General features: G+C 40.4%; 4 protein-coding genes and 1 pseudogene across 6 annotated transcripts; all 5 read left to right on the plus strand.

The window, feature by feature from the left end:
• Nucleotides 1–16,936: 16,936 nt before the first annotated feature.
• On the plus strand, nucleotides 16,937–24,414 carry CCNB1 (cyclin B1). Its single transcript, XM_081231985.1, has 9 exons — nucleotides 16,937–17,111; nucleotides 17,724–17,894; nucleotides 17,991–18,158; nucleotides 20,284–20,466; nucleotides 21,871–22,029; nucleotides 22,246–22,482; nucleotides 22,757–22,897; nucleotides 23,521–23,631; nucleotides 24,183–24,414. The coding sequence occupies exons 1-9, from the start codon at nucleotides 17,091–17,093 to the stop codon at nucleotides 24,288–24,290; spliced, it is 1,299 nt and encodes a 432-aa protein (XP_081088111.1). The 5' UTR covers nucleotides 16,937–17,090; the 3' UTR covers nucleotides 24,291–24,414.
• A 5,873-nt stretch (nucleotides 24,415–30,287) lies between these two features.
• Nucleotides 30,288–53,473, plus strand: CENPH (centromere protein H). Its single transcript, XM_081233395.1, has 9 exons — nucleotides 30,288–30,529; nucleotides 33,159–33,214; nucleotides 40,593–40,641; nucleotides 41,039–41,113; nucleotides 43,648–43,704; nucleotides 46,985–47,048; nucleotides 47,377–47,428; nucleotides 49,467–49,630; nucleotides 52,957–53,473. Exons 1-9 carry the CDS (start codon nucleotides 30,405–30,407, stop codon nucleotides 53,050–53,052), a joined length of 738 nt encoding a protein of 245 aa, XP_081089521.1. The 5' UTR covers nucleotides 30,288–30,404; the 3' UTR covers nucleotides 53,053–53,473.
• LOC308615631 (mesoderm-specific transcript homolog protein-like) lies at nucleotides 31,206–32,899 on the plus strand (annotated as a pseudogene). Its single transcript has 2 exons — nucleotides 31,206–32,444; nucleotides 32,773–32,899. The product of its transcript is annotated as a mesoderm-specific transcript homolog protein-like (transcript).
• Nucleotides 53,474–61,985: 8,512 nt separating the features above from the next.
• KGD4 (alpha-ketoglutarate dehydrogenase subunit 4) lies at nucleotides 61,986–71,634 on the plus strand. The gene is made up of 4 exons (XM_081232711.1): nucleotides 61,986–62,100; nucleotides 68,593–68,656; nucleotides 70,088–70,275; nucleotides 71,371–71,634. Exons 1-4 carry the CDS (start codon nucleotides 62,059–62,061, stop codon nucleotides 71,386–71,388), a joined length of 312 nt encoding a protein of 103 aa, XP_081088837.1. The 5' UTR covers nucleotides 61,986–62,058; the 3' UTR covers nucleotides 71,389–71,634.
• A 4,251-nt stretch (nucleotides 71,635–75,885) lies between these two features.
• Nucleotides 75,886–101,576, plus strand: CDK7 (cyclin dependent kinase 7). Of its 2 annotated transcripts, XM_081233732.1 has the most exons (12): nucleotides 75,886–76,068; nucleotides 76,427–76,486; nucleotides 81,599–81,632; nucleotides 82,505–82,572; nucleotides 83,331–83,399; nucleotides 85,336–85,446; nucleotides 86,691–86,809; nucleotides 88,876–88,975; nucleotides 96,579–96,665; nucleotides 98,634–98,783; nucleotides 100,845–100,992; nucleotides 101,405–101,576. In XM_081233732.1, the coding sequence occupies exons 1-12, from the start codon at nucleotides 76,003–76,005 to the stop codon at nucleotides 101,431–101,433; spliced, it is 1,041 nt and encodes a 346-aa protein (XP_081089858.1). In that variant the 5' UTR covers nucleotides 75,886–76,002; the 3' UTR covers nucleotides 101,434–101,576. The 2 variants fall into 2 exon arrangements, with proteins under 2 accessions (XP_081089858.1, XP_081089859.1); XM_081233733.1 differs by lacking the exon at nucleotides 82,505–82,572 and having other exon boundaries at nucleotides 75,902–76,068; nucleotides 101,405–101,575.
• Nucleotides 101,577–103,102: the final 1,526 nt, after the last annotated feature.

Here is a 103,102-nt window from a genome sequence, read left to right on the forward strand (position 1 = left end):
GCAAATGAATAATTACTTTATTAGGGTAAAGAACTTAGACTAAGTTGTGTTCATGTTATTCACTCTGTCTTCTTCCTCTAAAGTAGAATATTCCATTTCTTGTTATGCATCTGGCATTCCAAGTTGCTTATTAAGCTGACATCCAAGCAATGCTAGGCTTTTCATCTTTTCCTATGTTGTAGAACAGCCAGTGGAGAGAGTCATAAATAATTGTCAACTCAGAGTTAATTTTCTGCCTATAGATGTAACTTTTTTTTAAATTTCTGGAACATGTAGATGTAGAAGAAATATCAAAGAATTAGGTGGTTATTTTAAAGTTTAATAAGTAAATCTTGTTCATAAACCCTTGGGCACTATGAAATCAAAATACTTACTCTATAACTACTTTCTATAGTAATATCTATATTTTTTCATTTCCAATTTAAACTGAATGTATAGTCTGAAAAGACTGTATGATAAATAGATACATAATAATATATGCAGTTTTATGAACACCAAAGAATGTTGACCAAGAGAAACTTTTGAATACCTATTTATAAGCATCTGAGTATTTTCACTCTTATACTAGGAATTTTGATAAGTAGGATGAATTAATTTTAGTATGGATACTATTTTCTTATCTATACCATAATGGCAAACATGTACTTAAATCATATTTTTGTCTTACAAATTTTAAAATGTGAGAGGTTTTAGAAATTTGTCATAAGTTATTTTGATATTCCTTGTCTTCTCTTTACACATTTTCTGGTCCAGAATCTTCAATACATATTAAAATTTTTGAGTGGTGGGAAAATAATTGCATATTGATGTTTTAATGTAATTTTTATACATTAAAAAATTTTAAGTAGATAGGTACAATAAATATTACATCATTTTTTTAAGTGTCATTTCCCTTGGAAGGCATAAAAATAGCAAGAAAAACTAATGTGATGGACAACTATCAAGATGAGAGAGAACGCAACACTGAAGGGTGAGGGAGTGCAGATGGAAAGTAGGGAAACTCCAGTATGGAGAGCACCAGGGTGCTGGTTCTGGCTCATACAAACCATATGACTTTAGGCAAATCAGCCCTCTGGGTATCTTTTTTTTCCTCATACATAAAATGAGAATACAGGGTTTCCCTGGTGGCGCAGTGGTTGAGAGTCCGCCTACCGATGCAGGGGACACGGGTTCGTGCCCCGGTCCGGGAAGATCCCACATGCCGCGGAGCGGCTGGGCCCGTGAGCCATGGCCGCTGGGCCTGCGCGTCCGGAGCCTGTGCTCCGCAACGGGAGAGGCCACAACAGTGAGAGGCCCGCGTACCGCAAAAAAAAAAAAGAAAAAAGTTAAAATGAGAATACAATCTGCTCAAATTCATGGATACGGAGCAACTGGAACCCACACACTGCCAGTAGGAATTTGAAATGACGCAGCCACTTTGGAGAACCGTTTGGCAATTTCTTTTTACATTAAGCATACAGCTCTCCTGTGACCCAGCAGTTCTACTGCTGGGTATTTACCCAAGAGAAATGGAAACATGTCTATAAAAGGAGTGGTACAAGAATGTACATCTTCATGAGACCCCAAAACCGGAAAGAATCCAAATGTCCATCATCGAGAGAATGGATAAGTAAGTTACGGTGTATTTACAATGGACTACTTACTCAGCAGTTTTTAAAAAATTACTGTTACAAACAATATAAGTGAATCTCAAAAACATTATAAGTGAGGGGCTTCCCTGACAGTCCAGTGGTTAAGACTCTGCGCTCCCAATGCAGGGGGCACGGATTAGATCCCTGGTCGGGGAACTAAGATCCTACATGCCGCAGGGTGCGACAAAAATGTGTGTGTGTGTGTGTGTGTGTGTGTGTGTGCGCGCGTGCATATAATTGAAAGAAGCCAGCCACAAAAGAAGTCTGTATGGTTCCATGTATATAAAGTACAAAAACAGAAGACTACTCTATAGTGATAGAGCATAGAAATTTTCAGTAGAGCATTAATTTTCAATTGCTGTCATAACAAATTACCACAAACTTAGGGCTTAACACAAACTTATTATCTTACAATTCTGTAGGTCAGAAGTCCAGTATGGGACTCACTGGGCTAAAATCAAGTTGCCACCGGGCTGCATTTCTTTCTGGAGGCTCTCAGAATCCATTTCCTTGCTCATTCAAGTTGTTGGCTGAATTCAGTCCTAATGGTCGTGACTGAGGTCCCTGTTTCTTGGCCGGTATTCCCAGCTTCTAGAGACCACCTGTACTTTTTGGCTTGTGGCCCCTTTCCTCCATCCTCAAAGCCAGCAAGAGTAGGTCATGTGCTTCTTATACTTCAAATCTCTCCTGCCTCTTCTTCCACTGTAGCACCTTTCTCTGACTCACTCTTCTGTCTTCCTCTTCTACTTTTTTTTTTAAATATGATTATTTATTTATTTATTTTTGGCTGTGTTGGGTCTTCATTTCTGTGCAAGGGCTTTCTCTAGTTGTGGCAAGTGGGGGCCACTCTTCACCTCAGTGCGCGGGCCTCTCACTATTGCGGCCTCTCGTTGCAGAGCACAGGCTCCAGACGTGCAGGCTCAGTAGTTGTGGCTCACGGGCCTAGTTGCTCCACGGCACGTGGGATCTTCCCAGACAAGGGCTCGAACCCGTGTCCCCTGCATTGGCAGGCAGATTCTCAACCACTGCGTCACCAGGGAAGCCCTTCCTCTTCTACTTTTAAGGACTCTTGTGGTTACATTGGGCCCACCCATATACCAGATAATCCCCTATCTCAAAGTCCTTTTTGCCGTGTAACATAGTCACAGGTATGTTCATATTCACAGGTTCTGGGCATTAGGACAAGGACATCTTTCTGGGGGTCGTTATTTTGCCTGCCACGTGTTTGCCTTGCAAAGACGGGGAGTTTGTTAGAAAAAAAAGGGCAGGGAGATCTTTTTGGAGTGATGGAAGTGTTCTATATCTAGAGCACAGTGGTGGTTACACAGGTGTATACAATTGTCAAAATCTTAAGTATAACTTCTGCATTCTCTTTTTCAAGTGCTTTTATAATTTGCTAGTAATCATTCGAAGCTACTGTGTGGTAAGCACACAGTTATCCATTTTTTCTCCTAGTACTCTGGTATTATCACATAATAAGTTAGCTATAACTGATCTAGTTCAATAACACAGTATAGTGGACTAGATTTTTTTCAGATACGTTGTTCCTCTTTGTGGCTATTTTCCACTTGAATTTAAAGGCCAAGGAGGTTTCCTCTGCAACAAAGTATAATACATAGATCTGTCAATATTAATATTCACATAGTATGGAAAGCCTGTTTAAGAAAATAATACAATTCAGTAGGTTATGTTTTTTTTTAAACATTGAATAAATCCATTCATACTCAACAAAATTCATTGAAGTTCTTTATAGCAAGACAGTGCTCTAGGAGCTAGGGATAAAATCACCAATAAAGGGCCTCCCTGGTGGCGCAGTGGTTGAGAGTCCGCCTGCCAATGCAGGGGATACGGGTTCGTGCCCCGGTCTGGGAGGGTCCCATGTGCCGCGGAGCGGCTGGGCCCGTGGGCCATGGCCGCTGGGCCTGCGCATCCGGAGCCTGTGCTCCGCAACGGGAGAGGCCGCAACAGTGAGAGGCCCGCATACCGCAAAAAGAAAAAAAAAAAAAAAAAAATCACCAATAAAACAGTCCTGCCCTAAAGGAGCTTACTTTCAAGTGTAGGAGACAGACTAATATGTAAAAATGTCAGATGGTGATGAGCACTATGAGGAAAAGCAATAACTTATTGAACCCTTGCTGTGTACCAGGTGGGCAGTGTTCTAAGCAATCAATATGTGTAATTATTATCCCCATTTTACTGATGAGGAAACTGAGGAAGAAAAAGGTTAACTTGCCCCCAGATCATACACCCAGTAAGTGGTAAAGCCAACTGTCCAGGCACTCTGGTTTCACCCTTAACAGGGGTCCTAGAGAATGGCCAAAAAGGATCTCTAGGGGGGGAAGACAACCTGATTTGAGTAAGGAAGCAAATGGTACCTAGTATCTTAGACCGTATTCTATTTTTTAAAATAAATTTATTATTTATTTATTTATTTTGGGCTCGTTGGGCCTTCGTTGCTGCACGTGGGCTTTCTCTAGTTGTGGCGAGTGGGGGCTACTCTTCGTTGGAGTGCGTGGGCTTCTCACTGCAGTGGCTTCTCTTGTTGCGGAGCATGGGCTCTAGGCACATGGGCTTCAGTAGTTGTGGCACGTAGGCTCGGTAGTTGTGGCTCGTGGGCTCTAGAGCTCAAGCTCAGTAGTTGTGGCGCACGGGCTTAGTTGCTCTGCGGCAAGTGGGATCTTCCCGGACCAGGGCTCGAACTCGTGTCTCCTGTGTCAGCAGGTGGATTCTTAACCACTGTGCCACCAGGGAAGTCCCGTATTCTATTAATAGCCACTATTCTATCCTGAAAGAACATCAAATGTAAGGCATTTGAGGCAGGAGGTGGTTAGCATGATAGAAGAAAAGCAAGAAGGCCAGTGTGAGAGCAGCAAAATTAGTCAAGTGGTGTAGTGAGGACATGGAAAGTCTGTGAAGGGCTTTGAGTAAGGAACTCACTCGAGCTGATGTGTTTCAAAAGGATCAGGATAGAAGAGCCTAGTGGAATCCAAGGAAGAGTTAGAAGGCTTTTGCCCAAGCCTAAATGAGAGAGGATGGGGACTTGGGTAGACTAAGCAGCATGTTCATTGCCTCTTACCCATAAGCTCACTGTTTAAGGTAAAAAATCAGACACAAACTCTGCCTTCACTATGCTTATTACAGTAGGGAAGATAAGATGTATGCAACTATAATTCAAGATTTAGATTTGGTGCCGTAAGGGAGTGGCAAAGTTCAGAGAATGGAAAAGTTACTTTTAGCTGAAGGGAAGAGGGTGAGGCTTCACAAAGGAGGTGGCATTTGATAGATCAAAGAGACCAGTGGGGTTGGAAATAGAAGGCAAGGGGATTAATTTCCTCTGGAGTAAAGTGTGTATACCCATCAGTAGTTCAGTTTTGCACAATCATGGCTCTCGGGTGTGGGTGTGGAGTTAGTAGGCCTATGATTACGAAGGTTAGGAGCAGGGCATTGAGAATATTTGAATACCAGGTTACAGGTTAACCACATGGGGCTTCCCTGGTGGCGCAGTGCTTAAGACTCCGCGCTCCCAATGCAGGGGGCCCAGGTTCCATCCCTGGTCGGGGAACTAGATCCCACATGCATGCCTCAACTAAGAGTTTGCATGCGGGCTTCCCTGGTGGCACAGTGGTTGAGAGTCCGCCTGCCGATGCAGGGGACACGGGTTCGTGCCCCGGTCTGGGAAGATCCCACATGCCGCAGAGCAGCTAGGCCCGTGAGCTATGGCCTGAGCCTGTGCGTCCGGAGCCTGTGCTCCGCAACGGGAGAGGCCACAACAGTGAGAGGCCCGCGTACTGCAAATAAAAAAAAGAGTTTGCATGACACAATAAAGGAGCCCTGGAGCCTCAACTAAGGAGCCTGCCTGTCACACTAAGACCCGGCACAACCAAAATAAAGAGAGGGAGGGAGGGAAGGAGGGAAGGAGGGAGGGAGGGAAGGAAGGAGGGAGGGAGGGAGGGAGGGAGGGACGGAAGGAGGGAGGAAGGAAGGAAGGGAGGGGGAAGGAAGGAAAAGTTAACCACAGACCTGTTAGGTAATCATATGGGGGTTCATTGTCCAGCTCTGTAAAAATCATCAGGTACAGTGACTTATACTCTTCAAACGCCTTATTTCAAGTAGGGTTTCCTATTGTTGGTTGCCTTGATTTTCCCTAGGAGCAGGATAGGAATGCCTAATATGAAAGACTGCAATTGATATAGTGGGCAGGACACTGGCTGGCCTAGGAGTCAGACTCTCCCCCATAGCTGTGGTCTAAGGGCCAGTTGCTTATTCTCTGACTTAAAATGATAGGGTTTAGATCCAGTGAATATAAGGTGATCAAGCCCTTGCAGTCCTATGCAATCAAGGCAATAGTCCTTTTTTTTTTTTGGCCACAACGCACGCAGCATGTAGGATCTTAGTTCTGAGCCCCCTGCAGTGAAAGCACAGAGTCCTAATCACCGTCCCAAGGCAATAGTCCTAAATTAATCTGTGGGAACCATTTTTGTTAAAGGCAACAGATGCATTAAATGCCTGAAGTGTACAAAGCCGGGTGGATGATACAAAGAGGTCTAATACGGTCTCTGCCCTCACAAGAAGGCAATAGTTACTGAGCATATAAAAATATGTAAAAAGCAGGAAAGAGATACACGCTGAGACAAAAGGTAAATGTAATATTGCTCTGAGTTCCGAGGAGGAAGAGAACTTTTTCTCTTGGAAGATTACAAAAACCTTTACAGAGGAGGGGACATACATTTTCAATAATCGGGAAAAATCAGTGCACTTTATTGTGATTTTGAAGTTTGACTTGTCCATATCTTGGCTACATGAAAAATTAAATCTGCTTAAACTCTGAACTTCAGGCTTATCAGCTAGGAGCACCAGGGAGTTCTGGGGGCATCAGCAGCACCTTTCATCTGCTTCCACTTCTGACCCCACCAAACAGCCAACTGTAAAGTACAGCTGGGCACCAACAAAAGACTATTAAACTGTGCTTTTAATTTTGCTCTGTACTGTAACCCACATGACTCAGCCCCAGTCTTAGAATCTCAGGCTACTCAGCCTTCTAGAAAGACTACTCACTGTGCAGACTAATTACTCTGCAAACCGAGTAAGGACAGATACAGCAGGAGTGATTTGTGGAAGAGAATCCTTTCTTCAATTTCCAGCACCAGTATATGGCCCTCTCATTCTCCATCACTTTTTTCTTGGACCTCTTGTATTACTTGCCCTTCTTCTTCATTCCCTTTTATTTGTCTCCATCTTCTTACTATCACTTAACTCAGCAAACTGAAGGTCCTAGGAGGTCTGAAGTTAGGCTTTACAGTCGATTTCTCACATGTGTAAGACATCTAGTTGTGAAATACTTCACCTCATGGGGCATAACTTATTCCCAGAGTAGTGTCTGTAGGAAAAATATATATATATATATATATTTCCCTTGCTGGACTGCTATAATTAATCACAATTGTCAACAAAAATTCAATTAACAGTCAAGAAGAAAAAAGGGAATTTTATTTGAGCTAAACTAAGGATCATAACCTGGGAGACAGACTCTCAGAAAGCTCTGAGAACTGTTGCGCAGTTAGAAGTCGAAGCCACAATCATATATATTTTCGAGACAAAAGATCATACATCAAAGTGATATACTGATATTCTACGTAAAGTTCACCAAAGATACATAGTCCAGGTAAGCTCCTACAAAGTGAGCAGCAAGTCACCATGACCCCCTACACAGTCGGGAAAGAACGCTGTTCTTTTCTGAAGGTACACTGCTAGGGTCAGAAGAAAGGAAGAAAATTGATCTTTACAGTTGAGCAGACACTCCTATCTTTAAGAAGTTCTAGTTAATGTGTAATGCATATGCACACTGCACATTAGGGAGGGAGGGAGGGAGGAGACCCAAACAGACAGGAAAGGAGAATTTTATGTTTAAATTTTCTTGCCCTGCCTTAAAATGTAAATTTTGTTTCATCACAATAAATAGAGCCTCAGCGATAGGATGTTTTTGCATGAGGGCCAATTCAAGAAAAGTTTAAATATATACAGACAGACTTCCCTGGTGGCACAATGATTAAGAAGCCACCTGCCATTGCAGGGAACATGGATTCGATCCCTAGTCTGGGAAGATCCCACATGCCCCAGAGCAACTAAGCCCGTGTACCACAACTACTGAGCCCGTGCACCTAGAGTCCGTGCTCCGCAACAAAGAGAAGCCACCACAATCAGAAGCCCGTGCACCACAACAAAGAGTAGCCCCTGCTCGCCACAACTAGAGAGAAAGCCCGTACACAGCAACGAAGACCCAACGCAGCCAAAAATAAATAAATAAATATTGTAAATAAATAAATAAATTTTAAAAATAAATAAATATATACAGACCACATTCTAAATATAACAAAAATAATTTTTCACTACCTTCTCAAATACCAATTCTTTAATACCCTTACCTCTGTAAACCAATTCTTGTGTTCTCCATGCCCACACACCCACGGTGGGGTAGGAGTAGGAGCAGAAGCATCTTGAAGCTTTAAAATCTATGTACTCTTGGGCTTCCCTGGTGGCGCAGTGGTTGAGAGTCCACCTGCCGATGCAGGGGACATGGGTTCGTGCCCCGGTCCGGGAAGATCTCACATGCTGCGGAGCAACTAGGCCCGTGAGCCATGGCCACTGAGCCTGCGGGTCCAGAGCCTGTGCTCCGCAACGGGAGAGGCCACAACAGTGAGAGGCAATCTATGTACTCTTATATGGGAAGTCCCTGGCAGTCCAGTGGTTAGGACTCCGTGCTTCCACTTCAGGGGGCACGGGTTCGGTCCCTGATCAGGGAACTAATATACCACATGCCACGTGGCATGGCCAAAAAAAAAAAAGTATGTACTCTTATATGTGCATAGAATATTTTTGAAAGAAACCCAAGAACCTTTTAATATATTTTCCTTTGTGGAGGTGGACTAACTCTTTATTGTATAGCCTCCTTGAATATTAAATATAGCATCTAAAACCTAAAACCTAAAAAAAAATGAAATTAAATTTTTTAAAAAAGGCAAAACTCCCCCAGTGCTATCAACAATTTAAGGGACAGTGGTAAGGGGTTAAAATATACATCAGCTCTACAAATGTACACAGTCAATGTATGCAACTGAGGAAGTTATTTTATGGTGTTCTTATGTATACTGTCATCTTTTTCTACTCCTGTTTCTATCAACATTTTAGTGTGAATGTGTCTGATTTTCACTCAATACAATCAACCACTCTCAGTCCTTAAACTTAATTTTTTTTTTCAGTTACATACGTGTATTGTTTTAAAAAGTCAAATAGGGGGCTTCCCTGGTGGCGCAGTGTCGTCCGCCTGCCGATGCAGGGGACACGGGTTCCTGCCCCGGTCTGGGAGGATCCCACATGCCGCGGAGCGGCTAGGCCCGTGAGCCATGGCCGCTGAGCCTGCGCGTCCGGAGCCTGTGCTCTGCAATGGGAGAGGCCGCAACAGTGTGAGGCCCGCGTACCGGAAAAAAAAAAAAAAAAAAAGTCAAATAGTTCTTTTAAACTTATAACAAAGTCATCATACCCCTGTCTCCCATCCCTGCTCTCTAAAAAGAATCATTTTCTATTCTTTTAACTGTGTGATTTGCTGTTTACAGTCATAATTCTCAATAAATTTCTTCTATTGCTATTTTTTTGGTAGCTGTTATACAGTTTTAAACATTACCCACTAACTTCTAACAATGGAAGATGAGGGTTTAGCTCTTTTATACCATCAGCACATATGCACACTCAAACACAACCCCCCTCTCTCTCCCCACCGTTACAATATAATTGAACCCTAATTTGGGGTTAAATCAGTATTCAGTGTTTTAATTATTTTATGACCATATGATTTACCAAAGTGCCCTAAGTACCGTATTATGATTAGATTTCCAATTTTTCTTTTAACAGCTAGTTTGTTCCAGATTTAATAGTGCCTTGTTTATTTTGATTTGCCTAGATTTTCTGTACCTATCGCTCATTAATCTCCAACTCCACCAGAAGTGTAAATCTCTTCTCAGTACATTCAAATATCTCAAGTAAGTTATCAATTTCATTATTTTGCTTGGAGATGTCCCACTTAGAAACCACCTTCCTTATAATTCTATTCCAACGTGCACTGACTGCTCCTCAGGCCAACTAAAAAGTGTCAGCCTAGGATCACCTAAAGTCTTGGGAATTCCTTTTGCCTTTCTCCTGTGTTGGAACTGTTTTTTTGATCCCAGATCTTCCTTTTTTTTTTTTTTGGCTGCACAGCACAGCATGCGGGATCTTAGTTCCCCAACCAGGGATCCAGGGATCGAATCTATGCCCCCTGCCGTGGAAGCACAGAGTCCTAACCACTGGACACCAGGGAATTCCCCTTCCTCTTTTAAAATTTCCATCTTTGTTAGGAGAATACACACTCCAATAACTTCCTAAGAAAGGGTACATGGGAGATAATTTTAGAATTTGCAAATCTAAAAATGCCTTTATTCTACCTCATGATTGTTTCATGGTTTGGCTGGGTACAGAATTATGGATTGAAAATCATTTTCCCACAGAATCTTGTAGCTTTCAACATTGCTATTGAAAGTCTCATTCCATTCTGATTCTAGATCCTTTGTATGCTATCTGATTTTGTTTCTTTTTAGGGTCTTCCCTTTATTCTAAATGTTATACGCCAGCACAGTGTGCCATGAGATGAGTCTTTGGTTCACTTATTGTGCCAGGCACTCAGACATGGATTTATAAAACTCATGTCCTTTAGTCCTGGGAAGTTTTCTTGTATTATTTATTTAATAATTTCCTCCTTGCATTTTCTCTTGTCTTTTTTTTTAGAACTCTGCTATTTGTTGTATGTCAGACCTTGTGGAATAATCCTCTAAATTTCTTATCTTTTCTATAGTTCATCTCTTTGTCTTTTTGCCCTTTTTTCTGGGAAATTTTCTTGATTTTCTTTTACAAACCTGCTATTGCATATTTAATGTTTGTTATCATATTTTTAATTTCCCAGAGCTCTTACTAAAACTTGCTTGTGGATGCATTATTACCTTTTCTTTCTCTGATGATATAAATAACTTTTATGTTTATTTTTTAGCTTTCTTCTTGAATTGTCTGTTCTTCGTTGCTGCGTGAGGGCTTTCTCTACCTGCAGCGAGCAGGGGCTAATCTTCGTTGTGCTACGCGGGCTTCTCATTGTGGTGTCTTCTCTTGTTGAGGAGCATGGGCTTAGTTGCTCCGAACCATGTGGGATCTTCCCGGACCAGGGCTCAAAACCGTGTCCCCTGCATTGGCAGGCAGATTCTTAACCACTGTGCCACCAAGGAAGTCCCCTGGAGTTTCTTTTTATATTTGTTTGTTAGGTCTCTTTCTTTTAAGTTGGAGGATTTCCTCAAATGTCCAGTGCTCCTTGTCTGGCTGTTAATAGTTAAGAGTAAGAAATTTAAAACATTGATTAGAAGCTCTTTGTCAGTGTACAAGTATGTCAAATGGTGAGTGTCACTTAATTTTTCTTATTAGTTATCTGTCTTATACATATTAGTGTATATATGTCAATCCCAATCTCCAATTCATCTCACCCCCCACCCCGCCTTTCCCCCCTTGGTGTCCATACATTTGTTCTCTACATCTGTATCTCTATTTCTGTCTTGCAAATCAGTTCATCTGTACCAAATCAGTTCAAATGTCCATACATTTGTTCTCTACATCTGTGTCTCTATCTCTGCCTTGCAAATCAGTTCATCTGTACCATTTTTCTAGATTCCACATATATGTGCTAGTATACGATATTTGTTTTTCTCTTTCTGACTTACTTCAGTCTGTATGACAGTACCTAGGTCCACATCTCTACAAATGACCCAATTTCATTCCTTTTTATGGCTGACTAATATTCCATTACTCAGATATGTATCACATCTTCTTTATCCATTCATCTGTTAATGGGCATCTAGGTTGCTTCCATGTCCTGGCTATTGTAAATAGTGCTGAAATGAACATTGTGGTACATCACTCTTTTTGAATTATGGTTTTCTCTGGGTATATGCCCAGTAGTGGGATTGCTGGATCATATGGTAATTCTATTTTTAGTTTTTTAAGGAACCTCCTTACTGTTCTCCATGGTGGCTATATCAATTTACATTCCCACCAACAGTGCAAGAGGTTTCCCTTTTCTCCACACCCTCTCCAGCATTTGTTGTTTGTAGATTTTCTGATGATGGCCATTCTGACTGATGTGAGGTGATACCTCATTGTAGTTTTGATTTGCATTTCTCTAACAATTAGTGGTGTTGAGCAGCTTTTCATGTGCCTCTTGGCCATCTGTATGTCTTCTTTGGAGAAATATCTATTTAGGTCTTCTGCCCATTTTTTGATTGGGTTGTTTGTTTTTTTAATATTGGGCTGCATGAGCTGTTTATATATTTTGGAGATGAATCCTTTGTCCGTTCCTTCGTTGCAAATATTTTCTCCCATTCTGAGGGTTGTCTTTTTGTCTCGTTTATGGTTTCCTTTGCTGTGCAAAAGCTTTTAAGTTTCTTTAGGTCCCATTTGTTTTGTTTTGTTTTGTTTTTTCCATTACTCTAGGAGGTGGGTCAAAAAAGATCTTGTTGTGATTTTTGTCAAAGAGTGTTCTTCCTATGTTTTCCTCTAAGAGTTTTATAGTGTCCAGTCTTACATTTAGGTCTTTAATCCATTTTATTTTTGTGTATGGTGTTAGGGAGTGTTCTAATTTCATTCTTTTACATGTAGCTGCCCAGTTTCCCCAGCACCACTTATTGAAGAGACAGTCTTTTCTCCATTGTATATCCTTGCCTCCTTTGTCATAGATTAGTTGACCATAGGTGCATGGGTTTATCTCTGTGATTTCTATCCTGTACCATTGATCTATATTTTTGTTTTTGTGCCGGTACCATATTGTCTTGATTACTGTAGCTTTGCCTTATAGTCTGAAGTCAGCAAGTCTGATTCCTCCAGTTCCGTTTTTTTCCCTCAAGATTGTTTTGGCGGTGAGTGTCACTTTAAACATGATCCATCCATTTCATTGGTAACCCTTCTTAACCGTCTGTATTTTTAAGGCTTTTCTCTTGGGCTGGTCCATTTCTCAGAGAGGCATGCTTTTATCTCACTTAGGAGGTTATAAGTCCAGCTGCCTGCATTTTAGGGGACTGAGTGGAAGAGGGAACTGGGTCTCACCATTGGGATGAAGAATTTCACTTCATCCCCGCTCAGCTTGCCTGGTGTCTGAAATCCAGAGTTCCATTAGTTCAGCCTCTCCAGAACATAAACCTCTAATCATCTGCCAGGACCAAGAAGATGTTGCACTCTCACTGCACTCCTAAGTGCAGGAGGAAATCAAGCAATCTTGTTTTCAGCTCTACCTACACCACCAGTTTCATAGACTCCTGGTGCTTCCAATACCCAAGACTGCTGGTGTCTACAGCATGAATCAGTTTGCTTCTTTACTTTCCATTGCCAGCTTAGATTCCAACTTTCTTGGTCTGGTACTTCCATTAATACTCTTCAATGTGTTTCCTACTTCTAAAATGATGTCATTATTGTCTCCTCACCCATCTTTGAGAGTTTATGCATTAAAAAAAATCCCTTTACTGCCTTCAGGAAGAAACAAAGATAAATATGTATATTTACTCTGCCATGTTAAACCACTACTCCCTCCGAGAAACACTGCCTTCTCTTTTCTGAGACACCACTATTCGGTCTCCTACCTCTTTGGCGTTCTTGTCCAATTTTCCTAACTTCCTAACAGAGAGGGCCTCTCCCTCTCTATTCAGTCTTTAAAATGGAGGGCCCTGGGGCTTGCTCCTGGGCATCTACTCTTCTTTACATTCCTTCTCTAGATGACCTCATCTGCATCAGAGTTTAAATACTATCTCAGCAAAGGAGGCTTTAGCTCCCACCCTGGCCTCAGCCTAGTAGACCTCACCTCTTGCATATCTCTAGGCATTCCAAATGTCCTGCTACTCCCTAAAAGCTGTTCATCTGTTAGTGTTCTGTTTCATTTACTCAAGTCAAAACCTAAGAGTCATCCTTGACCCCTTTTCTCTCACTCCAAGCATGTAAACCATTAAGACCCAGCAAGTCTATCTCCAAAATATATCCAGAATCTATCCCATTCTGTCTACCACTACTAGTACCATCAAAGCCATCATCCTGTGGCTTGCCTGCTACAGTAGCCTCTTAATGGCTCTTCTGCTTCTCTTCTCCTCCTGCTTCCCCCTCTGTCTCCTCCCCACCTATGTGTATTCTCTCCACAGTGACTACAGTAATCTTTCAGAATGATAGATTATGCCACACCTTGACTTAAAACCCTCCAAAGCCTTCCACTGCACTAATCATAGCTTGGTTTACAAGGCCTTGTGTAATTTTACCCTTTCCAATTTCTTTAATCTCATCTCTACTCCCCTCCTCCCCCCATACTCTAGCCACACCAGCTTTTCTGAACATGACAAGCTCATTCCTATTACAAAAATTAAGAAACAGGAAGCTCAATTAAAATAGAATGGGAGGTCAGAAAGGGGAGCTTTCATGCCCTGTGACTTTGGCAGAGCCCAACAAGAAAAAGAGAGACTTCCTCTTCTTACCTGGCTCAGCCAATAAAAAGCCACTATATTTCAAATTCTCAATTCCTCCAAAGGACTCTGTTTACTATAGCCCTCCCAACTGCTTTTTCCCCTCTCTATAAGAGCCCTCTCCTTGTGGCATGGGACTTGCATGGCTTGCCAAGGGTACAGATCCCAAATTGCAATTCTTTGTTGATCCTGAATAAACCCATTTTTTGCTGGAGAAATAACTGGAAGTCTATTTATTTTAGGTCAACACTATCATTGGGTTGTCACAGACTATTTCCTTTATCTGAAATGTTTTCCTTCTTGTCATTTAAACCTCAGCTTAAATGTCAACTTCTCAGATCATCCCTGACCACCAAGTCTAAGTCAGCTACCAAATCACCCTATTTGCATCACTTTCTTTTTATTCTCTGCCTAGCACTTAGTACTATCTGATATTTTTCCTACTTTGCTTATTTACTTATTTAGTCTCTGTCCTATTGGAATGTATGCTTAATGAGAGCAGGGATCTCATCTGTTTCGTTCAGAGCTGTATTCCTAGCACCTAGAACATCACCTGGTATGTAGTTGGCACTACTAACCGGGCCAGGGTTGAGAACATTGAGTAGTTCACCGAGAAGAAAAGTCAAGTTTCTAAGTGTTATAAAGAAAGGAGATGATCCACGAAACTTGTGTTAATTATGCATCAAAAGTTAACATTCTGAATAGAAATCATAGGGGGAAAGTCATAGGGGGACTTTCCTGGTGGTCCAGTGGCTAAGACTCCATGCTCCCAATGTAGGGGGCCCGGGTTCAATCCCTGGTCAGGGAACTAAATCCTACCTGCCACAACTAAGACCTGGCACAGCCAAATAAATAAATATTTTTTAAAAAAAGAAGAAGAAATGAGTTATAGGTATGTACATAGTTGGCAAGATTTCTCAAGCTTAGAACTACCAGACTATTGATATTTGGGGCTGGATAATTATGTGTATGTGTGTGTGTGTTTAGAGGGTGTAGGGGCTGTCTTGTGCACTGTAGGATGTTTAGAAACATCTCTGGTCTCTACCCACTAGATGCCAGTAGCACCTTCCCAGCTGTGACAACCAGAAATGCCAAATGCCTCTCCACCCTTGGGACAAAATGTTCCCCAGTTGAGAACTACTATGTTAAAAGAAGTTCCACTGAGCAATGGTCAGGAAGTGGTCTTCACTTAGGTCTGCTAAAGGCCTGGCATCCTAGGGTCATTCAAAGTGTATGGCTTTTTATCAGCTTCAGCTAGTTAGAGAGAGCCCATGGCATTGGGACAACAGTGTCAACAGTTCCTAAGCAAGTGCTGCTGTGAGGGGAGGTGAAATCTAGGGGGAAATTTGATGAGAAGCACAGTCTTAAAGTGTCTCCCCATGGACACTTTATTCGTTGTCAGAAACACACAACTAAATGTTCAGTGGAGAAAGCAGGGAGCAGCTTGGCCAAGTGATCAAAATTAATCTCTTATGGGGAACAGGTGAACACCATATGTCTGCAGAGTTGATCCCCTAAGAAGAATATGATGTCATCTACGTGGCATAACAGCCAAGAGTACATAACCTCGATGTAAATCACAAGGAACAATTAGACAAACACAAAAATAAGAAAGTTCTATTTTCTAAAAAGTGGCATGGAGTACTGTATTCTTCAAAACCATCAGTGTTACAAAAGACAAAGAAAAGCTGCAGGAACCGTTCCAGACCAAAGGAGGCTACATGCAACATCGACCCTAGCTGGATCCTGTACTGGAGAAAAGAAAATGCTAAGAAGGACATTATTAGGTCAACTGACAAAACTGGAATACAAACTAGGTTGAATACAATGTTGTGATAAAGTAAATTTATGAAGTTGATAACTGTAGTGTGATTATGTTAAAAGAACATCCCTTTTACTTAGGAAGTACACACTGAAAAATTGAGGGATAAGGGGCCATGATAACGTAATTTACCCTCAAATGTTTCAGGAAGAAACTGTTTATATACAGTTATACACGGACAGATCTATATATAAGAAAGAGATTAAGGTAAATGATAAAGCAAATGGGGTAAAAGGTTAAGGATATTTGAATCTGGGTAAAGGGTATACGTGTGTTCCTTGTAATATTTTTGTTTGCAACTTTTCTAAGTTTAAAATTATTTTCAAATTAAAAGTAAAACAAAAAGATTGGCTTTGGGAAAAAAACTGATTGAAGTAATCTGGCACGTTAAGAGGCTGGCAATATTCTTAAGAGACAATTACCGTTGTGGAAACGTCATGGATCTAAAGAAATCTAAGTTTAGTCCCCTGTTACTAATTTGTGATCCTGAGAAAGTCACCCTCTCTGAGCTTCAGTTTCTCCAACCCAGAGTGCTGCCAAAATGATCAAATGAAAGAATGTATATACAAAAGCCTTTCCTGCTACATGCCACTGCAGAAGAGGAAAGTGTGTTTAACAATAAGTAGGACTAAAGCCATAACTTCCTCTCACGTCAAACCAGCAGCTCCGCTCTCTTTTCCAAGGCCCTGCTAACCACGGCGGCGCACAGGTTCGCCCCTCCAGGTGGGCGGTGATCACCCCTCTCCAGGTGGCAACAGTAGCTGCTTGAGGGCGCAGGCGCCGAGTCAGATCACGTGATGGCCTGGCCCCACCCCCGCCCGGACTTCTTCGCGGGATCGCCCTGGAAACGCATTCTAGGAGGAACCGGCCGCCGCCAATGGGAAGCGAGCGAGTGCCACGAACAAGCCAATAGGGAAGGAGCGGTGCGGGGTTTAAACCTCAAGCGGTGCCCGATTCCTCCCGGCGTGCTGCGGAGGAACGGCTGCTGGTCTGCGGTGGGTTCAAGGTCCCCGGCTGGTCTGGGGCTCCCGTGCTCTGCTTCTCCCCACTGAGCTGCTGCCTGGTGCAGAGGAAGCCATGGCGCTCCGGATCACCAGGGTGAGCTGCTAGGGACGGTGAACAAACGCGGCTCTCCTGGCTCGCTGCGTCTCCTCTCCCTATGTCGCCTGCTGGAGTTCCCCTGGCAGGAGTGGACCGGGACAGATTTGGGGGGAGGATGGCGGTCGGTGGGCCCCTAAAATGGTGGGAGAGTTTGGGGTGCGGACAGACGGAGAGAGGAAGGTGAGAAAGAAGTGGATGGGGCTTGGATAAAGTGGGGGGGGGAGGGGACAAATGGAGGGTAGACGCGAAACCTTTTGTAAAAGGTGACGGAGGACCCCTGAGCGACCTCCCACCAACTGCATAACTCCCTCCCCACAGGAAAGGTGCCTGCAATTGAAAGCTTTTTCGATTTCCTTTCAAATGTAAATTCATGGTATTTTAGGTCAGGCGGGGGACTGAGCAGGCAATCCCTCAATAGGTGAAAAAACTGGTTCGGGGAGGAATCTGGCTTGTTACAGCTTTAGCGTAGACCCTGGAACGCAGGTTTCCCCTAGGAACCCATTTACTAGTCAGCATTCCTCCTGAGAGCCTCTGTTTTGCCCCCGCTTTAACCGTTGATTTACTCTAACTTGGCTGAGCCAGCTCTCAAAGTGGTCTTGCTTCTTACAGAACACGAAAATTAATGCTGAAAATAAGGCGAAGATCAGTATGGCAGGCGCAAAACGCGTGCCTGTGGCCACTGTTGCAGCCTCTAAGCCCGGGCTGAGGCCAAGAACAGCTCTTGGAGACATCGGTAACAAAGTCAGTGAACAGCCACAGGCCAAATTGCCCCTGAAAAAGGTAACTGTCTTTCTGATTCAACTACTCTGTAAGAGTCTGCCTTCCAACTGTGACCCGTGATGGAGAAACATTCCATTCTCTCCTTTTCATCCACAGGAAGCAAAAACTTTAGCCGCTGGAAAAGTTATTGCTAAAAAAGTACCAAAACCTCTGGAAAAGGCTCCTCCTGTACCTGTGCCGGAGCCCCAGCCGGAGCTGGATCTGGAGCCAGAGACGGAAACCGAGCCTGTTAAAGAAGAGAAACTTCCCCCTGAGCCTATTTTGGTAAACTTAACTGTAATATTTTAGAGCCTGTTGATTGTTTCTTTTCCCTTCATTTTACTAATGCATGGCATAGCATTTGACTAAATAGGAAAAAGAGTAACATTTATAGAGTGCTTAGCAGGAGGTAGGCTCTGCTAAGCACTTTACATGCATTAGCTCACATAATCTTACACTCCAGTGCGCTGGTATTATTACCTCTACTTTTAGTTAATGACATAGAGAAGTATTAAGTATCTTTCCTAGAGTCATATCTCATCAGTGGCACGTAATTGGATTCAAACCCAGGCTATCTGGCTTCAGAATCTATGCTTTTAATTGCTTTGTTATGCTACCCCTCCTTTGTACTGAGGAGTAGCTACCTGGACTAAAGATTTTGCTGTCTTTGAGTACAAGCCATCTCTGGCCAGAATTTATTGACTGAAACACAGATTTTTCTCTTGAGTCCTTTTTTTTTTTTTTTAACTCCATAATGTGGCCAAATAATTAATAAGTCTGTAACACTGTAATTTATATAAGGATGTAAAGCAGAAAATGGAGCTCTTCAGAGAAGGTAAGAAGATGAGTTAACACTTAGCCTCAAAAACCAAGAACATTTTATTAAATATCAGGTATGTAAATGTATCTACTCCTGTGAAGATAATATACACCATCTAGAAGAGGCTGCTTTCCTGAAACTGCAATGAACTGCATTCTTTTTTTTTCTTCAATATTTATTTATTTGGTTGTGCCAGGTCTTAGTTGTGGCTTGCTGGCTCCTTAGTTGCAGCACTTGGGCTCCTTAGTTGTGGCATGCGAACTCTTAGTTGCAGCATGCATGTGGGATCTAGTTCCCTGAGCAGCAATGAACTGCATTCTTAAGTTCTAATTTTTAAAACTTCATTAAAGCTGGTTGGGAAAATGATCGGTTAAAGTCATTCAGCCTAGCTCTCTATATCTAAGGGAAAGGGATGTGAGGCTATGGCTTTAGTATTGTCCTTCTGGACATACCACAGAAACCTGTAGCATGTGCAGTCTTTAACTGGTCGTACCAAAAGACCTGAGCTTTCCGTCAAAGTCCCGTACTGATTCTTGCCTTCACTTTCCCACCCTCTTTCTTTTAACTGATAACCTTCTCATCCTTCAAAACAGCTCAATCATCAACACCTAAAGCTTTCCCTAACTTTCCCAACCCTACCCTAACTTCCCGCACCTCTAGGATTTGTTCAATCAATCTCTTTACTTCATTTACTTATTTCTTCTAAATTCAAAGCCCCTTGAGGACACCATAAAGCCAGTGCTTAGCATAGAGCTTAAGAAAGTGCTCAATAAATGTTTGGACAACGGGGTAACTGGAGCTTGAAGAAAATGGTTCATGATAACAAAGTCAGTTAATCCTTAGTAGTTTGGGGGATTCCCTGGTGGCGCCATGGTTAAGAATCTGCCTGCCAATGCAGGGGACCCGGGTTCATGCGCTGGTCCGGAAAGATCCCACATGCCACAGAGCAACTAGGCCCATGTGCCACAACTACTGAGCCTGCGCTCTAGAGCCCACGAGCCACAACTATTGAACCTGCGTGCCACACTACTGAAGCCCGTGTGCCTAGAACCTATGCTCCACAACAAGAGAAGCCACCGCAGTGAGAAGCCTGCGCAACTCAATGAAAAGGAGACCCCACTCCTGCAACTAGAGAAAGCCCGCGTGCAGCAACAAAAACCCAACACAGCCAAAAATAAATAAATAAAATCCTTAGTAGTCGGGACAGGACTTGTGTTCTCCTGTGCAGTGGGAAGCAGGCCATGTTATTAAAGACTAACTTGCCATTCACTTGGATTAACTTTACATGACATTGCTAAGCAAATGCATTACTTATCAGTTTCCTTTGGAGGAAAGTCTAGATGTGAACTTGCTTCCTCTCTGTTTTACCTGTTAGCATTCTACTGACTCTAAACTGATTCCGTCTAAGTTGGCATTTCATCTTTCATATTATTCACTTGCTGAACACAAATTGAATAAATTTGAAAAGGTAAATGAATCGTATGTCTGTTCAGCAGATAGTCTCTTGAATTGGTACCAATAATCTGACCTTCATTCCCAGATTGTATGCTCCTCTTTGCTATTATTTCAAAAAGTCTATTCTGTTTCAAGGTTGATACTCCCTCTCCAAGCCCCATGGAAACATCTGGCTGTGCCCCTGCAGAAGAATATCTGTGCCAGGCTTTCTCTGATGTAATTCTTGCAGTGAATGATGTGGATGCAGAAGATGGAGCGGATCCAAACCTTTGTAGTGAATATGTAAAAGATATCTATGCTTATCTGAGACAACTTGAGGTCAGTAATATTAAACCTTTGTTTTTTCTAAACTGCATCTAGCTTTATTAAAGAGATTTTCCATTAACAGTTCACAACAATTTAAGCAAGATATGAGCAGCATTTCTTAACAGTAGGTTCCACTTTGAAATTCTTCGTGGAAAAATAAAAAGGCCCAAAGTAAGCCAATGAAATCTTTTTTTTGGGGGGGGAGGTGCGTTGCATGCATGGCTTGTGGGATCTTAGTTCCCTGACCAGGGATTGAACCCCGGGCCTGGCAGTGAAAGTCCTAACCACTGGACTGCCAGGAAATTCCCAATGAAGTCTCTATTTGCCATTTTGAACAGGGAAAATTCAAAGTGAGAGTGGATACTACCATGGCTTTTCCTAAAGGAAAGTCCACAGATTGAAAGGTATTTTATATCTATCACAGTTAGGAGTGAGTGAGTCCCAAATTCTGGGTTTAAGGAGCGTAACAGGCAGGAGGTACATGGTAATGGAGAAGATGCTGAAAAACTGTAGCCAAAAAAAGGCATTTTGGGTCAGTGTTGCTTATGAGCATGTGATATCAGGGAAATTGTTCTTTGTGTTCAAGAGGAGTATACTCAAAAACTAAAGGTTTTGGTTTTCTTCCATTTCATCCCATTTCTGAAACTTTCTATTAGTGTCCTTTGCCCTTTTCCCCCCCAAACAAGGAAGCATTCTGTATGTTAACAACATAAGCTATACAGTTACCAAATTTACCCAGTTGCTTGTTTATAATGCGTTGTGTTCTAGTGACATCATTAACATCTTCAGGCTCTTGCCTGGTTCTTTTGGGCATCTCCATTTTCTACAGGATTGTCCTGTAAGAAGACTTCCTTGCCAGGACCAGCCTTCTGCTGTGGATTTCTTTTCTCCCTTGTCTTTAAAGTTTGTGTTCTAACTTTGGAGGAGTGGGTTTAGCAGATGTGTGTGCTGGATTTTGATGGTTGACTTTTGTTACCTATGGTGTTTTGGGGGTTTAAACCCTGGAGTAGGAGTGGTAGCATATTGGTTCCAGCTGATCTGGGAACTGCTGCTATTTTTTTTCTACTTCATAAAGCTCCGGTTGTGGGTTTAGAGTCTTAAGTGAAAAGATCTGAGGTGATAGGTAGTATGGTATCCTTATTTGGGAAGAAGTGGGGAAAGGGTGTGGGCCAGTAGTAGTGATGGTGAATTGGACATAGTAAGATGTGCCAATATGAAAACCTGCCACACTGTCCTGTTTCATGTTTGCTTTCTTTGTTTCTCAGTGATAGAGCTGTTTGCAGTGACCAAATGAATAACTGAGTTAAAAACCGTTAGAGATTCTAAATGTTCCAGAGCTATTTTGAGGTGACTATTTCTGGTCAGAAATGTCATGTGGAGTCTTGCTTCTTAGGATAATCAGCATTTCTTTTGCAGGAAGAGCAAGCAGTCAGACCAAAATACCTACTGGGTCATGAAGTCACTGGAAACATGAGAGCCATCCTAATTGACTGGCTAGTGCAGGTTCAAATGAAATTCAGGTTACTCCAGGAGACCATGTACATGACTGTTTCCATTATTGATCGATTCATGCAGGTGAGCATAATTCACCAATTGAGGGTTCTCCCTTCCAGGGTCCTAGCTGAGTCATAAAAAACAGACTTTTTCAGCTAAAATCTGTCTTGAGGCATGGGGTGTCATTAATTGAGATTCCGTTGTGAGAGTGTGTCTTTCCCACCACTCCTTCACAATTCTGTGCCTCCTTTTTCAAATATGTATTACTTATTGATCCAGTTGAAATTCCCATTGCAGGATAATTGTGTGCCCAAGAAGATGCTGCAGCTGGTTGGTGTCACTGCCATGTTTATTGCAAGCAAATATGAGGAAATGTACCCTCCAGAAATTGGTGACTTTGCCTTTGTGACTGACAACACCTACACTAAGTACCAAATCAGACAGATGGAAATGAAGATTCTGAGAGCTTTAAATTTTAGTCTGGGTCGCCCTCTACCCCTGCATTTCCTTCGGAGAGCATCTAAGATTGGAGAGGTACAGATATCTTGAAACCTTTGGTATGGTACATTAGGGAATACTGCTGGCCAATAAGATCTAATTGAAGTGCCTTGTATGTATACCTAACTACGTGAGGAAGGGATAAAGATGGTATGTATTTCCAATCAGGCTGTATGTTAATATTATTATTAAAGCCTTTCATGGGCAATTGCATTTGAGAGTTTGTAGGCAAACATCTGTAGTTAGTTATGGGCATACCGGTTACCGCCAATGCAGAGTTCTCTGACAGAACCTATGGGTTTTATTCCAGGTTGATGTTGAGCTACATACTTTGGCCAAATATCTGATGGAACTAACTATGTTGGACTACGATATGGTGCACTTTCCTCCTTCTCAGATTGCAGCGGGAGCTTTTTGCTTAGCACTGAAAATTCTTGATAATGGTGAATGGGTAAGCTGTGACCCACAAACTGAGGTTACCCTGAGCTTTTAAATTATAATATTTACTGCATACAGAACTGTTGTCATTAAAGGCCAGTTCAGATGGTTTTTAAATATGGCATCTACTGAGGGAATGATTTAACATATCTTGTTTGTGATATCTCCATAAAATGCTTCCATTTCATTGCCTAATCTCATCTACCTATACCCCTTTGAGAAAGGCAGAGCAGCTGCTACTCCTTACAGATGGAGAAGCTCAAGCAGGTCAAATGACATACTAGAAGTTCGTTCGTATTCGTTGATTCAACAAGTATTTCTCCTATATGCCGTGTGATACTCTAGGCCCTAGAAATAGAATTACGAATGAGAAAGTCAGCTCCAAAGAACTTGGAGTCTAGCTTTGGGGTGGGCAAGTCAGCAATTACAAAAGTGTAATTAGGTTGGAGCACAGGATCCTAGAGAAGCCATGAAGGAAGGGTATTTGGGGAAGAAGGGGTCTTAAGCTTGTCTTAAATTTTGATTATAATCAGTCACACAGTATCTACTTCCCTACCCTAGTTTTGAATAACATCTAGAAATTTTATGAAAACCATTGGTGATGAGCATTTTCAACATTAACTTTTGTTGTCTTAGACACCAACTCTACAGCATTACCTGTCATACACTGAAGAATCCCTTCTTCTTGTTATGCAACACCTGGCTAAAAATATAATCTTGGTGAATCGTGGGCTTACAAAGCATATGGTGAGTCAATGGTACTGTATGGTGTTGGGAAAAGTGGAAAATCATTAGGATTTTGTGTGGTTTTTTTTAATATGTATATAAATTTATTTATTTATGGCTGCGTTGGGTCTTCGTTGCTGCGCTCAGGCTTTCTCTTGTTGCGCTGAGCGGGGGCTACTCTTCGTTGCGGTGCGCAGGCTTCTTATTGCGGTGGCTTCTTTCGTCACGGAACACAGGCTTTAGGTGCGCGGGCTTCAGTAGTTGTGGCACTCAGGCTCAATAGTTGTGGCTCTCGGGGGTGTAGAGCTCAGGCTCAGTAGTTATGGTGCACGGGCTTAGTTGCTCCGCAGCATGTGGGATATTCTTGGACCAGGGCTCGAACCCTTGTCCCCTGCATTGGCAGGCGGACTCCTAACCACTGTGCCACCAGGGAAGTCCATTCATTAAGATTTTATGCCTGTAAATTCATAGCTTGCTTTTAAGGAGTTGATTTTTAAGTGTATATGTGTATCGTTGGTTCTTATGATGTTTTCCTCTTTTCCTTCATTAATTACTATGCTTTTCTCTTCCAGACTATCAAGAACAAGTATGCTACGTCTAAGCATGCTAAGATCAGCACTCTAGCACAGCTGAATTCTGCACTAGTTCAAGATTTAGCCAAGGCTGTGGCAAGGGTGTAACTTGTGAACTTTGGAATACTATAAAATCTGCAAATAAAATTGGCACCATGTGCCATCTGTACATATTATATGTTACATTTATTTACTTTTAATAAAGTTGTAGTCCTTTTTACTTAAACCTTAACTCATTTGAATGTGGCTACTTCCCACTTGAGGATAAAAGTTGTTTTAAAGGTACAGTGGGGGAATAGTAAAAAAAACTGCTTTCAATTACCTGGGGACCCAATTAATACACACAATTGGTTCTTCTTCGTTCTTGTTTTATGTACCTGGCTTTACTTCAGATAAATTACTAAGCTCTTGAAGGCATTTACAATCCTTACTTGCTTTATGTCATACTGTATGTAAGCCCAGTCATCTTAAGAGAATTGGCTGCCTAGTTCTATGTAAGGAAAAGTACCACCTCATTCCCAGTTCCCCCGATTTCTATTTCCTCTGGTGGTTGCTGCTATAATTCTAAGTAATCTACTCATACCACTTTCTTAAATTATCAACTTAAACTAGTATCAACTTTTTCACTTGGAAAAATAAGAATTTTAATTTATATTCAAAACCTAGTTTGCTTTTTCTTTATTGGTTAAGAAAATAAAACAATCCTCAAAACAAATAAGAAAGTATCTAAAAACGTTTATTTACCCGCCCCCTCTTACTCTCCTATGTCTCAATCCCATCCACCTGAAGGATATCAGGAGTTTGGGATGTACCCATTCATGCCTTCTATGAATATAGACCTGCATGTAAATTGTTATGGGGGGTATTAAAAAATGAGATCATACTATATACCTAGCAATTCTTTCAACATGGACAAGCCTTACCTGTATTTGGGCATTCTAGTCCATAGTATGGATATACTATAATGTAATTAACCATTCCCCTGTTTATGTTCAGATTGCTTTTTGTCTTTGCTCCTACAGACAATGCTGTTTAAATGTCATTATATCCCATTCCTTTCTTTATGTACACTGGGTTTTCCAAAGAATGTGTTCTAAGTTCTGGCAGGTACAGCCAGCTGACTTTCTCAATGTCACCAGCAATAAATGTACAGAAGTTCTGGTTTTCTCTGCATCCTTGCCAGAACTGAAGGTAATCATTCTCTTTAATCTCTGTGAGTTTGGCAAAAAATATCCTATTTTGTTTGCTGTTTATTTATACTTCTCATGAGTAGTTGAATCAACTTTTGTTGTCCGCTTACTTATCAATTTGTAAGGCTTTCCCAGTTTGTCATTTGCCCTAAATATGTTTATGCTATATCTTTTGCCATGCAGACACTTTAAATTTTTATATTATCCAAACTATTTTTTCTGTAGTTGCTTTCGGATTTTTGGTGTTAAGGTCAACTCCATCCCCAAACCATTACCATCTCTTAAATTTCTAAATTTTTCCTGTTTAGGTCTACAAGCCCTCAGTAAACTTTTTGTATGTTGTATGAGATAGGATTCTTAACTTCCAGATGGATGCCCATTTGTGCCAGCCAGTACTATATGTTTAAAATCCTCCTTGTACGATTGAAACATCATTTTCTATTGTTCCCTGATCTACTTGTTTCTTCCTGTGATTAATATAGTTTTACATTAAGTTTATCTGGTATGAGGAGGCTACCACTGTTTCCCAAATATGTGGGGGCAATTTCAAACACATGAACCTTAAAATTATGTCCAGTTACTGAAAAGCTCCTTTGAGATTTGACTGTATATTATATACATATATATAGAATGTTATGTACTAGCTCTGGATGGACTGATATTGTCTTCCCATCCAGAAACATTTTTCTCCATCAAAGACTTGTTGCATGCCTTACATTGCAAGGTTAGAATTTAATTATGTAATTGCTGTACTTTTCTTGTCAAGTTTATTGCTGGGTTTATGCTTTTTTTTGTCACTATTGTGAATAGGCCCTATTTCCCACTTCTATTTTTTATTGCTAGTTGTATTTTTGTTACCCAGTGGACATCGATGTTTTTGATTTTAGTGCTTTTCTAGGCCTTAAATCCCCAAATTTTATTTTTTCAACTATATGATATATATATATTTTTTTAATGCAGAGGGACTGCCTTTTAATTAATTTATTTATTTTTGCTGTGTTGGATCCTCGTTTCTGTGCAAGGGCTTTCTCTAGTTGTGGCAAGCGGGGGCCACTCTTCATCGCGGTGCGCGGGCCTCTCACTATCGCGGCCTCTCTTGTTGCGGAGCACAGGCTCCAGATGCGCAGGCTCAGTAGTTGTGGCTCACGGGCCTAGTTGCTCCGTGGCATGTGGGATCCTCCCAGACCAGGGCTCGAACCCGTGTCCCCTGCATTAGCAGGCAGATTCTCAACCACTGCGCCACCAGGGAAGCCCCAACTATATGATTTTTAAGTTATTAGAATCTCCAACATGACATTGATAATTGGTAGATCCCCATCTTATTCCTGGATTGGACATCTCTTCAGTAGTTTTACCATCTAATATTTATCTGTTAGTCTTTTAAAAAAAAAACAGAAAAACCCCAATGATATCATAAGCTGAAAGAGTAAATAAAATTCCCCAGCCTTGACTATTAAAAACTCTTAGCAGGAAGAGAAATTTAAAATCTATTCATTTATTGAAAGCTAGCTAAATTAATCTATAAAGTCACCTGGCCTGTTGCTGCTTATAATGGTAGCTTTCCATGTTTTTTTGGTGTTTCTTAAGAATTCCCCACCACCACCACCTCAGAAAATCATCCGTTCTGGGTTTTCTAAATTACAGCTGTAGAGGTATATGATATTATTCAATCTCTTGTATTATATCTTCTCATTCCTGATGTTGAATACTTGTGTTTTCTAATCAGGCTTGCCTAGGGGGTCTTTTACTGGTGTTTTGAAACAATGATACAAAGGTATCATTTCTACTACCTTTATTTGGTAGTTTTAGCTTTTATGTTAATTCTTACCATCTGCTTTTCTTTTGGTTATTTTCTAGTCTAGGTTAAATACTTAATATATTTTTAGTAATAAAAGCCTTTGTATATACATTTTCCTCTGTGATAGCTGGTTTCTAAAGTCCTCTTTCGTCAATATCTGGTTATTTCTTTTGTGATCCTTTTTGATCTGGAGATTATTTTACTGCTTATTTTCTAAGTAGTTTGTTTATTTATTTTTGCTGCATTGGGTCCTCGTTGCTGCACGCGGGCTTTCTCTAGTTGTGGCCAGCGGGGGCTTCTCAGTGCGGTGGCTTATCGTTGCAGAGCACGGGCTCTAGGTGCACGGGCTTCAGTAGTTGCGGCATGTGGGCTCAGTAGTCGTGGCACGTGGGCTCAGTTCCTCCATGGCATGTGGGATCTTCCCGGACCAGGGATCGAACCCGTGTCCCCTGCATTGGCAGGCGGATTCTTAACCACTGCGCCACGAGGGAAGTCCCAGTAGTTTATTTTTTTTGTCAGACATGTATATGTTGGTAATTTTTTATTTCATTGGAAATAAGGTCTATAAAAAGCCTTTCGAAACTTTTCTGTGTGGATAAGTACTTGACTGACTTATGTAAATATTCCATGGATTTTATTTCCTAATAGGAAGCAAAGTTTTAGTGATTTACATAGGCAAATATTAAGGCTACAGAGAAAAAAACTGTATGGCGGTCATATACACGCGTGTGTGTACTTGTGTACATAAATTTCTATTTTTAAGAGCCATTTGAAAGTAAATTTCAGGTGTCAATATAATGTCCCCTTAAATACTTCCATCATGCATCTATGTCCTAAGAATTAAGACCCTTAATTTTGATTTGGACCATTTTTAAAGTCTTTATTGAATTTGTTACAATATTGCTTCTGTTTTATTACGTTTTGGTTTTTTTGGCCACGAGGCATGTCGTATCTTAGCTCCCTGACCAGGGATCGAACCTGCACCCCCTGCATTGGAAGGCGAAGTCTTAACCACTGGACCACCAGGGAAGTCCCCACAATCTTTTTATCACACTAAGAAAGTTAACAACTCCATATGTAATATACAGTACATAATCAAATTTCCACAGTCATTCCAAAAATGTCTTACATTTTTCCAATCCAGAGCTCCAAGTTTCATTTCTTTTTCCATACAGAACAATTGACCTGCCTTTTTTTTAAAATTATTTATTTTTGGCTGCATTGGGTCTTTGTTGCTGTGCGTGGGCTTCTCCTTGTGGTGGCTTCTCTTGTTGCAGAGCACGGGCTCTAGGTGTGCAGGCTTCGGTAGTTGTGGCGCATGGACTCAGTTGTTGCGGCTTGCAGGCTCTAGAGCACAGTCTCAGTAGTTGTGGCGCGCAGGCTTAGTTGCTCCGCGGCATGTGGGATCTTCCAGACCAGGGCTCGAACCCGTGTCCCCTGCACTGGCAGGCAGGAAGATTCTTAACCACTGTGCCACCAGGGAAGTCCCAATTGCCCTGCTTTTTAACATGAATTGTCTAGGCCATTTTTCTTGTAGAATGTCCTTCATTCCAGATTGTTTCTTCATAGTTAAGTTCAGGTTATGCATTTTGGCGAGAATATTGGTGATTTGCACAACCTATGCATCACTGGAGTCACGTATCAGATTGTTAAACACTACTGGTGATACCACATTTGATCATCTGGGTAAGGTGGTAACCACCAGATGAGTTTTGATGTAAAGGTGCTGTTCTCTTTTTAGTTTTAACGTTCATTAACGATACTTGCTTTGAGTAATCTTATCTCACTGGGAGTGGGATGATGGTAATTATCTAATTTATCATCCATCCTATATTATTGGACATTGATTCTGATGCATGCTCAGATTGGAGAACCACTGCATAGTCTTCATCCCAAATTTGGCCAGTGGACACCTGATAGGCAACTGCTTAAAAGGATGAGATTGGTGTGAGATATTGGAAGACATCCCGATAAAAGCAGTTAAGTGCAAAAAGAATAGGGTCACTTTTTTGTAAAGAAAAAAGGAAGCCAAATGTTCTTCCAGGAATTTGGCAGCAGGAGTGGTGAACCTAACATTTTACATCCGACCGTGCCTTTGAATCTTTTACCAGGAGCTGAATTACTTTGATAATAGAAAGAAAGGGGAGAATTGTGTGAACAAGTATAACTCAGGGGCAACTCGCGATAGAAGGGAATGCTCGGCTCTGTTGTTCAGAGGCCCGAGCTGCTTGTGCTTGTGCGGCAAAGACTGTGCCCCTTACACGACTGACCATAGTGAAAAGCTACAAACCAGTCAGGCATTTATGTCCTGCGTTGCCCGGTCACTGCTCAGCCAAGAAAGCTCAATTGTAATCTGCCGGATCATCAAACTGACACTTGGGGGCACCCAACTCTGTTACGAGTTCGAATCTTACGGACAGTTGAATTTCAAACTGGAAGTCTGCACTGCCTCGTGGGGAGGAAGTGGGTATCTCTTGGGCCACTCTCTTCTCCGCAAAATGATGGGCCTGGACTTAATGAGCTCAGAGCAAAAGTCTACCTAACCCTCCAATGTTTACCTCTGCCAGCCTGCCCGGCACAGCCATCTTCCAAGGCCGCGGATGGAAGAGGAGTGCTAAGGTGGGTCAATAAGGGCTATCCCAGCTCCAAGGCTGAAAAGACCTGTGATGTCGGGGTTCTCCCCTCTAGGCCGCGGTGCCAGGAGCCGGGGAGTGCCCCCGAACGATTGCTGCATATAGCCCTTAGCCCAGCACTCGATAGAGCTGACGCTAAATCAAAGTGCTTCCAACTTTCACTAGTGGTCTATAACGGTTTTGTTTTGTTTTGGTGGTACGCGGGCCTCTCACTGTTGTGGCCTCTCCCGTTGCGGAGCACAGGCCTCGGACGCGCAGGCTCAGCGGCCATGACTCACGGGCCCAGCCGCTCCGCAGCATGTGGGATCTTCCCGGACCGGGGCACGAACCCGCGTCCCCTGCATCGGCAGGCGGACTCTCAACCACTGCGCCACCAGGGAAGCCCTGTAACGGTTTTAACTAGTACCTGGGCCAGGCAGGGTAGAAGAAGGGACAGCAGCCACCAGAGACCTGGGCGGAAAGGGCGGGGCCCTGCGGAGGAAGGGGCGGGGCGGAGCGCCATGACCCTGCGGCCCCTTCCGTTGTCAATTTAGTGGCGGGAAAAGCGGCCCCTCGTAGGGAAGAGTGTGCCGGTCCTGAGTGGTAGCTTTTCGCGCCGCGGATGGAGACGCAGTCCGAGGAGCAAGCCGCTGGCGAGACCGCGGACTCCAGAGGGGAAGACGAGCCGCCGCAGGTCGCCGGCGCCCAGGAGGCGCCTCCCGAGGACCGCATGACCCTGCTGCTCAGGTTGTTCCCTCTGGCCGGCTGGGCGGGAACCAAGTGGGCGTCGTGGCCAGGAGCTCCCCGCTTTGCTTAGAATGTCCAGGGTTCGAATTCAGCGTCGGTCGCTTAATGGCTGCGTGACTGCATTATTCACTTAAGCTCTTTAAGCTCCTTTCTTCATCTTGGCAAAGGAGAGAAAAATGACAGCTTCCCAGCAGAGTTGCTGTGGGCATTAAACGAGATATTCTGGAGTCAGCGTTTAGCAAAGGGCCCTTAGAGCCTAGGGAGCTGTAATTAACGCCTCCTTTCTTACCCACTCATGCCCTGGGGCCCCGATTTTCAAGCCCTTTTGTGGGTTGCATCGAAGCCCTGATAACACCGGAGGGAGGTGGCTCCGCCCTTTTCTGTTATAGCTATGGCCCTTTTCAATGCAGAAGCTTCATTTGTTATATTTTCTACCAGGAAGCAACGTCTCTACGTTGCTAGGGCAAGATTTGATGAGAAAGGACATCAGTCTTTTACACCAGTGGGCAACTGTGGCCCTGGCCTTATCCATCCTACTCTGTTGTTGTGTGACCCCCTCAAGCTAAGAATAGTTTTCATGTGTGTAAATGGTTGGGGGGGGGGAAATCACAAGAATATTTAATAACAGATGAAAATTATGTGAAATTAAATTTCAGTCCCCTTAAGTAAAGTTTTATTGGAACACAACTTTCCTGCTTCAAGGGCTGAGTTGAGTAGTTACAGCAGATACTATATGACTCACAAAACCTAAAATATTTGCTATCTGGTCCTTCACGGAAAACAATTTGCAGATTTCTGTTCCAAATCAAAACAAAGTGATTTAAAAAAAAAAAAAAAGCTTTGTAAAAGTATTTTGGCTTTACCGCTGCTTTGAAAGGCCTTGCCTAATAATAAAAAACCTCACAACCTCACTTTAAAAATTCCCTCCTACCAGTGCACAAGAGGTTCCCCCAAACATGGAATCTTGTAGCCCAGGTCTTACCTGAATCAGGATGAGGGAATTGTGGGTCCAGGTGGGCCTATTGGCCATGCCTCTGCCTGTGGCTTATCTGCACATTCTGCCTCCCCTCCCACCCCCACTTTCTCCTGCTCTTCACTCATGGAAATTGTCAGGGAAGTTTTTCACCTACAAGGGACTGCACATCTCCTACTAGGATTCTGTGGGTATGGTTGGAAGTCTGGAGATAGTCATGCTTCTATGTGGCTTTCCAACGTCCAGTTATGATTGGTACAAGATTTAGGTAGGTCAGACCGTCCAGTTTCATTCAGTGATCGCCCTCGATTTCTTTGGCGTTGGTGTCAGTGACAACCTGAGATCACACTATTCCATATTTGAGCAGGCCAGCCTCATGGAGGCACTTTGGCAGCATCTGGGGCTCCAGAACCTCAGGATCAACCTTTTTTCTCATGATTATGTAGATGTCTTTGCCCAGGAGCTGCTCTGCAGGTTCAAGCTGATTTGATCTGGTCGGCTTACTATGAAGAGTCTCTGTCAAACAGAGTTGTATTTCCCAAGACCCACCATCCTCTCCTTCAAAGGCTTCTCAAAGATGGAGGCATGCTTTCACCCATTCTCACATGATTCGTGAACTTCTTTGTATTCTCTCAAGGTCTCACCCCAGTCTTTGGGCCATATACCCGACCCTCTGAGAGTGAGTTGTGGGACCTGTGGACAGGGATAGGCAACAGTGATGGGAACTTAGTTATCGACAGTCTTTTATAGTATATCCATCAGAGGAAGAAGTTTAGAGGACACCGGGTCGGAGCTCTTGCTTTAGCTATTCCCATTCATTTTATCTATGAGTCTTTGGATCTGGTCATTCCCTATCCAGAGTTCTTGGAGCCGTATAGGAAAATGCTGCTGCAGTCCATTGTCAATTCTGGACGGCCATATTAGCCACTGTCCACAGCTAGAGTATCCCATGGCCTTCTTTTTTTTTTTGGCTGTACGCAGGCCTCTCACTGTTGTGGCCTCTCCTGTTGCGGAACACAGGCTCCGGATGCACAGGCTCAGTGGCCATGGCTCACGGCCCCAGCCGCTCCGCGGCATGTGGGATCTTCCTAGACCGGGGCACGAACCCGTATCCCCTGCATCGGCAGGCGGACTCTCAACCACTGCGCCACCAGGGAACCCCGTCCCGTGGCCTGCTTGAATGCATATATGGGCTTCATCAACTCCTGGAAAGAATAGCTTCCCTGTATTACCTTCCCCTATTCCCTTATTTGTTGTGTATTCCACTTAGGAAGAAATGCCCAAAAGAGGTCCTGGCTACCAAACACTATTCTCTCACAAAGGTCCACCTGACTCGTTTTGATATATTTCCTTGTGTAGCCCTTCTCTTCAAGCCTCATTTCAGTGTGGCCCATTAAGAATAAATTTTAAAATCAAATTTTAAACTTTTCCTCACAGATGCTGTTTTCCTACTGTATTTCATTTTGAGTATTTTTCTGAGGCCTTAAATTCTTTATGCCCATTTTAAATAAAATAGGCCAAAATGGAAGACCTTAATGCTATTTATTTATACTCATTTTGTTGCATCAGCTTGCAAAAAAGATGAGTTGATTTATAATATAGTAATGAGTAAAACCTCAATAAGTATATAACTTTCTTGTCTTTATCTGTTTCCAGGGTAAGAGCACAGACCAAACAACAACTCTTGGAATATAAGTCAATGGTTGATGCAAGTAAGTATTTTCATTTTCAAATAAGGTTTTGTGAGTTTGTTGATGAACAAAACTCCAGGGAAAACACCAATTTTACAAAAATTTATTTATTTAGGGAATGGGAAGGCCAGCATAATGCAGTACTATACCCTGTAAGAATGCAAAAAGCAGGCTTGCCCTGGCCCTAAGGAACTCGTTAGGAATTCAAGAAATGTATATAAAACAAGTAAATAACAATACAGGACAATTAAGTTCTGTTGATCAGAGAATTGGGAAATCCCTGTGGGGGTTTAGGGTATCACAAAACTTGCTACCATCAACAACCTGAATATTAAATAAGCAGATTAGATGATTGTTAAGCAAGTGATCTGAGACCTATACTTTGAGAAACACTGGATTATCAGCATGAGAGCAGAAGAGGCATAAAGGCATAAGTGAAAATTTTCAATTCTAAACACAGAAAAATTTTTAATTTATCTTTTAAAATTATTAATCCAGAAATCTCAGGGACCAAGAGAGTAGTAAAATGATGGTTTAGTCATCCTGAAATAATAACCACCTAATAGCCACCTGATTTATTGTAAGCCCTTGGGTCACAAAAATAGATTTTGGTTACTCTTTCTTTCCCCATGAAATAAGCTTAAAGAATAAAATCAAATAGTACACTAGGTGGAATCAAGAATTGTGGAGGGACATCCCTGGTGGTCCAGTGGATGAGACTCTGCACTCCCAGCTCAGGAGGCCCAGGTTGAATCCCTGGTCAGGGAACTAGATCCCACATGAATGCTGCAACTAAAAGAACCCACATGCCACAACGAAGATCTCGTGTGCCGCAACTAAGACCTGGCGCCTCCAAAATAAATAAATAAATCTTTTAAAAAAAAATATTGTGGAAAAGCCGAGGGACCTCATAGATGTCTTAACCACTTCCCTTAGATAATTTTTGAGCTCTGCTCAAGCTCTCTTTAAGGCCATAGATCTGAAGGCATTTCTGGTGTGTTTTCCATCTCCATTCCAGGGCTTCTAAAGTCATATTTTGCAAAAAACCAAACCAAACCAAACCCTAAAAAACTGGGCCCCCCAGCCTCTTTTCTGCTTACTGTAACTAGTAACTATAGGAAGTAGGATATGAACCAGGCCTTCTTGCCTCCAAAACCATGTCCCTTTTGTTACATCAATAATGCTTACCTCCTGAAAAAGAATATCTATTACATATATAAAATATATATATATGTGTGTGTGTGTGTGTGTATATATATATATATATATATATCTATATCTATATCTCAATCACTTTGCTGTATACCTGAAACTGATACAACATTGTAAATCAACTATACTTCAGTTTAAAAAATGCTTAACTCAAAGATGGTTCGTAGGTCACTGCCTTTCCCCTGGAGGAATTAATGGTGTTCTTGTTCCTTGTATTAAACCAATTATGTTTACCTTAGAGATGAGAAGTAAGACATGCCTAATGCTTTTTCTGGCATGAGAGCCCACATAATAAAAAAGTAAATTTTATCTTAGATGTTGAGGTATAGGGGGAAAGCTATTCAAAATTTGGACCATTGAAGAATTATCTCTATGAGTATTCCGGCACTCATAGTTGAATGAATTGATGCTAGGGATGGAGATATGGTGTTGAACAAGGCAGACTTTACCCTCCTGGAGCTTAAATTCTATGTAGCAAAACAGGTAAGCAAAGAAACATGTGAGATAATTATGAGGTGGGGTAAATATGATGAAGGAAATAATGGTGTGATAAGAGGGAGTGTCTACTTTAGACAGAGGAATCAGAGATGGCTTCTTCAAGAAGATGACCTTAAAGCTAAAATCCAAGTGATAAAAGAGTCTGCCTCCTCATGCAGTTCTTGTTTTCCCTGTATAGATAATTTTATTTTTAAGGGGTTGTGACATCTAAAAACTTGAGTAGATTTAATAGTCCACACTCTAGAATTTCTACAACTAAAGGAGAGGACAGATTTGAAGCAAACCATAAGTAGTTAGGTTGTAGTCTTTGAGAGAAGATATTTGTCTAAAATTGATTAGTGTTTTACCATTAAAAAATATATTACTGAGGGCTTCCCTGGTGGCGCAGTGGTTGAGAGTCCGCCTGCCGATGCAGGGGACACGGGTTTTTGCCCCGGTCCGGGAAGATCCCACGTGCCGCGGAGCGGCTGGTCCCGTGAGCCATGGCCGCTGAGCCTGCGCGTCCGGAGCCTGTGCTCCGCAACGGGAGAGGCCACAGCAGTGAGTGGCCCGCGTACCGCAAAAAAAAAAAAAAAAATATATATATATATATATATATATATATATGTATATTACTGAGACTTTATTGCATGAAGAAATTTTTTTTACAGTAACTGCATCTATTTTAAGGGTACAATTTGATGAGTTCTGACAAATGTATACATCTCTGTAACTACCACTGCAATCAAGACATAGAACATTTCTGTCACACCTGCCCATGCCACTTCACACTCAGTCCCCACCCTGACCCCAGCAACCATCAATCTGATTTCTGTTGCTATAGATTTGTCTTCTAGAGTAGTGCTGTCCAATACAGTAGCCAGTAGCTACAGGTGGCCTTTTAAAGTTAAGTTAATTAAAATCAAATAAAATTTAAAATTCTTTGTTGCACTAATCACATATCAAATGCTTGAGCCACAATGTGGCTGGTGGCTACCATATTGGACAGTGCAGATATTAAGCATTTCATTCATCACAGAACAGAACAGTGCTTTGGACAGCACTGTTCTAGAATTTGATGTAAATGGATTTATATGGTATGTATTTTTTTGTTTCTGACATCTTCCTTTTGTGACTTAATTCGAGTAATAAAATTCACCATTTTTTTTTAGTTAATTAATTTATTTATTTGGTTGTGTTGGGTCTTCGTTGCTGTGCGTGGGTTACTCTAGTTGCAGTGAGCAGGGGCTGCTCTTCACTGCGCTGTGTGGGCTTCTCATTGCAGTGGCTTCTCTTATTGTGGAGCACGGGCTCAGTAGTTGCAGCTTGTGGGCTCAGTAGTTGCAATGCACAGGCTCTAGGGTCGGTGGGCTTCAGTAGATGTGGCACACGGGTTCGGTAGTTGTGGCACACGGGCTTAGTTGCTCCGTGGCATGTGGGATCTTCCCAGACCAGGGATCGAACCTGTGTCCCCTGCATTGGCAGGTGGATTCTTAACCACTGCACCACCAGGGAAGTCCCCTGTTAGTCTTTTTAAATTTTAGCCATTCTAGTAAGTATATAGTGGTATCTTATGTGGTTTTAATTTACATTTCCCTAATAACTAATGTTGTTGATTATCTTTTCATGTCTTATTGGCAATTTATACATCTACTTTTATGAAATGTCCATTCAAATCCTTACCCATTTTTTAATTGGATTGTTAGTCTCATTGAGTTTGAGTTCTTTAATTATAACTGAATACATGATGTATTCTATTAAACACTAAAGAATAAAATATTCACTCCTTTAAAAACAAGAATACAGTCCTTTTTCAGGTAAATAAATAAATATATATGTGTGTGTGTATATACATATGTATACATATATGGCAGAAATTTTCTCCTAGTTTGTTGCTTGCTTTTTTATTTCCTTAACAGTGTCTTTTTTTTTTTTTTTTTTTTTTTTTTTGCAGTATGCGGGCCTCTCACTGTTGTGGCCTCTCCCGTTGCGGAGCACAGGCTCCGGACGCGCAGGCTCAGCGGCCACGGCTCACGGGCCCAGCCGCTCCGCGGCATATGGGATCCTCCCAGACCAGGGCACGAACCCGTATCCCCTGCATCGGCAGGCGGACTCTCAACCACTGCGCCACCAGGGAGGCCCCTTAACAGTGTCTTTTGAGGAGCAGAAGGCATTAATTTTGATGAAGCACTGTTTTTCACCCTTTTCTTTTGTGCTTTGTGGTTTTTGAGTTCTATCTAAGAAACTGTGACTACCCCAAGCTTGCAAAGATTTTCTCCTATGTTTTGTTCTAGAAGTCTTAAAGTGTTAGGTTTAACGTTCAGGACTGTGATTCTTTTTTTTTTTTTTTAACATCTTTATTAGAGTATAATTGCTTTACAATGGTGTGTTAGTTTCTGCTGTATAACAAAGTGAATCAGCTATACATATACATATATCCCCATATCTCCTCCCTCTTGTGTCTCCCTCCCACCCCACCCTCTCTATCCCACCCCTCTAGATGTACACAAAGCACCGAGCTGATCTCCCTGTGCTCTGTGGCTGCTTCCCACTAGCTATCTGTTTTACATTTGGTAGGGTGTATATGACCATGCCACTCTTTCACTTCGTCCCAGCTTGCCCTTCCCCGTCCCCGTGTCCTCAAGTCCATTCTCTCTGTCTGTGTCTTTATTCCTGTCCTGCCCTCAGTTCTTCAAAACCATTTTTTTTTAAGATTCCATATATATCTGTTAGCATACAGTATTTGTTTTTCTCTTTCTGACTTACTTCACTCTGTATGACAGACTCTAGGTCCATCCACCTCACTACAAATAACTCAATTTTGTTTCTTTTTATGGCTGAGTAATATTCCATTGTGTATATGTGCCACATCTTCTTTATTCGTCTGTCGATGGACACTTAGGTTGCTTCCATGTCCTGGCTATTGTAAATAGAGCTGCAATGAACATTGTGGTACATGACTCTTTTTGAATTATGGTTTTCTCAGGGTATATGCCCAGTAGTGTGATTGCTGGGTTGTATGGTAGTTCTGTTTTTAGTTTTTTGAGGAACCTCCATACTGTTCTCCATAGTGGCTGTATCAGTTTAAATTCCCACCAACAGTGCAAGAGGGTTCCCTTTTCTCCACACCCTCTCCAGCATTTATTGTTTGTAGATTTTCTGATGATGGCCATTCTTAACGATGTGAGGTGATACCTCATCATAGTTTTCATTTGCATTTCTCTAATGATTAGTGCATTTCTCTAATGAAAGGATGTTGAGAATCCATTCATGTATTTGTTGGCAATCTGTATATCTTCTTTGGAGAAATGTCTCTAGATCTTCTGCCCATTTTGGGGTTGGGTTGTTTGGTTTTTTGATATTGAACTGCATGAGCTGCTTGTATATTTTGGAGATTAATCCTTTGTCAGTTGCTTCGTTTGCAAATATTTTCTCCCATTCTGAGGGTTGTCTTTTCGTCTTGTTTATGGTTTCCTTTTGCTGTGCAAAAGCTTTTAAGTTTCATTAGGTCCCATTTGTTTATTTTTGTTTTTATTTCCATTTCTCTAGGAGGTGGGTCAAAAAGGATCTTGCTGTGACTTATGTCAGAGTGTTCTGCCTATGTTTTCCTCTAAGAGTTTATAGTGTCTGGCCTTACATTTGGTCTTTAATCCATTTTGAGTTTATTTTTGTGTATGGTGTTAGGGAGTGGTCTAATTTCATTCTTTTACATGTAGCTGTCCAGTTTTCCCAGCACCACTTATTGAAGAGGCTGTCATTTCTCCATTGTATATTCTTGCCTCCTTTATCAAAAATAAGGTGACCATATTTGTGTGGGTTTATCTCTGGGCTTTCTATCCTGTTCCATTGATCTATATTTCTGTTTTTGTGCCAGTACCGTACTGTCTTGATTACTGTAGCTTTGTCATATAGTCTGAAGTCAGGGAGCCTGATTCCTCCAGCTCCATTTTTCTTTCTCAAGATTGCTTTGGCTATTCGGGGTCTTTTATATTTCCATACAAATCGTGAAATTTTTTGTTCTAGTTCTGTGAAAAATGCTATTGGTAGTTTGATAGGGATTGCGTTGAACTTATACATTGCTTTGGCTAGTATAGTCATTTTCACAATGTTGACTCTTCCAATCCAAGAACATGGTATATCTCTCCATCTGTTTGTATCATCTTTAATTTCTTTCATCAGTGTCTTATAGTTTTCTGCATACAGGTTTTTTGTCTCCTTAGGTAGGTTTATTCCTAAGTATTTTATTCTTTTTGTTGCAGTGGTAAATGGGAGTGTTTCCTTAATTTCTCTTTCAGATTTTTCATCATTAGTGTGTAGGAATGCAAGAGATTTCTGTGCATTAATTTTGTATCCTGCTACTTTTGGATTAACTTTTCTGTATGGTGTGCGCTAAGTAAGGATCAAGGTTCATTTGTTTTCCATATAGGAATCCAGTTTTTCTAGCACTGTTGAAAAGACTTTTCTTTATCCATTGTATATGTGTAGGTCTATTTCTGGACTTTTTCTCCTGTTCCTTTGAGGTATTTGTCTGTCTTTACAATGGTACCACACTGTTTGGATTACTGTATCTTTATAGTAAGTCTTGATTATCAGCTCTTGTAAGTCCTTCAACATTCTTTGTCAAAATTGCTTTGACTATTCTTGGTCCTTTGTTTTTCTATATGCATTTAAAATCAGTTTGTCAATTTCTACAGATTTGACTGGGATTTGAGTGGGATCTATAGATCAGTATGGGTGAAATTGTTATATTAGCGATAATGAGTCTCCCAATACATATAGATAGTGTATCTTTCCATTTCAGTATTTTGTAATGGGGTCTTCCCTGGTGACGCAGTGGCTAAGAATGCGCCTGCCAGTGCAGGGGACACGGGTTCAGCCCTGGTCCGGGAAGATCCCACATGCCACGGAGCAACTAAGCCCATGCACCACAACTGCTGAGCCTGTGTTCTGGAGCCCGCAAGCCACAACTACTAAAGCCCGTGTGCTGCAACTACTGAAGCCCGTGTGCCTAGAGCCCATGATCCACAGCAAGAGAAGCCACTGCAGTGAGAAGCCCATACACCACAACGAAGAATAGCCCCTGCTCGCCGCAGCTAGAGAAAGCCCACACGCAGCAATGAAGACCCAACACAGCCAAAAACAAATAAATAAATTAATTAAATTAAATGAACTTATAGTATTTGGTAGTGTTCAGTGTAGAGGTCATACACATATTTTGTTAAATTTATCCTTAAGTATTTTGTGGTTTTGTGTGCAATTTTACATGTATTTTTAAATTTTAGTTTCCTATTGTTGCTAATATATAGACATACAGTTTTGTTTTTTACGTTGATCTTGTTCATTTTTACTCCTTTTCTATCATTCTAAAACTGCTGTCCGACGTGGTAGACATTAGCTCCATGTGACCGTGGAACACTTGAACTGTGGTTAGTCCTCATTCAGAAGGACTGTAAATGTAAAATATGCACAGAAGAAACGATTGTGAAATATTTCAGTAGTAATTAGAAATTGATTACATGTTGAAATGATAATATTTTGGATCTGTTGGGTTTAATAAGCTATATTAAAATTAATTTCATTTGTTTCTTTTGTAGTGTGGAAATGAAATTAAAAATTACATATTTGGTTTGCATTTGTGGCTTACATTATATTTCTTTTGGACAATGCTTTTATAAAATACTACTAACGTCAAAAATTTATTTATTTGTAGATGAAGAAAAAACTCCAGAACAAATCATGCAGGAAAAGGAAATTGAAGCGTAGGTCATATTTTAAAATTTTAGCTGTGGTTTTTATAGATTTAATAATATTATCCATCTTATAGTATTGTCTTTCTTTTTCCTTTCCTTTTTTTTTCCATGTAATTTGTCATGCACGTATTAAGAAGTTGTTGATGTGGGATGTAGACTTACATGCACATGAGTGATCATATTAGCACTTTTGGCATCCTCCACACCTTAAGAAGACACTTAGCAAAGTATCATAGCAGGAATCAGTTTACCAAATCTGTAAATGCATAGGTGTGGGGAGCCTGTAGAATACTTTTATTTAGAGAATAGGCATTTTACTTTCTTCAAAGATTTACTTTATACCTTTATTCAAGTAGTTACTTTTTCTGATATTGCTGAAATTCTTTTGTTCATGCTTCTTTGGCAGTAAAATTGAAGAACTGGAAGAAGAAATTGAAGAGGCAAAAATTGCTATTGAAATGAAAAAGCTTGCGTTAGACAGGTAATTATTACCTTTTAAGTATGCAAAATGTGTATGGCTCAAGGTGGAGGGGATATTTTAACTAGTCTGAAGTAATCCATCAAAATGACGTTTAGATAATGGTCCCACGAATTTTGAGCCCTGAGAGAAAAGTTACGTCATTCATTAATGTCTTCATTTGAAGAAGTTACATAAGATAGGGTTAATAAGGAAATGTCAGTCAAGACAATTAAAGTGTGAGTTTAAATCTCATTCTGGGGCTTCCCTGGTGGCGCAGTGGTTGAGAGTCCGCCTGCGGATGCAGGGGACGCGGGTTCGTGCCCCGGTCCGGGAAGATCCCACATGCCGCGGAGCGGCTGGGGGCCGCTGAGCCTGCGCGTCCGGAGCCTGTGCTCCGCAACGGGAGAGGCCGCAACAGTGAGAGGCCCGCGTACCGCAAAAAGAAAAAAAGAAAAAGTTACTGGAGTAAATGAATCCATATACTCCTTTCAAACACAAAATGAGATTTTTTTTTTTTTTTTTTTTGCGGTACGCGGGCCTCTCACTGTTGCGGCCTCTCCCGTTGCGGAGCACAGGCTCCGGACGCGCAGGCTCAGCGGCCCCCAGCCGCTCCGCGGCATGTGGGATCTTCCCGGACCGGGGCACGAACCCGCGTCCCCTGCATCCGCAGGCGGACTCTCAACCACTGCGCCACCAGGGAAGCCCAGTAACTTTTTTAAAAAAATATTTGTTTATTTATTTTATTTTTTGGCTGCATTGGGTCTTAGTTGGGGCACGCGTGATCTTCATTGCGGCACATGGGCTTCTCTCTAGTTTTGGCGCTGGAGCTCAACAGTTGCAGCATGCAGGCTCTCTAGTTGTGGCTTGTGTGCTCAGTAGTTGTGGCTCAAGGGCTTAGTTGTCCCACGGCATATGGGATCTTAGTTCCCCGACCAGGGATCGAACCTGTGTCCCCTGCATTGGAAGCTCGGTGTCTTAACCACTGGACCACCAGGGAAGTCCCCAATTCCAGTAACTCTTAATGGAGTAAAAGAATTGTCATTGAGTTTAAATATATTTTTAATTTTAGGCTTTGCATATATATTTTAAAATTCATTCAACAAATATTTGAGTGCTCACTGTGTCGTAAGCTTTGTGCTGCAGCTGGCATACAGTTGTTAATAAGACAAACAGTGGTCTCTATTATAGACTTATGATCTGAATTAATAATCTCAATTAAGTGAATGACTCAACAGTTTTTTCCTTGTATTTCTGGCCGTCCCAGATGAATTTATTTATATTTAATTGAAAGGTAGTTAAATCCCTTTTAATTGCTTCTAGCAGTGAACTTTTTTCCCTCGTTTCGTATGCTGGCTCATTATATAGATCATATTTTTTAACTAAGGTGACTTCAGAGCTATTAAGATATCCCCCTTTAATGAAATGACTAATATTGCTGAGCTGATTGCCTTTTTTTTTTTTTTAATTTATTTTTGGCTGCTTTGGGTCTTCATTGCCGTGCACAGGCTTTCTCTAGCTGCGGCGAGCAGGGGCTACTCTTCTTTGCAGTGCATGGGTTTCTCATTGCAGGGGCTTCTCTTGTTGTGGAGCACAGGCTCTAGGTGTGTGGGCTTCAGTAGTTGTGGCACACAGGCTCAGTGGTTGTGGCTCTCGGGCTCTAGAGCGCAGGGTCAGTAGTTGTGGCGCGCGGGCTTAGTTGCTCCGTGGCATGTGGGATCTTCCCGGACCAGGGCTCGAACCTGTGTCCCCTGCATTGGCAGGTGGATTCTTTACCACTGCGTCACCAGGGAAGCCCCTGATTGCCTTTTTATTATTATTTATTAGCTATTTGAATTTAAAAATAAATTACAGTGCTTGCTTCTACATAGACACATTTTAAAGTTCACAGTCAAGTATGGTTTTGTATTCCCTAACTCTACACATTTTCGGCCCATGTTGATCTCTGTAGTACCTTTTTTTTCCTTCCAGTTTTATTGAGATATAATTGACATACAGCACTGTATAAGTTTAAGGTGTGCAGCATAATGTTTTGACTTACATGCATCCTGAAATGATTATCACATTAGGTTGAATGAACATCCATCATCTCATATAGATAAAAAATTAAAGAAATAGCAAAAACAAATTTTTTCTTGGGGTGAGAACTCTTAGGATTTATTCTCTTAACAACTTGCATATATAACTTACAGCAGTGTTAAACATGTTTATCGTGTTGTACATTACATTTTGTAGTGCCTTAATGCTTCCTTGCAGCCCTGCACCAAGGTGGACGGCTCAGAGAGCAAGTCCAGGCTGGGTGTCAGGTCTGCTCAGCCCCCCTCTCTGGCCATATACACAACCGCATGCAACAGCCCCATCCATATTGGTGTTCCTTCATATTTCTATAACTTACTTATCAAAGTATTTCCCATATGATACTGTTTAAAAACCTACTTTTGTTTTATGTTATATTTAAAGAGAAATCAATCTTTACTTTTTTGTATTTTTAAATTTTCTTTTTCAATGTACCCTAACTGTTAACCATATTTTATAATGAAAGCTTTTTTCCTCTATAGGATGCAGCTTTCAAGTGCACTTAAAAAACACCTGGAGAAAATTAACACCAAGACTAGGTATGTTTTTTGTTTGTTTTATTTTATTTTTTCTGGATTTGGCAAGGATGGGAATAAGGGAGATCTGCATAAGGACTAGTTCTATGAATTTTTTTTTTTTAATTACCTGTCGCTGCCAACCACCTTTATCTGGGGAATAAGAAACATGACAGAATTTCTGTGGGCCCTTCTCATCATTACAACTTTTATAGTCCTGTTGACATTTTGTTTCATATGGATCGGGACCCTAAGAAGCAATGGAGGTTTTACCTATACAATCTGGGATTTTTTTTTTTTTTTTAATATTTATTTATTTATTTACTTGGCTGCACCAGGTCTTAGTTGCAGCATGCGGGATCTAGTTCCCTGACCAAGGATCGAACCCAGGCCCCCTGCATTGGGAACGTGGAGTCTTAAGCACTGGACCACCAGGGAAGTCCCCAATCTGAGAATTTTGAAGGAAGATTGTTTTTGCTTTTAATAAATTTATTTATTTTATTTATTTATTTTTGGCTGCGTTGGGTCTTTGTTGCTGTGCGCGGGCTTTCTCTAGTTGTGGTGAGCGGGGGCTACTCTTCGTTGCGGTATGCGGGCTTCTCATTGCAGTGGCTTCTCTTGTTGCAGAGCATGTGCTCTAGGCGCATGGGCCTCAGTAGTTGTGACACGCGGGCTCAGTAGTTGTGGCTCGCAGTCTCTAGAGCGCAGGCTCAGTAGTTGTGGTGCACGGGCTTAGTTGCTCCACAACATGTGGGATCTTCCTGGACCAGGGCTCGAACCCGTGTTCCCTGCATTGGCAGGCGGATTCTCAACCACTGTGCCATCACGGAAGCCCCTGAAGGAAGGTTTTGAAAGTTAACTTTCGTTTGGGATTTACTGTAAAACAGGAGCAATGCTATCTCATTTAAGCCAACAACACTCAATGAGATAGGAAATATACTCCTCATTTTTGTATTGGCAGAAATGAGCTTGCATAGGTTCAATAATTGGCCTGGCAATCAAGGTCATCTGTAATCTGATCCTAAGCTCTAATCTTGTGATAAAATACCACCACCACCACCACCCCATTGTTGGCCCCGGAAAAGTACCAAGATGGATCTGGCACTTTCTCTATCTGGACGTCTTAGCCCTGACTGATATCCATTCCTCCCATATTCTATTTAACTCCAGGGTTACATAAATCCTAAAATCTGAATTTGAACTCTCTAAATATTGCTCCCCCACGAAAGGAGAGCTTAAAACATTCTTGAGTTAAAGGAGTGCAGGATAGATTCATCGCATTGACACCAAAGACAGCACAAAGGCCAGGTAGGCTGAGGCAGTGCCTTCAGCCTGTCTTAAAGTTTACAACCACATATAGCTGTAACTAGCAGAAAATGAGTTCAGCTCTCAGGTCTGTGCAAATAGTCCCCTTTTTCAGCCTCCCAGGTAAACTCCTTCTACAGCGTTTCTCACGCCTGGCTGATTTTCAGGATAATTAGTATTTTCACAATGGTCACATTGCTGGTCCCATCCCAAACCTGCTGACTCAGAATCTCTGAAGATGGGGAGCTGGCAATCCACATTCAACGAGCCTTCCAAGGGATTGTGGCACTCTGAAATATGAGAACCACTATTCTCATCCAGTCTTATTTCCACCCTTTTACTCCAGCCGTACTAAACTGCTTGATCTAGGTAATCTTCATAATTACACTCGAGCATTGAGCAACCTGGGTTTCAACTGCCCAAGTCCACTTATATGCAGGTTGTTTGGGGTTTTTTTCAATAAATATGGCACCTATATTTTCATTTTACAGATATTTAAGTTAACTAAGTATGGGGGAAGATTTGTGTTTAGTTAGAGTCACAATATGTGGAATCAGAAGAACTAGGGTTTGATCCAAACTGTTTGAGCTTTCTGCCCTTGGGTGAGTCATTTAATTCCTTTGCTTTTGAGGCAGAGATAGCAGTGCTCTTGACTGTGTGGGATGGTTGGTGTCCCAAACCACTCACCCCACCTGCATTGTTCAAGGTTCAACTATACTTTACATCTTTTAAGACTCAAGGATTTCCCTTGTTCCACCCTTTGCACAACTCTTAGAAGGGTTCATATCCATTACTGGTTGTAATGAAACCATATGATGGTTGTGGATTTATTTTTTCCCCCATAAGATTCTTTGAAAACATGTACTATGTTTTATTCTGTTTTATATTCCTAGTGCCTGGCACAGTCTTGCCATGTAGTAGTCACTCAGAAATACTTGTTGGAGGGGCTTCCCTGGGCTTCCCTGGTGGCACAGTGGTTGAGAATCTGCCTGCCAATGCAGAGGACATGGGTTCGAGCCCTGGTCCAGGAATATGCCACATGCCGCAGAGCAACTAAGCCAATACACCACAGCTACTGAGCCTGCGCTCTAGAGCCCGCGAGCCACAACTACTGAGCCCGCACACCTAGAGCCCGTGCTCCGCAACAAGAGAAGCCCCCGCTTGCCGCAACTAGAGAAAAAGCCCGTGCGCAGCAACAAAGACCCAACGCAACCAAAAATAAATAAATTAACTATTTGGAAAAAAAAAAGAAATACTTGTTGGAGAAATGGGGATAAAAGCAGTTTATTCACTGAAACTATTCTGTATGATATGACAATGGTAGATACATGTCATTATACATTTGTCAACTCATAGAATGTACAACACCAAGAGTGAACCCTAACCCTAATGTACACCATGGCCTCTGGGTGATAATGATGTGTCAGTGTAGATTCATCATTTGTAACAAATGGATCACTCTGCTGGGGGGGAGGCTGTGCAAACGTGGGGGCAGCATGTACATGGGCTTCCCTTCCACTCTGTTCTGCTGCGAACCTAAAACTTGTCTAAAAACTAAAGTCTATTTCCAAAAAAAAAGCTATGTATTAGCAAGCTGTTAGGGTTTTTTCCCCCTAAATATGAGATTTTTGAAATGTTCTTGGGGAATTCCCTGGCAGTCCAGTGGTTAAGACACCGAGCTTCCACTGCAGGGGGCACCGGTTCGATCCCTGGTCAGGGAAATAAGATCCCACATGCTGTGCAGTGCGGCCAAGAAAAAAAACAAAAGAAATGTTATTTGATATTCTTTGTTGTCTGTGAGCAAAAATTTTTCTAGGGAAGTGCATCTCTAATTCTAAACAAATTTAGTTTACATCAAACTTTGGTTCCAGACTTATTTTGTTAAACAATGACTCTATTGAAGTGTACAGTGAATATAATGAAAGTAAATATATACTAACTGATTTCTTAATTGAGTTTTTTTAACTGTTAATAAATCATATTTTTTATTCCTTTTCAGTGTGTTCATGGATAACATGAAACAAGTACTAAGTCTAAGTAAATTAGTAATGAAATCACAGCAGGTAACTGAATATAAAGCTGCTTATGCATTCTCATGATTTCAGTAACATTCTTGCTAGTAACTGTATGTGACTAAATAGGATTGCCCGAAGAGACTGATATGGTTGGAATTCACTGTCCTTAAGTTTTCTCTCTTTTCCATAATTCCATTATTTCTGACTAATTATCTACTTATCATTTAAGCTACTTTTCCTTTCCCTTTTGTTGTGTGGAAACAGAGGAATTGAAAACTGGGGCTCTAGAAAATATGAATAGATAAAATTCAGTGATTTAAATATTATAGGTGTGTTCTTAGGTTATGTGCCTTAATCTTTTTATTTCTAATAACAGGAAACTCGGGACTTGGAAGACAAATTGCTTGATGTTAGAAAGAAGAGATTGCGTATGTAGAACACTTTTTTTTTTCTTTTTGGAGAACACATTTTCACTTAATATGAAGATTGATAAGGCCAGATCTCTCAACCACTGAAAAATTTTTTAATTTTCTTAAAACTTTGGACATAGCAATTTAAAAAGTAGTATATAAAATGGATTTTGCTTGATTTGTTGTTTTAGAACTTTAAATCACAAAAATTAAGACATTCTCAGTGGGGGAAGGAATATCAAATAATACAAAAAAGTATAATGTGAAAGCCATACCTCCGTCCTGTGTGACCGCAGTTAGGAGTACCTTATTCCAGGCCTTTTTCCACACCCATATAAATATATTTATATAAACATAATTTTTTTTAATTAATTAATTTTATTTTATTTTATTTTTGGCCGCATTGAGTCTTTGTTGCTGCGCGCGGGCTTTCTCTAGTTGCGGGGCGCCAGCTTCTCATTGCAGTGGCTTCTCTTGTGAAGCATGGGCTCTAGGCGCACGGGCTTCAGTGGTTGCAGCATGTGGGCTCAGTAGTTGTGGCTCTCGGGCTCTAGAGCGCAGGCTCAATAGTTGTGGCGCATGGGCTTAGCTGCTCTGCGGCATGTGGGATCTTCCCAGAACAGGTCTCGAACCCGTGTCCCCTGCATTGGCAGGCGGATTCTTAACCACTGTGCCACCAGGGAAAGCCCCTAAACATAATATTTAAATGATCACTTGATGCATATGGTTCTACAGCTTTTTAACTTAATGAACATGAGATGGCTTTTTGCATTGAAATGGTTTATTGAAATGTATTTCAGAAGTAACACATATTCTTTATAAAGAATTTAGAAACAGAAAAATATACATAGGAAAAGTTAAATTTTTAATTTTATCAAGAGATAATCGATCTTCAATGCTTCTTATTTATAAAATAAAATTGGCATAATTTTATTCTGTGTTGTAAACTGCTTTTTTCATTTAACAGTATAGGCATGATTTATTATTTTAAAATATTATGTAGATTTGCCTTTTTGTAAGTAATCTCAGGGTTAGAAGTAGTCCTGGTCATCTGATCTAATCACCCTTTGGCTTTTTTTCCATTGCATTCCTGTCAAGGAACCAAGCTCCTGAGATACACCCATTTATGTTTTCAAATACTATCTGTCCCCAACTTATGATGTTTCGACTTAATGATTTTTTGGCTTTATGATGATATGCATTTAGTAGAAACTGAATTCATATTTTGAATTTTGCTCTTTTCCTGGGCTAGTAACATACTCCCATGTGATGCTGGGCAGCAACATCGAGCCCCAGCTCCTATCAGCCACGTGATCACAAGGGTAAACAACCAATACACTTACAACTATTATGTTTTTCACCTTCAGTACAGTATTCAATAAATTACATGAGATATTTAACACATTGTTATAAAACAGGCTTTGTGTTAGATGATTTTGCCCATTTGCAGGCTAATGTAAGTGTTCTGAGCATGGTTAAGGTAGGCTAAGTTAAGCTGTGATGTTTGGTAGATTAGGTGTACTAAATGCGTTTTTGACTTAGGATGTTTTCAACTTAAGATGGGTTTACCAGGAAGATTTCTAGTTTAGTTCTCAGAACATTTCGGAAACAACAACAAAAATGGTTGATGGTATTTATCCCTGGAGAAGGGAATCTTACCTTTCCTTGAAAATTCATCTTGTTGATATTGTAATTGTTGTAAATAAAAGGGGGGAAAGTATTTCCTTACATATATCTCCTGCTATTTTTTTGGCGACCCAGAGTAAGTCCTCTTTGACGTGATGCCACAGCAAACATTTGTAGACAGTATCATTGTCATACATACATACCTTGAACATCTCACAGAGGACATTACTAAGTATGAAATTAAAATATTGGTGTTTTGCACCAGAGGAATCATTTTCAGATCAAAATGGAACTGCAGCCTAAAATGCTGCTTATTAAAAATTTTCTCTTGACTGAAATAATCAGTAACTGTTCTGCTTCATAAGTTTTCAAGATTCTTGTTTATAGGAGTTATCATATATAGTATGTTGTTTTATTTTTAACCCAATAGAGTTAAAACAAGCTTCAGAAAGGAAGCTTTTAGAAATACAGACTGAAAAGAACAAACAGAAAGATGATTTGGGTAGTATGGAAAATTCGGGCAAGATAAAGACCATACAACAAAACCTGGAGATGGAGATACAGATTACTACAGTTATTCAACATGTGTTCCAGGTAATATTTTTATAAAATAGGAAGCGGGGTAAAGAACTTTTAAAATATGAATGGTTGTATTACTTTCAGGCTTATTTTCATTTAGTTTTTGATCTTACTAAATAATTCAGTACTGAATATCAAGCTGTTTACATATATCTTGAATTTATGTCTATTTAGCATTTAAGGCTTTGGTTTTTTGTTATAATTAAACCTTAGGCATTTATAAACGGAAATGATTTCAGCAGCTCTGTGGAGGCAGAATGATATAACAGTGGAGAGCATTAGACTTCAAGTTGGGAAGTGGGGAAAACATGGATGCGGGTGATGGGAATCTAGAATTAAGATCCTGCCAGCTACTTAATAGTTGCTGAGGGAGTTCCCTGGTGGCACAGTGGTTAAGAATCCGCCTGCCAATGCAGGGAACACGGTTCGATCCCCTGTCTGGGAAGATCCCACATGCCACGGAGCAAATAAGCCCTAGCACTACAACTACTGAGCCTGCCTGCATGCCACAACTACTGAAGCCCATGCGCCTAGAGCCCATGATCTGCAACAAGGAAAGCCACCGCAATGAGAAGCCCACGCACCGCAACAAAGAGTGGCCCCCGCTCACTGCAACTAGAAAAGCCCGCGCACAAATAAATAAAATAAAATAAATAAATTTTTTTAAAACAGTTGCTGACCTTGAGGAAATTATTTAACTTTTCTAAGCATTAGTTTCCTTGTGTAGGAAGAGTGGTTATTAGAACTAAAGGTGATAATTCATGTTAATCTGTTTAGCATAGTGTCTGGTCGAAGCAAATTCTCAATGAATATTGGTAGTTATTGTCATGTCAGGGTTTTTTTAATTTTTATTTTTTAAGTTTATTTATTTATTTTTTGGCTGTGTTGAGTCTTCTTTGCTGCACACAGGCTTTCTCTAGCTCTGGCGAGCAGGGGCTACTCTTTGTTGTGGTGCTCGGGCTTCTCATTGCAATGTCTTCTCTTGTTGCAGAGCACGGGCTCTAGGTGCAGGGGCTTCAATAGTTGTGGTGCGCAGGCTCTACAGCGCAGGCTCAGTAGTTGGGGTGCACGGGCTTAGTTCCTCCACGGCATGTGGGATCTTCCCGGACCAGGGATTGAACCCTTGTCCCCTGCACTGGCAGACGGATTCTTAACCACTGCGCCACCAGGGAAGTCCCCATCATGTCAGTTTTTAAATTTTATGTGTTCATTTAGCCTGCAGGTTTTTCTTTGCTTTTTTTTTTTATATAATATTTATTTATTTATTTGCCTGTGCCGGGATCTTAGTTGCTGCATGCGGGATCTTTAGTTGCGGCATGCGAACTCTCAGTTGTGGCATGTGGGATCTAGTTCCCTCACCAAGGATCAATCCCAGGCCCCCTGTATTGGGAGCGTGGAGTCTTAGCCACTGGACCACCAGGGAAGTCCCTCTTTACTTTTTTTTTTTTAATAAATTTATTTATTTTATTTATTATTTTTGGCTACATTGGGTCTTCGTTGCTGTGCGGGGGCTCAGTAGTTGCAGCACACAGCCTCAGTGGCTGTGGCTTTCAGGCTCAGTAGTTGTGGCTTGTGGGCTCTAGAGCACAGGCTCAGTAGTTGTGGCTCACGGGCTTAGTTGCTCCACGGCATGTGGGATCTTCCCGGACCAGGGCTCGAACCCGTGTCCCATGCACTGGCAGGGCGGATTCATAACCACTGCGCCACCAGGGAAGCCCCCTCTTTACTTTTTATTTTTCTTTACTTTTTGAATTATAAAATGTCTCTGGAACTGATGAGATGAAATACTTAAAACTACCAGTTTTCAATTATGAAGATACCCAGTTAAAACTGCCAGTTATGTGTAAAGCATATCCTTATAGAACATGGGGTCTTATATCTCACCATAAGAAATTCTTTCCCAGGTCTTACTCCTATTTTTTAATGGCAGCGGGTGATTTGATTAGGAATAACCAGATCCCCTAGGTTAACGTCAAGTGGAAGATTGCATAATAGTACAGAATCATTTTAAGTTTCTTTGGCATGTGTTCCTTACTACTGCTTTGAAATTTCTGTTATTCTGTGTTTCTTAGTTTTTATTCATATCCTCTAAATTAGTGTTAATTTTGGTTTAATGAACCTATTGCTTTGTTGAACGGAATATAGCTTTGCCCAATCTTAGGAGCTCTCTTTGTTCCTAAAAGAAAAAGAGCCCTTAGTGGTTCAGTCATGTTTGAATGCTTACCTCCACCTGCCTTTGTAAATTTGACTGGATTTATATACACCATCCCTTTCATTCACTTATAGCAAAAATGTGCCTTATATAGGCCAAGGTTTTTCATATTTTTATATATAATAATTTAATACTTATATTCTAAAATCTCTTTTAACAGTATTTCAATGAGTAATTCAGTATCATTGACTGCAGTTTTTAAAAGAATAATGACCAGAGTTTTCATTAATTATAACCCTAATCATTCCTCCATTGTCTACTGCAAAAATATTCTTCACCTTTGTCAGGGTCTTAAAGCTTTACAAGGGCTAAAAACTAAGCTCTTCTTTTACCTCTTGTAAAAATAATGCGTGTTACTTACAATTCAATTGTTTTTCACCATAGAAGTGCAAAATGAAATCGGAACCACATCTGCAATCTTTTTCCTTTAGGACACACTGCCAGTATCCTTAATAGGTAAAAACTATCCACAAAAAGTGGCAAAGCATAAAAATTGTTGTAAACATTGTAAATATTCCCTAGCATTATGTAGAGCAAGGTTGAAGTCTTACTGAAAGTAGAAATGGGAATACAAGAATGCATTACTATTTTTTCTCATCATCACAGAGTAAATGTTCACACCTAGTTCTGTAAATATTTGATAAGATCAGTGAAAGGATTTATTTTATTTATTTTAAAACTACCTTCTTTTTTAAAAATTTTATTTATTTGTTTTATTATTTATCTTTTGGTTGGGTTGGGTCTTCATTGCTGTGTGCAGGCTTTCTCTAGTTGCGGCGAGTAGGGGCTACTCTTCGTTGCGGTGCGTGGGCTTCTCATTGCGGAGGCTTCTCTTGTTGTGAAGCACCAGCTCTAGGTGCGCGGGCTTCAATAATTGTGGCACACAGTCTCAGTAGTTGTGGCTCGCGGGCTCTAGAGCACAGGCTCAGTAGTTAAGGTGCACAGGCTTAGTTGCTTCGTGGCATGTGGGATCTTCCCGGACCAGGGCTCGAACCTGTGTCCCCTGCATTGGCAGGTGGATTCTTAACCACTGCGCCACCAGGGAAGTCCTGAGGATTTTTTTTAAATCTTGTTAAATTTTTAAGAGTACTTAGAACATTAATTAAAAATTTTTTTTTCTTAATTACAGAACCTCATTTTGGGGAGTAAAGCCAACTGGGCAGAGGATTCTGCCCTTAAGGAAATTGTTCTGCAGCTTGAGAAGAATCTCACCATGATCCAATAAGAATTCTGTTTTGATGTTTTTTTGTTTCTGTCTTTAATGTCATTTAAATTGCAAATTTCAAGTGAAATGCTTTTCAGTGTTTTTGGAACTGTTCTAACACTGCAGTGTTTTTATAGCTTAACAGTGGTACGTGGAATTTACTGCTTTAAATATGATAAAGTGACTGGCATAATCTAAAAGAATCTGAAAATCTTAGCCTTGGAAGTGTCCCAAAAGATATCTAGTCCAGCTTTCCACTGAATGTGGACTTTTTTTTTTTTTTTACAACATTCCTGTAAGTCCCAACTCTCATTTGGAATACTTCTCTGTATTTGTTTGTCAACCAAAATATTGGAAATTTAGAAAAGCATATCCACATCTTTATTTTTTTCAACTGTCAATTGTATTTTATTCAAATAAATCTCATTTTAGTTCTGTCTCACTAGAGATTTTCTTTTGCCTTTTTTAAAAAAATTTGCGATATAATTGATATATAACATTGTGTAAGTTTAAGATGTACAGCATGTTGATTTGACCACCATGGCATTAGCTAACACCTCCATCATGTTACATAATTATCATTTCTTTATCATGGTGAGAATACTTAAGATTACTCTCTTAGTAACTTTGAAGTATGTAATATAGTATTGTTAACTAGAATCACAGTGCTGTACATTCCAAAATTTATTCATCTTCTAACTGCAAGTTTGTACCCTTTGACCACCATTTCCCCAGGTCTCTCACTCCCATCCGCATTTTTAAACAGACACCCAAATAAAGCACCTCAATCATGAAAAAGAAAGAAAAAGAAAAACATATTCAAAATGTTGACAGTTGTGGTTATTACAGAAAAATTGTGACTTTTTTCTTTTGTATTTTTATGTTTATCGTACATTACTTTTATAAGTTAAAAAATAAATATTATTGTATCTTATTAAAAAATAGAACTTGCCACCTTTTATAGAATCCAATTCCATTTTTGGAAAACTAATTTGAGCTCTTTATTAATTTGGAGCTGTTGATAATTTTTATAGACACTGTAGTGTTTTCAACATTCTTTTAAGGTGGACTTTAAGGGATCCCTGCTCAGGGAACTAGATCCCACATGCATGCCTCAACTGACAGTTTGCATGCCACAACTAAGGAGCTAGCAAGCCAGAACTAAGGAGCTGGTGCGCTGCAACTAAGGAGCCCACCTGCCTCAACTAAGACCTTGCACAACCAAATAAATAAATAAATAAATATTTTAAAAAATTGCTCTAGTTGAAAAAGACATAATGACATTTAAAAAGAAAAAAGAAGGGGGCTTCTCTGGTGGCGCAGTGGTTGAGAGTCCGCCTGCCGATGCAGGGGACACGGGTTCGTGCCCTGGTCCGGGAGGATCCCACGTGCCTCGGAGTGGCTAGGCCCGTGAGCCATGGCCACTGAGCCTGCGCGTCCGGAGCCTGTGCTCCAGAACGGGAGAGGCCACAATAGTGAGAGGCCCGCATACAACAACAACCAAAAAAAAAAAAGAAAGAAGGAATTTAAACTGAAAAAGATGCACTGCAGTGGATAATAGCATTTGAAATCTGTTCTTTAAATCAGTAACAAAAATAAAGAGATTTGAATTCTAAAAACTTTTCTTTGGAATATTTATAGTTTTGCTTCATTTGTTTTGATAAATCATAATTTGTGTAGTTTTTTAAATTTTGTCTTTTTTTTTTTTGCGGTACGCGGGCCTCTCATTGCTGTGGTCTCTCCCGTTGCGGAGCACAGGCTCCGGACGCGCAGGCTCACGGGCCTAGCCACTCTGCGGCATGTGGGATCTTCCCGGACCGGGGCACGAACCTGTGTCCCCTGCATCGGCAGGCGGACTCTCAACCACTGTGCCACCAGGGAAGCCCTAGTTTATAAAATTTTATGTGTAGTTACTCTTTTTGCCACAGTGTATTCTTGGAAATGGTCCACATGAATTATAAAACGTTGTATTTTTCTCATAGATAAACATTCTGGAAAATACCTTCCTGATCCAAAGATACAGCATTAAATAAATCATAGATGCACGCTTTATTAGTGAATCCCAACTCAAAGGGTTACCACCATCCTCAGAAAAACTTTCTGCATTTTCCTAAGATTTTATTGTCCTGTTGTGTGCTCCCTCTTAAAGCCCAGCTCTGAGGGAGAAATTGTATTAGTTAGCTTTCTTGGAAATCATGCTGAAAAACAACCTCAAATCTCAATGGCTTATAAGAAACATATTCTCTGTTGGATCCATGGTTTGGCTGATCATTCTAGGACCCAGGGTGACGGAGCAGCCACTATCTGAAACACATGCTCATGGCTTATGAGGCCAAGTCAAATTATACAAGCACATTTCTTTTCTACTTGGAAGAGGTATACATTATTTCCACCCAGGTTCCACTCAGGCTCAACATCACTGGGGCAAGAAAGTATACTCCCACAGCAGGGAAGTGCTGCGGAAACCAAATGGATATTTGCTGAAAAGAATATAGTCTACCACAGCCTGCTACCTTGGTCTTAAATACTAGCGTCCCTTTTGCATGTAAAAGATGCACCTCTCCCCAAAGAAGGTAAGCTAACAATGTCATCTAGTCATACCAGTTCAAAGAGTCTTCTCATTATTTCAGATGTAGCTCTTCCTGATCTGGAGACCTATGAACTGAAAAGACAAGCTATACTGCTTCACACAGCCAGCAAACAATAGTGGAGAAGGACTGTAGCAATTCTTAACTATCGCTTGGCAAGTGATAGAAGGTGCCCTTTCCTAGGGGACAGGGAACACCTTTGGATTTGGCTCTCTGGAAGCAGTTCTTTATCTGGTTCTTCATTCTGCCCTTTGGGAGGTTCTCCCTATCCATTACTAACTTTGGCCATATCTGAAGAGGGCATTAGAGATTATGCCCATCTGAACAGCTTGCTTAGTTGGGGACCCAAATATCTTTTTACATCTCAAACAGTCACAGTCTTTTAAATCCAGGCTAGTGGTGCTTTTGCTAATACATTTTTCTTAAAAATGGTGGTGGTGGTGATGGTTGTTTTGGTTGGTTGGTTCGTCATATCAAACTATGATTTACCAGCTGACTGGTTTTATAAATAAAGTTTTATTGGAACAAAGCCACACCCATAAGTTTACATATTATCTATGGCTGCTTTCCCTCTACAATAGCATACGCTGGTCCCCTGCTTATGATGGTTCAGCTTAGGATTTTTCAACTCTGTGATGGTGCAAAAGCTATATGCATTTAGTAGAGACCATACTTTGAATTTTGAACTTTGGTCTTTTCCTGGGCTAACAATACTCTCATGATGCTGGGCCGCAGCAGCGAGCCACATCTGTCAGCCACACAGTCATAGAGGCAAACAACCAATATACTTAGAACCATTCTGTTTTTCACTTTCAGTACAGTAGTCAATAAGTTACATGACACTTACAACACTATTATAAAATAGGCTGTGTTAGATGATTTTGCCCAACTGTAGGTTAATGTAAGTGTTCTGAGCACATTTAAGGTTAGGTGTATTGGGACTTCCCTGGCGGTCCGGTGGTTAAGGCTTCACCTTCCAATGCAGGGAGTGCTGGTTCAATCCCTGGTCAGGGAACTAAGATCCCACATGCCTCGCAGCCAAAAAGCCAAAACATAAAACAGAACCAATATTGTAACAAATTCAATAAAGACGTTAAAATAATACATTAAAAAAAAAAAAAGGGTTAGGGCTTCCCTGGTGGCGCAGTGGTTGAGAGTCTGCCTGCCGATGCAGGGGATGCAGATTCGTGCCCCGGTCCGGGAAGATCCCACATGCCGCGGGGCGGCTGGGCCCGTGAGCCATGGCTGCTGAGCCTGCGCATCCGGAGCCTGTGCTCCACAACGGGAGAGGCCACAACAGTGAGAGGCCCGCGTACCGCAAAAAAAAAAAAAAAAAAAAAAAAAAAAAAAAGGGTTAGGTGTATTAAATTCATTTTGACTTAGGATCTTTTCAACTTAAGATAGGTTTATTGGGACGTAACCCCATCATAAGGAAGATCTCTAGTTTAACTGAATTGAGTAGCTTCCACAGATTATATGCACCCCCCAACCTCTTCTTACAGTCATTGACTTGAAGGAACCAGTTGCCCTGTAAAGTTCTCTATTCTGATTAGTCTGATTGCTTCCTAGTAGTTTAGGTAGCTTGCTTCACCTGTTTATTCCTGTAAATCAGAAGTCATATCTAAGTGCTTTATTAAAGTAGTTTCAATTTTTTTTATCAAGAAAATTCATAAGTTGTTCTGGATACTTTGTATTGCATCACATCAGGAAGTTGTCATGCACAATGAGTTCTACCTAACAGATGTACAGCAAATGTCAGGAACAAGGTACATGGAACAAGAAAAGAGTCAAAGGCCAGATAAGATAGGGACGTTAAGAAGACACAATATAAGGAAGAATCAGATGGTGTGCTCCACAGGTCCATGAAAATAGTCAAATAATAGCATTCAGGATATAAACTGTTGACTGAAAGAAAAATGCACAATGTAAGAGCTGTGAGTTCAGTTTTATTCAGTGTCCTGCTGAGGACTAGGAGACAGCCTCTCAGATAGCTCTGAGGGACTGCTCCAAAGAGGTAGGGGGACAGGCCAATTATAGATGTGACTTTGGCTAATAAGTATGTGCAATCCAGTATACATCTCAGTAGAAGGTTACTGCTAGTCAAGAGGAACAAATACGCCAGTTAAGGATTTTAGTGCTTTTCTAAGTATGGGAGGATGTAAGAAACCAGAATCACAAAAAAAATTTCCTGAAATATATCTAACTAAGGGCCTGTTTTGCCTGTCCTCCTAAAGCACAGAGTACCTCTTCCTTTGTTCTGAATTTCTTTCAGGGTGTACTGTAGGTCAGCTATTGCAGTGGCTAATGACTTGATCCTTGTAGAACTGGAGGGTGGACAACATTCTTTGTTTCACAAGACGAAAATCACAGACTTGCATGGGATGAGTAATCAAATGATGTGATGACAGGAGGGTGATTGACACTGAGCAGCAGGAAGATAAGATAGGATTTGGTTTGCTGCCTCAGCTTCAGCTACTTTTATCATCTTCATCTTAGAAAGAACTAATCAAGAAGGGGCCTGGGAGAGAATTCTGTGGAGTATGAATGCCAACACTTAACAAATAAATCCACAAGTAGAGAAAAGTCAGAGCATTTTCCTGGCAGTCTTCCCAAACAAAATTCATACCAATATGACCGACCAGTAATTTGTATTGCATTTGACATTTTCTGAATTTATCATCAGGTATTCCCAGGAAACTTCTTGGTATTACAGGACTTGGAAAGTTTATCTTTTAATAAAATCTGTAGACATATATACACTAATAAGTATAAAATAGATAACTAATAAGAACCTGCTGTATAAAAAAATAAAATTCAAAAAAAAAAATCTCAGGCTTCCCTGGTGGCGCAGTGGTTAAGAATCCACCTGCGGGCTTCCCTGGTGGCGCAGTGGTTGAGAGTCCACCTGCCGATGCAGGGGACACGGGTTCGTGCCCCGGTCCGGGAAGATCCCACATGCCGCGGAGCGGCTGGGCCCGTGAGACATGGCCGCTGAGCCTGTGCGTCCGGAGCCTGTGCTCCGCAATGGGAGAGGCCACAGCAGTGAGAGGCCTGTGTACTGCAAAAAAAAAATAATAATATAATTTTTTTAAATCTCTAAATCATGGGAATTCTTTGCCCATTTTCTTCATCTCTTTCTTAAGTATAATCATAAAGGAAAATGACAAATATTTATTTTATTTAGAAAAGTAGCCAATAAATTTTCTCTTAAATGACCAGAATGAGAATCTAATATTGCAGATTTTCACATAGAAACTTGCTATTTCTCTGAATGTAAATGAAAAGTCTGTGTACTAGGAATCTAAGCTGCTGTTGCTTTTGAGCTTTTCCCCACCAGCTTTATTGAGGTCATTGACAAAATTGTAAAATATTTAAATTTTTCAATGTGTTGATTTGATATATGTATACATTGTGAAAGGATTCCCACAATCCAGTTAACACATCCATCACCTCACATATTTACCTTTTTTTCTTTTCTTTTTTTTGGTGAGAACATTTAAGTTCTACTCTCTTATTAAATTTCAATTGTGCAATACAATGTCATCAAGTATAGTCACCATTTTTGAACTTTAAAAACACATTAGTTTATCTGCTTTTGGCAATGGTGACTTTAAAAAAAAATTTGTTTTTAATACACTTTATTTTTTAAAGCAGTTTTAGGTTCACAGCAAAATGGTGCAGAAAATCCAGAGTTCCTGTATACCTACTTCCCGCACACAGGCACAACTTCACCCCACTGTCAACATCCCCCACTAGAGCGGTACATTTGTTACAACTGAACCCTAACATTAACATGTCATTGGGCTTCCCTGGTGGCGCAGTGGTTGAGAGTCCGCCTGCCGATGCAGGGGACGCAGGTTCGTGCCCCGGTCCGGGAAATCCCACATGCCGTGGAGCGGCTGGGCCCGTGAGCCATGGCCGCTGAGCCTGTGCGTCCGGAGCCTGTGCTCCACAACAGGAGAGGCCACAACAGTGAGGCCCGTGTAACACAAAAAAAAAAAAAAAAAAAAAAAAATGTCATTATCACACAAGGGTTGTATATTTTATGAGTTTTGACAAATGTATAATGACATGTACCCACCATTATAGTATCATACAGAATAGTTTCACTGCCCTAAAAATCCCTGGTGCTCTGCCTGTTTGTCCCTCCCTCTCCCCAACCCCTGGCAACCACTGATTTTTTTTTTTTTTTTTTTTTTGCGGTATGTGGGCCTCTCACTGTTGTGGCCTCTCCCATTGCGGAGCACAGGCTCCGGACGCGCAGGCTCAGCGGCCATGGCTCACGGGCCCAGCCGCTCCGCGGCATGTGGGATCTTCCCGGACCAGGGCACGAACCCGTGTCCCCCGCATCGGCAGGCGGACTCTCAACCACTGCGCCACCAGGGAAGCCCCAACCACTGATATTTTGAGTGTCTCCATAGTTTTGCTTTTTCCAGAGTGTCATATAGTTGGAGTCATTGAGTTACATGTAGTTTTTTCGAGTACCATCTTCTACTCCCACTGTCGATGAAAATTCAATTAACTATTCAGTTAATTGATATTCAGTTAACTATCAAGATGGGGGGGAAAGGAATTTTATTCAAACCAAACAGGATTATAATCCAGGTAGCAGATTCTCAGAAAGCTCTGAGAACTTTTCCACCTGTTAGAAGTCTAAGACACAGTCATACATTTTTGAGACAAAGGATTGTACATCAAAATGACAAACTGATATTTTCCATAAAGTTCACCAAGCATACATAAACCAGGTGAGCAGCAAGTCACCGTGACCCCCTACAGAGCTGAGAAAGAAGGCTATTGTCTTAAGAAGTTACATACACTGCTAACGTCAGAAGAAAGAAAAAAAAAAAAATCTTTGCAGTTGAGCAAGTGCTCCCATGTTTGATGAGCTCTGGTTAATGTGTAATGCAGATGCACATGCACATTAGGGAGGGAGGAGGCCCAAAGGGACACACAGAGAGAATTTTATGTTTAATTTTTCTTGTCCTGTCTTAAAATACAAGTTTCATTTCATCACCACCAACGATATACATTAGTGCCTCTTTCCCTACAGCCTCCCCAGATCATATTCTTCAAATTCTGTTTGTCGGCCAATTTGATGGGTTGAAAATAGCGTTTCAGTGTGGTTTAAATTTTTCTTAGAATAAGGGAGGTTGAATGTCTTTTAACGTTTTTAAGGGCAATTTGTGTTTCTTTTCTGTAATTTACCCGTTCGTGTGCTTTGCCCATTTAACCACTTTATCAATCTGATTTTTGAATATGTGCTGCTAAAACAATCTTTGAAAGCTTTAAAAAAAAAGATTCCTGGGGCTTCCCTGGTGGCGCAGTGGTTGAGAGTCCACCTGCCAATGCAGGGGACATGTGTTCGTGCCCCGGTCCGGGAAGGTCCAGGAAGATCCCACATGCCGCGGAGCGGCTAGGCCTGTGAGCCTAAGGACACTGAGCCTGCGCGTCCGGAGCCTGTGCTCCGCAGCAGGAGAGGCCACAACAGTGAGAGGCCCGTGTACGGCACAAAAAAAAAAAAAAAAAAAAGATTCCTGGTGTCCTCCACACACATACTGAATCAGAAGGGGCCATATTTAGGCTCAACAACCCTCCTAGATTTAGAAACCATTGACCTAGATCATCAAAACAAATCTGTCACTCTAAATATTTACAATAGTGTAAGGCTACATTACCTACAAAGTTAAATGCTGCAACATATTGTGTATTAATTTTTTAACATTGTAAACAGTAATATTTACCATAGAATTGAATATAACGTGGGGGAATGATATGGATGGCTCATGTTTCAAAAAGAAAAACTTGAACTTCTGAGTTTTCTCAAACTCGAAGTAGGCAGCAGTTTAATATCAGGACTAATGGTAGAGAAAGGAATCAAAATACCAAATCGAGAAATGTTAATAAGCAACGGGAATTAATACAATATTGTAAAACAACTACACTTCAATTTAAAAAAATAATAAGCAACGGAGTATGAGGTGGCCTTGTATAGACCCGGAACTGACCACTCTTTCTGAGCTTGCTTCTTACTCCTACACTTTAACAAGATTGTTTGTTTTAGGAAGCCACAAGAATTTATATTACTTATTTGGTTTCAGATTAAATTTTGGACTACACTGAAACTGGAAACTGCCTATCTGGAGAAGAAATGGTCCCAGATCACTCATAGGTAGGTGAACAAAATAAATACAATACCACAAACCTTCGTCTGCAAAACGAAGCAATGGGAAACACCTGGGTCAGTTCCCAAGCGGGAAGAGAGGAGGGGCGGTGTCAGGCACAAGTGGGTGGGGCTAGCTCCGCAGTGGAGGAGGGTCTCTCCCGAGCGCCCGCTCCTCCTCCGTGACGTCACAGATAGAGCCAGCCCCCAGCCGCCTAGGACTCCTGTTATAGCCGCTGCTCGCTACGGCCCCGGAAGCTGCCCCTCTCGGGGGTCATGATGGGCAGCAAGATGGTGTCTGCCAGCAGGGTCGTTCAGGTAAGGAGACTCGATTGCCTTTCCGCACCGTAGGCAGTAGGGATGGTGCTGACTGTAGCACCGACGCTGGGGAGGAAAGGCGGTGGTGGAGGCTGCGCGGTGACCACGGCCCTGCGTAGGGCCAGTAGCGGCTTCCCGGGGTGTATGTGAGAATTGGGCCTTGAGCTCGTTGGGTCGGGCAGTGAGCCGGGGACCGCAGCTGAGGGTTCGAGCCAGGCCGCGGGAGTGCATCTCAGCAGGTAGGCACATAGCTGTTCCGCAGTCCCTGGACTGCCCTCCACCGGGACCTCGTTAGCCTGTTAGGAGTTTGCAGGCTTGGCTGCCCTGGCAATATCCTGGCCAATCAGCGACCAGTATTGTCTGTGTTGTCGCGGGTCAGCCAATCGGAAGGAAGGCGGTAGCGGTGAGTGAAAGGAAGCGAACCCTGCGTCTGACCTGGTGTCCCTTCAAGGTCTTGGGAATGGCCAGAGAACTGGCCCCGCGGGCTACGTCCTCGCTGGAGGCGGGTTCTCCCCCACCAACCAGCGTCTGGTTACAGGCTGGATGGGGGAGAATGGAAAAATTAGATATTTAAGTTTATCTGTAATATGTATCTTAATGTTGGTTTCCTAAGCTTTTTTCCCCTGAATTTAGATTGGCGCGAGAGGAACTTTATTGTTAATCCACACATCAGTTACTAACTCCTGACAGCTTTTGTTTTTGCTTCTCCAGCTGTGATCTCTAGCTTAAATAGGAGAGGTAAAATTGGTATATAATGGGCCACAGTCTCCACTTTTGTGGTTGCTTTACACGAGTTTTTTCAACTCTTAAAGTGTATTATTGTACAATTAACTTTTAACTTTGACACGAGAAGTGCATTTCCCTTTGCACCTCTTTTTTTTTTTTGCACCTCTCTTAAAAGACCTTTTCTTAAAGTTATTTTGCTCTGAAAGAGAATCCTAGATCCCAGTGTTTGCTCCCATTGCAATGAAGGATCCTCACTTATTCATTCAACGTGTAGTTATTGAGCGTTAAAGATGCTGTGAGGACAGGAGAACATCCGACAAAGGACTGGTATCCATAATAGATAATTATATATATCCATAATATATAGCCCAGTTTTTAAAATGGGTAAGAAAAACTTGATATTGCACAAAGCAAGATATTCAGATGAGCACTAAGCCAGTGAAAAGATACTCAACATCATTACTTGCCAGGAAAATGCAAATTAAAACCAGGAAGTACTACCACACCCACCAAAATTATTAAAAAGACTGACAATACCAAGTAGTGATGAGAACATGAAGCACCTGAAACTCTCATACAATGCTGATGGGAATACAAAATGGTACAGTCACTTTGGAAAACTTTTGTGGGCCTCTAATACTAGTTAAACATACCTACCCCATGTCCAAGCAGTTTTTCTCATAGGTTTATATCCCAGAGAAATGAGTGCATATACCTATTTAAAAAACTATATAAAAATGTTCATAGTTGCTTTATTAATAATAACCCCTAAACCAGAAATTATCCAAATGTCCCTTAGCAAGATAAGGTGTGGTAGATTTGTTAAAATGGAACAGTACACAGCAATAATAAAGAACTTACTATTGATGTATGCAACAACAACAAAAAAGGTGCTGTGAGATATACAGTAAGAAATGGTCTGTCTCCTTTTAACAAAGCTGCAAAGACTTGTATTCAGGTTCATAATACAAAGCAGTATGTGCTGAGATTATGTAATAATTACACGTTAACATTAGCAAAATGTATTGAGTACTTCTGTGCCAGGCCTATACTCAGTGCTGAGACTGCAGTGCCAACAAGACAATACATGGTGCCTCCACAGAGCTCAGAACTTGGCTGTTGATTGGTGTCTTGAAGAGAGAGTAGTATTTCAACAGGCTGGCACAAACTGATAGGAATTCACAAAGCATAGTGTCACCATTAAGTAGAGGGATTTGGCTGGACCACAGGGTATTCAAAAGTAATTTTAGAAGAGTAATTTATAAGTGTTCATTAAATGCCTGCTAAATGCCAAGCAGGGGCTTCCCTGGTGGTGCAGTGGCTAAGAATCTGCCTGCCAGTGCAGGGGACACAGGTTCAAGCCCTGGTCCAGGGAGATCCCACATGCTGCGGAGCAACTAAGCCCATGCACCACAACTACTGAGCCTACTGTCTACAGTCCGTGAGCCACAACTACTGAGCCCGCGTGCCACAACTACTGAAGCCTGTGTGCCTAGAGCCCGTGCTCCGCAACAAGAGAAGCCACTGTAATGAGGAGCCTGCGCACCACAACGAAGAGTAGCCCCCACTCAACAACTAGAGAAAGCCCGCTGGGCTTCCCTGGTGGCGCAGTGGTTGAGAGTCCGCCTGCCGATGCGGGGGACACGGGTTCGTGCCCCAGTCCGGGAGGATCCCACATGCCATGGAGCAGCTGGGCCCATGAGCCATGGCCGCTGAGCCTGCGCGTCCGGAGCCTGTGCTCCGCAACGGGAGAGGCCACAACAGTGAGAGGCCCACGTACCACAAAAAAATAAATAAATAAAAATAAGTAAATTTATATTAAAAAAAAGAAAGTCAACAATGAAAACAGCCTGACTAAAAAATGGGCAAAAGAGCTGAACAAACTCCTCATCAAAGAAGATATACATATGACAATCATATGAAAAGATGTTCAACATCATAGTCATTAGGGAATTAATTGCAAATTAAAACAACAGTAAGACACCTCTATATACCTATTAGAATGGCTGAAACCCAGAATACTGACACCACCAAATGCTGACAAGGAAGTGGAGCAATGGGAACTCTCATTCACTGCTATTGAGAATGCAAAGTGCTACAGCCACTTCGTAAGGCAGTTTGTCAGTTTCTTACACAACTAAACATACTTTTACCATATGGTTGAACAATCTCACTTTTACCCAAATGAATTGAAAACTTATGTCCAAACAAAAACCTGCACATGGATGTTTATAGTAGCTTCATTTATAATTGCCAAAACTTGGAAACAACCAAGATGTCTTGTAGGTGAATGGATAAATAAACTGTGGTACATCCAGACAATGTAATATTATTCAACACAATATTATATGATTGTAATATTATATTATTATATAATTATATATTTGTATATTATACAAATATAATTTATAATGTTATTTCAAAAAGAAATAAGCTACCAAGCCAGGAAAAAACATGGAAGAAACATACATGCATATTACTAAATGAAAGAAGCCAGTCTGAAAAGGCTACATGCTGTATGATTCCATCTGCATGACATTCTGGAAAAGGCAAAACTATGGAGACAGTAAACAGATCAGTGGTTGCCAGAGACTAGGGAATGAAGGGATGAGTAGGCAGAACACAGAAGATGCTATAATAGTGAATATGTCATTGTACATTTGACAAAACCCATAGAATGTACAGCACCAAGAATGAACTCTAATGTAAAACTTTGGGTGATAATGACGTGTTAATATAGTTTCATCATTTGTAACAAATAGAATACTCTGGTGGGAGATGTCCATAGTGAGGAAGGCTGGGGGGTGGGGTGAGTGGGGGTGTTCCTAGTGGTATATGAGAACTGGAAGAAGATTGGAAATGACTCAAATTAACAACCCAAATTAACAGGGGGCTGTTTGAATAAACTTATGGCATTTATCATGACTTCCTACTGATTCCCTCAGATTCCAGTCTTAACACTACAGTATTCTTCCTTGCCTTCCCTCATCCCATATTTGTATGTTCTTTCTCTCACAGGGAAATCCCTGCCTTCCCCAAACATCAATATATGTATATACTCATTTGCTTAGTCCTACAATATATACCAAATGTATAGCTATATCTATACAACCAACCTACTAAGTAAAAAATTCAAGATTTCTTTGTATTTCTTTTTGTCTTTAGACTGAAGGTATATAGTCCAAGCACTATGAAAGTTATTTGGATTAGCTCCTTTTTTTCCCTTAGTTATAAGCTGCTCAACTAATTGACAGACTTGTTTCTCTGTGTATTCACATTTAGAGTTTAAAAAAGACAATTTTGAGACATGAAAATTTGAGCATAGCTAAATAATAGATAATATTAAAGAATTATTTTTGTTAAGTGTGGGAAAAGTATTGGGATTATGGTTTAACCAAATCCTTTTCTGTTAGTGATACATGTAGATGGTATTAACAGATGAGATGAGATGACTGGGATTTGTTTAATGGGGGAAGGGTTGATGAAATAAGATTGATTACTGTTGAAATTGTGTGATGTGTTTATCAGGGTTTATTTTACTACTCTGTCTGCTTTTATGTATTTTTAAAATTTTCTCTTAAAAAGGGGGGATACCAAGCTGTGGGAATTTAATCTATATGGGTGTATTACCATATTTTTAAGTGTACAAAAGCAATGTTGAAATGGATTCTTTCTCTCTGGTGTATGTACATTTGTTTAAGTGTGTGTATACATACTTACATACCTATACAGTTAGCCCTTACTTACAAATGGTCTATTCACTCATTTGTCACATGTTTGCTGAGCATTTACTACGTACTGGCTACTGCTGCAGAAGTACTTAATTTTCCATCTCTGCCTTTCCAGGAGCTTTGCTCTCCTGTAATCATTGGCTCATTTACTGTCCTCTACACAATATTCTTAAGATGTTCAGGTTGCTGTGGAAACACAGGAGGAGTTTTAAAATCAGATTTAGGAATCGGGAATCTTCTTAGAGAGGAGTGACAGTTGAGCTGTTTTCAAAGATAAGCAGTCAGATGAAAGTGGAGGCATGGAAGCGGGGTGGGACCTGGGAGAGATTCGTGGCAGAGCACACAAGCTGTAGATTGAATGGGGATGGAAAGGGTACGAGGAGTTAGGGAAATGAAAAGTACTTCAGAATACCTGGAGTGCAAGGTACAGTGGTGGGGAATGAGGCTAGAGAGGTAGGGAGAGGCCTGATCATGATGGGCCTGTGTATGCCAAAAGCGAGTCTGAAGTTTATCCTGAAAAGCTTAGGACTATAGGAAGGAAAGAACACCCTTTCAAGAAGCCTGGCTGTGAAAAGAAACAGGTACTAGATGGAGTGAGAAGGTTTGTTTTTTAACACGAAAGATGTGAACATGCTTTTATGCTTAGGGAGACAACTGTCTTCCAGCATTTTCTCACAGCAGCAGAATTATGGTGGTTAGTTTTCAGACCCATCCCTACAAGCCTATTTGCTTCTGTACTCATATAAAATGTGTAATGTGTAGTACATATATACAAATATATTGCAGATAAACACACACCTGTCTCACTAGTTACACAGCAACTTATAGATTACATTAGTAAAAAACAGTGCTCTGTTTATTAGAGTCTCAGCATTTTATATATATTCAGAAGATTTCATACTGAAAGTTCTGCTTAAGCTCCTCTGTAGCATTAACTGGAATTTTAGGGATAAAACATTAATACTCTTCAAATATCTTATTAAAAACAGTGTTCTAAATACATGTATTTCTGTGGGTATAGGAAAAAGGCTGAAGTCAAGGGCTATCAAATGCTTAAATCTATTTTATGTGGGTTTTGTCTTATAGATGGTGCTTTCTTCTTTGTGCTTTTCTGTGTTTTTTCCAATTTTTTACACAGAACGTGTGTTACTTTTGTAGTCAGAAAAAGTATTTTTTTTTTTTTGCGGTACGCGGGCCTCCCACTGTTGTGGCCTCTCCCGTTGCGGAGCACAGGCTCCGGACGCGCAGGCCCAGCGGCCATGGCTCACGGGCCCAGCCGCTCCACGGCACGTGGGATCCCCCCAGACCGGGGCACGAACCCGCGTCCCCTGCATCGGCAGGCGGACTCTCAACCACTGCGCCACCAGGGAAGCCCAGAAAAAGTATTTTTTTGATTACCTAATTTTCAATATGCTTTTTATCCTATTCTAAACCACTAGGTATTAACATAGTAGAGAAACAACACTCAGTACGAGTCAGGAAACTTCCAATTCTTACCAATCAGCAGGGTGATTTAGAAGTCATGCAACATAAAATCCTTGTCACCGGGCTTCCCTGGTGGCGCAGTGGTTGGGAGTCTGCCTGCTGATGCAGGGGACGTGGGTTCGTGCCCCGGTCCGGGAGGATCCCACATGCCGCGGAGTGGCTGGGCCCGTGAGCCATGGCCGCTGGGCCTGCGCTTCCGGAGCCTGTGCTCCGCGGCGGGAGGGGCCACAACAGTGAGAGGCCCGTGTATCGCAAACAAAAACAAAATCCTTGTCACCTTATAGGGTTGTTTTGAGGTCAGTAGGCAGTACAGTAAAACATCTTGTTATGTATAAAGTACAAAGTTCTTATGAATATCAGATAAGATCATAGTTCATAGACTAGCTATCCTTGTTGGGAAAGAGTAAAATTTAAAGTTGCTGTCAGGTACTAAGTTATTTTATTTTAACAAAGGCATCTGCTTGTGAGGTTCATTAGATTATTTCTTATGTAGTAAATGAGGTTATTTTAGTGCTTCATTTCTTTTTCATGCACTTTATTTTTCCTTTAGGTAGTCAAGCCACATACTCCATTAATAAGGTTCCCTGACAGAAGAGACAATCCTAAACCCAATGGTAAGCTGTAGTTTATTTATACTAAAAAGATATGTACATGCAGATTTATACATGAATATTCTATTATACACAATATTTCTCATTTTAGAATCAGGTAGACAATGGTAGCTTAGATCACAATGGAATGTTAGGTTGCATTAACTTTCTATTACCTCCTTGTAAAAAAAGTAGTAACTTGACAGTAGATATTTCTGAATTTTTAATGATACTGTGTTTATATATGGGAATTTTTGTTCCACCTTCTGTCCTTCAGAACAATCTCCCATGCTTATATTTGCAGAGATTATGATGAATAACCACCATTCCTATACTTCTCTCCCAGCTAATCTTCTTTTCTTTCATTCACCGATTTATCTGTTCATTGAGGCAGTAAATATTTCTTGGATTGCCTTAGAACCTAACAATCATTGCCTGTTAAAGTAACTGAAGATTCTGAACAAGTTCTGTTTATCTCTTACTGCTCTGTCACTGTCTTTAATTATAAGATACTTGACCTTTAATTCAGGGAGAATTTTAACAAATTCTGTATGGATATTTTTTTTTTTTTTTTTTTTTTTTTTTTTTTTTTTGCGGTACGCGGGCCTCTCACTGTTGTGGCCTCTCCCGTTGCGGGGCACAGGCTCCGGATGCGCAGGCTCAGCGGCCATGGCTCACGGGCCCAGCCGCTCCACGGCATATGGGATCCTCCCAGACCGGGGCACGAACCCGTATCCCCTGCATCGGCAGGCGGACTCTCAACCACTGCGCCACCAGGGAGGCCCTGTATGGATATTTTTAACTTATTGTAACTCTTGAAAAATTAAGATATAGGTGACAAACAAGTATGGAGAAAACAAATCTCATCTGCATTACCAACTTTCTTATTCTCCATTGTATGGTACTACCTGTAATCTCTACCATATGACAAAATTTAAGTAATGTAAGTTATCCATACAGGTTGAACTCCACTACCTAGAAATTTCATTATTTTATGAACTTTTCAATTTTGTAATTCATTCACTTAAAACTACCTCATTTGCTTTAAAAAGAACTTTATGAAACTATATATAGCTACCCAACTAAGTTACTCTATAATACTTATCTGAATTGTAATACTTATCATTTTAAGAATAACTTGAGGGCTGGGCTTCCCTGGTGGCACAGTGGTTGAGAGTCCGCCTGCCGATGCAGGGGACATGGGTTCGTGCCCCGGTCCGGGAAGGTCCAGGAAGATCCCACATGCCGCGGAGGGGCTGGGCCCGCGAGCCATGGCCGCTGAGCCTGCGCGTCCGGAGCCTGTGCTCCGCAACAGGAGAGGCCACAACAGTGAGAGGCCCGCGTACCGCAAAAAAAAAAAAAAAAAAGAATAACTTGATTATTTAATGATAGATAATTCAAAATAGTATTTTAAGACACTGAACAATTCCTCTTTTTTTTTTTTTTTAATTTCAGTGTCAGAAGTTCTGAGATCATCAGGACTACCATCTCACTCTTCTTCAATTTCACAGCATTCTAAGGGAAGTAAATCGCCAGACTGGCTGATGCATCCAGGTCCACCAGACACTGCAGAGATAATAAAAACTTTACCTCAGAAGTACAGAAGGAAACTTGTATCTCAAGAAGAAATTGAATTTATCCAAGTACGTTGTTGCTCTTTATCCCAATACTGTGGAAAGCACCTCAACGTTATTGGCTTTGGAGTTTCATATTGCTGATTTCCATGTTCTTCCCATTGTCTTGTCAAGGTGTGTCCATAGCTAAGACAGGGATGGTCATGTAGGCCTGGACTAAGAAATAAACAACGTTCGAGCCCTCAGTAAATGTGCATGAAGGAATATATGTGTAGAAGTATAGTATGGTAAATAGCAAAATATATATACCCCATGGAAAAAAGCTCTTTAGGGTCCTCATTAATTTTTTTTAATTAATTTACTTTTGGCTGCGTTGAGTCTTCATTGCTGTGCATGGGCTTTCTCTAGTTGCAGCAAGCGGGGGCTACTCTTTGTTGCGGTGTGTGGGCTTCTCATTGCGGTGGCTTCTCTTGTTGCGGAGCACAGGCTCTAGGCGCGCAGGCTCCAGTAGTTGTGGCGCATGGACTCCATAGTTGTGGCTTGCGGGCTCTAGAGCACAGGATGGGCAATCGTGGCCCATGGGCTTAGTTGCTTTGTGGCATGTGTGATCTTCCTGGACCAGGGCTCGAACCTGTGTCCCCTGCATCGGCAGGCAGATTCTTAACCACTGCGCCTCCAGGGAAGCCCCCTCATTGATTTTTTAGAGTGTAAAGGACCAAGAAATTTGAGGACCATTGATCTACGTCAACCTTGAGTCCTCTTCAGATCTGAAATTATAACATTGATAGGAGTGCCCAAAAGCCATGAAAAATGTGAAATTGGGGCTTCCCTGGTGGCACAGTGGTTGAGAGTCCGCCTGCTGATGCAGAGGACACGGATTCGTGCCCCGTCTGGGAAGATCCCACGTGCTGTGGAGTGGCTGGGCCTATGAGCCATGGCCGCTGAGCCTGCGCGTCCGGAGCCTGTGCGCCGCAACGGGAGAGGCCACAACAGTGAGAGGCCTGCGTACTGCAAAAAAAAAAAAAAAAAAAAAAAAAAAAAAAGTGAAATTGTTTTTAAAACCTAAAGATCATTTGATTAAAATGTTTCAAATTTGTATAGTGGCTATGATAACATTTTGTAAATGAAACACCTAATCTTATTGCTTTATTTCTTCCTTTTCAGCGTGGAGGTCCAGAATAATCACTGACAATGTGGCTTCTGTTTGTTTAATCAGACAAAGAAGAGTCTTTACAATGAAGGACTTCCAGAATGACAAATAAGAAATTGTACATTAAACAACTTCAATAAAATTTCTGTAAAAAAAAAAAAGAAGTATAGAAAATTTAGGACACTTGTATCTCCTAATTTATGTATCTTGGTCAGCTTCTCCACAAGCTTACCTGATTGTTTATATACTTTATACTTATTAAAGTATACATTTTTAAATGTTAGCCTATTAATTTACTCAGATAATCAAATTATCAAGCATTACAGTGTTGAACTATTAAAAGTACACAATGTCTAGTGAACAATCATAGGTTTACCATAATTTCACTTCTCTTTCAGTTTCTGTTTAAACATGGAAAGAATATATCTGGCAGAATTGCAGCTTTCTGGAAGTAAGTTTCCTGGAATCGGATAAGGATCAGTGAAATAATGACTCCATTATTTATTCTTAATTCTCTCAGTGTTTTTGCATTCACAAAGTTACTGGAGAATAACTGGCTCAATAAGCATATCGTACGCTAAATAATAAAAATACAGCCATGGTAAAACAGATGCCTTTGTGGTATTAAGACTAGGGAGTTAACACAAAAGATTATGTAACCTGTGTTCAGAAAAAAATGTCAGAGTATAAAATGGAAAATAAGAGATCAAAATGAATATAGCATAGGAATAACATTTGAGCAGAAATTTTAAGTTATTATGTTTTTAGGGGTGTTAAAGTCTTGTTCTTTGGTTTATTTTACTGTTTTGATTGTGATCATATGTACAAATCCTGATAATCATAAACTTTCTCAAACTTCATTGTCCGAAAGCCTCATAAAATCAACCTATTCACCTTATTAAGGCAGTTTACAGAATTTTAATAGGCTCTTCCTGTGCCAAGGGTATGTATGATTGTGAAAGTAAAGCCTCACAAAGTGAAATAAATTCTCCTCTATACCTTTAATGATTTCTAGAATATGCGTTAAAGAAGTCATCCCTGGGCTTCCCTGGTGGCGCAGTGGTTGAGAGTCCGCCTGCCGATGCAGGGGACACGGGTTCGTGCCCCTATCCCGGAAGATCCCACATGCCGCGCAGCGGCTGGGCCCGCGAGCCATGGCCGCGGAGCCTGTGTGTCCGGAGCCTGTGCTCCGCAACGGGAGAGGCCACAGCAGTGAGAGGCCCGCGTACAGCAAAAAAAAAAAAAAAAAAAAAAAAAAAAAAAAAAAAAAAAAGAAGTCATCCCTAATAGGAAGGGTAACTCATGAGTAATAGACACAGTAGAATTGTTGAGTACGTTTTTGTATTTGCCCAGTTGCATATGGATTAATCTTTATACTTTTTTTTCTTTTTTACTATTTCAGAGTTGATCTGCTTTTCGTGTAAATTCTGTATTGTGGCCTAGTATAAATGTTGCCCAACTTGAATGTGAAATAGGAGTTTGCTGCTAGCAATGAGCTATTCTGGTAACTCATGAGAAATACATGACTCGTGATTTCTTTTTTATTATTTCAAAAATATACTTGGAAAAATTTCTTAAAAACTAGCACTATTCTCTTTTTTCTCCTTAGCTTTCTCATTTCAATAAAAGAAAGCCCAAGGCAATTTTTTTGCTCTCAGAAACAGAGTAGGTGCAGGAAATGAAGAGTGGCTTGAGTAATGCCGTGGGCCAGCAGTTAGAAACCCCAATACTGGAACCGTCTGAGGACCACCTTTACTACAGCTGCTGCCATGAAAGTTCCAATGAAAAAATATATCACTTTTACAGAATTTATGACTAGAGGTATGGCAAAAGGATGTTCGTGGGAATTGCTGTCATAGGATGAGTTCCCAAGGAGGATGGTGTCATAGAAAGAATTTGGGCTTGACTTATCGAGTAAATAGCTTGTGTTTTCATTTAGGAGTTAAACAGTTAAGTATCTGTAACCGTTAGCAAATTGCTCAGTTTGTCCAACTTGCAGTTTTTCTCCAGTACTATACAGTGTGATAGGCAGGATCAAATTAGTGTATTGTCTACTACGTTGTAACAAATCGCCCCCAAACTTAGTGGCTGAAAACAACACTCAATAGCTCATGGTTTCTCTGGGTCAGGAATTCTGGGGCAGCTTGGCAGGGCAGTTCTGCTCAGTGTTTCTCATGAGGTTGCAATCAATGCCACCTGGGGCTGCAGTTATCTGAAGATTTCACTGGGGCTGGACCATCCATCTCCAAGATAGCTCACTCACATAGCTGGCAGGTTGATGCTGGCTGTTGGCAGGAGGCCTCAGTTCCCCCCCACCTAGGCTTCTCCACAGGGCTGCCTGAATGAATTCATGACATGATGGCTGACTTCCCCCAGAGCAAATGATCCAAGTGTACAGGCAGAAGCAGCAATACCTCTTTATGATCTAGACTCAAGTTATACACATTAATTTCTGCAATACTCTATTAGTCACACAGAACAGCCTGTTTTGTTGTATGAGGAAACTACACAAGTGCATTAATACCAGAAGGCAAGAATCATTAGGGCCATCTTGGAAGCTGGCTACTACTGGTGGGTGAAAGCGCTTTCTTAACTGTAAAATGCTATACAGATGCTGAATGGTATTTTATATTTATACAGTGCCCTAATAAACCCAGAATATCACTTAAACATTGCCTTTGTTACCCTATTTAAAATGTCCCAATATAGGAATTTACTTGTCAGCAGCATGGTATAATGTGATTATCAATTCATATGCCATGGCACACTTGGGAACCTCAAGCCTCAAATTAGGTCACTATTTAGCTTGTTTCTACTACAAGTGAGGTTAGATTACTGTTAACAGTGATGTCTTTTAGAAGGAACGATGACCTAAGCCACGTGACACCATATATCACTAGGTATGACTTGCCACAATTAAGAGATATAAGTGGTAGAGATGGTATGTTTTCTGCAACATAGGAGAATTTTGCTTAATGAATATATCAGCGCTCAATAAAGACCCAAGTAGTGACAAAGAGCTGGAAGGTGACCAGTAATAGTTACGTGATGGCTAACATAAACTGCACACTGTCAGACAGTATCCTAAGGGTTTCTGACGTGTGCAGTCACTTAAGCCTTACAGCAACCCAGTGAGTAGGTCCTATTACAGAAGAAACTAGCAACAGAAAGTTTAAATAATTTGCCCAAATCATAAACCTAGTAAATGAATAGTGGTGGGGCCAGTATTCATATGCAGGTAGCCTAGATCCAGAGTAAGGACTCAGCCTTTACACTGTATTACCTTGAGTAAGTTATGAGTTTTTGTATTCTGCTGCCTTCTTCAACCTAACTCTGAAAATCAGGATTCTCAACTCTCAGAAGCATCAAATGCTCCAGCTCAAAACCTTAGAATTATCCTTTTCTTCCCCCACAACCCATGTCCAGTCTGTCAGCAAGTCATATTGGCTAGAAGCCAAACTAGTACCCTCAATACAACCATCTGGATTCCTGCAATAATTCTTTAACTGGCCTTGGTTTTCCTTGCCCCTCTAAGTTTACAGTGTAATCTCTCACAACAGTCAAAGGGCGAGCTTTAAAACATTAAGTCCGATATCACTTGTCTGCTCAAAACTCTGCAGTGGCTTTTCAGTAATGTCTTTCTGGTACCACCCTATTTAAAATCACAAACCCTACTATCTATCCCCTTTCCCAGCTTTATTATCTCTGTAGCACTTATCACTATGTATCATAGTGTATTTTAATTATCTCCTCCCATTGGAAGGCACTGATATTTGTTTTTCCCCTGCTGATTTCTCAAAGTCTGCAACAGAGCCTGGCATATAGTAAGCATTCAATATATATTCGTTGAATAAATGAATTAATTGTTTTTTTGTATGAAAACTTACGAGAATCAGAGTTGGGTACTGATCACAGTTAACCATTGAGCACTATGTCTAAACTTTGTGCAAGTTTCATTTAATCCTCGCAACCAACTATGACGTAGTCTACAAGTTCCACCTTACAGGGTAGAAAACTGATGGCCAGAAGTCTGTTCCACAGCACAAAATTGTTCAGTTGACTTGGAACTTCTTTGCCTAGACGTGCTTCTTCATAAAGGACTAAGAATGCCTCTTGATCAGCCCTTAAGAACTGGGCACTCGCTTAAGTAACCTGAAATTGTCGGTTTAGGCGTCCACAGTAACCATGGTGACAGGACACCCTTGAGCAAAAACCAGAGAGCGAGATCAGACCCAAGGCCGAGCCTTCCGCACTCATACACACCTATTAAATCCTGAACACAAAGCATCGTATCAGAGCGCTGATCCGTCTTCGGTAGTGAAGAAAGTATCTAAGTTAAAACTGTAACAGGGTGACACAGGTAGCCACCACCAAGAGCACCCGCTTCCGGTATAATCTGCGGTCACATGGTAGGGCGGGGTGCGGCGCAGAAGAGCCCTCCAGCCCTGCCTCTTGCTGCTCACTTCGGGCGGGCTCTGGCCGGACCTACTTAATAGCATCCCCGCCCACCCCGGAAGTGGGGGCGGAGCTAATGAAGCATCAGCGCTCAGTGGGCGGAAGTGGCTGTGGGAGGCTTTAAGGTGCTTTAAATTCTTGCTGTCTTGGGAGCTCACCCCTTTCAGCTGGAGTCGAGCTCCGCGCGACAGATGGCTGTGGACGTGAAGTCGCGAGCAAAGCGTTATGAAAAACTGGACTTTCTCGGGGAGGGACAGGTGAGATTCTCGGGCGGGGCTCGGAGGGCCCTGAGCGGGGAACGCCGGGCCGCCTCACACCATCGCGGGTTTTCTCGTGGAAGCCAGCGGACGGGACACGCTACTCGTTCTGCTTGCGGGAGGCTGCCCAGACCCCTCCTGCGGCCCCTCTGTCCACCCTGGGCATGAGACCTTGAGCGGCCTTCTCCGAAGAATAGACTGGAACGAGACGTGGACGGCCCCACCATGTTTCAAGCCGCCGCGATTTTTCCCCAATAATCCTGGGTTCCTTGCTTCCCCGAATCTAATAAAGTAAAAAGGCAAACATAAACCAAAAAAACTCTCACCAACTTATCTTTATTCCTCTTTTTCTCTCTAGTTTGCCACGGTTTACAAGGCCAGAGACAAGAACACCAACCAAATTGTCGCCATTAAGAAAGTGAGTTGCAGTTTGTTTTTCCTTGAGTCTCCTCGAAGATGTGTGTATATGGGAGCTGGTGTCTGGCCGTTTTACTTTTCTTGACCGTTCTCTGCTAGTGAGGAGTTACTTAGGTCATTTTCAAAGAAAATAGAATTTCTTAGTGTCTTGTGTTCCAACGTGGTACTCGGATTGAACTTGTGTTTTGTTGTATTCATTGAAATTGAAATGAAGAGGAAGCTGTGTGCTATGTTTGTTCTACAAACGCAGACGTTGGCAAAGGGGACAAATACTGCTCGTCTCTTGGGTCAGAACACCTGACCTTTCCAGATCCCTATTTCTGCCTCACCTGCATCCACTTTGTATATCTGTATTTCCTGAGTACAGGTGTACCATGAAAGGCTTTCGCCAGCATTAATGACATTGCTTTGGTGCGGGTTTTTTTTTTTAATGGTTTCAGTAGCTTTTTTACTCGCATTCATTCAAGAAACTTAGGTCATATTTAGTTAACTTTCTATATACCAAGCACTTTCACCCTCGTTTTTTCATTTAATCCTCATAAGAGCCCATGAAATAGGTAAAGTATCTCTATTTTACACTTGAGATGGCTGAAGCTAAGAGAGATTAGGTGACTCATCAAGATGACACAGATGGTAATTGCTAGAGCCAGGATTTAGATCCAGGTGTCCTGCTCCCAGGTTGATTGCCTTTTCCCATACTACGGAAATCAATAACCTTCTCAAGAGAAGCTGGTTTCTTCACACCTCAGGCCTGTTGGTGGCTTAGGTGACCACCTTCCTTATTATTCCTGTTGCTGCTTTGAATCTTTCTCCTTGAAAATCCTTAATTCCTTTGAAGCATATCCCTCTCATACTCTTAACACCTGCTTCCCACTCTTCCTTCCCACAATTATTCCTGCCATTGTTATCTTTTTTACTTTTTCTGACGTGTCTCATCTCCTTTTCCAGTTTATATTGTTCTATAAACCAACGCCATAGCTACTCCCTTGTGAAACCCTTAACTTTGTTAATTCTTTCTAAAGTTATTTTTCTGATTCTACCCGTGGTTCACTTTATTCTAGCCATACTGACCTTTCTGTCCCTTGAATACATTAAATTCATCCCAGTCCCGGTATCATTGCATTTGCTCTGCCTTCTGGTTAGTATATTTTTACTCTAAAACTTGAGTAATCATGTAATCAGGAATCATGACTGATTCCTTATCATTTAGATCTCAGTCAAATATCTCCTGTACATACACGCCTTTGCTGGTCATTCTAGCTAAAACAGGTGTGCCTCCCTTCTTACCTGGTGTTCTTTGCATATTTCTCTATTATTATTTCATAGCGTTTATCAAAATCTAAAGTCTTTTACCTATGAGTTTATCTTCTATTTACTACCACTTGAATTATATTTAGGACTGTGTCTGGTACATTTGCAGGCACTCATTAAAAATGTATTGACTAGGGGCTTCCCTGGTGGCGCAGTGGTTGAGAGTCCGCCTGCTGATGCAGGGGACACGGGTTCGTGCCCTGGTCCGGGAAGATCCCACATGTTTAATTTTACAAAAAAAGGGATAATAAGCTATGTATTCTGTATTCTTTTGCCTATTGTATTTTGGACTTTTAAGACATCATTAATCTACCTTATCCTTTTTAAACAATTGTATTGAATTTATGTTTACCAATTTATTTAACCAGTTCCCTATGGTAGCCTTTTGGAGCCTTTCTCATTTTTCAGTATTTGTTTTATGTATCTCAACAATTTATAGTATTGCATACTTCTAAACTCTTTCTCTCCCTACACGCACACACAGGCATGCGCGCATGCAATATTCTTCTGCAACTTGTTTTTCTGAATCAGTATTATTTCTGAAATCTTCCAGATGGATACATGTAGATCTGGTTTATTCATGCTCATCAATGATTAGATTCTATTATGTGGCTACACTAAAATTGGTCTATCCAAACTCTTGTTGATAAACATAAAAGCTGTTTTTTTTAAACATTTTACTTTTATACAGTCCTTCTACAGACATTCTTATACATATGTGAGTTTCTCTAGAGAATGTATCTTTAGTTGAAACCAATTATGAATTGTTGCTGTATAGAGAATACACAGCAGTGTCACCATATATTGTCAAATTGCTCTCTAAAATGGTGGGATCAGTTTAACCTCCCACCACATTCTCACCATCTTTGTATTGTCAGACTTTACAACAGTTGTCAATTAGATGGATCGAAAACGGTATATGGTTGTTTTTTCAATTAATATTTCTCTGATTACCAGTGAGGTTGATCATCTTTTCCTAGATTTATTGGCTTTTTAGACTTTTTCTGTTAGGTTGCTTACATTTTCTTCTTTCCTGTTGATTTGGTGGGGAATTTCTTACATATTCTGGATACCGATCCTTTATCAGAAATTTGCACTGGAGATACCCTCGTTGCTGTAAACAATCAATAACTGATCTGTAATAAGAATAGAAGAGTATTATTCAAGCCAAACTGAGGATTATAGCCCAGAAGACAGTCTGTCAGATAGCTCTGAGGAACTGTTCTGAAGAAGTATGGCTTTCAGCATAATTTATATCTTGTCAGAACAGGAAACACAGAAAACATCAAGTATGACAGGGGTACATTCCTTCAAAGTTTCCAAAAAAAAAAAAAAGACGGATCAACTGAAGACAGATCACCGAGTACACAGTGAGTCAGTATGGCCTTGGCTCCAGGGAAGGGAGCCTTATCATCAAAGGAGTACTACTACTGAAGTCCCTGGAAGGGAGGCATTTATCCCTATCTTCAAAATGGACATTCTTTACTTCAGGACAATGCACCCTTTTTTTTTCAATGGTTAAAAGCAGATGTACAATGTGTGTTTGATAGACCACAAAACAGGCTGTTCTAGTTAGCAAAAAGTTTGTTAAATCATGTATAAGCCAGAATGACTTCTCCATACTTCAGTATGTAAAAATTTTTTCCATCATCATCTCCCAGTCTTTGGCTGGGCTTTTAGTTGGTTTATGGTATGTTTTGAGACACAGATATTTCAAATTTTAATCTGGTTAAATTTGTCCATTTTTTTCCTTTATTGGTTCCCTTTTTTGCGTGCTTCCCTACCTCCAGGTTATAAAGAATTCTATTATATTTTCGTCTAAAAATTTTAAAGTATTGCTTTTCACATTTAGGTCTTCATTCCATTTGGAATTAAATTTTCTTTGTTGTGTAGTATGGGGATCCAGTACTTTTTCCCCAGCTCTCTCAACACTATTGATAGTATGTCCTTTTCCTGGTGAGTTGTAATGCCAAGTTCCAGTTTCTACTTGGATCTGTTTCTGGGCACACTATTCTTTTTTACTGGTTGACTTTTTTTTTCCCCCATCCCTGCTCCAATACAATAAGTCTATAATTACTATTGCCTTATAAAGTCTTGAAGTCTGGTAAGTGCCACATAACTATTTTTCTTCAAAATTATCTTGGCTTACTCTATAGGTCAGTTGAGAAATTTGAAACAGATCAGGAGAATTTGGATATGAACTAGTTATTATATGCTACTCTGGCATTATTATTAATTTTGTTAGGTATGAGAATGGCATTCTAGTTATGTAAGAAAATGTCCACATTTTAGAGGTGCCTACTTAAAGTATATAGGGATGAAATAACATGAAGTCTGGGACTTGAAAAAGTATATATTGTAGCCAACAAAAAGGGGAGGATGAATGAATGAAGTAAGTATGGCAAAATATTGGTAATTATTGAATCTGGGTGATGAAGTAGATGGCTTCATGAAACTAGTCTATTTTTTATTATGTTTAGAAAATGTAATAATGTTTTAAATTATCTGTTCTTAGCTCCTTACTTTTCCATATAAAGTTTAGAATCCATTTGTCAATGTCCTTGAAAAATGCTGTTCTACTTTACATTTAGTTCCATTAAAGAGAATTGACATATTTGACGTATTTATGATATTGAGTCTTCCTATCCATGAACATGCTATCTGTGTTTATTTTGATCTCATTTCTGAAGCATATTTTAAGAGTGCTTTATAGTATTCATGGGAAGCTTCATACATCTCTTGTTGGCTTTATTCCTAAGTGCCTTATATTTTTTGGTGCTATAATAAATAGCCTACCTTTAAATTAAAAGTTCTGTTTGTAGTATATAGGTGGGGGATATTTTTAAAAGTAGAATAGTTGATTTTCTGGAGTAGGATTTTTTTTTTTTGTATTCTTGGTTACATTGTCATTGTATAAAGTAGTTAGCTCTTGTTCTTTAACCTGGTACTTGGTTTTGTGTAAGGCTGAACCTATTAATGCAGTTTGATGTGCTTATTCACAGTAACAACAGTTTAACCATTTTCTATATCCATCGCAATTTGTAATTTATCTTTTTGGAAAATGTGGTCCCTGGGAGCATATTATTGGACACATTAAGCATCTTATTTTATGTGTTATGCATTTCCTTCCAAGTAATCTAACTTGAAGTGCTCGTTTTGTTTATTAGCCTCTATACATTTAATTATTTGTTCCTCATTTAATCTAACAAAGATGTGTAATTCAAAACTTAAGGGGAAAGGAATGATATGTACTTGATCCTTTCTTATATTGTTAATTTTGCCTTTCTGATTCATGATTCCCACTCCCTTCTTGCCTACTAATACTAGCTACATATGAGTTGCTATGTATTTTTGCTATAAGTTTTTTTTTTTAAGAATTTTTAAAAATTTTAATTAGTTTCTTTTTGGCTGCTTTGGGTCTTTGTTGCTGCGTGTGGGCTTTCTCTAGTTGTGGCAAGCGGGGGCTACTCTTTGTTGTGGTACGTGGGCTTCTCATTGCAGTGGCTTCTCTTGTCACGGAGCATGGGCTCTAGGTGTGCAGGCTTCAGTAGTTGTGGCACTCGGGCTCAGTAGTTGTGGCTCGCAGGCTCTAGAGCGCAGGCTCAATAGTTGTGACACACGGGCTTAGTTGCTCCACGGCATGTGGGATCTTCCTGAAACAGGGCTCAAACCCGTGTCCCCTGCATTGGCAGGTGGATTCTTAAGCACTGCGCCACCAGCAAAGTCCTTGAAGTGTTTATATATATGCATTGGTCTAAATAATTTAACATATTTCTAATGTGTTTGTTTTTTCCTCTGCCAGATCAAACTTGGACATAGATCAGAAGCTAAAGATGGTAAGGTTCTTATTCTCAGTGAGGAAGAGAACAAAGTATTAATTAAAGTTAACAATGGTTCTGGATAGAGTTATTGCAGGGTCCCAGAAGAGTAAAGTTAGACTCAGGATAGAGATAGGATATTTGTGATTTTCACCATTTGGGTGTTCAGAAGAATATTCAAGTCACCTAAGTAGATGGAAGACAGCAAGGTTATTAGTGACTTGTCTTGATGTCTTCATTACTGCTTTAGGTGTTGTTACAAGCCATTGTTTCTTCTTCTGAGCTTCTGATTACTTTGAAAATTCAGGATTCATGGAAGTATACAAAGCTTACTATAGAATAAATGTATGGGGGGGAAAGATTTTTTTACCCCTTCTTCCAAAGCCTTATTTGCTAGAGTGCTAAGTCCTATTTAGTCATCAAGAAATAGTTCCTATATAAAGGATCCATCATCTCTGTAATAACTAGTACCAGATTTTATTTTAAATGTTGAGTTCCATCCTTCACATTGGGCAAGATTGTATCTAATCACTAGTTTACTGTTAGCTTAAAGAATCTGCCACTGATATTCATAAGGCAAGAGAAGGGAGCCATTAACTTCTCACCTATATGCTACACACTTGTGTACATGTTGTTCCAGCAGTCTTCAGATCTGATATCTCACAGATAAAGGGAATACTTTTTTCACCATTTATCATAGTCTGTGCTAAGCTATTTTAAAAATAAAGCAATATAAAATGGAAACAGGTATGTCATAAAAATTGTTATTTTTTTTCCTGAGGAATAGTCATCGCTATTTCGTCAGAGTGACCTTTCCCAAAAAATACGTTTACAAGAAGGTTTGAGATTTCAGAATTATTTTTCACTTTTTTCTTTGCCTTTTTATGTAGGTATAAATAGAACAGCTTTAAGAGAGATAAAATTATTACAGGAGCTAAGTCATCCAAATATAATTGGTGTGAGTATGATCTAAGTTGTTTCTGGGATTTGGGACCCTGCCTTTCCTGAATGTGGTAGATGTTGATTGAAGGCTCAGCAAGATAAGTTGTTCTAGACGAGCCTTGCAAAAAGGCTGAAATTTATTTTCTATCCTAATTATTCTTGTAGGCAGTGTCTTAAAAACTATACAACTGATGAAATAAATTAAATATTGGCATACAGGCTGATTTTGTCAGAGATCATTTTGAAGCCTAGAGAGCTCTAGCATGTGTAAGACGTTTTAGCAAGTTCCCTTGAACTCTGTGCCATAATCCCTACCTCATAGCGTTGTTATGAGACTAGCTCACTGAATACACGTAAAGTACCTGGGATAGTGCCTGGCATAGAGAACACACTCATTCAATGAATGATAGCTGCTGATGCTATTTGTAGGATATTCTTAAGTACCAAGTTTGGGAATTTTTCTAAATTGGAGACTTAAATGAGGTTTTCATTAATTCATATCTTTATTATAACTCCAAAATTTGGAGGGAGAGGTTAAGTATTTAGTGATTTTTTTTTAATAGTAAGGTTTAGTATCTTGTGCTTCAAAGTACTAATTCCTAGCCCAAAAAAAGGATAAATATTAAATTTAATAAAATTATTTAAACTTTACAGAGAATTATCAACAATCCAAATGCTTGTTTAAGTTTTTAAAGATTACTTCAGTTGGTATAATACTGTCAAGTGTTTAACAGAGAATCACATGTTGATTTTTTTTTTCATTTTGCTTTGCAGCTCCTTGATGCTTTTGGACATAAATCTAATATTAGCCTTGTCTTTGATTTTATGGAAACTGACCTAGAGGTAAGATTAAAATTCCTGGAGGAATTTTTTTTCTCTGTTTATCGAAAGAGAATCTAAATGTTTATTTTCTACCTTTGAAGATACTGGCAGTCAAAAAAATGCTTAATTTTGTTGAAATCTAGTTGTGTTCTCAAGTCAAAGATCTTCTGAATCATTTAGCCATATTCCCAGGGTTAAATACAAGAGTTGGATTTCAATAGCATTGTATCTACCAAGTTCCCAATACCTTATTGACATTACTTTTTAGAAAAATGAGTGTTTGGCTTCGGAGGATTTGGAACTTCTTTGTGATATTATCACAGAATATCCTTTTGAAAGCCAGGTTTCTTTTTGAGAAAAATAAGATTTTATACTTTTCATTAATATTAATTGAATCTCAATAATGGACATTCCAAGGATGTGGAACAAGTGGAATTCTCATACACTGCTGATGAGAATGCAAAGTGATGCAGCTACTTTGGAAAACAGTTAGGCAGTTTCTTATACAATTAAATATACACTTAAGGTACAATCTAGTAAATACCACCTCTACGTATTTATTTATCCAAGAGAAACAAAAACATGACTACACAGATGTTTAGCTTTATTTGTCACTACCCAAACTGGAAACAACCCAAATAGCTTTCATTAAGTGAATGTGTAATCATAAAGTGGAATACTATTTGAGAATAAAAAGAAACAAACTACTAACATATGCAACAGTATAGGTGAATCTCAAATACATTATACTAAATGAAAGAAGCCAGGCTCAAAAAGCTATTGATATTGGGCTTCCCTGATGGCGCAGTGGTTGAGAGTCCGCTTGCCAATGCAGGGGACACAGCTTTGTGCCCCGGTCCAGGAAGATCCCACATGCCGCGGAGCGGCTGGGCCCGTGAGCCGTGGCCGCTGAGCCTGCGCGTCTGGAGCCTGTGCTCCGCAATGGGAGAGGCCACAACAGTGAGAGGCCCGCGTACCGCAAAAAAAAAAAAAAAAACTATTGATATTATATGATTCCATGTATGATTTTTTGGAAAAGGCAAAATTAAAGGAACAGAAATCAGATCAGTGGTTGCCTGGGTTGGGAATCGAGGGGAGGATTGAGTAGAGAGTGGCCTGGGGAGAGTTTAGGGGGTTATGAAACTATGTCTTGATTATGGTAGTGGTTACACAACTGGATGTGTTTGTTAAAATTCATAGAACTGTGAGATTAAAAGGGTATATTTTACCTATTTTAAAAAAAAGAAAATGTGAATTTTTGGATCATATAACGAAAAGTCTAGGAATAAACTGACTGACTTGAGGCATAGTTCACAAATAATGCTAACGTAACACAGTCTTTCACTTTAACTCAGTGTTTTCTTCTCTGTTGCCTTGTTCATGGGTAGAATTTCTCAATATAGTGGCTCAGGCACTTGCAGGCTTCTGTCCTTAGAGTTTAATAATCCCTGAGGAAAGAAAGTGCTTTGTTCCCTTTGATTCTAGCACCAGTATTTGCCTTGGCTTGGCTCACATATCCATCCCTGAGCTAGTCTGGAAAGCAGGCTGCAGTGTGGTGACTGACCATGCCTGGATCGTGTGTCTACCTCTGAAGGCTACAGGTAGTGCACAGTCCTGTTTTAACCACGTGGACTAAGCTGGGAACAGATGGAGTGTTGAATGCTGTTGTCTGAAGGGGCTATGTATCTGGGGGCAAGTGAAAACAACAGATGTTTGCTACATGGATGCCTAAAAACAAAGCAGTAGGACATAAAGCACTGCTTTCTTTCCAAACCAAGGATACTTTCCCTAACCATATAATTGGAGGTTCTGACAGTACTTCCTAAGGAGAGTTAGGCAATCTCTCTTGAGATTCTCCTCTATGAATAAATCCATTTTATGTCTGTAAATGATTTTATATAGTAGAGTCCATTTGGAATAATAAAGCTTACCTGTATATTGTATGCCTGCTTTACAGGTTATAATAAAGGATAACAGTCTTGTGCTGACACCATCACACATCAAAGCCTACATGTTGATGACTCTTCAAGGATTAGAATATTTACATCAACATTGGATTCTACATAGGGTAAGGTTTTTAAACAAGTATTATTGCTTCTTCACGTTGTAGTCAGACTTTATGTAGCCAATTTATTACACAAAAGGTCTGAGTATGTAAATTGCTACAAAATAGAGCTGGGCCATTTTATCCAACCGTCTTCCTCTGTATGCTCCCTTCAGTTCCACTACGTGGTGCTGTGAGGACTCTGAATTACTATGTGAAATTTAGAAATGGAAGAGACCTACTCCTTCATGCTTTTCATAGTTGAAGAGCTAAGTTGCTGACCAAAGTTACGTATTGTTTTTCAAGGTCAGCAGCTGAAAACTGACAATAGTATTAGAACCTAGACATTTTGGCTTGAAGTCCAGTGTTCTTTGTGCTATACTGTTGTAATGGGAAAAAAATAAACAAAACCAAAAACAGTGGGAGTCTGGATTAAATTATGCAATGCAAAAATACCTTTGGAAAAATATTTCTGGTAGCTCTAAAATTCTAGGAAATAATGAAATAAAATTTCTGAAATGGCTGAGTCATTGTTAGGAGCATTCAGCTACTAGAACAAGGCTGATAATTTAGATAGGTAGATGTTCTTAGGCACCCTATGTAGATGAAATAGCTAAAAATAAATAAGTTATAGTTAATAATTCTCATACTTACACTTGGAATCCCTTTTAGGTTATTGCTAATATATTTTTAGCATAGATTGTGAAGACTGTATTCCTCATCCTTATAAATTCCTAATATTTTTATTTACTGAAGTTCATATATAGTGGGCTTTTTTTGTTTGTTTGTTTTTGTTTTGTTTTGGGCCTCGTGGCTTGTGGGATCTTAGTTCTCCGACCAGGGATTGAACTCGGTCCGTCAGCAGTGAGAGTGCAGAGTCCCTAACCTCTGAACCGCCAGGGAATTCCCCATATATATTGTTACTAAATTAAATAGCAGCAGCTATTTATTGAGTGCTTACTATGAGCCAGTCACTACACTAGGGTTTTTACAGGAAATATTAAATTTAATCCTCACAGCAAACCTGTGAAGTAGGTAAATTGAAGTTCAGTGAAATTAAGTACCTTGACCCAATGTCTCACTAAGTAATATGGCCAATCTTATTCTGCTTTGTAGGATTTTATGTCAATAAAAATAATATTGGTGGTTGTTTAGATTTGGGATGTTACCCCATTCATGCTAAGTTTAAATTTAAGCCAACTAAATGTATCATTGTGATATTCTTCTCCACCCTGCTTACTTGTTTGTTTAAAACCTCCGTTATATAGGACCTAAAACCAAACAACTTGTTGCTAGATGAAAATGGAGTTCTAAAACTGGCAGATTTTGGCCTGGCCAAATCATTTGGGAGCCCCAATAGAGCTTATACACATCAGGTTGTAACCAGGTAAGGATTCCTTAACTAACTGAAACCTTATATTGTGTAGGATATGCACAAATGATTGTGATTACACAGATGAGCATCATTTGTCTTCTCTGAAATTTTGGCAGAGTTCAGGGATTACTATTGGTATTTTATTAAAAATATAGGGCTTCCCTGGTGGCGCAGTGGTTGAGAGTCCGCCTGCGGATGCAGGGGACACGGGTTCGTGCCCTGGTCCAGGAAGATCCCACATGCTGCAGAGCGGCTGGGCCAGTGAGCCATGGCCGCTGAGCCTACGTGTCGTCCGGAGCCTGTGCTCCGCCACGGGAGAGGCCACAACAGTGAGAGGCCTGCATACTGCAAAAAAAAAAAAAAAAAATATATATATATATATATATAGCCCTTTTTTATATTGCGTATATCTTACCACAGTGAAAAAACTATATAGCCCTTCTTTCAAACAGTTGAATTTAACTCAGTCCTCAGATTTACCAAGTTATTTTGGGGACTAATTTATACTTCTTATACAGTTAGGTAGGCTGGAACTGTAGTGCCTATTCTTGTACATAAACACATGATTTGGGGGGCCTGTGTTTATTTTATTGGTCAGTCTTGGTTCCACATTTTTTATTATTTTTTTTTTGCGGTATGGGCCTCTCACTGTTGTGGCCTCTCCCGTTGCGGAGCACAGGCTCCGGACGCGCAGGCCCAGCGGCCATGGCTCACAGGCCCAGCCGCTCCACGGCATGTGGGATCTTCCTGGACCAGGGCATGAACCTGTGTCCCCTGCATCGGCAGGCAGACTCTCAACCACTGTGCCACCAGGGAAGCCCGGTTCCACATTTTATATCATTCAGTGTGAATGAAAATTCTCTAAACAAAGCAGTGCATTTATATTTGGGTTTTGCATATTATTAGTTGCTTCCATTTTCTGTTTATACTTTTTATGTATAAAAACTAAAAATCACATTAAATAGATAGGGATGGTAGATTTTATCTTGTCAGGATGACATTTGTTAATTTCTCTGACTCTTTTAAGGATCTGAGAAGATCATCAGATTCTCTATCCTTTTAAATTACTTTGTCACCTTCCTCCAGATCTCACTGCGTGTCAATCACCTGAGCCCTGAGTAAAAAGTAAGGGATATAAGTAGTTGTTCGTGTAATTTCTGGAAAGATTAAGCCCATCATTCAGGAACACTGGAGACTCAGGAAAACAGGGACCCACATACATGAGTATTGTGTGCCACTGCTTTTCATCTACCCGTTTCTCATACTTTCTCTTCTTGCAAATCAAATGCTACTAATAGGTCAAATTAACGTGATGACTGAGAATTAACAATTTAGATAACCTCAATGAGCCGTTTTGGTGGAGTGGTGGGATGAAAGCCCGACTGAAACAGGTTTAAGAGGATGAGAGAAGAGGAAGTGGAGACACTAAGAACAGACAACCAGAGGATGAGGGGTAACTGTTAGGGGAAGTAGGGTCCAAAGAAGTTTTTGTTTTTTGTTTCTTTATATTTTAGTTTATTTTTTAAGGCTAGAAAAAATAATGGTATGTTTGACATTGATGTTAAAAATCTAGTAAGAACAAAAAGTTGATGTAGGAGAAAGAGGAGAGAATTGCAGGAGTAATATCCTTGAAAATAGGCAGGAGAGTGGGGTGTCAGTGCCCAAGTTGAGGGATTGACTTTAAAAACAATCACAGATAGTTCATCAGTAGTTATGGATGGGAAGGCGGATTGTGAGAATACAAACGACTGAAGGTGAGTCTGTAGAAATTTTTTTTCATTACTTGCATTATTTCAGTGAAGTAGGAAATAAGGTCATCAGCTGAGAGGAAGGATGGTGTTGAGGGTTCCTGGAGAAAGAAGGTGTTACTCATCTCAAAGTGGGGGAGTGAATGGACTAAGGGTGTATGTAATTTCCTGGCAGCAATATGGAACTTGTTGGTTTTATAGCCGATTTTTCTTGAGTTAATATATCCATAAAAGTGCATTTCATCAGTAGATGATGTTTTGCTGAGGAGTTTTCTCTAAGAAATACTTTAATTCCATCCTAAAATGACAGTATTTCTTTTTGTTCTTCAGGTGGTATCGGGCCCCTGAGCTACTGTTTGGAGCTAGAATGTATGGTGTAGGTGTGGACATGTGGGCTGTTGGCTGTATATTAGCAGAGTTGCTCCTAAGGGTAAGTCTGGAATTGATGTACACACTTCAGTATTGTTATAGGAATTTATTTTTATAATTTTGTGTAATAATTATCTTCCCAGAGGTAATTCCCAGAGAGGAGTACCATCCTTAAAACAAAAAGCCAACAAACAGGTTAATAAAAAAAAAAAACCTCTGGGCTTCCCTGGTGGCGCAGTGGTTGAGAGTCCACCTGCCGATGCAGGGGACACGGGTTCGTGCCCCGGTCTGGGAAGATCCCACATGCCGCGGAGCGGTTGGGCCCGTGAGCCATGGCCGTTGGGCCTGCGCGTCCGGAGCCTGTGCTCCGCAACGGGAGAGGCCACAGCAGTGAGAGGCCCGCATACAGCAAAAAAAAAAACCTCTGCCAAGTACAACCTTTTTATTAATGCTAATGTGAGATGAGATGTCCCACTTAGGACAATAAAAGTTTTATTATAGATCATTCTGTGTTCTGAAATGTAACTATAATAAAACTCATTGGGTTGTAATATGGTACTGTCTCTACAGTAACTAAAAGTGTTAGGATAAACTTCTGTACTTCTGGTACTTTTTTGTTTGGGCTGTTTAAAAGTACACTTCAAGAGATACATAATACCAACCACTGCAGATGCAACTCTGCATAACTTTAAATATTGTGTGAGAGGAGTGTTTTAGTTCTGTTCAAGCAGAGCAGACATGGTGGTCCTATAGCATTTCTCAGACTGAGACCATCTTACAATGAAACATCCTTACCCTTCCCTTACTGTAGAGAAAGATGCCAACTTGGTAAGTTTTCTTTAGCCATGATGTTTAGTTTAGCCCTTCTCAATGAGGAAGGCAGAGGAATATTGGGAAATCACACTGAGGCTGAGTTTTTTTCCTTCTTACATTCCAGATTCCAGCCTCTACTCCCCCTCTCCTCAAGCCATGTGTATTTAAAGAAATGTGAACCCAAAACACAAAAATACAGCTATTTATTTCCTTGAACACAGAAAATAGCTTCTGTACGCCAGAGAGAAGATACCTTCTTAAATGTCTTTTTTAGTTTAGTGTGAGTTCTATGCATCATTTTGAGATGCTCACCCTTCTGAATGCTTGTAGAAGAAACCCTCACATTTAGGCTTGAAGATGATATAAGTAATCCCTGTGCTAGTAATGGGTCCTCTGAATCACCTGGTGTGACAACTCTGCTACTCACAAAAACAGAGTTTACTGGAAGGGTACGTTTGAGAATCTGTTAACTCTCAAAAGCCCAGTTCATTCATGACTAAGACAGAAACAGAATTCCATAGCCCCTAGTGTTATGACTGATCATTCCATTTAGAAAGTAAGGAGAGAGAGATAGCAGTTGAGAATAGATGGGTTAGAAATTGTGGACCTGGTTGAAGTCATAGTTGGAGTCTTGCTAACCATTGGCATCGTTGTTGGAATTATTATTAAGGTTATGAAGGAGTTGACAGGCAGCCCTATTTGGTGAAGAATTGTACCATTTTTCCTTTTTTTTTTTTGTGGTACGCGGGCCTCTCACTGTTGTGGCCTCTCCCGTTGTGGAGCACAGGCTCCGGATGCGCAGGCTCAGCGGCCATGGCTCACGGGCCTAGCCGCTCCGCGGCATGTGGGATCTTCCTGGACCGGGGCACGAACCTGTGTCCCCTGCATCGGCAGGCAGACTCTCAACCACTTGCGCCACCAGGGAAGCCCCATTTTGCCATATTTTTTTCCAGCACAATTAAAGAAAAATGTTTCATATTTTAAACTGTCTCTGTACTCATTTGAAAATATCCATGGAAATGCCGTCCACACAGTTCTAAATCTGTGGTGAGATTCTGCAGTCCAAATAGATAATAGTTGAAAGCCAGGGTAATTCGGAAGATTTGCTAATATAAGCGTTTAACTTCTTTAAAGTGTTGTTTTTTTCTATATAAATTTTATAGAAGGTTTAATAACTAGAAAACAGGAGCAATAATAAGGAAGCCTATGTCCAACCAAAGTAGTCTATATAGTTTAAAACATTTTAGAAGCAAATTGGTCTGCATTCTGACCTCTGAAAAGGAATTGAGAAATATTTATGCTAGTGGAGTATTATATCACTAAATAACACAAATCTACTTTTTAATTTATGATCTGTTTATGTTCTTTTTTCTTAATCATGTTATGAGACATAGTGATTAATAGAAAATCTAAACTTGGATATTACCTACTGAGGAAATGCCACTATCTGGTCTAGATAGTTTCAAAGATAACCATTTTAGTTTGTAAATAAGAAGTAGTTTGGGGGAGACATTTTATGCTTTATAGGAAGGTCACTGGGCATCCTACTGGCCTGCATTAGAGCATTCCCTAGAGATGATGTGGTGATACAAAGATTTGATCAACCAGCAGCTGCCTGCCATACTCTTACTTCATCCAAATGGTGAGGATCCAGAGCTAATGGCTTGGCCTGTGGTTGATCTTCAGCCCTCTGACATTCCAATACTTCAGTTTGGCTGTATCAGCTCAGAACAGAGCTTCCATCAGTTTTTGCATAGGCTTCTGGATGCACATGGGTGTTAGAGGCTATAGGATATCAGATGTTCAAGAACATTATTGTTCATGCCTATTGCATAAAAAAGCTTGCTGATTTTCTGATATTTGGTTTGTGATCCCTGCCTCTGTAAAGACATGAGAAAGAAAAAATAAATTTCTACAGTGTCATTGTTCTTAAAAAGATGAATCTCAACACAATTTTAAAAGAGAAGTCATGAGTGGAGTCATACTGAAAAGAACCAGAGGGAAGTCCCTCTTGGGTTCCTGTACTGTTGAACTCAGTACTTTTCTTCCTTTTAGGATTAATTGGACTCTTTTCTCCTAAAACTGAAAAGTTTTCATTCATATGCTTAGTCACAATTGTATTGGTTAAATTCTGGTGTCCTCTAAGAAGCTGTTATAGAACAGGATAAAAGAACAATAAAGGGCTTCCTTGGTGGCACAGTGGTTGAGAACCCGCCTGCCAATGCAGGGGACACGGGTTCGAGCCCTGGTCCGGGAAGATCCTATGTGCTGCAGAACAGCTAAGCCAGTGCACCACAACTACTGAGCCTGTGCTGTAGAGCTCGCGAGCCACAACCACTGAGCCCACGCGCCTAGAGCCCATGCTCCACAACAAGAGAAGCCGCCTCAATGAGAGGCCTGCGCACCGCAAGGAAGAGTATCCCCTGCTCACCACAACTAGAGAAGGCCTGTGCGCAGCAATGAAGACCCAATGCAGTCAAAAATAAATAAACAAACAAACAAATAAATAAATATAAAAATACCGACTAGGACTTGGGAGGCCAAATCATTTTTTTAAAAAGATTTATTTATTTATTTATTTAATTTATTTTTGGCTGTGTTGGGTCTTAGTTGCGGCATGCAGGATCTTCGTTGAGGCGTGTGGGATCTCACATTGTGGCGCGCAGGCTTCTCTCTAGTTGTGGCATGAGGGTTTTCTCTTCTCTAGTTGTAACACACAGGCTCCAGGGCATGTGGGCTCTGTAGTTGTGGCACATGGGTTCCAGAGTGCATGGACTCTGTAGTTTGCTGCATGCGGGCTCTCTACTTGAGGCATGCAAGCTCAGTAGTTGCTGCACGCGGGCTTAGGTTCCCTGCAGCATGTGGGATCTTAGTTCCCTGACCAGGCATCGAACCGGCGTCCCCTGCATTGTAAGGCAGATTCTTTACCACTGGACCACCAGGGAAGTCTCAGACAGTGGATTTTTTTAGTCAACGTTGCATTGATGCTTAATACAATGAAGACATTTTAAAATCAAGTGATAATTATATCTTAAGGATTTTTAAGATGGCAAGGCGAAAATCTCCCCCCCCTCAGAAATTATCTCTAAAAAGAAACAAACATAAATGTTTGAAATTAGGAGGTGCCTATAACACTATGCCAGAGGATATGAAGCCAGAAATGAAGAAGGCTAAAAGTCTTCAGAAGCGGATACCAACTGAAGGCAAATTTTGTTTGGCACACAGAATCCTGGAGTTGCTTAGCAATGAGAGGTACCGATGATCATTGATGGCAATAATGAGGTGCAGGACTAAAAACAGAAGGGTTGGTTGAAAAACCTGTATATTGAGCACTTAATAACAAGGTCCCCGACACAACCAGGTTACTTTCCTTCCCCCAGCTATACTTGCCCCTGACTTATTCCTCCACCAGGGAAAGGTTTATTCTCCAAAGAAACTGAAGCAGGAATCTCTAGACATGGGCATCCTTAGACACAGTGAAGGATGGGGGTGAGATGCCAGGGTGAAAACACAGAGATTACATGAAAGTCTGCACACTAAACAGTAAAACCTCCAACTTATTTCCCTGTTCAGCTCCCAGAACCCTGGCAGCCAGTGTAAAGCTCATTTTAACTCAGGTAAAAGATTAGAGGATCCTTCACTGGAAGAACTGAAGGGTCCCAGAGAATAGACCCATAGGTAACTGGCATTAAAGCTACCTGTCCAATCTTTCTAGATAAAGGCCATGACTTAACAAGCTCTTTTCATAGATAGAATGCTTTGAATCAGCTTTTTTAGTACCTTACCTTTAAATATGAATGGTTAGCCAGTGATCACCAGATAGTTCTCAAGGATTTTCAGGTATTTAATGACTGCTTCCAACATGTAAGGATCACCGGATAATTGGCAAGGATTATCAGATATTTGATGAAAGCGTCCAACATGAATGACAGACTGAAACAAACTTTGGAAAAAATAGAAACCATCAGGTAGCAGAAGAAAATTCATCCTCGCCTCCCCACCCGCACCAGATCTTCAGAGAACTGAGAGAATATACTGCATACATAAAACAAGAACATGATGCTCTTTTACTAAAGGAACAATCAAAGAATAAAGTATACTTGAAATTTTTCAAAAAGGATAACTAAAAGCAAACAAGAATAGTAGAAAAGCAAGCTAAAGAACTCTTTCCTTAAATAGAACCAAAAATAAAAGAGATGAACTACAGTAGGGAAAAGATAAGAAAATTAGGAGATTGATCCAGGAGTGATCTTAGAATATAGCAAAGGAGAAGAAAGAAAATTGAGGGTAGGAAATTCATAAGAAAATAGCCCAGCATTGATGGATGTGAATAGGTTGGAAGTGCCATAAAGATTCAGCACAATGAATGAAAGAAGACCCATGCCCAGACACATTGTGAAGTTTCAGAACACCAGGGGATTCTTAAGAAAAAGCCTTTATTTCCACAGAGAGAAAAAACATGAAGAGCTTACACAGAAACCAAAATAAAGGATTAGGGAAAAGATGGAATCAGACTTCTCAAAAGCAACATTGGAAGACAACAGAACACATTGTGAGGGATCCAAAGTCCACACATTAGGCAGCTCATTTTATTATTTTTTATTTTTTTGCGGTACGCAGGCCTCTCACTGTTGTGGCCTCTCCCGTTGCGGAGCACAGGCTCCCGACGCGCAGGCTCAGCGGCCATGGCTCACGGTCCCAGCTGCTCCGCGGCATGTGGGATCTTCCCGGACCGGGGCACAAGCCCTTGTCCCCTGCATCGACAGGCGGACTCTCAACCACTGCGCCACTAGGGAAGCCCCCAGGCAGCTCATTTTAATTTAAATTTCTTACATCAGACAAAAACAGCCATCCTTAAAATCTGGTTAAATTGCAAGCTTGCTCACAAAACTAAGGCTATGATGATGAGTGTCCCTGTCTTCAGATCTCATAGTACAATTTACGTTGGTGGTTTGCAAAGTAGCAGAAAATCCTTTGAGGTATAAGAAGAAAATGTGAGCATGTCTAAAAAGATTTATGGGGACTTCCCTGGTGGTCCAGTGGTTAAGAATCCACTTTCCAGTGCAGGGACATGGGTTCAATCCCTGGTCAGAGGAACTAAGATCCCACATACTGCGGGGCAACTAAGCCCGCATGCCGCAACTACAGAGCCCATGTGCCGCAACTAAGACCCGACAGCCAAAAATAAATAAATATTTTTTTAAAAAAGATTTATGAAATGTTATTTAATATCCCTTCTAGTTTCTATTTTATTCACATTTAATATACATGATAGCATGCTATTATAAATACATAATTTAAAGGGGGTTAAGTCTGGGTCCAATCAGAATATAGAAACCACACATTAATTTGAAAAGGGAAGTTTTATATAAAGAATTAACTATGACAAGAGGTTGTAGTAATGAGGGATTGACTAACAAAAAGTAAAGAGAACTCTAAAGATTATAGGAATAGCAGATATAAGGAGCAGTCACCCTTATACCTAGGGGTAACCCTAGGGCTAAGGACAGAGCACCCAAGGAGAGGACACCCAGGGCTGAGATCTAGACCTCTTGAAGAGGGCACAGTGCGGCTCACTGGTCGGCAGAGAAGCTGCTATAGAGCTGTGCTCAACTTGCTGGAAATCTGTCCTCTAGAGGCACTGCTACAAAACCATCTGCAGGGCATTCTAGAGGGAAGCTGCTGGCCTCTGTGCACCGTTGGAGCTGAACACTGGAGAAACTGGCCACACTGCAGGAACCTGGTACCGATTCTAGAAGCTGAGAGTGGTGCAGGAGCCTGCCAGGCAAGCCGACTGGAACCAGGAAGCAAAACTTTTCTTTCTGTGATGTCTCTCCAGCATTCTCTACTGACAAAGCTTCAGTTGGCAAAGGAAAAATATTTAAAGGGCCCAGATCCATTTTTATGGAGAGTCAAACAGGGTGAATTTGGATTATATTGATAACTGGCAGAGGTGTTTTTGTTATGTTTTGTTGCTGGTAGAGGTCCACAGTAATAAAAACGTTGGAGACTTGGTACTTAATTTCACGTCTTCCCAGTAATTCTGTAAACTTTTTCATTGCCCTTAACAGTGCCAAAGGCCTCTTACTCACAGAGTAGAGAAAACTCTTTTTTTTTCTTTCCTGTATACTTACATGTCTGAGAATGAATTGGAAAATAATGTCTTTGTGTAGCAAAGATTTTGATCATTTCTTATCAGCTTACTGACGTTTAACTTATAATTATTTATCCTCTTAAAGTTGGCCAGTATACCTCTTCAAAGAAAGAATTTGCCAAGAGATTGTTTAAATAATATTGGAATAGAGATGTGTTCTTTTGCCTCCCAGCCTTTGCACCTGCCCTTTTGCTAGGATAGTTTTCTTCTTACATCTTAGACTTTTCTTCCGGCAGCTCTCATCTTCATCTGTCAACTTTCATGGCCACTTCGTGTAAGAAGCCCTCCCTCACCTGTCCAGAGTGGGTTAGGTGCTGTTCCGTATGGGCTAGGATCCTATCCTGTGCTCTCACTGAACACATCATCTTGTAAATGCTGCTTCAATGGTATCATCGTTGTTAACCATGTCCACCCCAGGGGAGAGCAGGGACTGTCTTGTTCCCTTGTTTAAATGCCTAGGGCTTAGCACAGTGCCTCTTACATGGTAAGTGTTTATTAAAGATGAGGCGTGAATAAAACGGACAGTGTGGTAGTCTTTACTTGGATAGCAATGGCAGGATCTAATGCCGTATCCAGTATGCCTCAGACTAAATTTTTGTTATAGTTTAGTGTTTCTTATTAAATTAAATTTATAGTATTATTTGTGTAACAGCTATCAAAAACCTTCTTGAAGTGGCTGCCTCTCACTTTCTTTCAGGTTCCTTTTTTGCCAGGAGATTCAGACCTTGATCAACTAACAAGAATATTTGAAACTTTGGGCACACCAACTGAAGAACAGTGGCCTGTAAGCCTTCATACATGTTCTTTGAAATTTAGTTAGAAATCTGTATAGTGTATAACGTGAATATTACTTAAAGAAATGTACTAATTGTCTTAATTTATTAGTAATATATACTCATTGCAAAAGTTATACAAAGTAGAAGTTAAAATTATGATATACCATCCAGCCTTCTATATACTTACAGCCCTCCCCCATCCCAGTAATTCCCATTCCAGGGTTAATCACTCTGATTTTGTTGTAAAGCCTTGCTATGAGGATGCACACACAAACACATACGCACATATAGACATATAGAGTTGCTTTTTCTTTTGTTCTTTAGCAAAATAGGGATCACACCATACAAAATTTTTTTGCAACCAACTTGCTCTTTACTTAATATTACTGACCTCTTTCTTTTTAAGCCATATAATATTTAATTTTATGGATGTTCCATGTTAGTTTATCAATATCTTGATGGATTTGGGTGTATTTATTGAATTTTCACTAACACAATCAAGATTTTTTAGTATTATAATTTTTTTGTTGTTGTTAGCCACACTGCATGGCTTGCGGGATCTCAACTCCCCAACCAGGGATTGAATCTGGGCCAGTAAAAGCCCAGAATCCTAACCACTAGGCCACCAGGGAACTCTCTGTTATTTATTTTTAAACCATTACATGTCTATAAAAAAGAAATATTAAATCTGTGATAAAACTTAAAACAATATAAATTGCTAAATTTTATATATTACAGTTCAGTGAAATTCTCACTTGTTCATTCTTTTTTCTTTCTTTCTTATTTATGTATGTATGTATGTATGTATGTATGGCTGCATTGGGTCTTCATTGCTGTGCGTGGGCTTTCTCTAGTTGTGGCGAGTGGGGGCTACTCTTCATTGCTGTGCGCGTGCTTCTCATTGCGGTGGCTTCTCTTGTGGAGCGTGGGCTCTAGGCATGCAGGCTCAGTAGTTGTGGCTCGCAGGCTTAGTTGCTCCACGGTATGTGAGATCTTCCTGGACCAGGGATTGAATCCACGTCCCCTGCATTGGCAGGTGGATTCTTAACCACTGCACCACCAGGGAAGTCCCCATTTGTTAATTCTTAAATTATAATTGAAGGGGCTTCCCTGGTGGCACAGTGGTTGAGAGTCTGCCTGCCGATGCAGGGGACACGGGTTCGTGCCCCGGTCCGGGAAGATCCCACATGCCACAGAGCGGCTGGGCCCGTGAGCCATGGCCGCTGAGCCTGCGCATCCGGAGCCTGTGCTCCGCCACGAGAGGGGCCACAGCGGTGGGGGGCCCGCGTACCGAAAAAAAAAAAATGTCTTTGGAGGGGACGATGCTGTTTATGATACCTTTCCCTCTGCCAATACCACAGTCTTAATTAAGTAGCTGTATATTAAGTCTTGATATCAGGTAGACTGATTCCTCCCACTTCTTTTTCAAAGTTGTTTTTAGCTATTTTAGTTCTTTTTCCTTTCCATATAAATTTTAGAATAACCTGTCTATATCTATAATAATTTTGCCAGAATTTTGGTAAGAATTGCATTAAACCTGTGTACCAGTTTGAGGAGAATAGACATCCTTATGGTGTTGAATCTTCCAATACACGAACGTGATAGGTCTCACCATGTATTTAGAGCTTTGATTTATTTCATCAGTGTTGTATAGCTTTCAGTATATGAGTCCTACACGTTTTGTTAGATTTTCACCAGAGCATTCCGTCATTCTTTTTGAGTGATTCTAAATGGCATTGTTTTTCATTTCAGTGTCCACATGTTCTTTGCTAGTATGGAGAACTACTGTTGATTTTTTTATGTTTACCTTCCTGTAACCTTGTCTGCTCACTAGTTGTAGGAGTTTTTTAATAGATTTCTTGAGGTTTTCTACATAGATCATCATATCATCCGTATGACAGTTCTATTTATTCATTTGAGATGTACATGCCTTTCAATCCTTTACTTAAGTTTGAATTATAAAAATATTTTTACAGGACATGTGTAGTCTTCCAGATTTCGTGACATTTAAGAGTTTCCCTGGAATCCCGTTACAGCATATCTTCATTGCAGCAGGAGATGACTTGCTAGATCTTATACAAGGCTTATTCTTATTTAATCCGTGTACTCGAATTACAGCCACACAGGTATTTTAGCATATCTTTAGAATTTAAGATTTTCTAACATTCTTTAAATACTGAAAAGATGTGTTTCTGTTTTGTTTTAAGGAGTAACAAATTTTATTTTTTCCCTAAGCTACAAGCACTGTTCACACTGGTATTAAATTATATGATGCACACAAGTACAGGAGAGTTTATTCTTGCTTAAAAACATATAAATACATTTCTATTTCATAATTAGTTTGCTTTCAAATAGTTCACTAGAGAGGAAAAAAAAGGTTTTTGTATTTGTTAAGGCACTGGTATATTTCAATTAAACTCTTATGTATTAACTAAAATTTTGTGCTAAAATCAGTGCCAAAAGTGTTTTGTTTTTTCCCCATAAAATGCACTTCAAATATGCATTCTGGTCATTGTCACAGTCAGAAAGTGATAATAGGGAGAAAATGGTATAGTCTGATACAACTGTATACTTACAAGAGATTGAAAGGTATTCTAAACAGAAAAACACTGAAACTGAGTTATTTAAAGGAAATAAGAATCAAACTCAAGAAAAATGTGGAAGACCAAGAATACCTGCTCTTATAAAAGAAGAGAGAAATGTTATCCAATACAAAAATATAAGACCTATAGATTTGAAAAGGTTTTTTTTCTTTGTTTTAAAAACAAGCACACAAAACTGGGGCAGGGACAGGCAGTGCAAAAATGCAACACACGGTACAATGATTTGCCTTCATAAAGGAAGAGACCAATTGAAATGTCACAAATCTTCATGTCTCACAAAACATGTTAATGTACAATATATGAGGGAGACAAAGTGGATTTTATTTTCACTTAAGTTTATTACAGACTACCAAATCATTGTTTAATGCATTTACTTGTACAGGCCTTTTCTTTGTAGCACTACATGCCACATTAATACATATGTACTAGATATTTTACCATTGGAATTACTCTTCTAATTTCAAACAAGTAACTCATTTTTACCTTTTCACTCATGCATATATGCATATTATCTCCATCATAAGAAACTTGAGACCAGGTCAGATTATCTAGAAAGTTGTTTTCATTAATAGTAAAACTCAAAATATATAGAAAAATACTAGTTGTGATGACTTATTCGGGTTGTATTTTGATAGAATGAATTTTTTAACTGGGTTTTGGCTTGTAGATATCTAAAAGTTGGAATGAGATACTCTTCTTAGATCTCTGTGTAGCTCAAAATTAGTTTACTTATGGAACTGCTATGATTTGGAAGTAATCTTTTATAAATTCAACTCTTCTGAAGTAAGAAATCTCTAAATTATTACTGCATATAATATTATGTTGGCAAGTAGGGGGAGGTATGCTTGACAAATTTATATGACTTCTTTTTGTTCATAAGAGAATTATCCAAAAGGAAATACCTTAAATTATTGTGGCTATTGAACAGTACTATGATGCAGATAAAGTAGGAACTTGACAACTTTGTCATCTAGAATAAAACTGTTCTTATTGGAATTTTGGAACTAAGTAAAAATATCATATTATAAAACATTGGACTGGTAGTAAATAGAAGTCACCTTGGGCAAGTCCTTCCAAGTAAAATTTCTATTAATTTGTAGTGGATTGTTGGATTTTAATCCATTGTTTCCAACCTATCACATCTTTTTAAGAGCTTTATTTTTAAGAATTTATGTGATTTGGAATTTGAATACATATAGATGTGACAAATAAACTTGGAAGTTCTTTTTAAGCAAGTCTCTCTCTGTCTTTTGAACTACAGAGCCTATAATGTGTAGAGAGATGAATTTTACAATATCTTACTACAGATATTTTGTACTTAGTATAGGCTATTTAATTGTGGAAAAATTTGAAGGTAATGTCTTTTTCTTATAGTAATGGAATTATCAATCAATCTTAGGCTGCTAGATGTTTATTTGTAGTAATCTGCATGTCGAAATACTTGAAATTAAGTTTGCTTGGGGAGGGGGTGTATTCACATAGTATTTTTAATGCTCCTTACAATTTTGGAGGTTAGCTTTTCTTAAACACAGTTCAGATATTCACTTAAAACCTTACTTTCTCTGGTATCTTTTCTTCTGAAAGGCATTGAAAACTAAGTATTTCAGTAATCGGCCAGGGCCGACACCTGGATGTCAGCTGCCAAGACCAAACTGTCCAGTGGACGCTTTAAAGGAGCAGTCCAATCCAGCCATGGCAACAAAACGGAAGAGAACAGAGGCCTTGGAACAAGGTAAAACTCTCATTTTCACAAGAAATGAAATGAATTCAGAAAACTCCAGATAGCTAATATATAGCTAGTGACTGAAAGGCAGCTAAGAAATGCAGACTGTGAGCTGTTTACTTGTATAAATTTAAATTGGATAAAGTTGACTGTGGTGTTTTAGCTATGTTTACTTCCATTGAGAATACTTACATCATGCTTTTTAAAAGGACATGGGCACTTTTGAGTATACCTCAGAGTTACAAGTACTATCTATGTGCATCCTACTCTTTTCATAAATTCCTACTGGTACACTGTATGCTTAATGTTTAACTAGTGCTATTGGAAAATCAAAGCGAGTAAAAATAGAGGTAGTTGGAATGCAGTGACTGGTTAAAGTTGCTATAAGATTAAATGTAAACAACCTCATTTTTCCCCCCAGGAGGATTACCCAAGAAGCTAATTTTTTAGTTACAGAGAACACTGGACATATTCTACTACTGAAGGAGATAGTGAAAAAAGCAAAATAGTAAACATTAATTAAATGCTTTAAAAGAAATTTGTAAATATTCTGTACATGTAAAATATGTAAAACTGGGTTATTTTATTAAATGTATTTTAAAACAAACTTAATTCTGATTTTTCTGATTAGAGTGCAACAGTAAGATAAGTTTAATTCTCTGAAATGTAGAGTTGAAAATGCATTAAGGAATTCTTAATAAAAATAACTATCAGTTACTTTAATGATCTGGCCCATATAGCGTTACAGGTTTGTAGTAAATTTGTAGTAAAGGGGGTATTATTTTAAAATAGAAAGATAGTAGTAATATACCAGATACCTGCTACCCTGACTTAACATGTTAATATACTAAATAGGAAAAAAAAATAACATTACAGATAAAATTGAGCTCCCTTTAACCCTTTAATACATCATTCCATTTTATTTTTTCCTTTTTACCCTCCCCAAAAGAGAATGACTCTCAGGAAATGAGTGTGTCCTTCCATCATTTTATACTGCTATTTTATAAGAATGCAAGTAGTAGTAAACAGTACTGTTTTGGGTTTCAGAATTTGAGTGGTAGACGGTACATCTCATACAGCATTTTTATTCTTACTCAAAACTTTAAAACTTTAAAACTTAATTCCCAGTCCTGTAGGTTAGTTACCTCTCATGGCTCAACTGTGGTTTTTTTGCATAGGCCAATATCAAGGTGTCAGTTGGACTCTGGGCTCTTCTCTGAAGCTCTAGGGAAGAATCTGCTTCTGAGTTCATATAGTTCATGCCATTTTAATGCACATGCCTCCTTATCCTTGCTGGTTGTCAGCCAGGGGCCTCTCTTAGCTTCTTAAGGCAGTCCACTTGCCTTGTTGCATGTCACTCTCCATCTGCAAACCGGCAACAGTGTCAAATCTGTCTGGCTTCCTCATTGCTGCCAAGAGAGAAAATTCTGCCTTTTTTTTTTTTTTTTTTTTTTTTAAGGACTCACCTGATAAATGATGTCAGCTCACTAAGGGCTTAATTATACATCTTTAAAATCCCTTCATAGCAGTTCCTAGATTAGTGCTTGAATAATCAGGACAGGAATCATGAGAGGGCCATCTTGAGAATTCTGTCACATGGACATTTAGGCTATTTAAAAAGGATTGTTTATATGCACATGCAAGCGTTTCTCTAATGTACATACTTAGAATTGTAATCGTGAGGTCACAGTGTGTATTTTCAATTAGTGTTGATATTGCCATATTTCTCCAAAGTAGTTGTATTAGTTTACACCCCCAGTAGCTGTTCAGTAGTTCTTAAAAATGAAGAAGCCTCTTACCTTACACTGTATACAGAAACTAACTCAAAATATATCAAAGACCTGAACACCAGGCCTAAAGCTATAAAAATTCTTAGAAAATAACATAGAGGGAAAGCTTCATGACATCAGATTTGGCAGGGACTTCCTGGATATGACCCCAAAACACAGGCAACAAAAGTAAAAAATAGACCATTTGGACTATATCAAAATTAAAAGCTTGTGTGCATCAAAGGAACGTAATCAATAGAATGAAAAGGCAACCTATGGAATGAGAGAAAATATTTGCAAATCATGTATCTGATAAGGGGTTCATATCCAGAATCTGTGAAGAATATATG

The sequence above is a fragment of the Mesoplodon bidens genome (assembly GCF_964165515.1).
Source record: "Mesoplodon bidens genome assembly, chromosome: 4".
Taxonomy (NCBI): domain Eukaryota; kingdom Metazoa; phylum Chordata; class Mammalia; order Artiodactyla; family Ziphiidae; genus Mesoplodon; species Mesoplodon bidens.

Excerpts from the sequence above, each read along its gene's own strand:
- KGD4 (XM_081232711.1), top strand. The coding sequence starts at position 62,059 with ATGATGGGCAGCAAGATGGTGTCTGCCAGCAGGGTCGTTCAG. Across the intron at positions 62,101-68,592 it reads CTGCCAGCAGGGTCGTTCAG|GTAGTCAAGCCACATACTCC; the intron begins GTAAGGAGACTC and ends TTTTTCCTTTAG. Across the intron at positions 68,657-70,087 it reads AGACAATCCTAAACCCAATG|TGTCAGAAGTTCTGAGATCA; the intron begins GTAAGCTGTAGT and ends TTTTAATTTCAG.
- CENPH (XM_081233395.1), top strand. The coding sequence starts at position 30,405 with ATGGAGACGCAGTCCGAGGAGCAAGCCGCTGGCGAGACCGCGGACTCC. Across the intron at positions 43,705-46,984 it reads AAAATTAACACCAAGACTAG|TGTGTTCATGGATAACATGA; the intron begins GTATGTTTTTTG and ends ATTCCTTTTCAG. Across the intron at positions 47,429-49,466 it reads TGTTAGAAAGAAGAGATTGC|AGTTAAAACAAGCTTCAGAA; the intron begins GTATGTAGAACA and ends TTAACCCAATAG.
- CDK7 (XM_081233732.1), top strand. The coding sequence starts at position 76,003 with ATGGCTGTGGACGTGAAGTCGCGAGCAAAGCGTTATGAAAAACTGGAC. Across the intron at positions 76,069-76,426 it reads ACTTTCTCGGGGAGGGACAG|TTTGCCACGGTTTACAAGGC; the intron begins GTGAGATTCTCG and ends TTTTCTCTCTAG. Across the intron at positions 81,633-82,504 it reads TAGATCAGAAGCTAAAGATG|GTATAAATAGAACAGCTTTA; the intron begins GTAAGGTTCTTA and ends CTTTTTATGTAG.
- CCNB1 (XM_081231985.1), top strand. The coding sequence starts at position 17,091 with ATGGCGCTCCGGATCACCAGG. Across the intron at positions 17,112-17,723 it reads TGGCGCTCCGGATCACCAGG|AACACGAAAATTAATGCTGA; the intron begins GTGAGCTGCTAG and ends TGCTTCTTACAG. Across the intron at positions 17,895-17,990 it reads CCAAATTGCCCCTGAAAAAG|GAAGCAAAAACTTTAGCCGC; the intron begins GTAACTGTCTTT and ends TTTCATCCACAG.